The 144179-nt window shown below is 37.7% G+C and overlaps 7 protein-coding genes across 14 annotated transcripts in view; 4 read left to right on the forward strand and 3 right to left on the reverse strand.

Annotated features, from left to right (window-relative positions):
- LOC112572773 (period circadian protein-like) overlaps positions 1–1823 on the reverse strand; it is a 3317-nt gene extending 1494 nt beyond the window's left edge. The window contains exons 1-2 of the mRNA XM_025252642.1: positions 1640–1823; positions 1211–1252 (exon numbers count right to left, since the gene is read on the reverse strand). Coding sequence (XP_025108427.1) covers positions 1211–1252; positions 1640–1808 — 211 coding nt within the window. The 5' untranslated portion in view covers positions 1809–1823. The remainder of the gene's footprint in view (positions 1–1210; positions 1253–1639) is intronic.
- Positions 1824–4145: 2322 nt separating this feature from the next.
- LOC112572152 lies at positions 4146–6986 on the reverse strand. The gene is made up of 4 exons (XM_025251705.1): positions 6794–6986; positions 6223–6344; positions 5776–5817; positions 4146–5147 (listed from the first exon to the last, which is right to left on the reverse strand). The coding sequence occupies exons 2-4, from the start codon at positions 6266–6268 to the stop codon at positions 4864–4866; spliced, it is 372 nt and encodes a 123-aa protein (XP_025107490.1). The 5' UTR covers positions 6269–6344; positions 6794–6986; the 3' UTR covers positions 4146–4863.
- Positions 6987–10184: 3198 nt separating this feature from the next.
- On the reverse strand, positions 10185–15941 carry LOC112572814. 3 transcript variants are annotated; one of them, XM_025252711.1, is made up of 4 exons: positions 14471–15941; positions 13038–13143; positions 11979–12316; positions 10185–11107 (listed from the first exon to the last, which is right to left on the reverse strand). In XM_025252711.1, the coding sequence occupies exons 2-4, from the start codon at positions 13084–13086 to the stop codon at positions 11000–11002; spliced, it is 495 nt and encodes a 164-aa protein (XP_025108496.1). In that variant the 5' UTR covers positions 13087–13143; positions 14471–15941; the 3' UTR covers positions 10185–10999. The 3 variants fall into 3 exon arrangements, with proteins under 3 accessions (XP_025108496.1, XP_025108495.1, XP_025108494.1); XM_025252710.1 differs by having other exon boundaries at positions 13038–13613; positions 14471–15940; XM_025252709.1 differs by lacking the exon at positions 14471–15941 and having other exon boundaries at positions 13038–13993.
- Positions 15942–54909: 38968 nt separating this feature from the next.
- On the forward strand, positions 54910–76757 carry LOC112572861 (prion-like-(Q/N-rich) domain-bearing protein 25). Of its 3 annotated transcripts, none has more exons than XM_025252785.1 (9): positions 54910–55082; positions 56654–56788; positions 60203–60286; positions 60843–60959; positions 61654–61788; positions 68562–68628; positions 69198–70902; positions 74651–74785; positions 75651–76757. In XM_025252785.1, the coding sequence occupies exons 1-6, from the start codon at positions 55034–55036 to the stop codon at positions 68579–68581; spliced, it is 540 nt and encodes a 179-aa protein (XP_025108570.1). In that variant the 5' UTR covers positions 54910–55033; the 3' UTR covers positions 68582–68628; positions 69198–70902; positions 74651–74785; positions 75651–76757. The 3 variants fall into 3 exon arrangements, with proteins under 3 accessions (XP_025108570.1, XP_025108571.1, XP_025108572.1); XM_025252786.1 differs by having other exon boundaries at positions 69198–69368; XM_025252787.1 differs by lacking the exons at positions 68562–68628; positions 69198–70902; positions 74651–74785; positions 75651–76757 and adding an exon at positions 65126–65178.
- On the forward strand, positions 72034–72618 carry LOC112572049 (general transcription factor II-I repeat domain-containing protein 2-like). The gene has a single exon (XM_025251559.1). The coding sequence runs from the start codon at positions 72034–72036 to the stop codon at positions 72616–72618; it is 585 nt and encodes a 194-aa protein (XP_025107344.1).
- Positions 76758–91747: 14990 nt separating the features above from the next.
- Positions 91748–103872, forward strand: LOC112572586 (tenascin-X-like). The gene is made up of 8 exons (XM_025252328.1): positions 91748–91823; positions 96416–96508; positions 96812–96928; positions 97955–98053; positions 99902–100018; positions 100591–100683; positions 101048–101182; positions 102872–103872. Exons 1-8 carry the CDS (start codon positions 91775–91777, stop codon positions 102952–102954), a joined length of 786 nt encoding a protein of 261 aa, XP_025108113.1. The 5' UTR covers positions 91748–91774; the 3' UTR covers positions 102955–103872.
- Positions 103873–135531: 31659 nt separating this feature from the next.
- Positions 135532–144179, forward strand: part of LOC112572062 (tenascin-like) — an 11170-nt gene continuing 2522 nt past the window's right edge. For 2 of the 4 annotated variants that reach the window (XM_025251577.1, XM_025251580.1), the window contains exons 1-4: positions 135905–136251; positions 138264–138392; positions 140906–141043; positions 141867–142001. In XM_025251577.1, the coding sequence (XP_025107362.1) occupies positions 136203–136251; positions 138264–138392; positions 140906–141043; positions 141867–142001 (451 nt within the window). In that variant the 5' untranslated portion in view covers positions 135905–136202. Of the gene's footprint in view, positions 135609–135904; positions 136252–138263; positions 138393–140905; positions 141044–141866; positions 142002–143272 lie in introns of those variants that run through there. The other 2 variants (XM_025251578.1, XM_025251581.1) reach the window with 2 other exon arrangements.

The raw sequence follows: 144179 nt of genomic DNA on the forward strand, positions 1-144179 counted from the left end.
GGGCATTTACCAAGTAAAGCAGATACTCAAGCCACTAGAAAATCATATCGTATCACGGCAACAAAAACACCAGTCGCATTCCTACTCCCCACAGTGTTCTCAGAAAGATACATTTACAAACATTTTGCCTCATGGGAAAAAAAAAAAAAATTAGAACGCAATCATTATCTTGTGAACAAAGACAGAAGAATGAGCAACATTATTGATGAGGCCATTGGCCAATTTCAAGGGGTAGGTGATTTTACCGGTACCTAAATATTAAGCTCTGAAGTCATGAACAACATATAAACAATTTACAATAACACACTACTTGACAAATAGACAATACGTTTAGTCAAAAATCATGCAGACAAATATAAAATGTCATGGACAGGAGTTTAGCGCTTGTGTGCTAAATAACAATCCTAGGTGAAACTAGATGAACCAGGACTTCAGAACGAAAAATATTGTCTTGCGCTACAGCATTAGAGTGATTTGAACTCCACTCAAAGACATACTGACATATTGTACACACTTTGAATACTAAGGACAAGTGGAGGAAAGGATTTTTATAAAATGCTGATGCCATTTAGATTAAAATGATGTATGCAAAGGATTTGTTTGAACAAGTTTACAAACGTCTGACTAATACAAACTGCAATTTTGAACACTTATTCAGATAATGAGTGCTTTACCAGACTTGTACAAAACTACTCCAAACCATGAAAGTAACACCTAAAAATAGTTGTTGACGTCATCGAGAAAGAGAGAAGGGAGAAGAGTTGTTTGTTTTACAAACAATGACTGCAAGCTGATGCACGTCATCTAAGACTGATAATGATTTATAAACTACAACTGCACATTTCTAATACAACCTCACTAGTGCTCGTAAGTTTAGATAAGAAACAGAACATAATTCTGCACCATAATGTGAAAATATGGCAACATTGCTTAAGTGTAGCATTATATAAAAGTGATCAACTTTCAAATCGATAATGTTTCCTTATCTAAATCGGCATTGAAAATAGCAGAATGAAACAAAAGCTCAGTGAAAATTAAAACAGAAATTAAATAAAAATTACAAATAAAACATGATGATTTAACAATAACGAAATCAGTGCAACACAATAACACATTACTGAAAACAATCATCCGTAAATTGCTACACCATTTTTCTTTTCTAAAAAAACAAATCTTTACTTTAATTAGTTTATGGAATTGTCAAACGCACCTGATGACGAGGATGTGTCATTTAGAGCTTCTGATAGTCTACCTGTGCAGAGAATATAAGAAACATTTTTGTAACATACATGAGTAATTTTTTTTAATGGGCAAGTTAATCAAAGCTAAACATCTTCTGTGTGTTCTCATATTGGAAAAACCATCCTGAATTTGTGTTTTTGATAGCCAAAAATGTTTAAGGTCAAGTCATTCTCTTAATCTAACGACAATAGTAAATAGTCCTTAACATGCGCTTTCAAGAATTATCATTTCACAGCCATACAGCCAGTGGTACGGACAGAACAAAGGTAATAACAAACATACAAATAGGAACATATACTAATAAAAATAAACCGTAAAAGATCAAACAACGATAAATAGACAAAGCCACTGACAAAGATGCAACAAAGAGATATAAATTGAAGATAATAGATCATACCAGAGAAGCAAATCACAAGTACAAGGGCTAGGCAGGCTGCAGACGACATCTTTCCACAAAAGAAGGTTTGAGTTACTGTCAGGCTACAAGAACCAATGACAAACACGTGCTGGACTTCCTCCTTAAATAGGCGAACAATCTCTTTATCTTGGACACACTGGCGCGCCATTGCCAAAGTCGCTTGGGCAGATAACTCCTTTTATTTTTGGAAAGTGTGTGTGTACTACACCCTTAGCAGAAAAATAAGCCTACAACTCTTAAAGTTTGTTATTTTGTTATCTATGTAACCCTGAGTAATGTTGATCCCTGGTCAAATGTTGCGGCCCTCCGCACCCAAGAGATTAATTTCCTGGTCGTAATTGTAAAGCGAGGATAAGTTGCTGCCCTTGAGCAACAGTGATAACTCAAGAAAAAGTGGTTTGTTTTCAAAGCTATGTTGTGTGCCCATATAGATGACACTTTACACCGAGACCACCAATTACAAAGTGGTGATAATGATGCCCTGCTTAAAACACACACACACACACACACAAAAAGAACACAAGACCAAAACAACGAAGTAGTGTCTGAGGGTCTGGGAATGCCATTGCAAATATGAAAATTTAAAAAAAAAACATTTTCTTCGTGTTTCGGATTTTTCTCTGGAAGGAGACTTACTATCACTTATTAACTACAGCCCGCGGTTGGGACCGCCTAGAGAGTCATGTGATGCACTAAGAACAACATACATGTGTGGTTAGAGACGACGACATCCGAGGTAAAGTGGTGGTAGAGTCGGACTATGGGACACTGTACTGCCTGTAGTAAGGCGCTATCATCAGGCTAGGAGGTGATATTGCTTGCGTCGCGAGGTTTGTGGAGGGGCTTCTGTCTGTCTGTCTGTCTGTCTGTCTGTCTGTCTGTCTGTCTGTCTGTCTGTCTGTCTGTCTGTCTGTCTGTCTGTCTGTCTGTCTGTCTGTCTGTCTGTCTGTCTGTCTGTCTGTGGGAGAACTGCAAGTAGTAAAGAAAACGTATCACAGGCAGTACATTCCAGTCTCATCACGAGCTCTTCATCAACTATAAAGCACAGTAAAGAGACACAAGACAATCTGGTCCGTGGTACCAGCGGGTCTGCTTAACTAGTAGTCAGCTACTAACAGTCAAGTGATTAATGATGATGACACATACTCTACTTTCCCTTCTAACTCTTTTAAATCACACACACATATCCAAACTCAATGGCCATCAAAATGTTATTTTATGATTAGGTTTTGTTCTATCCATTCTAGTTTTGCTTAAATTCTTTTTGGTTAACAGTCGAGATCCAATGGGTTACTCAAATCAACCAGCTACTTCTTTCAGTAACTCGTCTGCCCCCGAGCTGTTCACATCTACAGTCCTGCATAACAACAACGCAAGGAAAGCACCGGCCTACACAATGTGTGCCAAACTCACAATAAACTGTTAAAAATACAAAAATTGCATAGTGCCGACTCCGACACACCCGTTAGGCGAAGGGACGCCACTCCAAATCACAGGTGTGAGAGATAACTACAAAGCGCCATTTAAACCGATGTTTGTCTACTTATGTCGATCAGTTCCACGCAGTGTGAGATGAGAACAACACATTATCAACACTTTACCTGGTCGTGGTGAAACCCACACATTATAATTTATTTGTTTGACATGTCAGTCACTCTGCCTCTGTTCTGTTCTTTTGTTCCCCACCCCAAATCAGGCCAGCTCCTCAACCGGCCCCTTCTCTTCATTGATAAAACTTATTTATCAAGTCCCTTACATCTTGTACTTGACCTTAACCCGGCGACTACGCAGGAAACAACTAGACCTTGGAGGCATGATACAAAAACTTTGATGTAATGTGTTATCCTAATCTAGTATATAAAGAAGGTAGTGCTTGCTGAGAACAAACTTTCAAGCTCAAAATGTTGTGCCATGTAAAATACAATAAAGTTCGAGATTTTACAAAAGTCAAAACTTCAAAGGGTATGTGTTACAATGTTGATTGAGGTTTATAATCTGAATGCAATGTCATATTTCTACACTTTCGGACAAATATCTATATTAATAATAAAAGATAGTACAGAAAAAGCAAATCAAAGAGACGAAAAATAGACACATAGAAAGTTCTCAAGAAAGAGAATTTCGAAAACTTTACATACATTCACCATTACTATCACTTTACAGACAATGTGTTCACAGAGAAGAATCTTTTGTCTACAAGTTTTGAATAAGTTAGAAGCATTGGACACACGCATGGTACAGGGAACTAACTGTTCACTCAAACTCTGTTCTCTCCCTTGGAAGAAGCTGCATATGTATATCCGTCACAAGACCTAATCAAAACCTGTGTAAATAATTCATTTTAATCAATTATTTATGCAATCAATCAAGTAAGCCATTTTAAAATGAGATTACTTTTTCCAATTGCTAATTTTATTAATTTAAGAATTTTTAATCAAATAAAACCCCCTTGAAAAGGGTGAAAAGAAAACACAAAAATTATGTTACAAACTTTATTTGTATCACACAGTCGCAGTGGACGGAGGTTGTACAAGCTCGCTAATCTAAAACAGTATAGAGGTATACCAAAACAATTATTAGAAAAATAACAATAGAACAAAAATAAGAAATAAAGTTCTATTAAAATAGTGTCACATATTTTATTACAAGTCAATGCTGTGTCATTGTCCAGGTGAAGGCGGTGCATTTCACTCATCCATGACTATTCACCAGTGTCTCAAGCGGCTTGTGTTCATGTTGGCAGACACCAACATCGACACCAACACCCACATACACTCAGACACTGGTTCATTGGCCGAGACACAACTGTGTGACAGTGATTATTCGTTAACCATGTCAACAAATGAACAAAATGAAGCCACCGAAACTCGAGATCACAAGTTTGGTATTACTGCGAGTGTTGGATTCTTAAAACACGTTTATAGGCATTTACAGTCAATAGTAAATTCAAAAGAAAATCAGTCATCAACTAAGTTATTTCATAAATATAACATACTGTATATACTTTGAGTCAAAGACAGTTTAGATAAGTATCATGAGAGGTATTGATAGAGTAAGCTATCTGCAGCTAAAGGTCACAGGTTTGTATTGTGATATGACAACACAGATGTGAGAAGCACAAAAACAAATTAAAGTGAGAATTTTTTCAACATGCCAAAAAGAGCGACAGAAGTCTGCTAGAGACTCTCCTGGACTTTGGTTTTTCACAGATGAACAGTGGCAACTATAAGTAGTGTGACCACCGACATGTTTAGACAAGAAACAATTCCTTGAGCACCATTCCTGCTATTGCCAACAGTTGCAGTCGTGGTGTCATTTCTCTTTGTGACAGAAGGTGGTACACTTTTCCCTGGTTCCTTCGTCGTATCTGGCATTGCGGGTTGGCTGGAGGGAACAATAGCTGGTGCACTTGTAACTTCAGGGGTATTATTGTTATCATTTGCATTTGCCTGTGGTGCTTCTGTAACACTAGCTTGTGAAGGTCCATCTGAAGCGGCGAAAAAGGAAAAATAATTTGTCGTTTCCTTTCTTACCTAATTTGTTTTTCTTTAGAGACATTTATTCAAAATAATTCAGTATAACTCATGCTTGTTGATATTTGCTGAGATTCCCTGTTAAGAAACAAATTATGCGTTACATGAAAATATTAGACTCTGTAATGATGTCTTTTATCAACATAGTAGCCTGTAGTAATGAAGTATGACTGGATGGTAACAAGCAAACTCAACAATGATAAAACGAAAGCCCTCCTATGCTCGAGAAGAAGAAATCCATCTTCTCTCGTTTGTCCACCAATTCACATCAATGTGGGAGAAACCAACATAAGCTTTGCCTCATCCATCAGAAGTCTGGGATTCATGGTGACTGCAGACATGACTCTTGTTTAACAAGTTACAGCTTGTGTTCATCACTTGGAGAGTAACGAGGGTTTGATTGTAAACATGTTCACGAAAAATCTTGTAGCTTCTGGTATCCGAAATTGTATAAAAAAAATTCTCTGAAATGTGTCAGGCAATCAACGAAAAGCAATCACAATGCAAAAAGACATGAGTAAAGATAAATGTTTCGAATTTTGTTTTTTTACTACAGATAACTTGCAAAACCATTCAACGCACCTTCTGTATCAGACGTTTTGCTTGAAATTTGCGAAATGCTGCCTGTAAAAAGAATAAAAACGAAACATGATCATAACTCATAAGTAAAAACATGTGCTTATATACAAAGTGAAAAACAGTTAATTCTTAAAAAAAAATTTCTTGCTGGCTCTAATGCACCTTTTAATAATTAGGCTTAAAAAAAGACCATTTTTAACTTGTGAATTTGTTAACTAAGCATGTTTGAGATCAAGTTTTTTTTTTTTTCATAGAACGATGATTGGACACAGTCCATAATAGTGTCCCCAAGAATAATCATGTGACAGCGAAACATTCTGCGATACAGACAGAACACAAGTACTAATAAACATATAAAAATTCGCATTCACTAATATAAAAAGACATGATAGACACAGCCACTGAAAAAGATGCAACAAACAGATGCAAATAGCAGATAACAGATCATACCAAAGAGACAAATCACAAGAAGGGTGAGGCAGGCTGCAGACGACATCTTCCTCACTTCAAGACGCTGCGATTTACTCTCAGACTTCCGGTGAACCAATGACGAACACGTGCTGGACTTCCTCCTTAAATAGGCAAAGAAGCAATTTATCTTGAAAACACTGGCACGCAAACTGTCAAATTCACATGGGGGGATAAATCCTCTTGTTTATGGGAGAATTATCCTACATCTCTTAACAGTCTGTGTCTTGTTCTCTATGTGCACCGCTGATTAATGTTGATCGGTTTGTGAATAGCTACGGGTCTCCGCGCACAAGAGGAGAATTAATTCCTTAGCAGCAGTCATGAAGCAAAGATGGTTGTCTCTTGGCAACACGGGAAACTCCCAATGTTTTCTTTTTCTGAAATTTATTAGGTGATGTACAGATCCACAACATGCTTTTTCAACACCAAAAGCCATAATTATAAAGGGATAGTAACGAAATCCCGCTAAAATTAAACATGAAGGGTCTGAGGGTCTGGGAGTGGCATTGCAGCTATGAAAAAAAAACCTTGTAATTCTGTAGAGACTTACTCTCGCTTCGTAACTACGGCCCCACGTGGCCAGCCCCTAATCCAGGGTGAAGTGGGGTCAGGGTTGGAATGTAGTCCACATTGCTACCTGGAAAGGCCCTATCGTAAGGCCGAGAGGTGACATTGCCTGTGGTGGTAAACTCATCACGTGACACAAGACCGGTGGTAATGGCTGCTTGTCTATTCAGGTTCTCTCCCGGTCCTTGGTATCGGCGAGACAACTTAGCTAGTAATCGGCAAAAACTAAAAGAATAATAATGATAATGACACATACATCACTATCCCTCCTCCCTACAAATACACAAACTAATAATGATAATATAAAACTTATAAAAATAGAAAATAATATTTTAATTTGTATGATGCAGACTCTGCTGCTGCTTCTATGTTAAGACATAAAATGATGTCCATAGTAATCATGCAGACCATATCCACATAATTCTTAGTCAGAACTCATTTCTTCCCAGTCGACAAAAGCCGTGACTCATATGCGTGTTGGATGGAATAAAATGAATTCAATACATTTAAAGAAAAAAGTAAAAAGAGCATTCATATTGTCTTCAATTAAAATGTAGCCAATTTTGTTTGTTAAGCCAGTTTATTTAATTTCTTTAAGAATTGTGCTTTTAAGTCAGAGTGCTAAATTGAAGAGATATAAATATTGTAAAATTCAATAGTTCCTTGAAACACGAAGCTTCTACTTCACGAAGAACTAGTTTGGTCTCATAAAACAGAAACCATAAATCAAGCAACTGCAGCAAAGAAAAGCTAACCCTGATATTTGACATCTTATGAGCAGCAGTCTCATGGAATAAATCTGCTAGTAGGACTGATACTTGACTTTTTGTATTTATTTATACATCCCTCATAAAACTGCGTTTTTGAAGATTGATTGTGCTTGCACTTAGAATTTTAGGATATTTTATAACCAACATAGGGTAATGACGATACAGGTGTAACAGGTAAGTACAAACCGCCATTTAGGCTAGTGTTGTTCATCTTATGTTTATTATTTCCACGCAGTGTAAGCTGAGAACAACACATTATCAACACTTTACCTGGTCGTGGAGAAGCCCCACACATTATAATTTATTTGACAGGTCAGTCAGACCCTGCCCCTGTGTTGCTCCTTTCTTTCCTACCCTAAACCAGCCAGCTCCTCAACCGACCCCTTCTCTTCATTGATAAAACATGTTTATCAAGTCCTTGACATCTTGTACTTGACCTTAACCCGGCGACTATACAGGAAACAACTCCACCTTCATTTCCGCTCCTTTCACCTGTAGAGGTAGTCGTCCTTCTGTATCAGTTACAACTATGGCTAATGAGATTGACTTCCGTTAATGTTCTTAATTACTCCACCTGGAGAGCAAACTGCACAGTTTCTTCGGGCGGCGGGAGGGGGATGAGCGGATGTACTATCAGGTTGTCAAGTCATCTGTCTTTACATGTCTACAGTGAAATGCTTTACAAACTTTGATTTACAAAAGATTTACAAGCAAAGATGATGATAACTGTTTTATAATCCCACGCAACGACACTTAGAGCAGACACTAGTATGAATTGCACAAACAGACATTGCAAAATGTTGGTGAAACATCTGTAAGAGAAGTTTTATCTAAAGCACACTCGACCTTCCCCACCCACCCCGGGGCCTGAACTCACCAGGCTGCCATCGTGTCACGTGAAGTGCTCACCGAGGGCCACAGCATGATCACTAACAAATAAAAGTTGACACAGTCGGGACGGAAGTCTTTTAAAAAGTTGAAAGCTCTCCCCAGTGGTAAAGAGCACTCGGAAATGACACCTGATAACAGTGAACGCGTGCTGTCTGTCTGCTCACCTTCACATTTACCATCTGAGACAAGTGTACAGAATGTCCTGTGCTGTTGTCATTGTAATAATTATGATTAGGACAGTATGCAATATATATATATATATATTTAAAATCTTATTGTTTTATTTTCCCCTTTAACTGGAAAACCACTTGTAATGATTAACTCACAAGAACAGAGAAATATTTAAAGTTAAACGACAGACGGGGTGAGACTAGACGATACCACAGACAGTCACACAGATCATACCACTGATATTCAACACACAGGCTAGCGAGACCACATTTATTCTCATAAAAACCTCGGTAAGACCTGCATCTACAGCAGTAGTGGGTACACGTGTCCTCCCACCTATAAGTAAAACACCTGCAGGTCCTGCACGATAAATAGTTCATCCCGGATTCATGGGGTGATCAATTCATTACCATTGTACTTAAACCCAGCAATGATAATTTATTTGTTTGTGTGGTTTGTCTTAGTGCTACAAAAACAGTTTATGTTGGTCCCTGATACAGAGTTCCCCCTGTGGGGGAAAGAAGGGGATACCCGTACTCTCCTTGCGTCCATCTATAAAGATTTTAGCGATACAGGTCGCCAGGATATGACAAATATTTACCTGTGTAGCACCCGGCACTCCTCCTCAGTAGAGAGAGTAGTGGGAGGTGTGACAGGCAGAGTGGTGTCAGCCAGAAACTACTGTAGTCCAGCTTGCACTAGGTGAGGAGATAGGAGATAGGAGATAGCAGGATTCTGCATTGTGTGTAGTAAACAACCAGAAGATTCGTGGGGTTTGGGCAGTGCTGTAGCTGGGGCAACAATTTTAAGAAAACCATGTGAATTAAGTTTTCTGCCTGTTCTTCACTTTTTCTTTGTTTCGTCCCCCCGCCTTCTCTTCTCTTCCCTTTTCTCTAAAATGATTGCTTGAAAATATCAAACTAGAAATTTTATTCATCACAAAGAGATTAGCCTTGATGACATGTTTGAAGTTGGTAGTAAACAAAAATATAAAAATTGATCCTGGAAAAGAGTGATTCATCATTTGAATTGTGCAGTAAGAAACACGTTAAAAATAGAGCAAAACTATATTTTAACTTTCTACCTGCATGTTCCAAAATGTTCTCAGAAAAAGTGTGAAATATTTGCATGCAGGAAAACACACTTTATTAAGCCCTTGAAAAACGATTAATCTTTTTCTCTGTTTCGTTGCTTTTTTCAAGCTTAGGCAAGTAGCTGCACTTTGACCCCTTTTGACAAGAAAACATGTTTTCGTGCACGTGGCATCTTGCACTTGGCTGTAGCCCCGGCTGTCTGTTGCCCTTTGACCCTAACTGAACGATGTAAGCAGATAACAAACAGCTCCAAGCCAGGTAGCCTTGTCCTTGTGGCCTCAACTCTATCAAATCTCAGTTCAGGTATGAGAACATCAGGGAGCAGCGTGCTAGAAATTCCTGTTACTAGCTTTGTTACATCCAGACAACCAGAACATTTCAAACAGAGACGAGCGCAAACAGTTATTCACAGGTGCACACGCGCAAGCAGATAAAAGTGAGAAAAGAATAACCATTCTAATTTTATTAGTGTTGCTACTCAAAGGTTCGCAGCTCCCTCATATCACAGACATTATGCAGAGCAATATGCTGAATATATTCATATCACAGTCGTTGTTTATTAAGAAAAGGACGGTAAGAAAAGTACCCTTCAAAAAACCAAACGAGTATCTGCCTGTAGTGTGATGTACACATTTCTGTAGGTAAATATTAACTCGTTGTCATCGCAGTTGCATTTGACATGATTGACATAATTTTAAAATAATTAGTAAGCCAAGTTGCCACTAACCAATATACGTGTTATTGGCTTTTAGTTATATGTACAAAATAATGTATAGTTTCTATATTCTACAACAAATTACTCGCTTGTTTTGTCAACACTTCATGACACCCAGGTACTTTCCAGATATTTTCATTTTTTCACCAGGCAAACAGTGCCGTGGTTCATGTGTCTGCGTGATGGAAACAATCACAATGAATTTATGTCAAAATATTTCACATTGCTTGAATTAAAACACTAGAAAGTAGTTACTGATTAACTGTTCAATATCAGGCAAACAAAATGAATTCTAAAAAGTACCTGGTCGTCCTGACTGAACATCGACGACATTGCTAAGTGGTTTAGAGTTAATTAGCTGCTGTGATAACTATAGCTTTCTCATTTTGTTATCACACAAAATAATACATAAATTCATTGATAACCTCTTGTCATTTTAACAATAATTTATATGCAGTTACTATAAATAGTTTAGGAACATTGAGAGGTGACAGACACGTATTTTAAAAATACTCCTACAGTGTAAATAAAACCACTAAGTGATATCTTTATCTAAACACCCCCTGAAGGTCACAGCAGCGCGAGGACACCCGAAATCCCCAGATAGGCTGATAAGATGAACCAGATGTACCCGGATGTGAGTGGTCCTGCGCCACCTATGGGATTAAGCAGAAACATTGTTATTTATTTCGTGTATTTGTCATGCAGGTTCACAACAAAAATTGCACACACAAGTAACAAAATAACTTCTTGGAATGACCTGTAAGTGGTTTACTCAATATTTTTGGGTGGCCCCGACCAGCCTTCATATTTCGTCCTTCGCCTTTTCTAGTAATTCATGCGCTTTATCTCCTATCATCCTATCATCCTACCTATACGTATACATGGGTTTAAGAGAACAGAGAGAGTTTACTAGTTTGTATTAGGGAATGGTGTAGTCCCTTGGCTGTCTTTAGAAGCAAATAGGAGGTTATGACATTAGTGTGCCCGGCCGTTTTGTTTAGCAAGATACCCGAGAAACCTAATACGTTTTGCCGAGTTATTTGAGTTATTATATGATTACCTAAACACTTCTAGAAAAGTTGAATATGAAAGGCCAGTGATGGTCCGTCTGCCCTTATTTAAAAGGTCATCTTAGAAATTAATCATGATCAGTGTGCATCCCTGTGATAACCAACTTGGGAATAGAAAACCGATAAAAAGCCTCAATAACCGAGACGTTTTCGTTTTTGACAGTTAAGTTAAAGTAATGTACCACAAAGACACAGTATCCTTTCATCGATGCAGTGCCTTTGAGTCAATTCAACTTTTTTAAAAGTTTGAAACTATTGGAAATCAGTTTCATTTCAAAATCGTATTTAACCATTCAGCACAGTCCTTAACTTTCACTCTGTCGTTCATGTTTCTATCATGTGAATATCCCAACATTTTTTACACAAGCAAAACAGAAAGAGAATGAGAGATACAAATATTCGTTTCTAGAAATTTTATTTTGCTAATTATTATGTTTATCTGATTAAAGCTTACTTTTTGTCGCAGTTTCAGTGGCTGTAGCATCTCCTCCAGTACTCGAGCCAGCATTTGAAACACTCGATGGACCAGTTGAACCTGAAGTGGACGCTGAAGAGCTTGACAATGATCCCGTAAATAAAGTAGTTGAAGATGCGCTCTTTGTAGACGAGGGAGTCGTTGTGATGCACTATTTCCAGGCGATATAGTCGTTGGTGATGCACTATTTCCAGGCGATAGAGTCGTTGGTGATGCACTTGTTCCAGGGGCTGAAGGAACAGTTGTATCCGGGGTGGTTTCTTCACTTGACATGTCTGTGGACGTGCTGGCTGCGCTCACTACCCCGGGATGGAGCGCTGGCATAGCACACAACACTTAATAGTCACTTGTATGAATCCTTGGTACGACATGGACAGGACATCTCAAAGTTTCATGATCACATCTTCTTACCCCAATTTAACAGCAAACATTTAATTACAATAATTTTTAAAATAATGGAATATGCTGAATAACTTGTACTAGTTGTGGTACATTAATCTTTATCTTACAAGTAAAATGTTAGTATTAATATTCTTGTATGTACGAATTGACACACTTGCTTCGTTATACTTTAAAAATTTCTACAGTAGGACCGTAGACAAAACTTACAAAGCACAATGTGTCAAAGATAAATAAAAGGATATGAAACTCTTTTGAAAGGCAAAAATAATTTAGCTTAGATATTTTTATTTTTTTATTTGCAATGCTTTTTTATCGTTGCCTTTTTTCTTTAATTGGATTTTTCTTTATTTCATTTTTTAACTAGGGCTTTAGTAACTTCTTATGACCTCCATGTACCCTTGATAAAAAGCAAACAGGAAATCTTGTGAGGTGCAGCCTACAGGTTTTATCAGGAAATGCTTAGTTCCAGTTTTCTAACAATATTAATGCTTGCTAGAAATTATGGTTTAAGATAGTAAAATTTGAATATTACACATAGAACAAGACTCCACAAATGAAGATCTCGTCATTACTATAATCCAGATTCTAACCAAGAAAAGAAGGGTAAAGCTATAAACTACACAGAAGACAACTTACCAACAAGTTGCAGAAGAACTAAGCAGACGACACCTGGTAGTGAGGCCATTTTATGATCAGTGAGTTTACAACTGTGGGCATCTGCCAGTCGGACTGACCAGAACTGCTGCAGACAATGTCTTTATACAGACCATGAATATAATTTATTTCTGTTCCTTGTTCGTATGTCATGACTTATTTGTTTTGGGCGGAGCTTACACAACTACCCGTTTACAATAAACATTGTGTTTTAATGAAATGATCAACACCCTTCCATCTCTCAGCTGCCATGTCCTTTTAAGGAAGAAGGACCTTGAGCAGGCAGCCACTGGTGTTCAAATAAAAACTCGTTTAAACTTTGGCGCCTTGCGAGTGTCCATCCCTGGATTTACCGGGTGCATGCATGACATGGAGACTGAGAAATGTCTCATGGTCCAGCCAATCAGCGGGTGGTACGTGGAGTCCAGGTGAGGATTTACTGCGACTTGTTTTTGTAGTTTTCACCCGCGAAAACCCAGCATGAACATGCATGCTCCCTCCCACGCATTGTTGGGGTCGCAAGGTGCATCCTGGACCACTTGCTGCAGCCTGCATTTCCTAGAAATACGGGTGCGAGGCTTAACTCAGGCACGAGGATATCTAACCTCCTTACTTTGGAAATACTCACAAAATCACGTTTAATCGGAGCAGGAAAACAGAAATAGCAGACTGTAAGGTAAAGAAGCAATAAATTTTAACGAATGTAGTGCATAACCCAGCAAAATAAATAATACAATAAATAATTTCAAAGCCCATGTGTTATCACGATACCCCCGCCCCAAACTCCGTCTCATGCACAATTTCTTATTTATCTCTCAAGTTACATCGAAAAATGATATGTGAAAGAAGCAGAATGATATACATGGACTTATAGACATGTAATAGAGAACAGAAGAAGCAATAAGTCTGAGTACTAATGTTACTAAACAATTTGACAGACAGACCAATGACAGACAGGCAGCCTTGTAACTGTTGCTGTTTTACTTTTTGTACAAAAAAAAATCAAGCCTGTGGCGAAGAGTTCTAATATAGTTTGGACATGATAATCTATCAGATGACTTAAAAAACGGAGAAGACCAAAGAAAACAAAATGATAATAAGTTTGTAACAAAAAAGGTTGCATTACAAAGACAGATATCAAATTATTATGAATTTAAGTGACTAGAGGAACACAAGTGATTAAACTCGTGAGATAAAAGTTCAGAGTTAAATGATGCGCAAACATTCCTTCTAGTAAAATCAATCAATCAAATCAATCGATAAATCAATCAATCGATCAATCAGGCAGACAAATGAAACAATGAGAAGATGTTCCCACAACTGAAAAATTCTACTGCTTTTTGTTTCAAACTAGAAAGACATAATCGTTTGCTGAAGGATCCTTGAAAACTTTCTCCTTTCTTTTCGTTTCTCACCGTTCACTTGGCAGCTGATAACAATTTCCTCCCGAGCTCCGTTGGTCTTTGAGTCACATGACATTTCCGAGCAATAAAAGCTTTATGTGGCTGAGTTCTTTACAATACTCGTGGTCTTGTCCTTGTTATGATGTAACCGACTGGCAGGCACGGACACCCTCAGGCACCATCTTGTTTAACACGATAATGTAGTAGAATTGTTAGAAACCACTCCTGAGATTTGAGCCTATTCCTCTGAGTGGTATTGTTCACCATAAATGTCCTTTCTGTCTCTCTTCCGCCATTCACTTACTACACTTCTTGCTCCAGTCGCATGGGAGATACGATGGGGGGAACAAGAGGTGAACTCACTCCAGAGAGTGTGAAGGTTCCTCATGTCCACTTCTTCACCTTGGTCACCGATTGTTCACTTCCTGGTCAACAGCTGCAGCTACGATTATTCTCAACATTTTATGACATAGCTGTACAATAAAAATGTCATTTTATTTGACTGTTCATGGAAGATTTGTATACAACACGCGCCCATACCCTCTTTCCCACACACACAGTCTGCTAGCAAGCAAATGTGGTTTTTTTTCTGTCCTCACTCTTTTTGTCTCTTGTCCCGGATATTAGTTAGGACCTGTGTCAACTTGTTGACATACTTGGACTGGCTGGTACATTTTACACACTATTACATGAAAGGAATAATTTATTTAACGCATATAAAGTCATAATCCATAGTCATAAAGTCATAAAGTCATACTAATAAACATTAGTAAAACAGCAAGTGCATCTCCCGCCTCCCGACCTCACACAGAAAATTACTGACTATATTTCATTACTGCTACCAAGAAAAAAGATTATGCGCATGAAAAATATACAATGTGAAGAAATTAAACAAGCTTGAAGATAGAAACAAGTATACTCCTTAACGAGAACAAGCCTTTAACTTTACAAGGACTGTATTTTGTAAAAGACAGAAGTGAGTTAGTCTCCTCGTCCAAAGCTCGAGAAAGTGAACTTGACCCTTGACCTCCATGTACCAAATCCAAAGAAGGTCGATGGCAGTAACATAACAATCGTTTCGACTTCCTTCATCTGTGGTCCTTCAGTGTGAGAGAGTATCAAAAAACATTTCCAGATAAGCGGCCAAAACAACAACCTTCACCCAGGGTTCGCGGGATAAAAAAATGTTTCGCCACGATAACGATCTTCGAGATGTGAGTTTGTTTCTTCGTAAAATCGTTTCTGTAACTCCTACCATACATACCTCTGAGTTAATTAGAATTTTGGTTTTATACCAGCTTATCACAGAGCCGATACACAAACAATTATACATTCAGAAATGTAGACACATGTTCAAACATCCCTCGTACTAAAAACAAGACAAACACAGAAGAGGAAAATTTGCATCAGTGAAGCCCTCGTCGTGAGTGGTGGTAAACACTCCTTTCTATCACATTTATCAACGAGATTGTCGTCCATTGTTTACCTAACCGGTCTAAGGTACCTAACACACGGCCTTAGACAAAATGTTGTGGTTCCTCCCATTTAATGTTTAGTGATGGCGATCGTGTTTTGTACAAAGTAATTTCTTCTGCGCTCCCTGAAGTCCATTAGGATTCTGCACTTGCTTTCATCCCTACTCCCATCCAACACAAACTTTCCGGGCTGTACTTTAATTTCTTTACAGGCTTCTGCACTGACAATTTCTCTGTATATCTTTTCCCTTACATGCCAGTCAGATGACTGTATCCTCATTACTGATGTAACCAGAACAACAACGATCTCAGGTTTTTAGTTACTGTGCAGCAAAACAACAACCCTCTCTCTTTCTATATCTGCCGCCATCAAATCTTTGAAATGTGCACTCAATGTGCGTGAGCATGCGCTATACCAAGGTTGGGGTATGTCCGTATTCATCATCATCATGATCATAGTCGTCGTCGTCGTCATCGTCATCAAAGGAGTCGTGCTAAAATAAATCACTTGTCTTTAGAAGATTTTATACTTCAAGCAAAGTTTACTTCTTCCGATGTATTTTGAACTCATGTGAAATTTATCTCGCTTTTAACGCCACCCTTAAACTCCTTGCCTACTTGAGCCTTCGATCTTGTGAAATGTTATCTTTATTTGCTTACCAACATGTAGTAATGTTTATAGGATGGGCAGACATGTCTTGTGTGAAAGAGTTATGTGAAGAGCAAGAGCCCGATGTTTTCTACTTCGCTGTTGCTCAGATATCACGAGTGTTTAAGGTCAGAATAAATACTCGGAAAACAACTTTCAAATCATGTCGCAACAGGATCGCAGATACCGGCTAGGAAAAACTTCAACCAGGAAACACATATCTTAGAGGTCAATGTAGAGGATGGTCGGACAAGAAGCCAGGCTTGCCACAATGGTGTTAATAAAAAGCCCAAACAACAATAATCCCGAAAGAAGCCTCCCTGGTGAAAGAAATAGATGTGACAAGAAAATCCAGGCCAAATGCCCGGATATGGCGGTGTGTGGTCCATCGTTGATAAGGCATTGTGGTGAACAGACCTTTGAGCTCTTGACATCGTCCTCTGTGAGTTTGCTGCCATCGAGGTGTGGTGTCTGTACCACGAGGGACAGGGACATGACAGGTGTCAGGACAGAGACAGTTCTCGTGAAGATTAGAGACTCCATGTCTGCCTGGTGTCCTTGGTATCCTTAAGTGTTTCCCGCACTAACAAGCTTTTATTGAAGGTGCAAACACACACACACACAGAGGGTAGTTCGGGCGTTCTCTCATCAAAACACAAACCACCTACCTAAAGGTTATCCATTATATATATTTAAGGCAGTCCTGGAGAAATGACAATGCCAAATAGTAAAGCAGTACATATATACTACACACACCACGCCGCAGTAATAAAAAAGTATAAAAATAAAAAGAAACTTCATTTGAAATGTACTTAAAGGATAAAATAATTTCTGTTTAGTTCTCGAGATTTTATTTCATATATATATATATTTAAATATAAAAGTGTGAGAGGTACTTCTGGAAGTATAATATAATAATGCTTTATTTTAATGTTTCTTAGCCTCGGAGTGGGAGAAACATTTTTGTTTTCAATTCTCTTCTGTTTCTTTTATTTCTCTTCTATTTGATTCTTTATACTCTCTACTTAGATAATTAGAGTAGTAGGACTAGTAAACTTTAATGTTCTTTCCCGATTGATAAGTTTTAACCAGAAATTAAGATTAAAAAATTTACTACTTGTGGCTTGCTCAATAAATCTATTTATGTATTGTCATCGAAAATAAGTATTATGGGAAAAAGAGACTTCTAGAACGATTGCAAGTAAGTGAAACACTGATGCACTAGCATAACACACAATCCCAAACAGAGCTGACAACAAGTTTATTCAAGTGCCGGTCGTTCCAACCTCATCCCCTCGCCCCATAACATTCCGAACACATCCGGGGCCTTACAACTGAAACTGAGAGAGAGAAGGGTGGACGACTGATTGTGTGAGCCGCTGGCAGGTGGCTAAGGGGTAGATGGTGGGTAAGTACAGCCCGTGAGTCAAGGTTTAGACCAACATGTTCAAGCTTGCTTTGGAATCCATTTAACAGAACCGGTGACCATTGTAGGCTTTGCCCCAGTTTCTTTTCAATAGATTCTTGGAAAGTAGGAACATTCGTACAATTAAGGCTACCTGTGATTTTCTGTGTTTGCTGACATCCCGACACCACTGCTTTCTTTTCTTCTGTCCTCGATGACCTTTAAGATTATATGAAATTGTTTTAAACACGTGTTTGACGAATATTACACCGAGTTCAGCACACTTACCCTCACAATTACACGAATAAATAAAATTGCAGTTTTAAAACAGTCGAAACAAACAGACCATCTGGGATCGCAATACTTGTATACACAGGTACACAGTGGCTTCCCCGTCTCTCTCTCACACACACAGAGGAAACGGAAAGGAAAAATAAAATGCAGGAGACATCCCGTATCCCAATGTAAAGAAACAGCCGCATGCAGATGACTGAGGGACTTTATCCAACATGTCCCGCTCGTGCTCACTACAAGTTGTTACATGTTAACAACATGATCGCTCCTTATGCAGCATGCTTTGTCATGCTTGAGAATCGTGAAGAGAATGTGTTCACAACTTGTGGCAATACTCTGATAACGCCATTGTTTGTCTGAATACTTTTATCACACAGAGCTCGACTAGTGCTAACAGGAAGTACTTCCAAAGATAAGAAGTCATGGGGCAAAGTTCAAGGAAATACGAGGTTAGTCGGGACGAACCCCGATGTATCATGTGAAGATCTTCAAGTACTCATTGCTTGTGCTAAGCAGCAACATCTGATCAACAAATACTTTAGTTTTACAACCATTTTGTCAGAGCATTTAATAAAACAGGTATAACAGCCGTCGGATACTTTTTCATCACATATTAAGATTTACGATATCCGAGGGAAATGTCTTTGGAATGTGACATGTTTTCATTGTCAGGGCATCTTAGATACAGTTAACAACTGTGGACGACCTTCATACCTCCTAATGCTCACTCATTCATGACCATCGCATTGCACACGAATTGTTTTCTATGTACACGAACTTTCTTCGACCTCTCCGTAATACACCATATAGTTCCACCCCAAACCTTGAGGTGTGTAAGAGCTTTGGCTTACTCTTTGTGAGGAATGGACAACAAAACACTTAACATTCTATATTTAACAACAAAATAGAACTGACTAAATACGAACAAAAAATACAATTTTTTTAAACAAGCATTAAATTGAAAAAGGTCAATGCTCATGAAAAAAATAGCAGTCAGAAAAGAACAACTCACTTATTCTGAGCTAACAGAACAGATAATTAAGCAGTGGCCGTAGATATGTTGGTTTATTTAGTAGGAAAGTGCTTCCACCAGAGACGATTGTCACTATGCGGGGAGAGGCATGTGAGAGGAAACCGGAATACAGGGAGAAAACCCCTACACCCAGCCCTGTGAACAGGTGTAACACAGAGAGAATCCCGAGACGAGATCTGAACCCTTAGCCTTTGACTGCAGTGGTGAGAAACGAGTGTTCTAACCACTGCACTACCCGGTGCCCCTTCCCCTAGATGTTTCAAAAATTTTACAGAGAGAGAGAAGAGAAGAGAAAGAGAGAGAGAGAAAGAGAGAGAGAAAGAGAGAGAAAGAAAGAGAGAGAGAAAGAGAGAGAGAGAAAGAAAGAGAGAGAGAGAGAGAGAGAGAGAGAGAGAGAGAGAGAGAGAGAGAGAGGAGAGAGAGAGAGGAGAGAGAGAGAGAGAGAGAGGAGAGAGAGAATAAAATGTTCCAGAGGATTAAAAAATAAAGAGGTAAACATTTACTGATTGCTTCAGACATTTACCTTGTGTTCTATCTTGCTACATGGATAGTAGACGATGTTTCCACTAAACATCCTACACGCGTAGAACACATTGTGCTTGTTTTATAGTAACATGGACTGCAGCACAATCAGGTGTATGCTGTTGTATCCACAATACACATAATAATCTAGACGAAATCACATCTATAACCTATTACAGATTGATGTGCAGCCACTTAATAATTTCTAACACATAGAAACACACGCAGAGTAAGAAATAATATTTTCATCCAAAATAAATATTTAAATCCTATTACATTTTTCATATTATGATGCCATATTACTATGCACATTTACAAATGGAACCATACATCAAATATATTAACGGGAAATAACCCTGAGGAAAGCATGCTTGAATGCGGTTTTTTCCCTTTGTTAGCCTTGCCACAAATGGGGAACCTTTTCTTGTCACCCCCAACCCACCCACAAAAAAAAAAACAAACTACAACAACAAAAATCAAGCTAAGCCAAATGAAGATTCTTTACCTGAATTTATTAATATGAACTCCAGTATTTAAGTAAATAACGAACATAATCAGCGAATTCCATCCAATTATCAAACGAAAATCGTGATTTTGTTTTCAGTTTTATTTGCAGCAATGACAAATGGACTGATATTTTCGAATTGTTTACAATTAAACTAAAACAGAATTGAGAAGCAACAAAGATAATAAGAGGGTACTGCTTTTCACAATTTTCCTATTCATTAGTCATGTTGCAGAATTCCTGTTTATTCAAGAGATGTCTCAGAGTTTACTTGTTATCAAGTACTCAAGATGCGTTGTAGCAGAGTCCCACGCTCCCCAAGCCAGAAGGCATTGGTTCATATGTCGAGATGCTTAGTGATGATTAAAGAGCTAATATAAATTGAAATATATATCATGTCGTAAAACAGGTTCTAATACCGCACCATGACATTCCATACTGGTCAAAAACAGTTTCAATTAATGTACTTGCTCTATGTTTTGATTTCAGTGGACACACGTAACCTTACAGTAGATATTGAGCTAAACATCACATTATCTTTATAAAAATAACTCTGTAATTTTTACATTTTAAAGTTTTGAAAACTGAAAATTTCTTTATCTAAAATGTGCCGTTTATGTCAGCTGTAGATGAAATTAGTAATTCAAATATTGACCGGAATGTGAATTATCATACAGACACGTTTTCTATAATATATAAAATTAAATGTTTTTTCCAGTTCAAATTCAAAATAGAAGAAAAGGAAAGTTAACCAAATGTCGGGAAAGTTCTCGTCCGTACACTGTTTCCTGTCAGAAGTGTATAAGAATGGTGCAGATGACCAAGGGAAGCATAAGCTTCTCAATCCCACAGGACAGGACTGCTTCAGCTGCACTTGGGGCCTGAGTGGAGGGTGAGGTGCCTGAAGGGTTGTGTTGTCCAGTGATTTGAGATTTTGTAGTTGTTCGTGTCGTTGTATCTAAATGTCAAGATAAAAATAGCGCTCTTATATATTTAAACCCACAGAAACAGATAAACACCCAATACCCTTTTATTTCATTTTTAAACACATAAAAATTAAAGCTAAACAGTTTCTGCCTTTAATGTAATGTGAAACTTAAATCCTCAGTATGTAACCAATAAAAAGCATTCAAAGTATATTACAGAAGTATAAAAAACATTATCTTACGAAAAGTCCGGTACAACTTTGATATTCACATGGAAAATGGCTGGATGAGTTAAATATAACATAGACAATAGAGACCTTTTGCCTTTGAAGAAAATGGTTTTCGAAATGTCATATTTATCAACAGGTATGGTTATAAAACTGCACAATCCACTTATACCAAATTTAGGAAGTATTAAACTAAAAGATGTCTTGCCCCAAGAAACTACAACGGAGAAAAACCCACACTATCTAAATAAAAGATGCTATCTGCTCGGATTAAAGGAGAAGGATTAGAGGCACTACTGTTGTAGTAGCCAGTTTGTGAAGGTTTCTGAAAGCAAAAATAATTTTTTAGCATCAAGTTTGGTTGGTAATGATTAAGATATTGGTGGTTGTGACAATGATGATAGAGATGGTGTGTAAATGGACGAAACAAGCAAAATAACCAAACGAATAAGTATAACTTATGTCAAAGTCATTATTATAGAGCTTAGTATGATACTTTTTTCGTTATTTCACATAAGTAAATTTCTTTCACTGATGACTTTACGCGTTCTCTAGTAATTTAAAGCAGGCACTAACGATGTAACTTGTCTACTTGCCGAGTTGTCAGCAGCACATGACTCATGTAATGAAGGACTTTAGAATTTAGCCAGCTCCTTTCTGACTTCAAGATGTATAAACAAAGTCACACATCTTCGCACAAACCTCCCCCCCCAACAAATCAACCCCCCCCCCCCTCGTGTTGTGTGTTTTTGATCCAGCATCGCTAGGCATACACCGTCTCACACACACACACAAGACCCTCAGTCCCTCGCTTGGCCGGAGTGTAGATGACAGATAGTCAAACCACCAGCAAGTAAAAGTTTAAAACTAAAAGGAAATAAGTTGTCAGAAGTTTTTAAACAAAATTAAGGGCTTTATTAACGGAGAGAAATTATGTCTTTGTACAGGAGGCCCCCTTTGCCGGTCTTCACTAAAGATAAACGCAGGGTTAACACGGGGAGGCACAACTCTCAGGAGGACGAAAAATAATGGAAGAGAAAAACCAGTTGAAGGATTATCGAAAGAAACCCTGCTGGGAAAGCAGAAAACCAATTTCTAAATTACCTTCGTGTTAAGACCCTCTTGCAATGACACTATTTATGATCTGATGTGCAAACCTTTCTCGAAGATATTTACCACAAATAATTCAAAATATGTCACAAATTCGCGGCTCATGCGCATCAATAGAGAAAAATATTTCTGACAACCATGAGCAAACATTCTGAGTTTTGGTAAATCAAAGTGATTAACGACAACGACCTAACTCGCTGGTCTTGGGTTAATAACAACAATGACAATATCTAGAAGGGCTGTAACAACCAGCCATCCCCATCACATCACAGTGTTGTGTTTGAATGAAGCCTCAAAGAGGAAAATATTCCAGCTACTAATGCCATCTGGTATCATTGGTAAGAAGAAACCGGGGTGTACGGAAAAGGGTAATCGCGGCAGTAGAGGACACACTGTTTTTGGCCAGGTTATTTTATAATACATAGGTAACAAGAACAAAAAAGATGAAAAGGAAAGAAAGCTGCGAGAAGTCTAGAAGGAGAGAAAATGTGGAAAACACAGAAAGCTGGAAGTTCAAGATGTCAATCGAGGGGTGTCTGGAATGCAAAGTGCGCATAACCTGGAAGAAGTGTCAGCACAAGGAGACAGACAAGGCTGGTCGTGGTTGCCATCTTTCTACACTCTGGCCCCTCGTCAGGTGAAGATAGCAGCTGAGTGAAGTCGCAATGAAACGTGACTTGTGCAATTCTTATATACTCTCAACTCTCGATAAAATTATCTTTAATTTCAAAGACACTGGAGCCCTGCCAGAAGGTTTTCTTATTTTGTCAACATCACAAAGAAAGCCACAGACGCGTTAATGATGTAAATGACTAAAAAAAAAAATACTGACATAATATTTCAAAGTGAGAGAAAGACAATTGTACAAAGAGTGTCAAACTCTCGATTATAAATCACAAAGCCATAGCTGAACAGATAAACATTTAGCAAATTGTTAAAGGATTTATCGAGATAGCACGAGTAGTTCTTTCAGACTTCGGTGTAAATACTACTTTCACACTTCCTGCTTTCGTGTTTTTTTATTTTCGTCCTTCGGTTTTTCTTTTCTTTTCTTTTCTTTTGTTTGCTTGTTTTTGTTTCTTTTCATGCCCAGAGTTTCTTGGGCCAATGTTTAGCGCTCGACGAAAACATTCGGGAACATTGTAATAATCCCCATGCACTCTAGGTTTGTTTTAATAACAGCAACAAGTGGCAATATATTCCGATTGAATTATTCTTATAAAATAAGTCCCTGGTAAGGTTTGTTACGCAAAGCCAAGAATAAAGCTAAACAGAAGTCGAGCAGCTCGCCAAGACTAAGTCTCATCCAGTCATCAGTGTACCGGAACCTGTCCAAGCAGAGGAAAGGAAAAAGTCTCTTTCTTTGAAGATTATCGTCTTCTTATCGATCCTTGAATCTTAAGGGTGGAGCAGTCTGTCTGGATGAGAGTAAAAAAGGCAACAGGATGGTTTTTTTTTTGGTTCACGGTCAAAAGATTTTCAGAAAGTATTCAAGTATTGGCAATGGAGGCACCACTCAGTAAACTAAACCTAAACTAACGGTATCCGTTCCCCCATTTTTAACTAAGTCAGTAAACCTAGTCCAGCACAAACTGTATTATATAAATCACGCAGTGAGTGTAATTAGGTAGCACTTCTGTCCTTGTTATAATATTGTTAATCAATTTTTGATTGTTAGGGTGATAACGGCAGATGTATATTATTATACATTTATCTGTTTTCTGACGGGCACTAGTGTGCTGAGGATGGATCAGACAATGCTGTGTACAGAAGAAGAAAACGAGGAGCAAGAGAGAGAAAGTGTGTATAAACCCAAGAGCGAAGTTTACTTTTCCCGCATTGTTGCCTGGATATTCGAGTGTTTATGTCACAATGTCAACAAGATCGCAGATAACGGTCCACAGAGCTTGAAACCAGGAAACACAAAAGTCAGTGTGAAAGATGGTAACAACCGACCGCGGTGGTCCCGAGTTGAGACAGACTAACATAATAACAATGTAACATGCGTTCTGTCAAAGTGCAAGATACCTCTATCTGGTGTTGTGTGTGTGATGTGTGTGTGTGTGTGGTGTTGTGTGTGTGTGTTGTGTGTGTGTTGCTGTGTGGCGGCGTGGTTGAGGTGTTGTGGTGGTTGTGTGTGTTTTGTGTGTGTTGTGTGTGTGGCTGTGTGTTGTTTTGTGTCGGTGGGAGTTGTGTGGTTGTGTGTGTGTGTGTGTGTGGTGTGTGAGTGTGTGTGGTGTTGTGTGTGAGAGAGAGAGAGAGAGGTGTGTGTTTGTGAGGAGAGAGGAAAGAGAGATGTAATAAAAATCAGCTCAAACGCCTGGATAAGGCCTCGTGAGCATACTTCGTGCTCTCATTGTTTGTTGTAGGACAACGGAGGTAAAGGGTGGTGACTTGTGAGAGATTGGAACCTCTCCATAGTGTACAAAAACATTTCTATCTCGTCAGTATTCTGTGGGCAGTTTTTATAGGGGCGGAGAGTTCAATCGTGTATGGTACAACACATACACACACGCGCCCTCTAATTCCAAACCAAACATTCCTAAAGCTTACCAACCCGTAATTGATGAATGCCTTAAGACAGACAGGAAAACACTCTCACTCATCTTCACAATCCTACTTTTATTCTCATATCGCTGACCACACATCCTGGACACAGTGGTACTGTTTACACCATGAACGGGGGTATAAGTTCGTGGTTTACACGTTGATAAAAGCTCTACATTGACATTCAGTTAGGGATCCGTCTTAAATTGGTTTCTCGTCTTTAAACGGTAAATGCACTTTTTACCTACTTTTAATTTACCAGTATTTATTACATTCTTTATGAAAGAAATGCTAGTATTTTAAAAAAATTTGGCATGTTGCATTCTATCCATGATATAAGTATATTTGCCCCGAGACATCACTTATCGTGGTATAGGCGCACTCACATACAAACTGACAGGAGCTGACAGGGAGAGATGGTTTGTTCAAGTACCGGCAGTCTTCTAGTCCTTCCCCAGTCCTTCACTCTCTGACTAGGCCAGCCAGTTTTTTTATTGATCTCAAGGACGGAAAGAGAAAATGAGAACGGTGACTGCGTGGTGTCTGACAGTACTTGCTGTCGGGTAGATAGAGTGAGCACAGTCCGTGAGTCCAGCTTTAGACCAGCAAGTTCATACTCCTTAACCTCAGTTTCACTAGATTCTTGGTGAGTGGTTACATGTGTGTCCGGCTGTGGCATAGCCAGGTGAAGTAAGAAGTCTGCATAATGTGATTCTCAAATTAGAGTGAAGTACGCAGTTTGAATTAGTTTCTTCTGGAGAAAAATTGCGGTTTTCTCTACAAAGCAGTTTAAGTATAATCTTCGTGTGGAAAGACAAACACAAAAATGCAGGTGTCTCTGACCTCCTCCCATCGTCACGATTTGTTGGATCAAATGATTTGGCAAGTCCTTTACAAAATGTGTTCGAACAGTCAAGAGGACCTGATGTAGAAGACATTCCAGTTCATCTGCAACCTCCTGCAAAGTGCCTTACGTGTGCAACACTGCCAAGCCCCGCCACCTGTATGTGACTGAGTGTGTGCCTCACTTTATCCCTTCTTCGCAAGCAGCTTGCTTTGACCGATGCCTGCTAAGATAATGACAGTGGGCAATAATCATAAAATATGTGCTTGACACAGGTCAACGAATTTCACACCCTTCCACTCAATCACACAAATAAGTGAATTGTATTTTTAAAACAAACAAAACAGAATATAAAATTCTCAATACATTATAGACGGGCGTCCACTCACAAAATACTGAAAAAAAAATAAATAAAGCAAACTTGTTAAAATATTTTTTCACATAGGCTGCCACCTTTAATCTTCGTGTGATTAAAGCAGGAATTACTGATTCTAATGAAAAAAGTCAGTCACACGCAGATTACCGAAGAGAGGGAATTTATGTGAACGAGTCCTGCTCATGTTCAGAACAGGCTGTAGCACGTTAAACACACTATTTCCCCTGACATCGCATGATGTTGCCTGCTGATCCGATAAAAATAATGTATTTATCACAACTTGCTCGTGTCCATACTCTGATAACGCCTATTTTCTGTTCTTTATATATTTACACAAGACAGCTAAACAAGCTCAGACAGGAAGCACTTCCCAACACGAAATGTCAGGTGGCAAAGCTGAGAGAAATTAATTTGTTTGGTTAGAATCCGAGGTCAGTGGAGTCCAAGCCCGATCTGTCGTGTCATGTTTTTCAAGTACTCGTGTCTTGTGCTAAGCAGCAACATTTCGTGAGCCCTCGTCAGATTAGTGGGGCTTGTAGTTTTGTCAGTGGATTTTATAAAGACAGGTAGTATATCAGACAGTCACATTCTCTTTCATCGGGTATTAGTATTTAAAGAAAGAAATGTGTTTTCAAACTAAGATCGATAAATAGTTACCAAGACATTCTATAATTCTACGCTCCCCCTATCATTTACAATTATGCTAACACATCTGCAACAAGAGAAATAACAAACATTAAATTCTTGCTTAACACATTCACCTAGTGCTCTATCTTACTAACGAGCTAGCAGACATTTCTTCATTGTGTTTGCTTTCTAGTAATGTTGAAAGTAATAAAATGTGTCTGGGTGATTGATGTGGCACTCACACAGATAAATCAGGTAAGACATGTATACCCGATAAGATTTAATTCTCTCTACCCAGGAAACCTATGTGGTTTGATGCTAAAGTTGATGCCAGTCACCAAAAAATGAAATTCAACCAAACCTCTCTACTATGGTGTGAGGAGACAGCTTTTAAAATGTACGAAAAGAATAATATTACCCCTTCCAAAGGGGGATAACAGCGCGGTTACCTTGCTTATATAGAGTTTTTTCCCTTGGCTAGCTTTGCTGAACACTTGAAAGCTTTAGGTTTCTCTTGTCAACACAGACACTAGCACGTTGGAGGGAGACACATTATATTATAATATCACTGCAGGGAAATATACCATCTTATGTATCAGACTAAATGGATAAAGGACAGACATCTCGAGCAGTCTCAATGTATCCATGACAACAGTTAAACTCAAATTTGTCTGTATTCTTCTCTCTGCTTTTTTATTTTATATTAAAAAATTACTTGGCAAATTTCGCGGTCAAACGCCTTTACCTTCTAAGGAGCAATATCATAACCGCTCTCGTTATCAACTGTCTCTCTAATAGTAATGAGTCAATATAAGCGTGTAATGCTTTCAGAGAAACAGACAGAAAGAGCAACTAAATGTCGCTTTTAAGTTTTAATACTTTTTTTCCATTCAAGTCAAATAAAATCATTGGATAGACTAAGAACGTACCAGTACAAAAGTTATATGCTGTTAATTAGAGGAGACTGCTTTTTCGTCACCATCACAATGGATTTGAGGAGTTAGAAATAGTGTTAAACCAATAATTTTGTATGAAGCGCAGTCACCACACCCTGACCGAAGCGATACCAAGTTTGACCTGAACTGTGCCCCTCATATAACATGCTCTTATCCGGGCCATTTAAACAAATGTTTCTATGCTGTGAGAGTACAGTGGAACCTCGGTTAACGAACTTAATCCGTTCTGGAAAGCTGTTCGTTATCCGAAATGTTCGTTATCCGAAACAATTTTTTCCATAAGAAATAAAGGAAATAGATTTAATTGGTTCCCAGTCCCTGTTGACTCGCTAATATTTGAAAGTTACAGGCTATATAGGTATTTGTTTAATGAGAACAGTTATAATGCAATATAAATGGAGTTCAATAAACATAAAAACATTCACAAAAGCATTTAAACATCAGAAAACTTGCCGTTTTGACGGCGTGGTTGGAAGCAGGTGTGGGGAGGAAGGGGTGGAATCACTGATTTGATTCCCCCTCCATGAGCACACGTGACATTATAAAATCGGGGGGGACTTCCCTTTTCTGTAGCTTTGAGGTTAAAGGAGAAAAACTTGTCTAGTGTCTGTTCCTTCTGACTTTTTTGTAAAACTCTTTGGTAATACGACATCACATATCCGACAGACGCATGCTACCTTCATACTTTGAAATTATTTCCTTTTTCAATTAATTTGTTGGTCGCTTCCTTGTCATTACATCACTACTATTGATCTTAATCTTCTTTGGAGACATTATTGAGGATTGTCTTATTAAAATAAAACACAACAATCACTAAATAAGAAGGATGCGCATAGATAAGGAACGACCGATCATAACTGTGTCTCGAGCGCGAATGATGACATGCTAGTCGGTCACGTGTGGTTCACGTGGCTGTTCGTTATCCGAAATTTTGTTCGCTATCCGAGACAAACTTTTTACGAAATTTTTGTTCGTTAACCGAAATATTCGCTATCCGAGGCGTTCGCTAACCGAGGTTCCACTGTACATTGTAAACGCAATCTTACTAAACACACGACAGACCTCACAGACAAAGAAAGTGTATCTAAAAATGTTTTAAAAATTAATAATGAACACAAACAGCAAAGTCCATCACATTATCAAAAGTAAGTCGTAATTTTTGTTTTCAGATTTATTTGCATGAGTGAGAAGTGGACGGAAGTTTAAAAGAAATATTGTGCAGTAAAAGAAAATTCAGATTTTATTATTAAAAAAGAACAAAGCCCTCTGAAAATACAAAGTTACTACTTTACAAACTCTTCTTTTGCATTAGTCATATTGTAGATATCATGTTAAGTGGAATTTTTTTCCAACATATACCTTGCTGTATAAGCACGCTAGGTGCAATGTAATAGAGCCCCATGTTCCCCAAGCCAGGAGGCATTGGTTCATATGTCGAGATCCTTACCGATGATGATTTAAAGAGATAAATTAAACATGATATCAATCCGACAAAATGGGTTCTAAGAACGCACCATGCGTGACTTAATCGTAAATGTAATTAAATAGTCAATCGAAATATTTGCTGGACCTTTTAAAATCAGAGGACACATGCAGCCTCACATGACATATTCAACTGAACATCACATCCAACAATCTTCAAATAACCCATATAGGTATTATTCGCAATGTAAAGATTTTAAAACAAACTCATTATTGTCTGATTTTTTTATCCACAATGGGACTTTGAGGTCAGTCGTAGGTGCAAAAAGGGAGGTGCCAAGGCATGACAAATAATTAAACTGTTTGCAGGAATTAGACTTATCAAACGTTTTATATTATAAATTCAATTATATGTTTTCTGTTACATATCTGAACTAGAAGAAAAGAAAAGAAAGCTCAGGTCAATGGCCAGAAAGTTTTCGTCCATTCAAGCAGTTTTGTGTCAAACGGTTTTTAGAACAGCACAGACGACCAAGGAAAGCATAATATTCTTAATCCCACAAGAGATGACTGCTTCAGCTCCATTTGGGGTGGTACCACCACTTTGACCTGGTCCACTGGTAGGACCACTTTGACCTGGTCCACTGGTAGGACTACTTTGACCTGGTCCATTGCTAACAACACTTTGACCTGGTCCACTGCTAACACCACTTTGACCTGGTCCATTGCTAACAACACTTGGAGATGTCGCTGGATCTAAAGGTAAAGATAACAATGGTGCTTTTTATATATTAAAGCCCAAATAAAACATACAACACCCATACCCTTTCTTAATTTCTAACAAAACACTTCAAAAATATAAAGGAAAAGGTTTCTACCAGTAATTTCATTTCAAACTGAATTTTCAGCACTCATTCAATACAATGTATTTTAAAGTACATTACAGAAGTAGAAACACATTATGTTCACAAAGTGTCAAAATGAGTTAAGCATAACAAATACAATAAAAGATTATTGAAGAAGCAAGATATCGTTTTCAATACTGTCGCTATTATTCGAGAAATGTTATTGCATATTTAGACACAAAATAGGACCAAAAAATTTCAGCAATCCAAAGAAACAAAATTTAGGAACAATGAATCTAAGGATATGGTTTCATCGCTGTTCAAGCGCTCATTCTCTTTATAATATCTTTCACTGATGCAAAGGGTCGATTTAAAAGCAATTCAACTTGGAAAACACGAGGAACTATCTTGCCCTAAGAACTACGACAGAGAAAAACCCATGCTACCAAACTAAAGATATTATCTTAGATTTTAAAAAAAAACTATTGGAGACGGTACCTGCTGGGCTGGCACTTTGTGAAGAACATTCTAAAAACAAAAAAAGAAATATTTTTTTGCAGTTAAATACATTTTTGTCAGTAATGATTAACTAAAGACATCAGCTCCTCTTACAGTTGTACAATACATGCCCATGGTGAAAAACTCTCACTTGAAGCTTTTTATCCCTAATAAATGGAAGTATATAGCAACTGCGCTGCACTTGCGCAGCAACACAAAGATAAAATTCTCTAACAATTGTAAAAAATTCATTTCAAACTGAATTATTTGCACATACATGTACATGCACAAAACTCCTTGATCACAGTCGTCCCAGACCGAATGGTCCAGAAAAAATTGCACGCTTAACCGAACCACTTAGTGATGAAAATGCACTTATACAAGGATTTACTAAAAATAAAATTATACTTACCAGGCAAAATTGACAGCATAACAGCAAACACAAGGACTGTGGTAAGCGACATTGTTTCACCCTGACTTTCTAAGATGAAAGAAGTCAAATCACAATCAAAGATGTGTCTCGTGCTTCTTATATAGGACTCTTTCAATCCCTCTCTGCCCTAAAAACAGCAACTGAAACTTTGCCAAATATTCACATAAAGAACGTTAGGTCATAATTAAGTGACCGTTTAAATGGATACTAAACGATGTTTTGAAAGATATTAGAGGACTAATACAGGTAGAAAGTCACGGCTACGACTTGTCCTAATCCTCAAAAATCCTCAGAGTGTTCCAGATGAAAAACACTGCGGGAGAAAAGTATTCCAGTTTCTAGTGTTTGTCAAGATAACACATTCAGATATTTGCAAACAGCTTTCGAGGGCACTTAGTTTCTGGCTTTGATCTGCTAGAAGTTTTACTTCCGTTTTTTCTTTGGATACTTTAGTATTTGTTTCTCTCTCTCTCTCTCTCTCTCTCTCTCCTCTCTCTCTCTCTCTGTAGATTACAGTGCGCTTCCATTGTTTAGCAAGCTAAAACGAGTACACGTTATCTACTGCTAACTGGAGATTTAGAATCCTTTCTTGTAACCATACGAGAAAACTTTAAAAAAAAAGGTAACTAGTGGTCTTCTGGGCACGACATGTGGATAACAAATGATCCTTCACATACTTTAGACACTTTTTTCTTCTCTGGTATTCCTAAAAGGTTTGGTGTGTTTAGGTGAAGGCATGCCGATCTCAATCTCCCTTTCTTCCATCTTAATAGAGATACTCTAACCGTCCTAACTTTATCAGGTGCTTATTTCTGTTTACTAGCTGCTTGTTGTTCAGAGGGGAGATATACATCCACAGATTTTCCATGGCCTCGAACCTGTGACCTTCTGCTCCACAGTCATCTCTGTACAGAAAGCGGTACGTAAATGTTGCAATGTTGGTAAACAATCTAGCTTTATATATATATATCTAAAGAGAGTTACGCACATGTAAGAAGTGCACGTGGCACTGAGCAGTTTGACAGCTGAGGGTAGAATGAGTTTGCTTTCTCGTGCAACTAGGTCAGTGATTATAGCCAAACTCGAAACAATCACCAACGGCTGCGTTGATGTCATAGTTTGCTGTTACTCTTTATTTTAGGAGAAGGTGCTTCCACCAAGAGGAATGAGGTGTTGAGAGGGAAGGAGGGGAAGAGGAGAGTTGGGAAACCAAAGCAGACTTGAAAAAGAACAGTAGAGAGCGAGGCAAAGGACGTGGGAACCTCTTGGGCCCAACTGAAGGGGGCTGCCCTATACCGGGTCCGCTGGCGAGGTGGTGCTGCGGCCCATTACTCCTCGAGGAGTAACACGGACTAAACTAAACTAAAACTTAGGAGTGAAAAATGAAAGGAAAAAGGTTTAGTGAAAGTTTGTGAGGTTCGCTGCTTTGTGACACAGCATCTGCTTAAGTTTGTTGGTGTTGTGGTCTCTTGCTCTTAGTCAGTACTGAACTGATTACTGATCCCAGTTTTTTAAAGACTTTTATTTAATCTTAGGTACAGTAATAGTTTCTACTGTTAATGCGCCTTTAGCCTGTTAGAATTTTTTAGTTATTGTTTTTCACTTTATAAACCTAGTATTTGTTTGGTTTTCCGCATACTTGATAATTTGTGTAATTGTTTTTAAGACTTTACACTTTATTTATTGTCACTTAACCTAATTTCAGTTTTTGAGGGAAGAAAACATATTTCCTATGACTTAGTTTGTAAAACTATATACATTTATCTTTTTCTCGTGTGTTTTTATTGCACGTGCTTACCACATGTGCATGTAGAAAGCTCTAGATATGTTTTAAATCTCATTTTATTACCGATTATTGGGACATATTTAAGTTGAATAAAAGCAGTTTTACTAAAATATCATATAGCAGTCGTTTAGTTCCTGTATGTGGTTCTCTTTTCTTGGCCGTATTGGCTAAGCGAATAAATATTTAAAGAAAGGAAAGCACAAATAGTACAAGTGCAGTCTAAGTCTTATTGCACATAGACATGTCTACTTTGGAATCAAACATCTAATCATAGTAGCAGGTGTTTGCAATGTAAAATAATCTTTCCATGAAAGTACTCACTTAGGATTTTAGATAACACAAACAGGTGATAAACGGCCTGCACAATGCTTAACAGATTTTGTTTCGTCCTCTTTCTTTTATTCTGTTTCTTTCTTTTTCCTACAATGGGTTCAGTTGAGCGCTGCACTTAGAGGTTGTAGACGATGCTAGGAAAGTGCTAGTCCTTTTCTAAGGATGTGGTCATTAACAGTCATTTGTACCTTGATTTGGTAAAATAATAAGAAAGTGAGATATGTTCATTGCTAGTTTTGTTCTGATGTAGAAGTTATACTCGGACTGTAGAGAGTTCATTAACTGTGTTTCTAGATGCAAGGGTGTGACACTGTGACCATGAACCCTGGTCACATCTGATTCAGGAGAACCAGAGGTCAACACAGGCTCCAAGTTACCAAACGGAAGAAGTCTTAGTGTGATAGTGAGATGATTAGTATTGGTGTTTTATGCAGAATCAATGACTAACATCTTATTACAGCTAGTCCGGGTACCATTATATTTCTTTCTATTCATTACTTTGTTTAAAAAAAATGAAAACAAAACTAATAGGTTGTCGCTTAATACATATATATTCTTATTGGAATTAACAAATTTGATATTTTATAGCTTTATACTCTAAAAAGGAAATTCGATTCAGTTTCAGATTTGCTGATTTTCTTTGACCAAACCAAGCACACTTTATTTTTTTCTTGGAGAACTTTCGCTTTGTAAGAGTCAGTATATTTTTGACTAAAGAAGTGGTACGACTGATAACAAGGAAACAAATGAATGACAGTCTGTTTGGTGAGAGATTACAAAGACCTCAGGTGCACGAGTAAGATGATTTCTGTTGATTATAAGAGTGCAAAGGTCTCGACACGCGTTTGAGGAGAGAAAAGTCCACACGTCTTTGGCGAATTAATCGTAATCCCTCTTGTACGAGGCGTGTGTCTACTGAAAGAAAACGTGTTTTGTGGCGTGTGTGTGTGTTTGTGTGTTTGTGTGTGTATGTGCGTGTGTGTGTGTGTGTGTGTGTGTGTGTGTGTGTGTGTGTGTGTGTGTGTGTGTGTGTGTGTGTGTGTGTGTTTGTGCGTTTGTGTGTGTATGTGCGTGCGCGCGTGTGTGTGTGGGGTAGCTTTTAGTATTCTATTATTTAGAATACCAGTAATTTTATTTTTGCTTGTTATGCAACAGTTCTTGTTCTAGTTTGACATCTATAATTACAGATTCCAAGTTCTACTATATGCTGAAACTTTTATTTAACTTTTTGTAAATTTAAAGAATAATAATAACTAATTCTCATTTGTTGCTTTATTGCTTTGTCACTCACTGAAAGATTGTGTTGCCATTTCTTTGGTGTATCCAGTCATTAATGTTTTGATTATCGTTAAGACTTAATGATGGTAGACTATCACTGAGATAGAGATGATGCGATTATTTTTCGAGAGAGAGAGAGAGGTAAGGGGTTAGCATGAAATGATTTAAAATAAAAAAAATACTGTCAAGCTCACCACAACAATATGATGAAAAGACAAACCGACAACAAGCTTTAACCAAGGTTAAACAGTTTGCTGTTAATGTGATTATGAATAAAGCGAAAGCGTCACATAAATAATAAGAAATTTTGCCAGCTCTCAGAAAACGAAGGCCAGGTCGTTCTTTCGCAGAAGTCGTGTGAGTTTGCATGTAAGCGGAGAGAAAATAAAACCATGAAGCAACAGGAAGTCACGCGCGTCTTTGGCCAGCGGATAGGCCATCATGGCCTCCAGTGCATAGTACACAAGGCAGGCAATAATTTCGTAGTCAGTACCATCCTAAACCAAAAGCCACTGTTCTTTTTGGCTGTGCCTTACGAATAAGAAGATAAAAGAGAAGATGCGTTTCACTTTATTCTAACGGCGAATTTATTTAATTACACGACCTCAGAAACAAAGTTCAGCAGAATGTTCTGTCTTGATCAATCTCAGTGACCTTTCCTATGAAACTTACTGACTTATCGTAGGCTGCGCTCGTGTGCAGGGTATTAACAGCCGTTGGTATTCGTTTGGTTCTGGGGAATATTTTGTTGGGTTTTTTTCCGCAAGAATCTTGCTTGTAAATATTTTAATCTTAATAACCGTAATATTATGACATCTCAGCACATACCTGCTTTTTGTGTCCTCTTCGGTTTTAACTAATTCTATTTCCAGCGATAGCATAACAATATATTTACTTGTACATTTCCTTTCGCAGTTAGCGACCACTGTAATAATAACAATCCACATAATTATCACCATGAAATAAATAATAATTAAATGGACTTCATCCACGATCTCACCTGTATGTCCTTAGAACAACCACCACTACTTGCGAAAGTGGAGCATTCAACATTAGAGAGACATGTGCATACAACAAACATGCACTCATTCAATTACAAAAATGAGTAAAATTTTCTGTTTTGAAACAAACAAAAATGGTCCCAATGCTTATGCGAAATAAAACAAATGGATAGAAAGAGAGAAAGAAAGAGAGGAAAGAAATTTTAAAAAATCGTCGCATTGGTTGAAACCTTTTATTCTGTTAGCGATCAGAGAGCAGGTACCAGGTATCATAATGTAAATAAAAGTGGCATTGGAATTACTATGTTGCAGGGTGGCAGTCACCAGCTCGTGTCCCACCCACGGTACGGGCTGTAGCCTGTTTATAACAACATTTCTGGTGATTGATCACACCTGCACAGTATGGTGTCTGGCTGGTTCTACTGGAAAGAATGTGCTTACCACACCTTCTTTACGACCTGATCTGATAGCTTTGACCCTCTGGCCTTTAAATATTTACAGAAGATAGAACTGAACTAACGATAACGGGACCTACAAAAGCCTGAAGGGCAGGTGGCAAAGCTCAAGAGATATATTTTCTACCCTCTAAATCTGAGGTTAGTCAGGCCCTACCCTGATTTATCGTCTCACGATTTTATGTCTTCTCATTCTTGTGCGAAGTAGCAACCTTTTGACTCCCTGTCTGATCGAAAGAAATTTATTCTAATTCACAACTATTTTGTCAGTCTATTTTATCTAGACATATTTAATGTTTGCTCGTCGCATTCATCTGTCTAGCATAATGATATTTATATTCCCTATAGACAACACGGAGAAGTGATACATAGCCATCAATAGACATGTTAAGTGTTTCTTGTGAGTACCTTACTCTGCTTTTCCAAAACAAATAAATAATTTTCAAATGCGTAAATAGTATTATTTTAGAATTTGGATTCCAAACTTTACAGAATGAATGTTTTTGCAGTTGCATACAAAACCTAGCACGTGCATCCAGAGAAAAAAAAAACCGACATCCAGCTATACCTGTGAAGTTAAGAACTTTGCTTATTCAAACACACGACAGGCAAGCTAGCACACCTCAGATGCAAGCAAACACCTGAAAATATCACATATACAAAACACACACACACACCTCTAAGATCCAAGCTACAAAGCAGTACTGAAGCAAAGACGAAAGACGGATAAGGCGAATAAACAAAAATAAAAGAAAATGTATTAAGAGATACAAGTTTTCTACTCAGGTGGTTGCCGGGATGGTGAATAAAACCAGATTGAACTTTCGAATAAAAGTCTTTCTGATCAAGCTGCCTAAAATGTTTAGATACTGGCGAAGAAATCAAACCAGGAAACATGTACAAAAATTCCTGTAGAGAATGGTTATATAACCCCCCCACGTTAATGCATAAACTTAAAGAAATAAGCAACACTTTCTGATAAACACAAGTTTTTGCCTGGCCGTTCACAGAACTATGTTTTGACAAGAAGATCGAACTGAAAATACTTGAAGGTGGATACTTGATCACTGGATGATCTGTCATTGATTAGACGGGCTAACACTGATTTCATGCCCTCTGGAGTTGCTAGTTCTGTTTGGGGTGAACTTCACCTTGCTATTTCGCACTACAAGCTAAGGTGATATAAGACATTTGAACTGGGTTATCCTGATTAGTTTACATCTTTTCAAAAGACAAAGACAATTTGTGCTTCTCGAAATATCATTAGTTGCACGTTTAGTCAAGTATTCTTACCGCTTCTCCCCGAATAACATTCAGTAAGAGATAAACACCATGGAAACAGAGAGAAGTTAAAGTGGGTGGATGAGTGTCTGAAGTGCACCCGCTCCACTCATTGTCGTTAGTCACCCAACGCTTCACATCGTTTCTTTACGGACGTGTAAAGCTTAAATAGGGTGCGAAAACTGTAGTTTCTTCTGTTCCAAATTTTGTGATGCCCGTCCATCACCAACGTCGTTGTTTGATCCTGAGACATACTTTGGACGTAATGACGTAATGTAACGTCTTTGGCAAGGGTCGCACCTAGCTACTTGTACGACTAATAACTTTTGCAAAGTATACGTACATGGAGATTTCCGCACATTTCCCATGCATACAAGAATACAATGTTAGTCACTGCACGGTTTTGAGGCAGTAAGGCTTCTTATTCTTTTCTTCTGTTTTGTTGCCCAGTCAGTCTAACTTTCACACGCTCAGAAAACTACCCAAGAGCATTTATTACCTGGCATTAATGATCGCAGCGATGAGTAATCCAGACAAAAGTACGGTGAATAAGGATGGCATTTAAGGCTTTTAAACGGGTGTGTTATCATCTTTCGTTCGGGTCAACCTATCTGCACAACGGCAAGGATGCAGAATCGTTTTCCTTCTTTTGTTTTCACGTCTTCCCATCTGTCTCGGAAAAACTTTATGAAAAGTAAAGCTCTCATGAATCTTCTAGATATGATGATTGACATGACCTCGCAGGCGACTCCCCAATCGCAGCTACATACCTCAGCTTCTAATGCTCTATAAACTATAAATACTTTCGCATACAGAATACAAATTGTTGTATTTTTTATTAAGACACCATAAAATAAGCAAAGTATAGAGGCGAGGTAGAAGCTAAAAGTAAGCAGCGTAATGTAAAATATTTTATCTTTCTTTTAGCGGATTATTAAACTTTTAAATAAAGGTATGTAAGAGCCTGGCGAATTTTGCACCAGACGATCTCAGCTCTTTTCTAGAAAAAGGCAAACACAAGGAGGATTCCTTCTCCGGACGATGCGTACACACTCTTTGCATACAGCCAACTGAACATGATTTCCGATTGCAAACAGATAAGGCATGGTAAAGAACGTGTCAGTACTACGAGACACACACACAAAAAGAGAGACAGCCATATCGTGTTGAGGGAAACAACTCTTCCTAAAACGCATGAAATTTATTTTCCTAGTTTGCTCCCCTGACATACTATGGATATTCACTCTATCAAAGTGTTGCCTTTTGTATCCAAAGCCACTATCAGTTCTTTATTATCATACACCATTGCTACTAAATCACCGATTGGCCGTATTGCTCAATTATTGACATTACTGTTGTCACAACACGGTTGTCTATTTTAAAAATATTTTTCTTAAAAGCCTGAATGAATGGTAAGTGTTTTGCGTGGGTGTGTAAATGGCTGTGAAATTTACACGACAAACGCTTTTTCGCGTGTCCCTAACTCTGACGGGATGAATATCTGACCATTTTCGTCAGTGGTGGTCTGAAGTCTTCACCAAAAGGAGAAAATGTGTAAGATCTTTTGTGTGTAGGTAAAAGCTGCTAAGGTGAATCTCGGTTTTTAATCATTAGACAGAGTGTGAATAGACAAGGGCGAGAAGATGACATCAAATAAATAACACAAGACCATAATTTAGAACAGACAAAAGTACTTTATTCTACTATAGGCATTTAAAAACAAATGTCTGCTTCCTAACTATAACCAAACTTATATTAACAATTATAATATGTTTCTTTAAAAGTTGAAATGCCCTATCCTCCTAACCTCTCGACCGTCCTCAACGTTTCTGACAAAAGTCCCTATATTTCTCTCTCTTCTGAAGTGAAATGGCAAAAGAGAGCAATTTCCTGGCTGGTGGTTAGTTAAACAGGAAACTGTATTAACCTTGAGCTGATTTCCCCTTATGGGGAAGAGGGAGGGGATACCATTGGAATACCTACAAAAACACGTTCATTCCTGCGAATAAGTGTGACATACAGAAAGTGTCCCTGGACAATAAACGTGAATCTAATTCTAAGCTATAACGACTATTGAACCAGACATTAAACGGGGGGCTAATTTATCTCAACGCTCCTGTTCTACCGGTAACCTGAATAAGAAAATACATGCTATTGCAGGGTTACAAACACTAAACAATAAACGCAAAGGTTACTTTTTATTTGAAGGTCTTCCCAGTTGCTGAGAGTCGTGTAGAGTATCATCTAAGCTTTATTGAGATGACGTTCAATGACTTTTTGTACCTGCCACTGATAATATAACCATAAAGCAAAGGTGGTGGTAAAGAGGCTACACGCTAATAAAACGCACGGTGAAGTGACTTGTAAAGCTGGGTTGAGTTCATTTCCATTTCGGATTGAGTTTTAACACTGCTTATATCAAAAACACGCTGAACAAAAGTACTACCATGTAAAAAAAAAAAAATAGAAAAAAAGAAAAATAGAAGAATATCATTTTCGTGGGTTTTTATTGATTTATTTATTTATTTATTTGCATCTCAGAGAGAGGAGAGGAGCACAGATGAATAAGGGATCAAGACAACAAGTATATTACCCCTCTCAATAAAAGAGAAAAGGTATTAAATACAGATATAAGAAACAGAGTAGATATTTCGCTAAGAAAGCACTTGGTTTATTTTTATTTTTCTTTGGTTCATTGTGGATGTAAATTTGACTCGAATAAGTTAAATTTATTACTTACTACTTCTTGAAATGAATGGAACTTGTTACACAAACAGAAACAAATCGTACCTCCCACGTGTTCGACAGACATAGTTTTATATATTTACAAATAGAAGAATTCATTTATCCATAAGCTTATATAAGTTGTCTTTCTTACATAGATTAAAACATAAGTTCATGCAGCTAAAATTTCCCATTTATTGTGCCGATTTTTTTATGGTTTAGAGCGCATAGCAAAGATCACTATGGGTTAAAAGCGTGTACAGCTTTTTAATCGACAAGGTTATTACCATTTTCTTATAAGCAACATTTGTATTCTGGGCCTATGTGTAAACGTATATTCTAAAAGTACTGAAGATGATCAAACAACTGTTTTGAGTACATTATGTGCTATTTTCTTTAATGAACGTCTCTGTCCAAACAAGAGACAGTTATGTAGACAAACACAATACACACAAACAGTACTAGTTTGAAGAGTCAAATTTCACGTTGTTTTTGATAAAGCTTGCTTTTGTTTCGTATGCATGCAAACGATGATACTCTCATTACACATTATGGAAAAATACGGATGAAAATTTTAAGGCCCAAGTAAGTCCTTCCTCACTGAAAAACAAAGTTTTTTGGAGAACACTCCTGTTTTTCCTCGTACCTCTCTCGTCATCACCCAAAGTAGTGCAAAAAGTGCCCCTTGGAAGAAGCTGACTTTAACAAAACAACTGTGAAGCAATGCCAGACCACACACAAGCTCTTTGTCGTGCAGCTTGTGAGTGAAGTGTTCTTCAGTTTTTTAAAAATAAATTGTTAAGTGGTCGGGACCAGCGTGAGAGGAACTCTTTTCTTTCTCCACACCGACCCCCTGTGCGGGATGTGTTTCCTGGTTCAAGTCTTGCCTTGCCTGTCTCTACACTACAACTGCGCCATGACCCGCAAGCTTGTTGTACGAATGAGTATTCCTTAGCAACTCACTCTCAAGATCTTAGCTACCATTTAAATACAAAACATAAAACATGCTAAACAATTACGTGAAGCACAGTAGATGTAAACATTGATTTGTTCTGACATCTCGAGACCTTCGAATAACGTAGTGAGTATTTAGTAGGCAAGGTTTTTCCGAGTACCGAGCACAGATAAATTAAAACATAGGACGTACATCGTGCCCACGAAATTTTTAAATAGTCACGAAAATTTTAAAATAGCATTGTATCTGCAAAGCTTTCAAACAGCTTCTTCAAAATATGCATATGAAAGAATGGAAAGATGTTGGATTAGGTGCGGGGTTAATCCTCCAGTTAGATAAAAATAATTGTACTTTTCCCTTCCCACAAGCTTATTTCGTGTACTAAGCCACTCTTCCATTTAGAGATTTGAGCTCTTGTTTCAAGGCTCGCCATTCTGCGATAATGCAAGAAAAAGATGAAGAAAGGAATGTAAAACAAGAAATAAAAGACAAAAAAAAAATCCTTGCAGTCAAGGAAGTACCTATATAACTGTTCATCTCGACTTTAAAGTAGAGACACTATTCTGTCTCATAGAATCTATGCGGAAAGTGTTGAAAGTTGTATGAAGTGTGTGGTTATAAATTCTGCAGAACCCTTAATTATTATCTAGGAAACTTCAGGTCTCACGTGTCAGGTTACGTGTCCCCAGTACTCTACGGCTCTCTGTGAGATGGTATTTTGTGGTACAGCCATCGAGTTAGAGATTGTATGACGAAAAGGATCAATAAACTTGTCAAACACTTTTATGGGTGTTGGTGTTGGTGTTTGGGAGGCAAACATTCATTTTTATGCGGGTTTAATGGCAGTACAATGCCTTGTTCCCACAAGACAACTACAATTACCTATCAGGATAAGACCAGCTGATATTTTTCTTCTCAACAAACTACTACACCACTATAATGGAAGAGACACCATGTGTCATCAACATCTCCTTACGGGGATTCAAAGCAAAAACCAAGGGCAGAGGTCTGTTGTTTGCCAAAGCCGTTCAAGATGAAGCTGTATAAACCTTTAGATGCTCTGCAAATGAATGCCGAATTCCATTTTATCTGGAGAGCTAGTCATCAAAGAAAATAACAGGAAACTATAATTTTAAGTATAAAAATAGAACACAATTAGACCAGCTTAAACGAAAGTTACATGCGTTTGACTGATTTTACAATCATGCTAATCTTACAGAAATGTATCTGTGGACTTGAAGCAAAAACAAGCAGAAAAAAAACCCAACAAACTAAACGGAGGGAGGAGTTTCCTTTGGGATGATTACAATTAGTACAATTTAGCCAATGAATGTAAAGTGCTTGGAATAGGGTGGGGAAATTTGTAATGAGATACAAGGTAACTCCACCTCCATTGTCAGGCGCGAACAAAGATCAAACTGTAAAATTGTTTAGCTGTACATGCAAGTACACGCTTATTTGTACGCACCATGAGTAATGGGCACATGCCACTCTAAATGATTAATTGATTTCACAGACAAATGTGACGGCTTTCATGTTCTGCTTGTTTAATATAAATACGACCAAACTCTCCCTTTGCTCGTGAGTACTCGTGGGTTGGAATCAGAAGAAAGAGAAACCATGGACATTTGTCTGTTGCTATCTGTCTTGTTGGCTCTATCCGGCCTTCCAGCAGGTATTCATAATGATAGCTTAGTTAAATAATTTACTCTCGTTGAGTGTTATGTTAACTAAATTTAAGAAATCGAAGCGAGAGCTTCTACAGTTGTAGTGGATGTATTTTGTAATTTTACAATTGCCATTCTCTGCCTTCAATTATGTGTTTTCATTTTCCAATAAAACTTCTTAAGATAAAATTTGAAGACAGTGAGCTGTTTAATCAATTCTCTTCATTTAAACGAAAGAGAAAAAAGAATGTGTTTCAGAGCACTAAGTCGACCAAGAAGAGGTTTTGTGATTAAATTAAAGTTTACTCTCCATTGTCATAAGTTGTCTAAATGCACATATCTTATTAACTGATGTGAACGTTTACTTTTGAGCTCTGACAGAAAATAGTCAGTCAGTCAGTTGCGTGACCGTTACCTGTGATCACATGAATAGACGTTGCAGCTGACAGGCCACCACACTTGTCTATTGTGGGCGATAGTCAGCAGGTCCTGTACAGGACGATCTCCAGTCTTTGACCTTTGTAAGTCAGTTCTTCCTCTGACCACCGCGGTGTCCACTACCCTCCAAGATACCTTGAAAGACAGTTTTCCACAGGGTGCCGTGCCGAGTCACATGACCGCAGACCAGCTTACGTCACGTGACTGTTGAAAGTAGAGGTTCCTGGTGTCCTACGAGTGTGGCCATGTTTTGTACACAGTCGTTGGTTCTATGTTCTCTATATAAAATCCGAAGCAGCCTCCTCAGGCACTTGTTACAGAATGCCTGGATTCTCCTTTCCTTCTCGGCGAGCACAGTCTAAGAGTCCCATTTGTAGGCTATGTTCGGTTTTACCTCATTGTATTTAGTAGTGAATCTGATCTGATGGCTAGGTAAGGTTTTCTGTAAACAAGCCAGATCAGTCATTTTGACTTATTTATACAAGTCAAGAAGTAAAAGAGAGATGAGAAGATTGAGATTACATGACACAAAAACAGAAAAAATATGAGGAAAATAAGTAGGAGAGAAAAGTTAAAAACAGAAAATTGTTTTATTAATGTGTTTTCAATACGAATACATTTTTTATTTCGGAAGTGATAAATAAAAGTTTCATTGACTGGTAATCTGATAAAATATTTCCTCACAGCTAAAGGTGCAGCCGGAGACCTTAACGACGTCTGTACACCAAACAATGCGTGTACTCTCCCAACTGCCGTGTGTGACTCCACGCACTGTAGTAAGTACTTCACTTCTTCTTTGCTTTGCAAGAAAGCGCCTGCATGGCGCGTTGTTTACTTATCAACTTTTGATTGGTTAAAATTTGTACACCTATAAAGAAATATGTAATTTATTGTATCCGTGTAAAACGTTTGCATTTTTAGAGACTAAGGCTGGACAATCCTGTGCCGGTGCTGCTGCCGCAACCTGTGTTTCACAGTCGACTTGCGACACCACAACTACACTGTGCGCTTGTAATAACGGCTACACTGCAACGACAACTGGTTTGTGTAGTAAGTAATATTATCACTATAATATTGTAGTAATATTATTAATGGGTAGTAGTTTGTATTGATTGTATCAAATAGATTGTTACAATGTATCTAACTGCACATATATTATTAATTAAACGAGACAATCATCATCATCATCATCATCATCATCATCATCATCATCATCATCATCATCATCATCATCATCATCATCATCATCATCATCATCATCGTCATCATTATCGTCATCGTCATCATTCAAGAAAGAATATTAATTTAGTAAGGAAACGTAACACCAAATTCGTAAAGCGTAAACATAGCTACCTAAAACATCAGGATGAGGCACTTTATGAGTATGAAAGCTATAGCTAATCTCTGGTAAAATCTGTAAATCTGCGTTATGATTCAATACAAGTTAAATAAAAGGAGTAATTTAGATTAAATAATATTTTTTTCTGGAATTAAAATTTAAAAAATGTAGATCACAAGTGTGATGAAAAGAAAAAGACAGATCACATTCACACTTACTTTTTCAGACTCTACTGATTGCACTGTTGGTTATATACACCCTTAAAATTCCTCCATTTACATTTGCGCGTACACACATACAACCCTTCTCTCTCTCCAGCATGGAACCCAGTGCAAACGACCTCTCCACGCCCCTTGTAATTGTAATGGTAAATTAATTTTTTAATATACTATAATATGCTTATAATTCAATTGTCAATATCTACATTTCATTTAGTAAGGTAACGTATACGGCAAATATTAGGACAAGTGCACTTTGACCTACATCATTACTAAAATGTAGAGGTTTTTACACGTGAGTGCATGTTAGTAAATAAGGAAAAATGACGGTAAAGGTGTAATAACCCGCTCTATAGGGAAATTCTCCAGAGCGAGGAATGCTACTTCGACCTGTCTTTAAAGGAAAACGAAAAGGAAAAGAACAAGAACAAAATCCACTGACCAAGGCATGGCCCGGTTACACCAGATCTCCCCACCCCTAAACCACTTCTCGGCAGGCCTGCTCTCTCTTCCACCCTCCTTTACTAGACATAGACATAGTCCACATTGAGTGCACATGAACCACACACTGGAAGCTCCCCATAGATACCACAACACATATACAACCAGGCCCACGTGGAAACTTCTTCGCCCACGGGCACCGTTGTATGGCCCTCACAGACCACAAAGAGGACACATTTAAGTAGTATTGTTCCTGACACGAGAAACAATATCTCAACCGGAAAGTTCGGGCCTGCACGAGTCCACACCTGACTGCAGAAAGCATGAGACAGGCCATTGGCAGGGTGCGATGTGTCAGATATAATCCTACAGTCCGTACACCATCTATTATGCACGAGGAAGCACACACAGCATTCCTCATTCTTGACAGAAAGTTCGGAGAAGGGATCGGCATTGTGTGTAAGGAAAACCAGGTGGTTAAAGAGCCTAATCGGGCATTTCGAGATGGACTGTACAGTTAGAAGGCTTTGTCCTCTCAAACAGCAACAAAAAAAGAATAATAGGTCCATCACCGTGTCTCTATTTTAGACGCCATATTTAACATGTTTAAGTATAAAATTCGGATCCCCTCTTCGTCGATAATTCCTTAATTCTAATTATTTATGAATAAAATATTTTATGTGACCCGCCACCACAGAATCAGTATGAAGTTGGAATTTGGAGATTGTATACTTTTAAACCTTTCTTCTGACACTAAAGTTGTTCTCTTAACCCTAAAATTGAATGAGTTATAAGGGTTTGAAGCGCGCAAGTCCAATGGCACACAGTTGACTCTGATCCTCTTTCTGGGCTTCTGCTACAATACTTCTCTATGCGACTTAAGACTCATTTCGTGGTTGCAGGTCACATATCCTCATAATACTGCATGAAATATTCTGACAGAAATTTTGGGCAGTGCCATCACCACCACCACCACCACCAATGTGTATATGCTAGTATCTGCTTTTATCTCTGTTAGTATTACAGTGTATCGTTAGATTGTATATGGAATATATATTGTGTTTGGTAATAGTGTGTGCTTTAGCTTCAAAACAAAACATCGGAAAATTTCCTTTTATAAACTTTTAATATTTATTTTTCCCACAGGCCCTAATGGAGGTGGTCGCCACTCTGTTTCCTTTTGGCTTCTCATCGGAAGCATCATCACACTTCTGGTTACATTAAGTTTTCCATAACACTCCTCGACTTGTTGCTATTTTCCACATGCCTTAAAAGAGGATTTTGCCATTGGACTTGGAAAATGTCGTTATATTTTTAGTTGCTATTAATTAAGGAAAGAAGTCATTGTAACCAATAGATAATTGCAACACCAACATGTCTAGCAATTAAAGAATGTTCTGAAATGGATTCACAAGAAACCCAAAGAAATAAAATTAAAGTAGCTACAGGATAAAAGAACATAAACAGCTGAAAGGAAGTTTGTAATAATAAAGGCAGAAGCAATTCAGTATCGAGAAGGAAATTGTCTAGAAAAAACGTATTCTTTCAGACGAGAAAACCTCCCCACAAAGTAATAAATATGTAAAGTATAAAACAAGCACCTTAAAACCAGTAGATTGTTATCTCTACCATTTGAATTGTTTCGTCAGTAACTTGCAAACAAAAATATAATTACTGGAAAAATCTGTCAAAACTATTTCCATTTATGTATTTACACAATTATTAAATATTACAAGATCTTGTTACTCTAGTGCGGATCCATTGTTAAATTATAAGATTACAGGACTCAAATTAAGTGAAGAGCACATTTACTACTGATTTCTTTGGGTAGAAGATTCTTTTCATGGATGTGCTAAGTGATGTGCACCTTTTTGCACTATAACACTAAGTGTTTTCTTTATCGATGCGATATTTTGTCATATCCTTCTTCCTCTTTCTCCCTTCTTCCTACTTTTCGCACACTCACGGTATGAACCATACGCTAAGCGTCTGGCGAAAGTTCAAGTCTTCCGATGAAAAGAATTTAAGATTTCTACACCATCTTGCTGTATATGGCTTTTATTTACCTTCATCTTTATTTGAAGGGAGTTTTAGTTGTACACCTATCATTGTTTTTAATCTTGAACTTTAATAGACTGTACTTAAGCCCGATGACTACGATCTAAAGTGTGTTTCTTTCTTGGTATCTCAGTGATTGTAAAAATTATATCATGTGATAAACAAGTGAGTTTTATATATATATATATTGCCTGCAAAGTAGTGTCTATATGTTTGCATGTTTGAGTTCAGTTTGAATGCTTTTTTTAAAATTTACCTTTGTAGTTTTTATTTTACTGTAAATATGAGGGGCAAATCGCTCGAAAGATTTCGCTTCTTACGTGTTTATGCCGAACCTAAGGGCTCTAGACAACAATGAAGTATAGCAACCCGTCATTTAACATTTACATTGTATCAAGCTTTCCAAAGCGTCTGGACAGGATCGGCAGGATTTGCGTACCTTACATGCAACAACCACGCCATTTTGTAAAAAAAACTTGGGTATTCCCGTATTTAAAACCGGGGTAGATTAGTCTTGGCAGTAGTCTTTTGCGAACAACGAGGAACATATATATATACACTAGAAACGCTATGTCATTTACAATTCCTTAATGAAAACTAAACTGTGGCAGTTAAGACAGATATTTTATATAAATGGCATGTGCAATGAGGGAAAACAAACAGATACGGTTTGGAGAGATGCGATTCACTTTTCACCAGACTAAAACTCAATGATATTTTCTCACCCATTCAAAATAGAGAAAAACCCAAATGATGTTATTTCCAGATACATGAGCCACTTGACAGCGGACCTATACAAACATGATAGATGCAAAAGTACTTTTCTCGTACTGGAAATAATCAAAGAGAAGGAATGACCCCCTCGCACTGCGCCCAACAGGATGCAGACTTCATTTTGTTGCTGATGTAAACACAAACACGTGCGGGTCACGGCACCCGTCTCAGGGTCGCTACCCTCGTTAGCGCGGGTGTCAAAGTCAAGGGAAGGGAAGAGCATGCAGGGTGGAGACAACACAGCATTGCCAGTAACATACTCGGCCCAAGCAATCGCTATCGCTACACACCCAGCAACAGTAGGTGCACTTGGTGGGGATCGTAGGTCAGAGAAAAAAATAATTTATGACACAGACAACAAGTCCTTAGCATAGCACACGAAAAGACATATTTTTTAATCTTACAACCACTTTTTGTTAAGTGTACTCATCGTAAAAAACTAACCATGTCCTAGCTACTCTAGCTATCTGCTAATCATTGAGAACTTTTATTAGGTGCGTGTTATTGTATTCATGATTATTCATGAAAGTGGCCGCTCTCGCTGTAAGAAGAGACACTTCTCAGCTCGAGCAACTGTTACAGTGATATACAAAACTGTATTCTAAGCCAGTTGTGCACACAGAGGAGTGAATTTTGTTTTTTTTTTTTCTTTAAAAAGCAGACGATGTCATATTATTAATAAATTGGCACCTGTTTGACAATTTTTCTGAGTACAGAAACATTCTGGCTAACAATAAATTCACATTTTCTACCAATAATAAAAGTTATTATAGATGTATAGCAATTGGTACTGATCTCTGTATAGAAAAGGTAACTGTCATTTGTACCACCGAGCATACAAATACAAAAAGTGTAGCAGACAGAAAGAGAGAGTGTTCCTGCTCGAAGACTTAGGAGAAAGACAACTCTACCACATGATTGTGTAAAATTTAGTCGACAGTTCGCTCCCTTGAAATAGAACCGTGTGTTACACTGGCACAGAGCTGGTATTTGTGTCTAATGGGACTTTAAATTCGTCAACACTTTTAAAAATAATAATACATCTCTGTGGTGATGACCTTGATCCTTTCGTGCTTTCATTTTCTTAATTCTGTAGTTTAAAAACATACAGAAAAAGTAAACATAAATTACTTCGTCTGAAAGCGTTGACTTTGAGTTTTAGGAGCGCTCAAAGAAGACTAAAGGCAAAAACAAAAAAAACAAAAAAAAACAAAAAAAACAAACAAACAAACAAACAAAAAAAAACAAACAACAACAAACAAAAATTTTGAACCAGCTTTTGCAAGTTGCTGGTGTAATGGTAGATGTAGATTTAGGCAAAAAATATTATGTCGACAGGACAACGCAAGGAATGAGAATTGTTTGTTATACGGAGAGTAAGCATCATATTACAGGCATATAGATAATCATTTCTCCGCCTTTAAATACGTATAAACAGACGAATCGCACGACTGTCGTGTACTCAATATCTACAAATACTTATGACAGTATAATCATATTTTAATCCACAATTATTTGCTATTATTAGCAATGATAAAAAAAAATTAAAGTATCACTAGCAGGAACGTGCTGCTAAGCATCCAGTACTACATCGATAACATGCACAATGCTTGTACGTTTAAGATACTTTATTATTTGAGTAAAATTAAATTAAAATGCACACTGCAAGCCATCTATCCATTCACACACTTGCCCTGAACTTGTGAGGGAGACAACTGCTTCAGATAAAAAGTTATTCGTTTGTTGATTAAGAGAGTGCTGTCCCTTCGCCTAATTGGCTCGTGGCTGACTGCTTTCCCTTACTTTTCATATTTGTCGGTTGATCTGTGTCAAATTTTGTGTCTAATGTTCATTAGTTCATCTGTTACAATATTTGCTACGTTACTGGTTGGATTTCTGTGTCTAGGCCACTTTATATCGTTTCCAGGGCCATTTTATTTCTACTTTTACGTCTGCGCCATCTTTTCATTACTTTTGTGAGATTGTATACCTGTGTGTCGACTTCAAACACTGATTGCCTTCATCCACCTGCTTCACAATGTCGAGCTGTCACAGTAAGCTTTGTGTGAGTACACCAGTCTGCAATGATTGACATCGTGTATCTCCAGCAAACTCAGTGAAATATGTCGCTCACACTAAGATGCGTTTCGTGTCATCCTACATCTTGCATCCCGGTCCATCAGTGCTTTTGTTGCCTCTTTTGACATCAACAGCGCCACTCCCTGTGTGTTGTCGTGGTCAAGGTCTTTTTGGTCGGAGTAAAGAATGGTTTTTCCTGATGTCACTTGTCTGGGCACTGCTGTTCCATCTGATTTTGTATAATCCAAGAACCCTAAGTTATATTTTCTCATTTTACTTGCTACTTTACCTAACTTGCCTCTTTTACAGAAGGCTTTTGATGATCCCGATGTCTTTCCTGGTTCTTGACTTGGTCCTCAGAAAATGAGCCGGCGAGCTGGCTTCCCTAAAGCTTTCATCAGCACTTGTCACCAGCAGCTTTTCTGGAGGAATCTTCCCAAATACGCCCTTGTCGTGACACTGCTGCTGGTCTTTTACATTAATTGGATGTTAGTGCAAATCCTGAACAACAATACAATCGTAGACTTAATCACTAGATTGAAATTCGTAGGTATTATTTTGAATTAATTTACTATTGTTTTCTGTATTATCTTACCTGTGCTATGTTTTGTCAGTAAATGTTAATTATTACGTAAGTTTTAAAAACATTGTAATTATTGCAAAGTATTCAGTCTGTCTTCGGGGATACATACTGTCCTGACCGCACGAAACGAGAGCCATAGTTACATGCAATGTGTTGAGCGCCTGGGTGCCACTCCATTCCGTTGTAGGTGAATCTTTCTGATGACATTGTGTTTGCTGCACGAATCTCTCCTACCTGTCCGGACTGGTCTTCTCGTTCAACACACCTGAAGGACGCCGAGTTTACTCGTTCATCTTGCCAAGCAAGTTTATTTGCCTTGCCCACTCCGTCCTCCCTCCATTCGACAGTGCCTTGCAATACAATCTTCGGTAGTCCATCGTGCCGGACGACATGCCCATACCACTTCACTTTTTTCCACTTCACGAAAGTAAGCAGAGGAAGTTTGTGGCCTTCTAACGTGTCCAATATAATCTTTTCTAAAAAGATGATAAACAACACAAGATAAACATATAGGTTTGGAAGCTATTTATAGGAAATACATATTTCCTAGAGTTTTCAAAATTCTTTTAAGCTATTTTAGATCCATTTCTAACTGGGTCATTTTCTTGAGAATATAAAGATTATACCACAATGCTTGTGGGCAGTCGTCAGAGGCAGTCCAGCTGACAGTAAATGCAATTTATTTGAAGTTGTCATCAAAACTCACCCCCGATCCCCCAGCCATCTACCCCAGCTAGTACTTTGGTCGCATCCAGGGAACTACGACAGCCTAAATGTGGGTAGACAGGTGATCACGTGGATGGGTGGGGTGTTTCCTAGTTCTATTGGCGATTACTATCTGCTATTTTGCACCTTGATCTCACAGTTTCAGTATATTTTTGCGTAAGAGCCATCCACATGTGTGTTTCTGGTCTGAGTATAAAGAGTTGTCCCAATGAAGATCGAATTCTAGAGTTAAACACGATTTCTGTATTTAAAGAAAGAATTCTATTAAAGTGTGTAGATAACTGTATTAAGTCAATATTTATTTAATTACCTCCCCAGTAACAAAGACCACCACAAAGTTCATTCTTAATGGATCCTGGAGACCTTGCCTACCACTCTTACTGTCTTATCTTCTAGTTCTAGGCTCAGCCCCGCCCTTTGTAGACATTTGCTTTTGTTAACATTTTATTTTTGTTTCGCTAACAACTTGCTTTGACTTGTTCTCCATGCAGCTGGTTTGAATTTGATTTCATTATGCTACTACAACATCAACCACAACAATCAGTGTTGTATTATAGAAGGAAAAACTTTTGAATCTTGTTAGACTCAATCATAGGCACACACCTTTTTATGTTCTCTTCCTTCTCTGTAATGCTACTTCCAGTGATAACAATACAACATCTCTAGTTGTACTCTTCCTCCCGCACGAGGTGTGGCCTCTGCAATACGACTGCGATAGCAATCAGTATGTGTTCACTCACTCACTAATCTTACATTATGAATCTTTATTACAACAGTCAACACAGAACGTGCAAATGTGACAGGCAACAGACGTGTGCATACACCACACATGCAATCATACTACTACACAATCACCCGAAAGAGTAAAATTTACTTTTAAAATTTAATTTTAGGACACAGTATGTACGCATACCTGCTTAGGCTGAATCAAACACGCGGACAAATGGAGAGAAATATAAAGAGGAACGCAATCTTGACCTAAACATTGGTTGAAACCTTTTAACATGATAGCAATCAGAGAGCTGCTTTCAGCTAATGTACATACCAGTCACATTTGAATTACTATGTTGCTGGGATGGCATTTATCAGATCGTGTCCCACCCACGTTGAGTACGTGCTGTAGCCTGCTTATACTAACATTTCTTGTGATTCATCACACCTGTACAGCAAGGTGTCCTGCTGGTCACACTCAATGTGCCTGCCACGTCTTCTGTCGACCAGATCTGATAGCATTGACCTTTTGGCCTTTAAATATTTACAGATGATAAACTGAACTACCAGTAATGGGACGTGCTTACAAAAGACTGAAAGCCAGGGGGCAAAGTTCAAGATATATATATATTTTTTCCTCTCTAAAGCTTAATTTAGTCAGGTCCTACCCTAGTTTATCGTGTCAGACTTCAAATCATCAGATTCGTGTGCGAAGTGACACCTTGCATGAACTCCTGTCAGATTAACCGCAATTTATTTTATTACAACTGTTCTGTCATTTTATTGTATCGAGATATTTTATCTGCCCATCGCATACATTTTCTTAGCATTATGGTATTTAAGTAAAGATGTCTCCCAATAATCACTTCGAAGTCAATATAAAACTATTTTACTACTAAACCGCTCTTGTTATAACAGCTTATAACAACCACATATTTAATGGCTGGAGAAACCGTCCATTACAAACATTACCCCTACCTCTTACCTTTCATAGCTTTGCTCTTATCTTAAAGAAAAATTATAGATTGACTGTTATTACAAAATTAAAAGAGTTGAAAGCTGATCACGTGGCGATTAGATGACTAATACAGTGTTTACTGTAGCATGCTATAAAAACCTACTACAAGTTGTGTAATACAACAGAATTTTTCCAAGATATTTAGGACCGATACAAGTGAGTGTTAGTTACTTGCCATCATAAATATTGGTGCTATATATCATGGGAGCGAGTTAAGAAATACATTTTACGCAAATAAATCGCAGAATTTACTCTCCTATGAATCTAAAATGTTTAAAATAAAATAAAAATAAAGACACTTTTATTTGAAAAGGTAATTAATTTTTTCTTAGGTCACAGGATTTTTGAAAATATTTCCAAGACTTTACGTCACGCTTTTATACTTAAAGTTATAAGTACTAAAGAACATCCCGAAATTTAAGACATCTGAAGTGAATGTGTGTTTGCTTGAAAAAAATTAAAGGCAAAGGTAGGAGCTTTCTTGAGCAAACAAATCAATAGGTACACTAATACTGAACTTTTCCATCAATACTGCATTCATTGAATTCATAATATGAAAAAGCAGACTTGATAATCAGCTGTATATATCATTCAGTTTCTCTTTTTTCATTTTGTTTCCGAATGAAAACAAATATAGTATCATCTAATACTTCTTAGAGTAAGATCATTAAGTTGAAAACGAAATAAACGACCTTAGGCAGTTTCTAACCTAATTCTTGATTTGTTTTAATGTTTCCTTTTTTAAGTCGCAAGTCTTCTGGCCAATAAAAAAAATACCGATATGTTGGGTGGGGTCAGCTGCTTCCTCACCTGTTTTTGCTTAATTTGTCTTAATTAATATACTCTATGTAACCAAGCGTACTGTTTTAAACAGTTCTTCCTCTTTACCTGATTAACCAGTTAGTTTATGTTTTCCATGGTGTCTTGCGTGTACTGGTAGTTGTCTTTCCTGCATGATTTGTTGTCTGTGCTATAGAACGTGGACTTTGCAGATGACAATAGTCTCCTATCTCATCGGCAATAACATGCACAAACCAAACTGAATAAGCTAGAAGAAGAAGCAGAGAAGACTTGCTCAAAGGTCAACAAAAAAGACTGAATTGTTAAGAATCAACAACAAGCACGAACTCCCAATCCAACTTCAAGGAGAGAACATCCTGGAAACAGACCGGTTCACGTATCTGGGGAGCATTGTCAACAAGGACGGAGAAGCAGATAATGATATCAAAAGCTGCATCAACAAGGCCAGGCATGATTCAACAGCCTACACCCCATCTGGAACTCCCGTGCATTGTCCTTCTACAGTAAGACCCGCATCTTCAACACCAATGTGAAGGCAGTCCTGCTGTATGGTTCTGAACCTAGGAGAGTGACAAACGCCATCTACAACAAGCTCCAGATCTTTACCAACTGATGCCTACGTCATACCCTGGGAATAAGATGGCCTGAAAAGATCTCCAGCAGCAGCCTGTGGAGAAGAACCAAGCAGAATTCCACTAGTCAAGACATCAAAAAGTGCAAATCGGGCTGAACAGGACACACCCTGCGCAAACCAGCTGACACCATTGCCAAGCAGGCACTTGACTGAAACTCTCAGGGGAGAAGTAGAGTTGTGAGACAAAAGAAGACCTGGAAAAGAACAGTAGAGCGAGGCAAAGGACGTGGGAACCTCATGGGACAACTGATGGGGGGCAGCCCTATACCGGGTCCTGGCGAGGTGGTGCTGCGGCCCTATGCTCCTTGAAGTAGCAGGAAAGAATAAACTAAACTCTATGATAACCAAATGCTGACTCAAAACATTCCTTAACTTTGCCAATGTGTAGACGTGTTAGCAGAACAGATTTCTGAAGACTTGACCAATCAGCAAAACTCTCGCTCTAGTACATAGCAACCCACCATGGTTACAGTGTGTGTCAACATGTGTAGTTACTAGGGTGGAGGAAATAAAAGACCACCAAGCTCCACCCCAAAGCCAGTCAGCGCCGGGCGACATCAAGCAAGAGAAAGACAAGGACAATGCAGGCGATACTCCTAGTGACTGTCTTCTCCTGTCTTACTGTGGCTGGTAAGTGGCTCTGAACTTTGGGTTAAGTTTAGTCTGTTTAGGTTAGATTGAGAACTGTAGGATGTTTTGATTGAGATTTCTTTATTCATATTTAGTGATTACTATAGTATGATAAGCGTAAGTGTCGGGGGTTGTATTTTATGAATTTACCATAGCATATTAATAAACGTGGCTCAAATTATTTTAGTCATATTGTCGATATGTATCATGATTACATTAGGTTTCTTTAAATTCACGTGTACGTTTTGCTCCTTGTTTGTTCTAGATATCTTTGTGATTGTTATACGCAGGGGTACATGTAAGGAATAAGATGGTGTTGTTGTTTCTGTTAGAATTTGGATTAGGGTTAGGATTTTAGTCTGCTTTAGAAATCATTATTTGAGGTATGATTGGCGTCGATGAAGAAAAAATAATTGATGATACCCGCATGCACTGTCTAAACGGGGAGGGTGGAAGGTTGCTTACGTTCTGTCTTCATCCTTTACACTGTAGTAAATATGTTGCACTTATTTCTCTTATGCTTACTACTGTCTGCCTGAGGTCCTTATGGGCTTACATTGACTTATTGTTAATGCTTCTTAGAGAACTATAGAGGAATATGTGTCCCTCGTTTCGGGGTGTACAAGCTTTGGTTGTGTCCTGACTAATGTTGTGCATGTTTCGGGTGTCTCAGTGATGAAAGTCCTGTGCCCAATCACAGCAAACACAAACTAATTGAACAGTTTACTAGCTTTAGTATCTTTGAAATGATTAAGACACTGTACCTTGTGAGATTCATCAAAGATAAAATAATCCATCAAGAAAATGAGTTGGGGATAAAGGCAAACTGATATTCAAGACAGCCGTGGCCTCTGACAACATGTGTAGTAAAAAGAAAACATTGGAGCAAGTGTTACCATCCGTCCTCAGTATTAATAGACATATCTTGTCTACTGCACATCAATAAAACACGGATGATTCAACGATTAATGTCAACAGCTTTTATGACTCGACGGACTGTTAATATACATTTTCATATATATTTGACCAGTCACATAAATATATTTGTTTTTTAATATAATACCATTTTCTATGTGCCTAAAACTGTGACCCATGTACAATGTAAATCTGCTCATAAAGTAATTATAGTCCCCTATTTTTTTGTTCAGTCGTCCCCACGACTTTTAAATATGTGGTTTTGTCAGTATGTCATTCATCGGAATTTCAATGACAGCATATTGGACATATTGAAATATTGAGCATACAGATATATACGTATCGGATATCTATGTAGAGAGAGTGTGTCAAAAATAGAGTAGAGAGTGAGAACTTGCAAACTATTTTGATCTTTTGATCTAGTTATTTCTAAAATATTTAAATGTCTTTCAACTTTCATTTTTACATTAACTATTTATCATCAAGAAATGCAAAATGCATAAAAACAGTGGTTAAATTTGGTGTCATTAGGTTATATAAATCAGTAATTCAGAGAAACAGAAATAAACATACAGAAAAGACAGAAGATTGAGTGGCAGGTAGCAAGGCATATACAAAACTAAATGCCGATACTGAATACGCAAATCTCTGTCCAGCAAACGCAGCTGATGTCAAATTCGGAGCCGCATGCCCTTCTGGGGACACCTGCACTGATGCCAACACCGAATGTTCAGGAACACCTCCAAAGTGTGTCTGCAGTAGTGGATTTACTGCTGTTAGCGGAGTCTGCAGTAAGTGTATTTTACATTGTCAAATGATTGCGACAGAACATTTTAAACCCCGTTTACGTTGGTATAAGCAAGAATAACAACTACTGACACACTTCATATAAAGACAATCACACGCACCTATTCTATTCCCCCTTTCAGCCTGTGCTATCATCCCTACCCGGGAAGTGGAGAGTCCAGTAGTTACATTACTGACCACAGAACCCAAATATCTCGCAGGGTAGAGCATGTTTATTTCCGAACGTACAAGATACAAGATACAGTGATACCTCGGTTCTCGAACATAATTCGTTCCGGGAGGACGGTCGAGAACCAAATTGTTCGAGAACCGAAGCAATGAAACCCATAGGAAATAATGGAAACTGGATTAATTCGTTCCAGCCCCAGAAATGCTATTTACTGGCCTAATTTGTATATAATATGTAGAAAAACATGAGTCTCAACAAGAAATAAGAAATAAAAGTGTATTTATTAAAACAAATAAATAAATAAATAAAATGTACTGTACAGTACAGTAAATTGTGTTCATTTACTGTACCTGTACCAAACTTTTATGGCAGGAGGGAATGAATGTGGAGGGAGGAGGAAGGGGATGGTTATTGTTTTGAAGGGAGTCCTCTTCAATAAAAACAGAGGGTAACTGCTCTTCGGGTGTTTCTGTTCTCTGTATCTTTTGCTGAGGAGAATCAGAATCTTGCTCTGCAGTTGCTTGTCTGATTTCTTTACGGAAGATTTGTCAATTGTTTGCTGTTTTTTTCTCCTTTGCAAAATTTTGCGGAAAGTGGACATAACATTGTCATTAAAAATGTTAACTGCTCTATTTGCTACCACTTTATCAGGGTGATGTTGTTCAACAAAATTTGCGATTTCTGCCCCTTTTGCACACATTTCATGACTCTCTCCACAAAAACGTGACTCTCTCTCTCTCTGCACTCACACTGATGACGCAAGCAACGCGCGCTGGGCCAAATGAACGCCATTCGGCTCAACTCGGCTCATCTCGGACCTTCGGATGTTCGAGTTCCAAATATTTGTTCGGATTCCAAGACAAAATTTTCTCGAATTTCCTGGTCGAATACCGATTTGGTCGAAAGTCAAGGCGTTCGAGAACCGAGGTATCACTGTATCTTTATTGTCTATAGTCACAAGAGACATAGAAATTTTTCTTCGTTGGGAGCTCTTCCTTCTCGTGTGAACACGTTCCTCACCGCTAGATGTCCTGATGTGGTCCAGTCGATGCGCGGGAAATCAGGTGGTGGAACGCAAACGCTGGGTTGAAGAGAAATAAAATACTCGCGTGAAAAATGGCAGTTATCCGCCATGATGTCCGACGTGATCTAGTGTGGAAAATGCGAAACTCGTTGAAGCAGCGAGGAGCAGCACACAGGACTCCCAAAAATGTACACAGGGCAAAACCATCTATCCCTACAGTCCTACACCACTAGTTGCTACGCAGAAAAAAAACCTCCAAATAGGAGAAAGCAAACGAAAAGTCGGAGCTCTCTCAACAGGGTCGTATCGACGAGAGTCGCGCCCCCTTAAGTAACAGTTTAAGGTCCAACACCGGTCATAAAATTGTCAAAAATTTTACATTTTAGCCATTTTGAGATTACTTCATATTGTGAAAGTTTATATTTTGTTCTATTCACTCACCAAGTGGTTTTTCATTGAACAATCTACAAATATGTCTATTTTGTCAATTAAAAAATAGCTACTTCTATCCTATTTACTTTTCCCGAGCGCAGAATTAGCGAGCATAGAGAATGTTTGAGACATAGCAACACACTCTACCAAGTGGGAAACTGTGTCACATCGTATATCGGTCGAAAGGTCAGGACATGAATTTTCAAACAAAGGCTGAGTCAAAACCCTTAGAAGGCTCCAAGCTATGATACAAGCTCTTTTCTAGACGACACAAAGGGTCGGAAACTTCCTTATATGGACGCATGCGTAACATACTTTGCATATAGCCAATCAGAATTCTCTAATGCCGACCTAGACGTGGTCATAGGTCACACGAGCACGCTTCGGCTGTGCTCGGGTATCCCGCAATGCAACTGTCATGGCCTCCGGATGTAAACAATGTCGAGAGTAACTCATAGGTAATGCTGGGGTATTTTCTTTCTGGGACATTAACGTTGATATTAAATGTTCACTGTACCTGTCAGACGCTCATTTCTTCTCACAATACCACGTGCGAAAGAATAAAAACCACGTGGACATTCTTAGACCGTCGTAGCAGATAAAAAAATAACTTAGTGAACTGAATTCTGCTGTCGAAATCGCCGTCAGTCATGTGTTAAGCGAGCTGAAAATAAAGCAAAATTTAAACATTTCTATGAGGGCTTTTAAAGAAATATTTATTAATTTGGTAGTTATACCGTTTTAAATCAAAATTTCTTAAAATTTAACACAGTGTTTAACAAAAAAATTCATAAAAATAATCTAAGCCGATTTTGTAAAATCCCCGTCATCCGATTGTAGATCTGTCTTAAAGGTAACTATTTCAAACAGAATTTTGAGTCTACTCACAAAATTGACGAAGTTTTATGCTTTTAAAATTGTTTGTTTTGGCGCCATTTTGGATTGTTTCCACGGCAACCGATAGCGCAACTTGTGCAGTAAAACCATTTTCTGAAACGTCATTCAAGGGCTAAATAGCTGATACAAAAAAATCTGCGCTATCCCGTGAAACAATTTTTTTTCGACTGGTGTGTCGCAGTTTTTTTTAATGTTAAAGGGGATTTAGGGATTTCAAGAGCTGGACTTCAGCATTAGCTTCAGCTTTAAGATAACACATTTTTATCTAACTATTGTACTTTTTTTAGTTATTGTAATACTTTAATGGTGCTTCGTATAATTGTTACGATAGAGATTTACAGAAAGAACATCCAAGACTTGTCAAAGAATAAATAAAAATAAAAATATAAAAATGCAAAATAATAATTTAGACATCAGCAGGTGACACAAATAAGCAATTTGTTAAACAAAGTTGTCTACAACAGGATGCGAATTCATATGAGAGGACATACACACACACGATATGGGCAAAGCGAGAAAGATAGAGTAGACTGACACACCAAAGTAGAGATGATGCATGTGTTGGTCATTAAACTCAGTTTGCAGCTGAACTTGCAGATGATTGCACCTGTGGTTCTGGTTGTTCTACATGCAACATTTGTTTAGAAAGTGTGTCAAAATGTGTGTGTTGCTGGCTGTACTCAGTCTGTGGAAAGATGCAGTATATATTTTACATAATCAATTGGTTGCAACAATGCACTTTAACAGTAAATCGACTACTTTAAGTGAATATTAATAAGGGTATAAATAAACACCTACCTCACAAATGTTTAACTAACCTATCTAAGCAATACAAGAACAATTGCACGATGTTCTGATAACAATATTTGTTGACAGCTGCAAACGGAGCCCTGGGTACAGCTTGTTTATCAGGTTCTACCTGCACTGGCGACACTTTAGTGTGTGATTCATCTGTGTGCAGTAAGTATTTCACCTCCGTTTGTATTGCCTTTGAAGAAAGCTTGGAGAGACTAAACTTCTTTGATTTCTAAATGTTGTAACTATTTTCTGCTAACTTCCTTGATTTGTTTTCTTACTTTATAAATCATTGTTCACACCCTTTGACATGCATTTGTTACTTTTATTATATTTGCACATTTCGATTATCCCCTTTTATCAATAATTCTTGTAACAAGATTTTATAGCAAAAACTACTCTTTACAAGACAAAAATATACATTTTCCGTTACAAAAAAAAAAAAACTGAAGACAATAATGTCCTCTGGTAAAGATAACGATGACATTATACATAATTAAATGTGTACATATTCATTCACGTATTATAGACATCACTCATTCTATAAAGCCTTTTGTGTAGTTTGTGTTATTTTACATACATGTCTACAACCAAATGTGCTCTACATAAGGTAGAACGTGAAGTCTATGGCAATCAATTAATATTAGAGGGATGTTTACTTCATTCTCAACTGATAAACAACAAGTTAGACTATATTCTGTGCACACGTTTGTATTTTTAGAGAAAAAAGTTGGACAGACCTGTACTGCTACCGCTGACTGTGTTGCACACTCGACCTGCTCCACCAACAAATGCGCGTGTGATAGCAACTACAACGCAGGACTGACTGGCATGTGTGGTAGGTATCTCACATGTCAACGTTTAATACTGGTCGTTAATTAACTTTTATTTTTCCAAAACTAAGGTTCAGCCAACTTTCTTTATTTTCAATATCTTTATATAGGGGGGGGGGGGAATTGGTGTTTTACACCTTGTCAGCAACTAAGGCTATATTACGGCAAGCAGCCAGCCCTGTGAACAGATGCCACGTGCAGAGAAAGAACAGCATGCCCGAGACGAGAAATGAACTCAAGGCAGCCAGCCTTCACTGTATTGGTGACAGGCGCTAACCGTTGCGCCACCGGACTGCTATTTTATATTAGGGATTCATTGCTCTTAGCGGAGTCTGCAGTAAGTGTATTTTTAATAGTGAAATGATTGCGACAAAACATTTTAAATCTTGTTTTCATTTCATTGATATAATCAGGATAAAAAATGGCCACCACATTTCATATAAACACCCAATCACACGCGCCTATTCTTCTTCCCTTTTAGCCTGTGATATCATCTCTATCCGGTATGTAGACAATCTAGTAGTTACATAACTAACCAAAGAATCCAGAGATCTCGTGGGTATAACACATATCTTTGTAAGAATGTAGCAGTTAAGGCCTTTGAGTTGTGCACCTTCCCTTCCCTGTTCTCCTGCTAGCAGTTTCTCAGCGGTAACGTTAATACACTAAACTAAAACATGTTTTTTTTTCTGTTTGCAGCTCAAGGAAGTGCACCTGGAACTGAAGTTGGAGCTGGAGCGACATGCAATGCTACTTGCACTGGTGCTAACTTTGAATGTGTAGCAAGCAAGTGTACGTGCAAAGCTGGCTTCACTCTGTCTGGAAACTCTTGCAGTAAGTATGTTTTGCATATTAAAATGGTTGTGACAAAGCACTTTAAAATATAATCGACCTATTTTATTAATTTTAATTAATTTATTAACAACAATAATAACAATGACTGCCTTTCCTAAACATTCACTTCCATACAAGTATGTACCATCACATTTAAGACAATGTTCTCTTTTTTAATACATTTCTGCATCAATGGCCGCAGTTAGACTCTCATTTTGTGCTAATGTTTACCATGTGTCGCTGTACATAAAACAAATGACATTTAACACATCAAATATTTACCTAGGTACTTCTTATCTGATAACAATGACTTTGCCTGGTTAGTCGCCATTATGACTGTACGCACCTACCAACTTGTGGTGGCTACCATGAACTCAATATTGTTATTCCATACTCTACCAGATTCAGCAGAAAATGCTCTTTCCTGTTCACCTAATGAACCACGTGGTATTTTGCACGTGATACTACCTGCGTCAGTTCAAAATCGACTGATATTTTGCGGCATCTTTTATTGTGTTTGAAACTGTTACATTTCATTAAGAAATACACAGGCATTACCGCCAAAGTTTGCTCATTTAATTCAATATGTGTACATTAATATCCATGAGAGAACTTGTCAGCGCGAGCACAAACATCGACCCAACCATCAAATCGCGTTACGTTGAACAGGGACAATGGCCACCGCCCGGCTTGTGGGCTGTCGTGCGGGTACCATTTATTCTCACAAAATATACATTATTCTCCTCGTCACACAAAACACAAGCAATCCCTAGAACTACCAGCTGCATTTTAGTTTCTTGTGTGTTTCCTGTTGTGTTGACTTCGGCAGAGCTGACTGACTTCAGGGTGGGTCTCAGACCTTTTATTGGAATCCACCCTGGCAACCAGGTATGTTGATACAAACTGACACTATAGGATGTTGCTGGGCACTTAAGAGGGTTGTGCGGATTGGCCAAGTCTCCTGCTCTTGTATCATTCTTTTACACATTGACACTTTCCATGAATACTTTGAGTGAGTGTTTAGTCATTTCACTCTCTAGAATATTCTTGGGAACACACCAGCTGCTTTAAGTGCACCTAGTTTAACAGCAAAGCATTCAAAAAACATCTGGTCAGCATAAAAATACTTGAAAGCTCTCAGTAAAATAATGTAATTTCTTCTTGTTTTATTTCTTTATCATGTTTACTAATGTTATGCTTAATATTTAACATTGATGAACAATTTCTAACTAAAGAAGTAAATCGTTAACAGAAACCAGCGCTAAATTTCCAAGCCATTGAACTATTTTGTCATAAAATAGTTAGATGACGATTTATAAGTAATAAAACATTTATCTGCCCGAAATTAAATTACAGGATACTTATTTTGATTAAATCTTCCAATGGCTTGGAAAAATGCCTTCAATGACCAAAAGCTAAAAAGAATCTTGCACACTTTACCTTTTACTTATAGAGTTTACCCTGTATCTACCTTTTGCTTATAACGCCAGACATGAAAATGCACGAACATTCCTGATTTTTTAACAGTAGTTCAATGTCACTTGTGTCAAAAGTCCCATTCCTTTGTCTTATCTTTTTATGTCTTTCCTTAATATTCAAAGAGTTATCTGAAAGTTGTTCAAGAATCTTAATAATGCAATGCTATTTATTTAAATTTCCTCGATTTTGATTTAAAGCTGTTTAAAATGAATGCACAGAAATGGCATATAAATAGTGGCAATGTTACTTGTTGAGGGTCTTTGCTATCAAACTTTGACCTCTTTTTGGCTGCGTGGTTATCGAGCTCAAAATATTTCCTTAGAGAAAAAGTTAAGATAACATTCACGCCTAGAGAGAAACCTTTGACCTTTGAACATTTATTGAATTGAATTCACATCGGGAAACTCCAGAGATAGGAAGAAGGAAGCCAAATTTGCTTTAAAAATTAATTACATTTGATTGCATAACATGTCCTAATGTAAACAAACACCTGCTTGTAAATGACTGCGGTGAGAGGTCGGCGCTTTATCTCACGTGTGCCACTCGTACTCAGCTCAGGTTGTAGCATGTTGAAAATGGCTTCCTGTAGGATTTGTATGGTGTAGGTCTTCTTGACCTCAGTTCCTCAGTACATCCTCCATAACTGCGCACCGATAAAATTCGTAGAGCCATGCCATTGCGAAAGTAAAATATCCTAGAAGTTTTATTTTCAAGTGTAACATGTTAGGCTCGTCCGTCTTTAGAAATATTAAAAGTATTGATACCCTAACATCACACCAACCTTATTTGAAATTGATTGTAACATTCGTACATAATTGTGTTTGTGTAAACAGTGAGAATGTTTTTATTCGCTGATGAATCTTTTTTAAATCATACCTAGTTTTCGATGTAGCAATTCATAGAATTTTTCTTTGTTTCATGTTTGAAAATATCTCTTCGCACACATTCGTCAGCTCAGAGATTACCACCATTTTCCTTTACATTGAGTAAGAGTTTGATTTTTCAACATTTCTAAAATAGCAACCATTTAGTCATGAAGTTCCCATAATCATTAGTTAACTTTTTCCAAGCCTAGCAACGTGTGTGTGATAGGAAACATATTTGTGATTGTCTTTAGCGTCCTCTAACAACTCTATAAACTGTCGGTGGGTGAGTCATTTTGTTCTAATAAAGTTCACGATTTTCTTTATTCGCAACCTGGTCCATGCCTAATACATGTTTACACAGCGTATCTTGATAAATAATCCAATGGTGAAGCCGGCTTCAATGTATGGATATGTTTCATGAGATGTTTGCCGAATTCAGAGGACCAAAGTTTTTGTGGGTTAACATTTAGAGATCAATCAGTAGTGACACTTCTCACTTTTCCTGTTGGTGTCACTGCGTTGTTACACACCAGTAAGTGGGGTTAAATCAAAACAATTAATATGTGCCACCAGCCTTTTCTTTGAAGGCAGGGGACCCCGAGTATCTCACGACTCCATCAGAGACGGCAGCCACGCTGTTTGTTATTCTTGCACCTTCCTGTGTTAGAATTGAGTTTTAATGTTTGAGTGTATTTTATAGTAACATTTTATTTAATTAACCTATGTTAAATTAAAGAAAAAATAAACAAGTACATTTTAACCTGCGGGCTCCGCCGTGCTTTCTCCCCGACCCGACACACACCATAGTCAAGGTGTGAGATATAGCTATAGCTTGTTTCTAAGTTTCCAATGATGTACAGCGTTATAATCTTCCTCATCTTATCTTTATTTTGAAAATAACACTTGTTCTGTTTAATTTTGCAACTGAGCATACTTTACGAGTAGATTTAATCACCGAGATTAATAGAGTTACTAACTTCTGTTCTCATTAGATGGAGTCACGAGTTAACTACTAAAACGAGGCATGAGTCTACAAAGCTTCCGGTTTAGTCATTTTCATTGTTTAGGCTCGCCGAGACTATGCGGAGAACTTCGCAAGAGGCTAAGCGTTGGTCTCGGCAGACAGACAGCAGTCCACCTGTACACGCCCATGAGGGAGTCATTCTGTTGTTGCCAAAGCATGAAGTTTTCTGGTTACACGGATGTCGCGAGTGCTCAAGGTAAAAATGAGCAGTCCAACCAGTTCTTGGTCATGTCGGAGCATGTTCTGATACCGGGTAGGCAACCCTTAGCCAGAAAACAGGAAACACGAATTGGAGTGGGGGGTGGTCAGATAACCCACCACGTTGATCGCGAGTAAACAAAGATTACAAATAATGTTACTTAAACCTGAAGAGCACTTCATTTTTGACATCAAGATTTATTCTGCTTGTTGGGAGAAAAATATGTGACAAGAAAATCTACCTGCAAATATTGGATAAAGTGTTGTGTTGTCTGTCTTTACTGAGCGCTGTTGTGTTGCGGCCCTATGCTCCTGGAGTGCAATCTTAGTAAAACAATTTAGTCATATAGACTGCATCCTCTGTACACAGTGGGCCACTTCTACCCGGTATATGTTTCGTAATAAGAAGTGAAATCAAAATGGAGAGTATAAGCAGGTGTAGCTGTAGTATGTCGCAATGTTACATCCACATTACAGTGTTGACATGAAGGTGTTATCGGAACGTGTCCTGCCCTCGTTCAAGGCTGGCTGTAGCATGATAACAATGAAATTTTGTGAACTTGATTTGTCTTGTTGTTCCTGTTGAAGAAAGTGTGTTAATCACACCTATGTTACCACCTGAGAATTTACATAGGACAGAACTGAACTATCGTTGACAACTGAACTTAACAAAGGTGAAAAGCAAGAAGAAAAGTTGGGGGTTTCTTTAATTCTTTGTTTAGTCAACGCCTATACTAATGGTCGTGTTATACTTTTCAGGTACATGTAAATTGCAAAGTAAACAACTTTTCTGGAACCCTTGCGTGGAGCAATACTTTTCTGTGGTGTTTACAAGCATCAGCGACGGTTTTTTTTTTTTACCGGGGCGGGGAGTTATTGGAAGAATGGGGGGAAGGGAGGTCAATATGTTGAAATAAATTGTAAGCTAAATTTTTTTCTCAAGACGCCAGGAAAAAAGGAAATTGATCAATTCAGATCATCATGCTAAAATAATTCACAGTTCAGTATTAAAAGTAACCCTGACGATCTTAACTGTGTGAATACTGTTGCCTGTCTAACCAAGGGAGCGAAGAAAGGAACAATTTTATGCAAGGTAAACAGGATTACCTCCCTTTAACTTTTAAAAGTGTCTTGCCATCTCTAAATATATTTATCGCCTTGAAAATCCATGTTTATTCAGACATCAACCCCGGTCCTTTTTAATATTGTATATTTTGTTCTGTTATGATTGTAGTACCTTAATTTTGTTATAATCTTGAGTTCCATTTCCTTCTTACATCGAGTACCTCATGTAAAATAAAGTGTAGTTGTTGCTTATTGTGCTACTGCAGTAAATAAAGATTTGTTATTTGTGGTCTTGCTCCTTTTTATATGCTTGCTGTGAAAAACATGTTTTCTATGGAGACGGGATTTTTAACTGGGAAATTGGCATGATTTGGTGTTTAGCCGTGTGTTTTCAATCCTCTGTGAGTGACTCATGTTTTATCGTTCATTCACTCATTTACTACTTCCATTTGATGAACGATTACTCTAGTACTAATTACCAATCTTATATGACAGTAAGGTGCAAGCAAACCTATTTTTTGTGTGTTGGGGGCTGGTGTGTTCAGGTCTGTTTTTATCTGTATCATTTAAGGGCGCAGCATTTCTTGTCACTAAGCAATAAGTGTTAATAGAACCATCCATATAACGCACTCATTCCCTTTTATTTTGAGCTTGTTTGTATTCTTTCTGTCGAAGTACAATAAAACAACACAGGAGTGCAGGAACCTATCTAAGTGTGGGTTATTAAGTCGGTCAGTCAGTCAGTCAGTCATCAAGACAAAAATCTTACTGTTTTGTAAGGCACGTGCTTGTGTTCTCGTTTGTATGTTCTCTTATTTTACTTACAGAAAAAAACACTCCAGCTTAGTCCATTCTTTGATTATACAGAGTGTCAATATAAAGTAAAAACAAAGTAAAGGGTTAGAATTGCTTTCTTTAATAAATCAAGACTTTTCAGTTTTTAAAAACAGGGTCTGAAAATAAAATTAAAGTAGGAAGGGTAACGATGTATTAATGAGTCACATAAATTAATCAAAAAATTTAAAAAGTTTCAAAAAGAATTAGAGAAGTAAGACAAGTCCCACGTACTTAGTCTTCACTTTATTTTTAAAACAAAAGTGGGAAAGTTTTTATGTTTGTAAAACTGGTAAAAGTTGCACCTGCCGTCATTTTCTTCACTATGTATTTTCCATAGATCATATCTGAAAACAGATGGCGGCAGGAGCAACAGCTGGCAGTTTTATGTATGATGAAGTCTAAGATCTTGCAGAAATAAGATTTTACTTTGTGCGGGACATCTTCATCTAGACTAGAGTATATGAAGCTCCTGATTGCCATGCGAAATATTTAATTAAAAAAAAAACATTGAAAAAGACAGTAAACAACTAAAATGTTAGACTACACAATAATAATTGTGAAAGAAAAAGTTCAGAAAAGAATATTCATTGTCCTGGACGGAAAGGGTCAGACACGTTCAACATGTTGAAGATGACTTGACTGAGGCCTAAACCACGTTGACAGCCAGCGACACGGTCAAGATGGTCATACAGAGAGTCCACACAGACACCTGTCCTAGAGCCACCCCTTTGTTTGAGACTGAAAATAAAGTGTTTACACCATGAGTCATCCTTCTAGCACAGGGTTGCAAGCTAAGACTCTACTATGGTTACAACAGTGCATCCACCCAGGGTGTCGAACACGAACGCAGGCTAGGACAGTTTTCACGGCCCTTGTGTAAGTCTATTAGTCTCGCGAGCTTTTACCAAGCAGTCACCATTTGATCCCTCTGCTGGTGTGCAGGCAGCTCCGACTGGGGGTTTAGCAACTGCGTGAATTTTTCAAGTTTTAAGGATTAGTTTTGGGTGTTTGCTTTTCACTGTTTACATCTCTATTGGTCGTCGTCGTCGTCGTCGTCGTCATCATCATCATAATCATCATCATCAATAATAATCATTAAACATTAATCATCATCATAATACCACACACACACACCACTGTGCAGATCATCTTATATATATTTGTTATCCCTTTTGCTTTGAGAAATAAACAGGTGAGTGATAGATCCCAGGTATTTGAAGCCATTGTCACCAACAGTGACCAGTTCGACATTATTTCCTCATAAGACACAGATGTTAAACTGCTACATAACACTTTCATTGCAGAGGAAGGAAAACCAGCGTGAGAGACAAGAAGAGGTGGCCTCGAGAAAAGTGCAATACGGCCCTCAAGGTTCGGTGACTACTTTTACCTTTGACCTTTTCCTACCAACCCTTTACCTTTCGCACGATTACCATTTCTACCAGAGGCCAAGAAAACTTATCATTTCACATTCGATAGAACACTGTGCATGCCACAGTATGACTTCTCCCAATATGATTGGATTGGTAGGTTGATATATTTTAGAGGAGAAGTATTACAAATATATATATATTATTAAGTGCTGACCGGTCCATTTTTTCATTTAGGATACGGAGAATGGCATTGTATGCATGACAACACATGATCCACAAACAACATTTTTATTTCTACGCTACTGTCTAAACAATACAGTAAACTCTTCTACAACACCCACACCACAGAGAACACACAGAACACACACAACACACACAACACAACACACACTCGCTCATGCTCGCCTTCCCTTTCAAAATTAAAGAACAAAAAAAAAGGAGTTTGTTTTCTGCAAGTCTACAAATGAGTGTGTGGAGCTACGTCTTTGTCATTGTGTCAGTAAGTAAATGTGTTTCATATTATGTCTGATAGTAGCTACTTATTTACACAAACTACACTTACTGCAGGCTGATCCAGACTTGTGGTGTCCAGCATTGCACTGACACGTCGGGGTAGTCCGTGGTGTACAGACGGCGTTGGCGTTGGCGCAGTTCGACTGACCTCCATTGGTGTATGCACATGGGGAGTCAAGTGCCACGTTGCTCAATAGAGCTGCAACATTTCAATAATCATGTGCCGTCAGTAAATCCTTTCTCTTTTTTTCTTTCTTTATTTTCCTCCTCTGTTCTGCTGTCTTTCTGCCATCTCTGCTGGTGTGTGTGGGTGTGCGCGTGCACTAATCATTTTTTCTTTTAGCTTAGCATTTACTTCTTGATGAACAAAGTTTACTTATGCTTATCTCCAATTATTATCAAAATGATGTGATGTTGTCCTATTATAACAGCTCACATCTTTTTTTCATAAATTTTGCATTTATTTTGTAAATCTCTCGTATCAAAAGAACTAACGTGATATAAGTCCCACAGCAGTAACAATTAGATACGATCACAGCAATCTATTATTCGATATAAGTTATTATTAAATTTGAACAGTACACTGTACACATGGTCAAGAGATAACTAGGAATAGAGCTATAGCTAGTGTAACACTTGTTCCTCGTTGACGGATTGAACTAACGCGGGGTCAAACGGACATACGTGTGTGTATGAATGCGTGAGTGTGTGTGTGTGTGCACTTGCCAGCCTGTTTCCCATAAAGCACTTTACTTAGTGTGTGAGTATACACAGATAAATGTGTGTCTCTGTAAATTGTAGACAACATTAGAACGTTACTTTCTTTTTGGAGATTGTTTTGTTTTTGCTGAGAGCAATAGGATATGATAGCAAAAGATAGACAAGAGTAAGAATTATTTCCAAAAAAAGAATTGACACAAAACGGAAGTCATAGCAACAAAAACGGTTTCGCTAAAACATAACTGAAACATGTCTTTTTCGATTATATATTTTTTATGAATTGCAGTATTCATAATATTTTAAGTTCTTCTATATTTTATATTGTAAAAAGCACTATCTACATTACTTACATCAATCAAAAATTTTATTATCTAGTGTGTTTATAACCTTTCTCCACATAATAGTGGTCTAATCTATCCTGAAATCGCCTTTAACACAATATTTTTACCTGGTAAAACTCAAAACTTACCACATTTTCCTCCATCAGGTTCGGTGTATCCAGGTTTACATTCACACTTCTTGCTTTTTGTTGAACAAACGGCGTTGACATCCAAACAGTCACCATTTGATCCCTCTGCTGGTGTGCAGGCAGCTCCGATTGGGGGTTTAGCAACTGTGTGAATTTTTCAAGTTTTAAGGATTAGTTTTGGGTGTTTGCTTTTCACTGTTTACATCTCTATTCGTCGTCGTCGTCGTCGTCATCGTCGTCGTCATCATCATCATAATCATCATCATCAATAATAATCATTAATCATTAATCATCATCATAATACCACACACACACACCACTGTACAGATCCTCTTATATATATTTGTTATCCCTTTTGCTTTGAGAAATAAACAGGTGAGTGATAGATCCCAGGTATTTGAAGCCATTGTCACCAACAGTGACCAGTTCGACACCCGCACGGTGCAACATTCTTTCCTCATAAGACACAGATGTTTAACTGCTTCATAACACTTTCATTGCCGAGGAAGGAAAACCAGCGTGAGAGACAAGAAGAGGTGGCCTCGAGAAAAGTGCAATACCGCCCTCAAGGTTCGGTGACTACTTTTACCTTTGACCTTTTCCTACCAACCCTTTACCTTTCGCACGATTACCTTTTCTACCAGAGGCCAACAAAACTTATCTTTTCCCATTCGATAGAACACTGTGCATGCTACAGTAGGACTTCTCCTCATATGATGGGGTTCGTAGGTTGATATATTTTAGAGGAGAAGTATTACAAATATATATATTTTATTAAGCGATTACTATAATATGTTGGCGCTGTTTTTTTAATGAATTTCCCGTATCATAGTAATTAAAGTGACTGTTATCGTTTTAGTCATATTATAGATATTTATAATGACTATTTATTATGTCTCTACAAGTATGCGTTTTCTTTTTTGTTTGCTTGCTCTAGATGTTTGTTTTTATTTTTAGCACGTGACATGCAAGTGTCCATGCTAGATTATTGTATAAATTAGCGTTGTTGTTTGTAGCAGAGTTTGGATCAGGGTCTCACGCATGCGGCCCGCGAAACATTTTTGTGCTGCCCGCTGCCACGTCCGCGGTGTATATGTATGTTGTGCTTGGTGATTAACTCCCGCGGTGAAAATTACCCCCGTTCACAAGCGAAATGAAAATAACACCTGTATTGACAGGTGTGGGCTACCGTGGGAAAAACTTGTTTCAGTGGCTACGGACGGTGCACCAGCAATGTGTTCAGAGAAGGTTGGTGTTGTTGGATTAATGGTAGAGAAACGGAATCAGCTCAGCTTGGCGGGACCTTTTGCAGCCATACACTGCATTCTGCACCAAGAAGCACTCTGTGCCAAAAGTCTACAAATGAAAACGTGATGGATGTTGTCGTGAAGACGGTGAACTTCATACGTGCACGGGGTCTCAACCACAGACAGTTTGTGTCATTTCTAGCTGATTTAGAAACGGAATACGGAGAGTTGCTGTATCATACGGAAGTCAGATGGTTCAGTCGTGGAAAAGTGCTGCAGAGATTTTTTGAACTGAGACGGGAAATAGCATTGTTCATGGCAATGAAAGACAAGAGACATACCTCAGCTCAGTGACCCAATGTTTTTGTCGGATCTTGCTTTTCTTACTGACATCACGCAACATCTCAATACACTCAATTCACAACTACAGGGCTCAAAGCAGCTGATTACCGTGATGTTTGACCGCATCAAATCATTCAGATGCAAGCTGACTTTGTGGGCCACTCAGCTGGCAGATGGAAACCTGGCTCATTTCTCTTTTCTACAGAGCATAACGGTTGAACCACAGCGCCTGAAAGACTACGTAGACATCCTCTCCAGACTACTGGAAGATTTTGAACACGGTTGTCAGCAACTCACTTCTCTCCAACCACAGTTTGTCCTTGTTGCCACTCCGTTCGCAGTTGATGTGAAAAACGTTCCGGAGGAAGTCCAGATGGAACTACTGGACCTGCAGTGTGACACTGTTCTGAAGCAAAAATACGTTGATGTTGGAGTTCCAGATTTCTACCAGTTTCTTCCTAGAGAGAATTTTCCAAACTTATTCTGCACAGCTGCTAGAATTCTAGCGATGTTTGGGAGTACGTACGTTTACGAACAGTTTTTCTGCAGAATGAAGATCAACAAAACAGCATTACGATCAAGACTGACTGATGAGCATCTGAGAGCAACCTTGCGGCTTGCCACTACACGCGACTTCAGGCCTGACTTCAGGTCTGGTCTCTGCCAAACGATCTCAGCTGAGTGGACAGAAACATGAGTGACGAGCCATCTGCAGTAGGTCTAGTAATTATAGTTGTTTTTGGGGGAACTACAGTTTCTGCTTTTTATTAGTGACAGAGACAACGTCAACTTGTTTTAATAAACTAAACTGCCTGTGCATGTAATAAACTACATTAAATGTAATTAATAATTATAAAAACCTTATTTTAGCATTTAACTGCAGTGACAGTAGTGTTTGTAAAATTTAATGAAAAAACATTTTCTTTTCGTGGTGCGGCCCGCTGACTGGCTGTTACTTTCCACTGCGGCCCACATGCTAATATGAGTTTGAGACCCCTGCTCAAATCTGTCCGACGTCCTGAGGGGCTCCCACTGCTTCATTGTTAATGCTTCTTAGAGGAATATGTTACTCGTTCCGGGATGTATGAGGTATGGCTGTGTCCTCAATAATGTTGTGACTGTTTGCAGCGAGGGAGTGATGAAAGCTCCGTGATTATCTACAGAAAATAGTAGCTGATTGAACAGTTTACTAGCATTAGTTTCCTTGAAATTATTACCACTCTATACCTCGTGACATTATGAAAGATATTGTGCATCTTCCCTGTTCCTCTCCTGACAGTTCCTCAGCGATAAAAGTCAATTTGATGTTCAATATACTGAAATCACATCATTGCTTACATGGCTGATAAAGCTAGCCGTTATGCTGTTTTGACACTGTTTGCCGCTCACTTTCTTTGAAAGGGTTATGAATATAATTGTGGCACAGAGCAGTAATGACCTTTTTTTTAAAAAAAAAACCTTCTTAATCAGCGCAACTAGAACATTGTCATCGTCATGTGACTTTCCTTCCCTCAGACTGATTATAATTCTGTCTGTAGTAGTGATAAACAATAATGCTTTTTGGAAGTAGTTGCAATGTTTTCGAGGTGGTTGGCGTCCGTCCAGAAGTTATACAAGTCATTACATTATTTATTCCATCGGCTTAGCACAGATTTGCATTCTATGAGAAGACGGTCATTGCTGTATTTGATGACTAAAGTTTTGTGTTGATTTGTCTTCGCCAGGTGTTTAGAAGCTGGAAGGCCTTTTTGCTGTAAACTCGCGCCATAAACTCCGTGTAGTCTGGTACTGCTTGTAGACACAGTTGTCTTTAGCTGTCTTCATCCTCTTCTTAATGTTTACGTTCATTACTCTGAACATTGCAGACTGTGGCTTGCTTTTTCTCTTTCTCCAAGGCCTTCCATTAGTCACAATAGTCTAGAGAATGACGCATGACCCAGGGTTGTTTTCTTTTCTCCCTCTAACCCCATATTCTCTTGTAGTTATCTCTCCAGCTATGATGTTTAAATCGCACTCTCTCATGTCCAGGCCAGCGAATCTGCCTTAAAGATCTCAACTGTTGTGTCTTGTAGCTTTTACATGTTAGAGTGGATTTGTGGGCTTCTTCAGTTGGTTTCGCCATCAGCTTCAACTTTAAGATAATGTTGCTAACTTTTGTATGTAACAGTTATTATAGTGATACTTCAATGATTCTTCATATAATTAGTATGCGAGACATTTACATGAAATATCCAATACTTACTAAAAAAAAAGAAAAATACCAAATAATAACTTACACTTCCCCAGATTATATAAATAAGCAAATTTTGAGAAATTAGTTAATAGTCTACAACAGGATGCGAAAATATATATTAGAGGACACACACCCACCATAAGCAGAACGAGAGAAAGAGAGGAGACTAGGTGACATACCAAGGTAGAGATGATGCACGTGTTGATCATTAATAACAGTGTCCAGCTGGTAAAGGCAGCCCTACTGTATGGTTCTGAAACCCGGAGAGTGACAAATACCATCAGCAACAAGCTCCAGACCTCTACCAACCGATGCCTACGCCCTATCCTGGAAATAAGATTTCCTGAAAAGAGAGGGAAAGGACGTGGGAGCCACATGGGCCCACCTGAGGGGGCTGCCCTATACCGGGTCCGCAGGCGAGGTGTTGTTGCGGCCCTGTGCTCCTTGAGGAGTAACAAGGACTAAACTTAAACATGTTTCTTTTATTTGTGAACAGCTCAGGTAGCTGGAGTGGGAGCTGGAGAGGCCTGCGACGCTACACACACGTGCACTGATACTAACTCCGCCTGTCTAGCAGCCAAGTGTGCCTGCAATGATGGCTACACTCAGTCCGGCACAACTTGCAGTAAAAGTACGTTTTCCATATTAAACTGGTTGTGAGAAAGAACTTTATGTATAATCAACCTTTTTAAATTGATGTATCAGCATTAATAATGGTAATGACTGCCTTTCCTGAACGTGTACATCCATACAATTATGAACTCGCCCGCGATAAAGATATGTTCTTTTCCCTTCTTGTTATCTGTTTGTTTACTCTATAAAGGTTTCTTTTGTTACATATGCAGCTTTAAATATTACAAAATCATCATTTTTAAGGCGCGTAATTCAAACTTTTAAGGCTTGACGAACTTAAAACATCTGTAACTTCTAACCTTCTTAACTCTTTTAGTTGTAATTTCAAATCCTGTAAGAAAGCACGTCTCTTTCAGCCCTTAATATGGTAATTCCTTTTACTTGTGGTAATGTGGGAAGTGGATAACTATAAATAGTAAATATTTAGTAGTTGCTCTGGACACTCAAGTCTTCTTAAGCAACCCAAACTTTTACTGTATAGTGATTAGAGATATAACACACAAAAGCGCAAATTGAAGTAAATAGAACGTTCGAGTTAATCTAATTCCTTCTGGAACCTTCTCCTTATCTGTCGGTGTAGTGTGAAGCACTTCGTGGGTCACAGTGAGGGTCATATTAGTGATACAATCATACTAGTGACTAGTGATACAGTCGGACTTGTTGATAGCAATACAGTGGTACTAGTCAATAATTCTACATATTGATTAAGATGTCACATCATGTGCTATTTATGTGTTGATATGTTTATATGCGCGTATTGGTTTCCATACATATGTCTACTCTTGTGTATAATTGTGTACCTTGACAACACTGAATATCTGATAAATCATTCTGTAGTGAATCTTTTGATGTGTGTTAAACAGACGGAGGTGGTCGCCTGTCTGTTTCCTCTTGGTTCCTCGCTGGAAGTCTCATCATGCTTTTGATGACACTGAGTCTGCAATAAGATACTGTCTGACCTGCTACTGAGACACAAGCACAGAAACTGGACTTGATATCATCTTTGACTGAAACTTTTTATATTCTTTTAATTTTTTCAGTAGAGGAATTAGTAGGACAAATTTAAAGTTGCAAGCCAACAATAAATTTCTTTTAAAGGGATTCTGAGCTGTATTTAAGAGAAAACAAAGAAAAAAAACCCATTTGAAGTAGATACTGAACTAAGAAGCAAAACTATTGGAAAGATGTTTGTGAATATAAAGAAAGGAAAAAGAAAACTAGTGAAAGACCAAGAGCAGCCATGTTATATATTGGAGAATGAAGCCTACCGCACCCAGTTGTTGTATAAAGGTTAAAGTCGGACTAAAGTTACATGGGTTTCTCTAACATTTGAAGTAAGCACTTTTTACCGTATCCTGCACAAAATTATTAGTTAAAACATTTTCTATCAGTTAGTTTTAGTTTTCTTTTTAATATCTTTGCTTGTAAGTTTTGATCCTTCCAGTTAAAATTAGTTTCATTTGATGAACGAATCAAGATCGGTACTGAGTCCTTGGAGTAGAATTTACTTTTCATTGAGGTACTAAGTGATGTGCACGTTTTTTCACTGTTAGTATCCTTGTATTCAGTATTACAATCCTCCTAATCTTTATCTCTGTTTTTCTTTTTAAGCTCTGGCTGTCTGTCTTTCTTTCTTTTTGACTCTCTTTCTCTCTCTCTCTCGCATGTTCACAGTATGAACCTGACGGTAATCGCCGGGTGAAAGTTCAAGTCCCTCAGTGAAAAAAAACATTATACCTTCCGAGCCATCGTTCGATCTGATATTCTTTTTGCAACTTTTTTTGAACAGATTACTAAGTCACGACTTAAAATTGCTTTTGTTTATTTTGATTGTTTATTGCATAATACAGCACCATGCATGTACTCTAAAGGTGCGTGTCTTTCTGTGACTTTTATAATTGTAAAATTTACATTCCGTCCAACAGCATGTGAATAATTTAGTTTTCTTATAAATACTTTCTGCAAAACAATCCGTGTTTGTGCTTATGTGTAGGGCATGAGTTTGAAATCTAGTTTATGTATATTAAGTTATTAAATTCTCATGTCAATACAAGCACACCTTCAACAAAACCATCAATTCTACAGCACAAAAAATCACATAATGTAGTGCGTTTGTTCAAAGACAGACCATAAAGCATCCTACATAGCCTGATTTTTTTTTGGTCACAAACAGTTTAGCTAAACACCAGGCGAAGTATTTAAAAGTAACAGTTGTTTTTATTATTATTATTATTATTATTATTATTATTATTATTATTATTATTATTATTATTATTATTATTATTATTATTATTATATATAGTGTATATTGGGGACTAGCAAACTATTTGTTTTATTTGTTAATTTTCAACACTTTGAAACTCCTACAGCTCAGTGGTATTTGTGTTTTCTGGTTTCCCGGTATCTGTACTATTTCAACATCATTCTTATAGTTAGCTATCTGATTACTGCTTGCGTCTTCTATGTTGTTGGGTTTTTTTTTATTGTATGGATTGTCTTCATATTTGTTTTTCTTCTTGTCTTTCGTGTCCTTTCCACGTTTCCTATTAAGCGCTGAGAGCATGCTCCTTCATTAAGTTGATTATCCACTGTATGCATCACACGTTTATTGTTATAAATAAAGAACATCTCATCAAGTTTATTGTTATAAATAAAGAACATCTCATAATGTAAGTTGGAGACGTCACACATGTAGATGCTTGAGGGGCAATGAAATTTAAATTATCTGAAGAAACGAATTAGCCAGTGCTTAGAACTAACCTTCTCTGCTCTTCCCACTAACGTTTGTTACATTTTTGTTTGAACAGAGACTTTTATTTAACAAAATAGCACTTGATGTACACAAAAAAAGTTGATTTGTCGCCTTCGTCTTCCATTCTTTTAAGATGCAAGTTTTGATATATATATATGCACAAAGTACAAATCCTGCTGATAAGAAAGGGTAATAACCGTGTCGATTACAAAGCGAGTACACGGTTCTTCCCCTTGTGGCCTCTGCTAGACGCTTGAAACTACAAAACATTTGATGTCGACACAATAAATAGGAAAACACTGATGAAATTTTAACTGCATGCAAATAGGCATTAATTTTTGTGGCATATATAAGTTTATGTAAGTTAATTATATACATATGTATATACTTTTATTTATCGAGTGTGCTGTCCCTTCGCCTAACTGGCTCGAGGCTGACTCCTCTCCCTCACTTTTCATATTTGTCAGTTGATCTGCTTGAAGTTTTGTGTATAATGTTCATCAGTACATCTGTTACGATGTTTGCTACATTTCTGAATGGATTTCTGTGTCAGTGCCACTTTTTATCCTTTCCTAGGCCATTTTATTTCTATTGTCATATCTGCGCCATCTTGTCACTAGATGTGAGGTCTGTGTATCTGTGTGTCGACTTCAAACTGATTACCTTCTCCCAGCTGCTTCACAATGTCGAGTTGTCACAGCAAGCTTTGCGTGGAGTACAGGTCAGTCTGCAACGACTGACATCGTGTATCTCCAGGAAACTCAGTGAAACATGTCGCTCACACTAAAGTGACTGCGCAGAGAGGGTGATTGTGATGCTGTGCGTTAGAAGTGCACATGATGATGATGGTTATTATAATTATTATTTTTTTTAAATAATTTTAAAATAAACTTTCTGTATTTAATACAGACTTGAAGAAGCTTATTCACTTTTTTGACTTACCTCTGTGGCTGGTATAATGCCTTAGCAACGGTTGGAAAATAAGTCAGACCAAGATGCTTGTGGAAGGTGGACAAAATATGGAGCAAACCCATACACCGGAACTACTCTGTCAGTCTGGCAGACGGTTTGCCAGGATTACTGATGTGAAACTCGAGAGAATCCTGCACAAGGATGCAAATGAACCGATCAGTCTCAAACATCAGGTCATGGTAACCGCTTACAGTACAACCTTTATTTTAGAAAATTTCTCTTAGCTTCTTTGATCTAGCAAGTCGTTAGGTCGGGGCGAGGTCAACTGCACGTTCGTCTTTTTTCCGCTAAACTATCTTATAATTCTTTCTCTGAATCCACACATTTTCTTCCAATAGTCATTGTTGGATGTGATACTGAAAGCTGACTTAAGCGCGAGAAATTACAGTGTGTTAGTTTGTCTGATCAACCAGAGATCACACAGCCTAACCCAACTCAGTTTTTGTCTTCTTTTTTTCAGCGACCAAACAAAGTCTTGGGAGTGAAGCACTCTTCTGTGAATCATTTTTGTTAAGTGGTCTCAAGTCGGAACCAGCGTGACAGGATTATTTGTCACTGTCCAGACCCACCCCGATGCTACTTGTGTTTCCTTCTTCCGTCCAAGAGACGTTTTATTGTACCCAGAGCTTCCACTGCCCGTTCTCGGAATAGTTTTATACACCAGTCTGTTGTATTACTGAATAAGTGTTGGAAGGATTTGTGAGTGTGAGGGTGTGGGTGTGTGGTTTTGGGAATATAGTTTTAGTGTTGTTTCTTATTTAGTCGGGTATTTACATGGACTGTAGGTGTTTGTGTGAGATGATAGTTTGAGTGGAATTTAAGTTGTTTTTATTCTAAGTTTTATTATCAGCCAGTTGTTTTACCACGTCTTTTAATTTCTCCTAGTGAGATAATAAATTGAATTGAATTGAATTGAATTGAATTTCCTGGTTCAAGTTCTGTTGTCCAGGTCTCCAAGTTACCAATGACACATGAACAGGAAACTTGAAGTGTGAATGATCTCGAGACCCTAGCTACCATTTGTATACAGAACATAAAACAGTATGCTGAAAGATTTCAAGAAGCACAGTAAGTGTAAACATTTATTTCTGTTGACATCTTAAGTGTTTCCAGTCACGTAGTGAGGATTTAGAGAGTAGGGGTACCTCGAGTTAAAAGAGAGCTCGTACATCATGTCCGGACAGACACTTAAGATTTTATCTTATAATACTTTGTATCTTTTGTATTTTTTATCAAATGGCTCTAAAAATTGCAGTATCACAAAGACTAGTTTCACTTCTACAATGATTAGTTTATGTACTTGTATTACTTTGATCAGATTAAAATTTTCATCTGTTCTTGTCTAAGCTGGCTCGCCAAGAGAATATGTACACAGGAAGGCTTGAAGTGACAGAGGAAGAATTGCGTTTATATTGGATAACATCTGTATTACTTCTTGTGTATTTCGTGCTTTATGATATACAACGAAATATCTTTGCTCAAATAAGATTGTGATAAATAGTTTAGTTTTGTACAGATTATCACAGTGTGAAAGAGTGACACGTAGAGAAAGAGAGCCTACGAGTGGGGAAGAGAGCGAAAGGGAAGAGAGTTAAAGGAGATGAAATAGCAAATGAAACCAAGCATTGCAGAAGGACGTTACAAATGAATATTAAGCAGAAGAACAAAATAAAAATATTAAAGAGGTGAACAAGAGTGATAGAATAAAAGGGAGAGAGTACCTGAAATGAAAAAATGTTCACCGTAAAAGAAATACATCTATGACTCACCATAACTGTTTATCTCGACTTATTGGCTCTAGTTTGTCCCGTAGACCTTAAGAGGAATGTAATTATAGTTAAAATCTTGTTGTGATAATTAGTTGTTATAAGTTAACACGTTAATCAAAAATCTTACATTATCTGAGAAACTTTCGCACTTATCGCATTTTACGTGTCACAGTTTTCTATCTTTATGTGAGAAAAATGGTTTATTTGGTTGTCCACTTGTCATCGAGCAGGGGATTATATAACACGCACTTTTATAAGAGGATTAATAAACATGTAAAGCTCCTCTTCTATATGTGTTGTTGTCTTGTGTGGGTTGCCAAGTAGTCTTTGTAAGAAAGTACGTGGATGCATTAAAACCTTTTTTTTTCTTTTTGAGATTGATTTAGTGATACCTAGGGTTTGCTCTCAGTGTAAAAAAAATTATTTTCTCAAATCGGGATGAATATGTTTTTGATATGTTTGCTTATAAACATTGAACAGAAAGAAGTAGAAATCTTAAAATTGTTTGTCGACAGATAAGCCAGGGTAAAAAATGTTCAATGTGGCTTCAGCCTTGATAACCAAACCAAATCCAGCTACAATCCCGATGTCAGTGTTGATGACATGTTTCTGTGCAACGAGCCTCTCACTATCAACGGTATGACAGCTAGGCAGGTCGACCATTTCAAGTTTCTGGAAGCCACCATCTCAAATGATCTCACCTGGGAAAACTGATGTGTAAATTTTTAGGGAGTTAAAACAACGACTAGAATTTCTGCGTCAGCTAAAAACAAAATCGGATTAAGGAGGGATATTCTGGTCGAGTTTTACTGAGCGGTGATCGATCATTCAACTTGTATGACAGCACCACCCACAAACGGAAAGTCTGACTGGGTGGTGCATGCAGCGAGCACCGCTATTTGGTTTGACCTATAACCCCTGTCCTGTGGGCACAATTTACACTAGGGCAGTCTGTGCAGGTCACACAAGACTGTGGCTGACACATCCTACCCAGCCAATGCTCTGTTCTGTCTCATGCCCTTTGGAGTCAGTTATAGACACATCCAGGAGAGAACTTCCAAACTAAAAACCATTTTCTTTTTTTGCCAAAGAACTGAAATCGGCCGTAAATTGTGTCAGGTCTAGTGTGTCTCCTCGTAGTCTTTCGGGGTTTATGTACAGTGTAAGTGAATGAGCAGGCAGCCGTATGTACCCACTCGAGTGTGTGTAGATGTAGTTAGTGTATGTGTATTAGAAATTAATGGAGAGAGGCACAGAGAAAGAGAGAGATGTGTGTTTGTGTGTGTGTAGTGGCCCGAGTATGCTTTTTTAGAGTGTACAAATAACACTACGAGTGTGGGTGTGTCATTGGTATTTATCGAGAAAGGGGCGGATATCACCAAATTCAAGTTTTTGTGTGATGTAAATTGCCAAATAAACCAATTCTTTTTCATTTTCTTCTTCTTCTGCTGCTGCTGCTCATAAAAGTTATACAAATTCGTGCTATTTTGTGAGTTTAAAAACAAACATCATAAAAATGCTACCACAATATTACCAAAAGGAAAGTACGATCGTCGCTTTTTAACAAAAAAAAAGTTTGCACTTGTAAAATCGTATTTCCTTAGCCTGCACAAAATTTAATTAACTAAGAAAAGAAGAATTTGAAATGTCAAGAAATTTTAAACATTTGAATTTATTTTAGGAAGTTTCTACATATCCTAAATAAGTAAAAAAAAGCAGCTTACAATAAAATTACTCTTTTAATAAAGTTTTAGAATCAGGCACATGTAAAAAAATACAGTATACTACTTCCTTGTTCAGACACGTGCATCTTTAAATAAAATGTATTTAAACAAAGGTCTCCAGTACATTTAATGTTTTTGTTGAGCGCAAACGAATGGAAGAAAACAGGAGAATAGTCATTTTAAGAGTGCAAAAATCACAGTATTTAGCCAACGAGAATTAAGAATTTAATGGCAAATCTTAGTTATAATGTATGCTTACTCCCTGAGTTAGCCCCTCCATCACTGCCAGAATAATCTTAATTCTTAAGATTAAGTTAAATTTCATACAGTTTTAAAGGCCTCTACATTCTGCAGCAGGTTTCTGCTTGCTTTTTTATATTATACATAGAAAAAGTCTGCACCAGAAGGACCATTTGGAAGTTTCTCTCGATCCTCTTGGCTCTGATCGTATTTGCCGTTATTATGTCTTACTGTAAAATAATTTTATTGTAGGTTAGCATTTTAAATTATTTGCTCTCGCTTTTTTGTAGTTGTAATTTAAAGAAATAAATCTCAACACGAAAACCTCCAGTAATTTTGAATCCACTTCCTGAAATGGGATTTATTAATCTTCTTTTTTTTTATGCACTCTTCTAACCAGCTAATACCCACACACGAAACAGGCGTGTACAGAATAATCCACTACAAAGTAGACTGCCAGTCCACAAGCGGTTGTTACTGCGGTAAGTTTGATAACAGAGATTACATCGAGTATAATTTATGTTGTAGTCTATAGGCTAATGTAAATGATAACTGCGGCGGGGGACGAGGTACTAGGCAACCAGGCAACTCCACCTGAGATAAAGTAAACGTGTTCGACCGTAAGTAAGACGGTGGCTCTCAATCAAGCTGCTCTATGGGACATGTTTAAGCAATGTATCTGTGACCCTACCCACCTCATCTTGTCTTTAGGATAATAAAAATTATGTGTATATACTATTTTTCTTTTTAATGCACTCAAAATAATGTGCAAACATCTGGGAGCAAGAGCATCAAATAATTGCCTATGATATTTATTGAAACTTAAAAATGCATTAAACAAAGTAACAATATATTCCAAGTGAATAAAACCGATCGCCATCATCCGAAACATAGCTGCTTTAGCTGATCTTTTAGGTTATTTACGAACAGAAAAGGTACAAACCATTGTAGAATAACACAACATATTTATTATCTAGGTGTAGTAAGAAATGTCACTTTTTAAAATTGAAAAACACTGATTAGTATGACTTACTTATAATAGCCTTTGTTGATAGTTCCAAATTTTACAACGCTTAATGGAATTAAAGATCTGGTATGATAATCAGACACATCGCCTACAACATTGGGTTCGATAACACGCTGCTGATGAAGGCGAACAAAGTAAAATTATAATTCTGAAAGATTTTAGATTTAAAGATATATGAAACTGTCGGCTATTTGTATTTCACAATTTGGTGAAAGCAATCGTTTTGTATTGTTTTCTGTTGAATTTCCAAACAAAGTCGACATTGGATCCATCAGTAGCTTTTCTGTAAAAGAAGAAAACCTTGCATGTACATCACACAGACGGCCGCAGTTACACTGGCGTGACTGATCAAAAAAAAAAAAAAAAAAAAAAAAAAAAAAAAAAAAAAAACCAAACAAACAAACAAACAAACAAACAAACAAACAAACAAACAAACAAACATTAAAGTCCACTGATCAAGAAAGTTCAAACAAAGGTAAAGTCTGCTGTACCACATCTACGTGAGGTGGTCTTCACGTGACAATATCAGCCGAAACACCAACATAGTCATCACATTCCAAACGCACAGCGGCAGGTTCGCAACGATAAACAAAGTTTTAAATTTCTCAACTAAATTTCTCAAATGGGGAAAACAACAAGGTGTTGTTGTCTTAGGGGATACCGCATTATTAGAGATTATTTTCATTTCTTTCCCTACCTGGTGCTGAACAAGTAAGTCTACAGTATTAGTCTGTATCAGGCAATAATAGCTACAGCTATTTCTGATGACATGTCACAGTTACTGAAAGTGAGGATCACCGTGTCTTACAAGGGCAACAGGAGATTTAATAGAGGCATCATGTTTTGCCTTGGTACTAAGCAACAGCCTCAATTTAAAAACATGTTTAAAAGACAGCAGTGAGAAATAGATGCACTGTGCAAAGTGTACTAATTACAAAAGTTTTTCCAATGATATACCCTGACATTGCACCCCATGACACATGGAGCTGAGCAACATTGCTAGTTTTAAAAGTAATGGAGGTAAAACAGATAGTTTTTTATACAAGATATCGATAAAAACGTACTCCATACACTGACGACTGTAGACATTACATACAAACCCCTTTAAATACTTCTGTAACCATTAGATTAAAATGTAAACATACGGGGAAGAGACAGAGATTCTTACTAGGTGTTATAGTTTTATTGTATCAGTTTGTTAAATAACGTCTGCAATAAACAAAATATAAAATTTAAAGTTATTAAATTACCCATAAACCAGGCTCTTCACAGATAAGCAAGTCGTTTCTATAGGACACTATTACTTAAAATTATGACATGCAATTTCGCTTCCCAGTGCAGCCATAAAATTGAAACACAGTTTGAGGTAAATAGTCTGATAAGCTATTTTCCCTTAAAGTGAATACTCGAAGGAAGTCTGGATTACCTTTTTTTGTTTATTATATTTTTTCTGAATTTTTTCATTTTCTCATATTGTGCCAGTCTGGTTGCTTAATCTCCCATTATTTCTTTCATATTTTCTTCTTTTCTATTGAATTATATGTTTCTTTTTACATAATTATTAAGCTCTTAATTATTTTATTGTTTATTTCTGATTGTTTTATCTTGAAGGGCAGATTCGTCGATATCTGTTTTAAAGAATAAACGTCAGGTCTTGACTATCTTCTTAAAAGCGAGCTGTAGTAAAGGTCTCCTTCAGATTATCACTCACATGAGATAGGAAGCCGGCGGTTGGTGAGGAAGAACAGGTTGTGAGCTCGTGGCTGTCACTTTGTCCTGTGGCTGCTTTTGTGGTGTGTGTGTTTCGGTTGTGTGTACTTGCATCTTGAGTGAATATTATTTTCCTACTTGTTTATCTACATCTGGCAAGCTGTGATTACATCTGTGGAGAGAATCTACATCACTGTGTGTTTGCTTCCTCGATTTTTGCATCTTGTTGTGTATGTTTACCTGGATTATGTGTAAAAAGCGTGCGCCTGTTTATTCGAGACTAAACAAGAAACAAATGCTGTGGTTCGATTCTAAATTATAGACCTTCTTCACTGTTCGTGACAAACACACGTTAAACTAAACTTTCGGCATTTCAGGACTGACCATTGGCAGTGATCATATCCTTGTTTTAATGATCCTTAATTGGTAATAACTTAAAAAGTCAAAGCTACCCGACCACCACCAGAACTCGCTTTGACGGAAATCTGTGAGTCAGGTTTTCTCCGAAATCTCCATCACCAAAATGTTGACGGTAAATTCGCCTTTTTATAGCACAGTTGTTGGTAATGTAGACCATCTCTGTGAAAATATCAAGAAGATTTTACGTCCATTAGACCAAGAAATTTTATGTGAGACTTTTGTGATTAAAGTAAGTCCCCGAGATATCAGCTTACAAGTACAAAACAGTCAACTGCAACACCAGGAAAGAAATGAAGGCAACTAAGGAGAAATGGATCGAGGACCAATAATACATCTACATGCTACGCATTGCCAAGTAACCAGGCACCGTGAGTTTACCAGTTTATTAATTACCAGTTTATTAATTAGCAGGGTTAAAAGTCATAAACGCTGGGAAGCACACAACATTTGACCGCAAGAAATTCTACTTTTATTATTTTTGGTGTAATAAACTAGCTGTTATTTATGGTGATGACTAATGTCACTAGCTGGACCTCCATACATAATAAAATCACCAAAAAGATAAATTGCATGGTAGATTCAATATATTACTATTAAATCTTTTGTTCTAAATCTTTTATGATGAAAAGAACTTTATTGGTAATTGAGAAAGAAAACTCGGAAATCTACAGAATAGAAATATTGTAGGGTAGGCAGGACCAGTATAGAATAAGCAGCACATCACACTAGGGCAATGTTATAACTAAAGTGTGGTTTTCTGTATGTCCTACTTGACTGGCTGATTGTCTGTCTGTAATGTCTGCTGATATGTCAGATTCCATGTATTTCTATTAATTAGAGGGTCATGTATGTATGCAGGCCCGTTCTTAGCCCCCGCGGGGCCCGAGGCAAAGGGCATGTGCGGGGCCCTCACGCCACGATCACACGGTTTTCCATATGCCTAGTTACCATATCAATCAAAAGCGCGGGGCCCCTTGAAGCGCGGGGCCCTAGGCAGATGCCTCGTCCGCCTGCCCATAAGCACGGCCCTGTATGTATGCACCTGTGTGTCGGTGTGTGTGTCTCTCTTGTTATGTACAGTATTCGCCATTCATTTCTTTGCGTGTCTGATTTTCTACCTTGCTTCCTAGGGGATTTTTCTTTCGAATTGGGGTTCACAAACACAACTGCTCATCAAATCATAAACCATATTAGCTACATGTAAGACACAGTTTTTGTCGTCTGATTTTCGTCCACAAAAGGATAAATATTATAATGATAGTTTTCCTTTACTAAGCGAAAAGAAAATTATTGTATTTTTTAAAATGCTTTTGACAGTAGCAACTATGCTATTTAAAAAAAACTGTGGCGAAATTTTTAAAACTGTGATTGTCACAAAATAGATCAAAGCATTCATAAGAAAAACTCAGTTTGCCTTAAAGTGGGATTAATGAAAAAAACTGACATTCATAATATGTATGCTACAGATAAGTAATAATGTTGTTTCTGTAAGGGCAGAACAGTTGATATAACAAAAAGCTTTTACATTCTATAAGGAGACACAAAAAAAAGAAAAAAATAAGAATATGATTTTGTCGTTTCCTTGCGTTATTATCGTACGTTCTGCTTTTACTAAACCCCCACCCCTCCAAAAAATGCAAGAGAAATATAGAAAAATGAATAAGAGATAGTAACCATGTGTATGACATGATCAACATGCACGTGCTTTAGACTGTGTTTTTACTTTTGTTGTGTTCACACGAACTGGGTTTCTCTTTTAAGTGCATCGCAAAAGTTACAAAGGGAAAAACCTGTGCGGTTTCTTTAATAACTAGTGTTCTATGGGAGTAAGTTGTAAAACACCAGTTGTTGCCAAAACTGCAACAGTATCAGGCGTTGTCGGGAACACACCTATCAATGAGAGTTAAAGGCACGTGGTGGTGAAGGCCTCGGGTAAGCAAGCTCGCCGACGCATCGTCTGACAAACAAAGCAATAACCAGGATATGGACCTGGAACATCAAAGAGATATATAAAAGAGGCAGTTGAGTTCAAGTGACAAGTGAGTTCAAGTGGCGAGTGAAATGGCTGTGAAATGACGCCATCTGATGATCAACCTCTATGGTATTCATCCTACACACGAGGGTCGTACGTTTGCCAAGTTATCCCCAACGGAAGCCTCACCACACCACTGCCAGCCAGGCACTCTTAGTGAGCCCTCAGGGGAAGAGGAGAGTTGGGAGAGCAAAGCAGACTAGGGAAAAACCAGTAGAGAGCGAGGCAAAGGACGTGGGAACCACATGGGCCCAACCTATACCGGGTCCGCTGGCGAGATGTTGCGGACATATGTTCCTGGAAGAATAACAAGGAATAAACTATGAACATAATTCTAAAATTATGGAAGCTGAAGGTTATTAAAGCCACCTATTTCTCTTAAGACCACAACACAATCACGTGTCCATGTATTTTAGTCGGTGTCTGCAAAGTGAATCAGCAGTTCCTAACCATCAAACACATACATTGCCTGTCTCCAGCAAAATTTTGTCTTTGACTGTAGGGCGAGACATTGGCTACACAAATGTGATTTATTATTACTAGTCCAAATTCTGCCACCAGACTATCTTATAACCATGACATTCTTTCTCTACTTATCTCCTATCTTCTGTTTTCATGCGGCCATCACCTATCTCTCCCATCACGTTCAGCCTTTCATCCACTCAATCGACTACTCACCCATAAATTTCAATTTCTGCCTCTTGGTTGATACCAAATGTTAGTGGGGCAGAGTGGGGGAAAATGTTATTTTTTAATCAATTTGCATTGGCTAACCAGTTTCGTAAGAAAATTTATGTAACGAAAAAGAAAAATAGCATATATTTTGGAATTGTAAATATGTTAATGAATTTCGGAGAAACAAAATTGTATTATAGAAAAATGTATAAATGCTACAAGGATAACTCTCCGTGAACATCTTGTCCTGTTTGGATGCAGTAATAACTTTGAGACAGACTTTTTTTACTGCTCACAAATTATACATATATTCTTGTACATTTTAAAAAGCCATCCAATTGAAAAATTTTACGCAGGTTTAGAAATAAAGAAAAGTTTACTAAACCTTGGCCACCGTATAAACAACTTGTTAACTAGAGATAAATAAAATGGCCTTATGAATACTTAAATCTATGTATGCTTGATATTATAGATATTATTAATATTGTTGTGCCGCTACCATGGCACAAGGGATCCAAGGCACCTGCTATGATGTCTGTGCTTGATGTGTGTGAGATGTGAAAAGAACATATACTTTGTTGAGCAAGATTTTGCCTTGTTGGCTTGTTTGGATGCATTCTTGAGGACTGTTACCTTATGTGAGAATGTTTGTTTTATATTGTAAAACATATTATGTGTGTTATGTATCGTTGAGACAAAATAAATGTTAAAAAAGAAAAAAACGCTGTCCTTGAATCCGATAAAAAGGAATATTCAGGAGGAAACATGCCTTTATATCGTAAACATGACACCAAATTCTAATACCGATGTGAAATTTAGAAACATTGCAGAGTGACATCTTGTAAATCTCAAAGCACTATTGTCAGACCTTCAGTACTGATAACTTGACATTTTGACCTGAATCATTTGTCACACGCAGTTCCATCAACGGTCGTGTGCAATCTTGTTTTCGACATGAAGTAGTGTTTGTTTATTCTTAAGTAGCGTTGACTGGGGACCTGAGAGGATGGATATTTAGCCATTCCCTACACTGACTCCTCTGGTATTTGTTGTTCCCTGGTTTGAGTTGTGCTGGTATCTGGGCTCCTGTTGCGACTTGACTTTAGAGCTTGTTCTTGGAATGTTTGTTCTGTCTTCGGACCAATCGCGATATCCGGGCAACCGACTGAATAGAAAACCCTGCGTTCCTGAGACAAACGCTCTTCTTTTCGTTTCTTTTCCCTTCTGATGACGGCTTCAGTGCTCATTTCCCAACACACTAGTACCAATAATAAAGCAGATAACAATAACCTGCAAAACGGTTCACTCGAGCATACAAGAACTGACAGGCATTTTTGTTTTGCAATGCAAGTTTAAAATATGAAATCTCATATTGATGTAGATTATCTAATGAAACTTTTTTAAGTACACATCTTTGACATCAAAACAATTTTACGTGTAATTTTTATTTTATCTGTTATTTATTTTATATTCATTTATCGCTTTTTTGTTCGTTTGATTGCTCGCTCCTCCTTTCTTACACCATTTCTCTTCCGTTTCTCCTTCATTTTATTTCGTTTGCTCGCTTTTTTACCTTACTTGTTTAAGATCATTAGCAAATAAGTTGTTTGACAAGATATTAAGTTAGATACACCCCCATCTCTGGCACAAAAGCAGATTCCTAGCGACGCGCTGGTCTGAAGCAATCCGTTTCTTTTCTTTTCTCGGAAAACAGCGCTACACTTGTCATTATGAAGGTGCTGTGTATCGAAGTTTTCTCAGTCGACTTGTTCTCGAGTAGGTGACTCCACAAAGGCCTGGGAAATGTTAGCCAGAAAGGAAAAGGATATAAAATAGACCTTATATAACTATCAAAGAGATTAGAGTGTCTAGGGGCAAGTCAAGTGTTCGGCATTTCTTAATCAGCGAACACATAGCCTTTTATACAAATACATATTGTAATTTATATCCTTATTAAATGTTTTATTTTAATTAAAAACTGTTCCCAAATAGTAATATTCCCACACCACTTTTATTGTTTTTCTATTGAAAGAAAGATGTGGAACTCTTCTAAACTTAAATATTAATTAGGCAGCACAACGCAAAAATATGGTCGAAAGTTGAGTTACTCTTTCTGAAGCCTGCTTGTTCTTGCCCTACTAGTTTGTTGACTTTGTTGACAAAGTATGTAACCTTGCTTAAGAATATACTTTATTCTTGTCAGGTAGTATAGTATATAGCTTGCAAGGAACAAAATGAATGGTAAACCAAGAATACTTAAAATGGCAAACTGAGTACGACGTAAGACATTTTAAGCATGCAAACAAACTGCCTTATAAACAAGTGTCCCGTCGAGGAAGAAACTATCACAGCAGAAATTCCAACCCATGATACTCGATTTTCACTACCTCATAATATGCCCATGCTGAAAAGAATTTTAATAAAGACATTTACGATCAAAATGTTTAAGTTGTGTCAGAGACACTCGCTCGACGTAAACGCCTGACATTTGCGCTTTCTTTTCTTCACAAATTAACTCTTTTGCAGGATTTTATTCATGAATGATATTAACTAAATTTAACTAACAAAAAATACACAATAATGCTGAAAATAATAAATGTTAAAAGTAATTTTCCAGTGAATATATATCTCATAATCTTTACTATTATTTACTGTTAACGGTGTTTAAAGAAGTTCTTTTTGCTGGATTGATGATAAAATATTAAAATAACAAAGTGTAAAGTCCGGCACAACACTGCTTTCATGAAGTATCAACAGTCACTGGGGACTAATGTTCCATAGTCCAAATATATATATATATCTTCCATACACACACTCAATTTATCTTGACGCATAGAAACAATCAAACAAAACCCAACTGACGCTTTCACTCGGGATATCGTTATACACAAAAGTAGACTAACCATTGACTTTATCATGATTAAATACCTAAACACGTGTAAAAATAAAATAGAATAAAATTATTTTCTTGATTCCTAACGCATCACTGTACATCCCACAGAGCAAGAGAAAGAAAAAGAGAGAGACGAATAACTAATCAAAATAAAGAGAAACTGTTCATAAGTGTAGAAAAGGATTTCAAAAGCACAGATAGCACAGCGCTGCAACTGTTTTGCTAGTACAACACTTTGACAAACAAGCATGTAGATGAAAATTTTAAAAGTTGAAGTAAAATACAACGATAGATCAATAGGTGACATAACAATAATGAAAAATGTGCAAGAAAAGCCGGTTACCTATGTTGTAGCAAACATATAGGGTCACAATAGTTAGTGTTTCGGCCTTTTAATTGATGTTGATTTATTAAGTCACTCTTCTCTGTATTTACAAAGTTTGTTCGTTTCAATAACGAGGCAGTATAGTTTTGTGTTACAGGACAAAGGAAGTATTTCATAACAAACCCTTTCTTGACGCCAAGAGGTGTAATCTAGAAATATACAAAGACTCAATACTCACTCATTTCCTGGCGTTGTCAAGATGCAGAAGTGTGACACAATAGTTTGCTGACCACTTGACCAATCGGAACAGCTCCACATAGCAACCCACCATGGTTACAGTGTGTGTCAACATGTGTAGTTACTAGGGTGGAGGAAATAACAGACCACCAAGCTCCACCCCAAAGCCAGTCAGCGCCGGGCGACATCAAGCAAGAGAAAGACAAGGACAATGCAGGCGATACTCCTAGTGACTGTCTTCTCCTGTCTTCTTGCGGCTGGTGAGTGGCTCTGTACTTTGGGTTACACTTTAGTCACTTGGATGTTGTCTGAGGATCACATTAGCTGTAAAATTTTCTAACCGGCTGCTGGCGGCTTGTTCTGGTCAATATTTCTCCGTTTTTACCCAGCCGTTACTATAGTATTATATAGCGTTACTTTTGACTCTGTTTTCGTATAAGCCTTGCCGTAGCATATTAACGAAAGTGACAATCTCTTTTTTATTAATCATATTGTCCATCTTTATTATGATTCGTTTCGTTCCTTTGAGTACATGTGTACGTTTTGTTTCTTGTTTTGTTTCTTTTAGACATTTTGTGTGTTGCATCGAACGACATATATGCTAGCGTTACTTTTTGTATTACGGTTTGGATTAGGGTTAGAATTTGTCTGATTAGCATTTAAGATATGATTGACATTTATGAGGAGGTCTAAAGAAGCACTGGTATTGCATGTGGCTAAGCATGTAAAACTTCGGAAAAAGAAGTCTTTTCTTTGAATTCCCCGTGCTGTGCAGGGTGACTTTCTTTCCCTAAGACTGAGAATTGATTGTGGCCTCTCCCAGAAATAATGAATAGTCTAAAGACTCTCTATTACTGTAGTCCCAATACTACGAAGGACGTTGGCATCTGTCTAAAAGTAGTACAGATCCTTCCATTATTCATTCCGTCGACTTACTATAAAATTGCTTTCTGTAACTTAAATTTTGTATTAATATTTCTTGGGGATGTGTTAAGTAGTTGTTAGACCTTTTTGATGTTACCTCGGGCCATAACTCCATGCAGTGAACTGCCTGGTGGCCTAGTATTTTTTTCGAAAGAGTGTTCCTTAGCTGCCTTCACCCTCTTCCTGACGTCGTAGATCATTGTAGCGGCTTGTTTTTTTTTTTTTTTTCTGTCTCTTTTTCTAAAGCCTTCTTTTGGTCACAAAGATCTAAAGAATAAATTATGTCTAAAGTTTATTTTTCTTTCCTCTTCTTTCTTATTCTATTGTAGTAATACCTCTTTGATGTCATCCTAGTGTAACAAATTCTTGGCGCGTAATTTACCTTCGGCTAGGAACTTAACAATATCAACTTTTGTGTCTTGCAGATTTTTAATGTCAAAGTGAATTTTGGAGTTTATTGAGCTAAGCTTCACAATCAGCTTCAAATGTAAAAACTATATAGAAGACGCTGTGCCAGCGCCTGAATGTGTCACTGTTCTAGTCTTGTTAATGCCGACTCTAACGGCTTTCCGGATTTGCCAAATTTAAACTTCTATATGCATTCTTATGTCATATATCTATGTATATAAATTATAGGTGCACACAAGCAATAAAATTAAAGCGACTTTTTGGTAGCCGGCAACACGGGCGCGCGGTAATTACTCGCTTGTCACCACTGCAGTGAGAGGCTCAGGGTTCAGATTATGTCTCTGGATATTCTCTGTATATGACAAATTTTCTTACGGCCAGCCGCCAGGACTTTTCTCTAGGTACTTCGGTTTTTTTCTCACTTTCTTTCCCATGATTGTGCGAAATCACCTCAAGATGGAAGCATCTTTTCGCCAAAGCAGCCAACTAACCAATGTAATCAGTTACAATCTTTCATTTGAATTTAGTACAAGAAAACAACATTCTATATTTCTTAAAATTGACATTCTGTAAATGTTCTAAAAATTATCTTTAAAACTTTTTATCACAGTTGGTTGTTTTTATTTGTGTATTAATTTATATAAATATTCAAAAATACCGGACAAAATTTGAATTGCGGGCATTTGCGTTCGCATCGAATGGTATAATCAGCTCTTCAATATCTGCTTTGGCAGTGTGCTTTTTTCGAAACTTTGGATAATGTAACATTACATTTACATGAAGAATATGTAAGATATATATGACTTCTATAAGGATTAACAGGTTTGATTTTCTTTCGTTTTATAGTTTTATTACATATCTTCAATGACGTACTGTATAATTGTTATACGAGCCATTTACAGGAAGGGTCCTATACTTACAAAATAATTTTCAAAAATAGTTTAAGCCTCACCGGGTTACACGAATAAGGACTTTTAGAGAAACATCAGCAACAGGATGATAAATAATATGAGTGGAGAAATATATACACTTTGTTTTTTGTGAGCAGAAGGAGAAAGATAGCTCAAACTAAGTTATAAACCGAAACAGTGAGGAAGACAAAATGTTCATTATTTAAATCGGTGTGCAGCTGAGGCAGCTGAACTTGGAAAGGATTGCGCCCATGACACTGGTTGTTCTACAGGCGCCATCTGTTCAGAAAGTCTTGTTATGTGTGTGAATTGATGTGTGTCTGTGTGTGATGCTATACTCAATATAACATAAACTGCAATAGCATATATTTTATATACTGAAATGATTAAAACAAAGAACTTTAATATGATTGCGACCTATTTAAATTGATTTGCCATTGCTGAAAATAACATTCACTCAAGTACGTCAGCACGCGCGAAAATTTCTGGAAAAACGCCTATTCTCTTTACCCTTTAGCCTATGCTATTACTTAGCATAAGTTAATAGATGATAACTTACAGAAGTTTCTCTTAAATCGAAATATGCGCATCCTAACCGGCTGGATATTAGTAATGCCCAGCAAATTTCCCCTTGTCAACCCAGCTTTTAGTAAAGGGTAACCGGCTCCCTATAGGACTGAAAAAGATAAAGCAGCGAGGTAAAAGAAATATGAACAAACCTTACAGAAAGTGATCCAGAGAATGCGGACTTTAACATGTGACACGACAAGACACTAGAAAATAGCTATTAATTTCCTGTTATTTAGATATCATGCTATCGCATCTCTTTCAACGTACTTGTCCGTGAGGAGCGTGTTATCTCTGACAGGTAGCATGATCTCGAGGCTCTGAGAAGTCCCGTTGTGAGTTCTATTTATAGCGGCTGAGTGTTCAGCCACTAGAGCTAAATCCTGTCTCTTACAGGCACTGTCAAGTTTTAGTAATTCCTATTCTCATGCGTGTCTAAACACACCAGCTCTTAGATACTACTTTAACATATGTCTCTCCACGCATTCATTCACTATTCTCCATCTGCACAGACCAATTGCAAAACAAATACGCATAAAATATATTCCTGCGAAAAGTGTCAAACAATCACACCACACATGATGTAAATCAGGAAGCCGAACTGACCGGCGGACGGACACCAAACACAATCAAACTTTCTCTAGGGGACGAGCATCTCAATAAGTTCTCACAATCGGCTCTGGGTTCGGCGGTCCTTGTTGCTGACTCAGAGGCGTCTGCTTTGTTGAGCCTACCTTTATAGATATAAATAAATATGGCTGCCCTGCAGTGTAAAACAGCCCAACTCTTCTCCCAGGTTGCGGCCTCTCACTTTCTTTTAAAACGTCCCCACCAACCCTTCTAGAATCTTCTGTCTATACTATCAATTCACACCCGACACATGCTCCGCTTACCTGCTGCATCTAATTTCGTTCACCTAGAATCCCTGGCTTCCTTTCATTCTTGCAATCACACATCTTTTCACCTTTCCGTGACAGTGTTGCACACATTACGGAAGTGTACAGGTAGATTGTTGTTGTCTTCCGAGTCCAACGCTTAGCTTCTTGCGAAGTTCTCCGCTGTTAGTCTCGGCGAGCCTGAACAATAAATAAGACTAAACCGGAAGCTTTGTACACACCTGCCTCGTTCTAGTAGTTAACTGGAAAAATCGTCTGCTAGCAGTCCAGTAATACAAGTTCGTGCAGAGACTGATTTCGTTTTACAGCGACGACCAAGAATGCCCTCCGAGTCAGGTGACATCACACCTTGTGAATATTTTATGGAAATATGTAAAAAGACAAGTTTACCTGAACAAACCTCAAACATTTGCAAAACTTAAGAGGTAAGTTCAACAGGTAACAGGCAACATGGACAGAAACGTTAGTTCTAACGATCGGATGTCTGCCTGCAAAGAAAGTGGAGCTGGACATATACTTGATATCATTTATTATAATAAATGGAATGAAATTCGAATAAACTTGAATATCGAATGGAATTAAATAACAAATTTAGATATTTTTTCTTCAATTTTGTCTGATTTATCGCATTTTTTAAAAACTGCGTACTGCATGAAGCACCCTATATATATATACACTAAAAGATGTAAGTTGATGTGTGGTGAGAGAGATGAATCATAACAGGTAAAAATTATATTTAACTCTTTAAATCATTGAGAGGAAAGATATTAAAGACAACACTTAACACAGAGCAGCTTGACTTTTGCCTATATCGACTGCCTCTCTGTTACCTACCAATTTAACAGAGGGTCAGATAGAAGTAAGCAGAGTAGTGGAGTGTCATACCGTCAAGTATAGAGCCAATTGCTTCACTCGATGTATTCTAATCATCAGCTTGCTGCCATGAACTAGAAAAGCGAGGGCCATGACTAAAAATAAAAAAATAAAAAAACGTGTAAGAAAAACAAAAACAAAGCACAAAAAACTAAATGCACGTAAAAGAAATGATACAGTTATAGACAGCTTTATCTCATGAAAAATTAGTTTTCCCTTTTAATCAATAAAAGACCCATTGATTGAGAATCTGGTATAAATGTTTGTTGACAGTGGCAGCTATAGACCCAGGAGCGGTTGGCGGAACTTGCCTTCCAAATGATAAGTGCACGGACGGAACTTCAGTGTGCGAATCAAATACATGCAGTAAGTAGTCGAAGACATTGCTGGGAGGACGATGGTAGTTAAGCTAAAACTTCATCGTTATAGGCTGGCCCATTTATTTAATCCTCTTTTTCTTTCCCATTGTTACTGTCTCTCTCTCTCTCACACACACACACACAGGTGTTCGTGTGTGTGTGTGTTATTATATTTCTACAGATATGTGCTCATTAAAGAAGGTAAAATCCAAGGCAAATTAATAGCAATTTATATTATAAACATTTTCATTTATTGTTAACAAATAAACAATAATATGGACTATGTTTGTGCACACGTTTCAATTTTAAGGGATAAAAGCTGGAGCGGCCTGTACTTCATCTCCCACTAACTGTGTTTCACAGTCGACCTGCAACACAAAGTGCACGTGTAACACCGGCTTCACTGAACAATCGACCGGATTATGTAGTAGGTATCTCACGTGTATCTTTTAATTTACTGGTCTTTCATTGATTTCTATTATCAACTCATATAGGTTTTGCAAACTCTCTTTATTTTCATTGTGTTTGAAAAATATAACTATTTTTCTTTGAAGAAATATTCAGTATAAGCAATATCAGTTATTGGCTATTGCTAGGTTTTGACATTGAATATCTGACATAACAATAATGTTTGCGATCTATAAATTTACACAAAACCTCGATTTTGAAGGTTTTATTCAAATGGGACTGGGAGATGGAAGTCATATTTTGAAACTTTACTTAAGAAGTTAAAATTTACACAACTATAGTTTCTTGATTTATTTATTTTGATCACACACATGTGCATACACACCCAAACTCAAGTGCCATGGAACAGTTTACAAAGCCTTTAAAGGCCGACTAATAACGGCTAATACTATATTAAAATATAGTGACTACAATAAGTTCCAATATTATCTTTTCATTGACAAATTGGGAAAACAGGAGGTGAGATAAATCACATATTTTTTATTTTGTGGCTTTGTTTTAAATGTCTGATTGATGGGAGTCGACACGTTGGTGTTGTCTTGTTGTCCTCTAAGAGAACAAATTGATACATTAACAAATAGACTGGGAAGTAAGATAGTTGAAAGAAAACTTACATAACGGCCAGATTTGTTGTCGATTTCGTCTCCGTCTCTAGTAGTAGGTACCCGTTTAACAGCTGTGTCAGATAGGTGAAGTATGTTGTGCTATGCAGTGTCATAGTGACCAGACTGCAGACAACGGCTTTAATCCTATGTGCTTTAATCTGTCAGCTGGCTATCAGGCAACAATGAAGAAAAGTGTCAGGACTGAAGAACAAAATTGAAAATGGCTAGAAAAAGTGTGAAAAAAATAATAAACAAAAAGGAGTAAAATTGGACATAGTTTCTATAGTCAGGATGCTCCTTTATAGCATGATGAAGTCGTTTCCTGTTTAATGAATAAACGGGTTATTTAATGAGAATCTAGTATAAATGTTTGTTGACAGCTGCAGCTGCAGGTGCAGTCGCCGGAGCGGTTGGCGGGACTTGCCTTACAGGTGGTACGTGCACTGAAGGAACTTCAGTGTGCGAATCAAATACATGCAGTAAGTAGTCGAAGACATTGCTGGGAGGACGATGTTAGTTGAGCTAAAACTTGATCATTACTGGTTGGTCCATTCATTTATTTATTTCTCTTTTTTCTGCTCTCTCTCTCTCACTCTCATATACATAAATACATTACAAAATACTGGTCTATTTATACCTATATTTGCTGTTAGACTATTCCTAGTTCTAAGGTGAAACGTGAATACTGGCCCCAGGGAACCGGGCACGTGGGCCATAGTTTACCTCAATCTTCACAACACACGTCAGCATAAGTTGAAGGGGAACCACACGTACAATACTCACACGTCGATCACACACTTTACCATTTGACTCACGAGCCCCCACCCGTACTGTTCCCCGAACACGAAACTCCATGTGTGACATAACGTGTATAAAAGAATCAATGAAGATCAAAACATTCAAATACACTCAATGTAAACACTCGTTTAGGGGTGAATCCCAGTGCTATCCGTGCTAACCGTACTTCCACTATTCCAGTGCTGTTACCTCTCTTTAACTTCATCAGCCGGCTTGGTTTACTGTAACCACTTTGGGCTGTCTCCCACTTATATATAACACCCTTGCGCTCCTACCACATACAACACTAAACTGGCACGTACTCCCCTCCTACCCTTCCATTTTTTGCATACGGGCCCTTAGGGTTGTCAACAAGCCACCCTAGACCTTAATTTGGCGATTGTTACTTCCTCAGTTAAGGTACATGCCATTTACACTATATCATTTTACATATTTTATATATCTCTCCAGCCATCATCGTTTAATTTATGTTGTTTCATAAAGTACCCAGTTCTTAAAATTCAATTAATCAGCGAAAGACAAATAAAAACTCAAAATTCTTGACTTATTTTATTTAATGTCTACTCGGATTAAATAATGAAAAGTGATATTGAGCATTTGTTTACCTCCACTTTCTTTGCAGGCAGCCATTCGATCTTTGAAACTAACGCTAATTTTTTGGAAGACGTCCCTGTCGATTTCGCCCATTAGTTTAGTTAGTTTATTCCTTGCTCCTTTGAGGGCAGCAACAACACCTCGCCATCGGACCCTGTATAGGGCAGCCCCCCTCAGTAGGGCCCATGAGGTTCCCACGTCCTTAGCCTCGGTCTCTACTGTTCTTTACCAAGTCCGCTTCAGTCTCCCAACTCTCCCCTTCCCCTGAGGGTTCCAGTCAAGTGCATGCTTGGCAGTGGTGTCAGCTGGTTTCTGCAGGGTCTGTCCTGTTCAGCCCCATTTGCGCTTTTTGATGTCTTGCCTAGTGGCATTCTGGTTGGTTCTTTCTCACTGGCTACTGTTGGAGATCTTTTCAGGCCATCTTATTCACACAATACGGCAATTACCCGTGAAATTTCACTTTTTTTCGTAAATTGTTTGAGGTTTGTTTACGTAAACTTGTAACTTTACATCTCCCCATTAAAAAGAAGTCACAAGGTGTGCGGTCAAATGACTCGGAGGGCATTCTTGGTCGTTGCAGTAAAAGGAAATCAGTTTGTTCGTAGCGTCTCATTATTGTAAAGAGTTTTAACAATAAGAAAGCGTAGCTCAATGCTGAACAGCTCCGTGGCTAAAAACATGCAATGAAACGACTAATGAATTGGTCAGCTAATCCGAGTGAAGGAAGAAAATAAAAATTGTACAAACAGTGCTTACAATCTTCAAATAAAAAAATCCCGCGAAATTAAAACAAAATTGGGTACTTTATGAAACACCTTATATGAGGTAAAATGGAAAGCAAGTCTATAGCAGTCTAGACTAGAAGTATTTAATATTCATTGTTAACAAATAAACAATAATATAGATTGTGTTTGTGCGCACGCTTGGCTTCTTAGAGATCAAAGCTGGAGCGACATGTACTGCATCACCCACTCAGTGTGTTTCACAGTCGACCTGCTCTACGACCTGCAACTGTGACAGCGGCTACAATCAACAATCGACTGGACTATGTAGTAGGTATCTCACATGTAACTTTGAATTCACTGGTCTTCCATTCATTTCTATTGTCATGTATAATTCGGAAAAAATGACAAAGAAGACAATGTCACATATGTTTTACTTTGTGGGCAAGTTTTTAAATGGATGACAGATGAGAGTCGACTCATTGGTGTTGTCCTCGAATAAGTACATAAACAAATCGATTACAATTTAAGATATTGGAGACACAACTATTCCTATGGCCAGCTTGTTTTTGCCGATGTCGTCTGACTGTGTCAAGTACCCATTCAAGAAGTACCATGCGCCATGCAGTGTCTACGACTAATATTCAGACAACGGCTTTAAGCGTCTCTGCTTTAACTAATCAGTTGGGTCCTGTGCAACGAAAACGGCGAGGGCAACGACTTAAGGAAGAAAAAGAAACTGGGCGGAAAAAGAGTGAGGAGAATAAATAGTAGGTCTAAATAAGTAAAATCGGAAATAGCAGTTTTATACACAATGTTGCATTCTCTATAAGATATCGTTTTTCTTGTCAATCAGTAACAGAGCCACTTGATGAGAATCTGGTAAAAATATTTGTTGACAGAGGCCCCCTCAGTCGCCGGAGCCGTGGGTGGGCCTTGTTTAACAGGTTCTGCTTGCACTGACGGAACTTCAGTGTGCGAATCAAGTGTTTGCAGTAAGTCGTTATGCCAGGGGCTGGGAAGACGAAATGAAATGAGCTATGATTTGATAATTATTAGCTGGTCCCTTTCTTTACTTATTCCTCTTTTTCTTTAACGTCATTTCTCGCTCTCTCTTACAGATATATATATATATATATATATTTTTAAATATTAACACACGTGTATATTTAAACATATATTATTTACATTACTTTTTATTAATTTCTTCTATTTGATTTTTTCTGCAGCCATATGTGCGTTATATATGGTTTGATGTGAAGTAAGTCCATAAGAATCGATTAAAATTAGAGGCATCAATTTCCTCTTCATTATCCTCATATAGACAAGAATGTAGACTATATTTTTGTGGTTTTTTAGAGATCAAAGCTGGAGCCACCTGTACTGCACCTACCACTGACTGTGTTTCCCAGTCGACCTGCTTCAACAACAAGTGCACGTGTGGTACAGGGTACACTGCAGAATCGACTGGCGTTTGCAGTAGGGATCTCAAAGGTAAACGCTTCATTTACTGGTTTATCGTTAAGTTCTGTTTTAATCACACATTGGTTTTGGCATCTCCCTTTGTTCTCATTGTCTTTTAAGGAAGTTGACTTTTTGAAGAAAACAAATTAAATATAATTTGTATTAGTAACAAGAGTTGGTATGATTTGAAAACGATTAAAGAATTATTACCTAAATACGGACAGATGAATAATTTACTGTTAATAATATGATACAATACACGCCATTTACATGTATGGGTGTATGTAAGAGAGAGAGGCGTGAGCAGTATATTTACCGACTAATACATTGTTGACAATTTCTGAAATCGGATACTAAGAAAATTATCATGGGTTTCGACAGTTAACTTTTAACCGGTATATAGATCAGTGGTTCTCAAAGTATTTCGGACCGCGGACCACTTTACAAAAGTAAAAATATGGCGGACCACTAAGGCCTAAAAATCACTCTGTACTATGAATTTCAAATTTAAATTTCCGCATTTGTTTCATTACAATTCAAAACTAAATGTCCTTCTGTGACAGTAGTATAGTAATAAGTGGACATAAAACTACGTACCTCGTTATTTGTTTTAAAATGTTAATGCGAGGAATACATCACTTTAAACATCAATTTGCTGACATATGACGACTGTCAGCCGCAGACCACCTGACCTATACCCACGAATCATTAGTGGTCCGCGGACCACACTTTCAGAACCACTGATATAGATGATTACTATTATCGTTTATTAACGGTTGGAGTCACTATTCGTCCTTCCACGTTGAGCGATGCTGCCTCTCCTCTGCGCACTCCTATCTCCCAGCAAACAGGCTTTCTCAGGATTAATGAACAACTTTTGTACTGTAGTTAGTTAAAAGATGGGCGATGGTGGACAGTGTCTCTACACTGCACCAACATCTGGCTCTGACCAATCCAGGTTGGTGAGCTTCTTGGCCCACCCACTCTATCGTTCGGTAGCAGACGTGCTAACGACTCACAGTACAGTCTCCTCCATTCTTCGATGCCGTTAGTGTTCAGGTTCGGATGCTTCAAAAGCTTTTCTCTGAAGCATGTGTTTTCTTGAGAAAACGCATCTTGCCCATTCTCACTACCTCTTACTAAGTGCGGGCCAAACAGGATGCTCCTTAGCCTAGTTGTCATCACTGTCACCTAGCTATGGTCGACCGACTACACTAACCTACTTTATTATCCAAGTCGGCGTGGACTTTTATGTTAATTAACTGTGTTGACGAATATCGTAATTAGTTATGATACCTCTCTAACAGATTTACTACTTTTAGGGGCAGAGAATCTGAAAATCCTTTGGCACATAATGTAATGCGTGGTTAAATGCGTCACCCAGTCACATGACTTCCCTAAAATCGTGGCTATATCTCTAATTACTAAAAATAACTCACCCAAAATAAATACCCAGGGTATTATACAGCCTTACAAGGTGTACAATTTGTTTATAAAAACCTTTGACAGAAATATTTCACATTCTGTCGCTACAACCCAGTAGGTACTTTTACAATGTAAATGATCTATTGTGTATGTAATTGTATGTATTTTCTCTTTTATTCTCATGCAGCATTTCTACGCATTAATCATGACACATAACGCCTATATCAAAGTCTATCTCCATGTGGAAAATAAAAACTTCCTATCTTGAACCTGTAATGCCTGTTCTTTTGACAGGCGGAGTTGCTCTCCAGTCTGTGTCCTCCTCGCTCCTCATCGGCAGCATCATCACGTGTTTGGTGACCTTGAGTCTGCCATGAGACACGTTTTGACCTTCCATTCGGACCTAAGAACCGGAAATGGACTTTGCTTACTTGAATTTTGAGACTGTACTTTTCTACATTTTCAACTGTTAGAAGGCATACAAAGGATTTAATAGGAGAAATGGAAAACTACAAGGACAGAATGGGAAACTTTTGCCAAGAAAAGTAGCATGTATATATAATATAGCATGTGTATATTAGAGGGGGAGAAGTCAAACAAAAAAGTTTATCAACATATAGACAAAAATAATAAACAGCGCACAAAAATCTTGAAAATTTATTGTCTGAATATAAAAATACTTTACACATTGCGTAAAAAGTAAACGATACCCTATTATTTTATTAAGACATTTTAAATAAGCAAGAAGTTAGATTATTGCTACTGAAGTAAACACTTTTATATTAACCTGCAAGCACACGTGTTGTTAATGTAGAATTAAGCAGTCAAAACGTTTTATTCTAATATAGCTTTTTTTACGCTTCTCTTCATTTTGTATGGTTTGTTTGAAAATCTTTGCTATGTTAAGTTGAATCCAAAGGGTGACAAACATAAAATATAAGGTAGCATACAACGTTGAGCAAACAGCATATTCGTTACTAATTCCTTGAAGAAGGAAAAATTCTTTTCACGGAGGCTCTAAGTGACGTGTACTTTTCGTCCAGCAATTTTTTTTTTATTGAGTCCCTCATCTTTCACACTCTGTTTTTTTTTCTATTTCTCTCTCTCTCTCTTTCTTTCTTGCATGCTCACGGTATGAACCAAACGTTATCGTCTGGTGAAAGTTAGGGGCCTCCGTTAAAAGAAGTTACTATCTACCTATTATTTTAATTTGTGACCCCTAAAATCCTTTTTCACATTCTCATTCGGAATGCATTTCTTTAAATGATTTTTTAAAAATCTTCATTAAATGATATTTACAGTACGATTCTGTGCCCTAAAAGCGTGCTTTGGTCGCTCTCAGTGATTGTACAATTTATATTCCGTCCAGCTTGTTATTAAATATTGACTGCATCAGCACGTATTTGTGTATTAGTGTGCAGGGTATGAGTGTGGGAACGTGCGTGTACCTGTGCTTACATTGTGCTTTAATTGGGTAATTGATTACGATGTATATCTATATTTGTTGTGGTCATTACGAATAGAAAAGGAACTTCAGACCTTTAAATAGTTCTCCAAGATTTGTTACCTAATTTACCTATCCACTTCTATAATAGTCAACAGATAGTGAGGTAAATCGCTTAAAGAAATATAAAAGTTGTGACTTCTTAACACATAGTACCTACTAGAAAGTTTGTGAGATTATGTCAAAAAACCACTGTCATGTATCCTTCTCATGTGCTTAAAGATCTTTCACGTCAGTACTTTATGACCAGCTATCCATAATGCAGCTGTCCCACAATATATGTATCTAGACTGGTTAGAAAAAAAAACACTTTCCGTGTAGTGGTGTGGTGGTTTGCGCGCCTTGTCAGAGCCATGTCGGCGGGAGCCTTGTGCTCCTGGCAGGTGTAACAAAACCCAACAGGTCTGTCAGGGGAGAGGCCAGACTAAAATGTTGCACCCTGGCCGTCCATGCTGGCAGTTTTGCTATTCGGCTAACAACTCACTTATGTAAAAGAAAACTGTTACAGAAATAGCAACAGTACCAAAACAAGGGCCTGGTCGGCAAAATTCCTCACTAGAAGAGATTGTGACGCATGCTGGTGAAAGCCTTAGGGAAGCCAGCTCACCGACTTATCTTTTAACGATCAAGGCAACAACCAGGATATGGACCTGGAACATCAGAACTCTCTACGAAAGGGGCAAGTCAGCTCAAGTGGTAAGCGAAATGAGAAAATACATCAAGGTTCTCGGGTTATGCGAAACTAAATGGAAGTTGGAAGACCAGACTAACATCAGGAGAAACCCTTATTTACTCTGGCCTCAAAGACCTGGACCACGATCATACCCAGGGAGTAGCACTGCTAATGTCAACAGAGGCCACAAAAATACTGATCGTCTGGGAACCAGTCTCGCCACGTTCTTGTCAGCAAGATTCAACGCTAAAGGAGGAAAAGACACAATCATCCAAGGCTATCTCCCACAAAATGCAGAAGAGGGACAGGAAAAAGGAGACTTCTACAGTTCCCTGCAGTCTCTGCTTGACCACACACCAAGAACAGCTCTAAAGATCATTATGGGAGACTTAAATGTCAAAGTGGGAGATGATAACACTAACAGGGAACTCATCACGGGAAGACGTGGTTTCGGAAACTGCAATGAAAACATAGAGCTCTTCACATACTTCTGCGCTTTCAATGACCACTTCATGCATGACCCTGCGTTTCCACACAAAAATATATACAAGACAACATTGATTCTCCATGATGACCAGACGGAAAATTAGACTGACCATATAACACTTTCTCGAAAGTGGAGTCTTCAAGATCTCCGAGTGGCAGTCATCAAGATTTGTCTTACCTTAGATTAATTTACTGAGCCCTTTGTTGACACTTCCTGTTACACCTTGTCTTGGCTTTTCCCTGTTCGTCTATTGTACATATTATTTGTCCATCATTTTTTTTCCTCGTATATTGTACACCATGGGTATTTGTCAAGCACAGATTCCACGTTTATAAACGTGATTGTTTCCTTTAGAAGCAACACATTTTACTTGTGCTTTTTATTTTTATTATTGTTGTCAAGGGCAATAAAACATTCAGCATTTAATGCTTACTTAAAATAAAATGCATATTTATATATATATATGTGTGTTCGTAAATATCATTAACATCGTTCCTCAAAGATGAAAATAAATGTGGTATTTTATTAACAACAGGATTTTTTGTCAATGCTTAGAGACTTAAGTCTTCACTGTTCTGTTTTTCACTGACTGCTTAGTAGAAACCATTGAAAATCATTTTAACGACGACGACGACGACGACGATGACGACAATTATTGAGCGAGGGAGGACAGAGCTTAGAAGTAATCTCCTTATATCTGGTGTGATCTTCAATTTTGTAGTCTGGCATTGCTGTATATACTGCATAAGCAAATTGTGAAATTAATCAAGGCTCCTTCAAGTAATTATAATTCAATATTTGTATCCATTGTCAGATGTTCCAAACGGCGGAGCTTCTCAGCCTGTTTCGTCAGGGCCACGTAGCGGGTTTATCATCTCCCTGCTGCTGAACATCTCTACACCCTAAGACATCTTCGACCTACGACACGGACCCGAAGTCGGACACTGAACTTTCTTTCCTTTTAAATTTTTATAAATATTTGTCAAAAATTTGACAGGGACAAACAAACGCTGCTTAGAAAGACAAAGATTTGATTAAATGTATCAAACATTTAATCAGCTTGCCATTACAAAATAATTAACACACACGACTGATTAATTTTAAGTCCAGCGGCTTTCAGCTTCTTACTGTGTCTGAAAAATCACGTTGTTTTTGAGATAGGACTTAAGATAATAATACCAAAGTTTTGTTATAGTAATGCGAAATTAATGTATACTGATTTAGTTTTCTGTTGTAAGAGGTACAACTCGTGTAATGTCTTTCCTTGTTCAACTAGTTTTGTCTAGTTCAATGACTTTGCACTCCAGCTTTACCTCCTCTTCTCTTTTTCTGTGTATCTATCACTCTGTCTCTTGCATGTTCACGGTAGGAACCCCTCAAAATGCTTTTTTGGCCTCATTTGACCAGTGCATTTCTATCATTTATCCTAGCTACAATTCCAGTCTAATACAAAGTACAGATTCAAAATTCTGGTCTTGTTGAGCTGACATATTTTGAGATTGCATACTATTACCATCAAGACTTTCAAATTTCATATTCCGATTAAGTGGTTTATTTTCTTAAATTGTTCTATAATTATTATTTAAAAATAAACTCTTCATACAAGTTTACACGCTCAGAGATTGTGTGTTTACATGTGTATTAACAGAAATGTTGACTGGAGGCTGATTGTTAGTGTTTCTGAGTTTCAGACCAGCAGGTTGTTGCTGATGGTATCAACAAAACTGTTGCACTCAGGCCAGTTCTTAGCCCCCGCGGGGCCCGAGGCAAAGGGCATGTGCGGGGCCCTCACGCCACGATCACACGGTTTTAGTTAGGATCTAAAGTTACATATCAATCAAAAGCGCGGGGCCCCTTGAAGCGCGGGGCCCTAGGCAGATGCCTCGTCCGCCTGCCCCTAAGCACGGCCCTGGTTGCACTGATAGCCATATGCACTGATATGCATATATATTATACTTAATAATGGTACTAAATAACTACTATGTGAAGTGTGGGTTTGCTTCCGTATTAATCAGATCATCTACAGTTCTAAAATTGAAAGGAAATGAGTTTTTCCCCTTTGGACGTGGAATGCTCAGCCCTGAAAACATTCATACAAAAAAAAACCTTTCATTTATACAGAGAAATTAATTAAATATAGTGAGGCCACCAATGACCTACTCACATAAATTGTTTGATCACTTCTATTCTCCATACTGTTCGGATAGATGAGCCTGAACTACAAATGCATCTCATCAGAAAGGGAAACAACTATGTAGGTCACAATGCTGGTACGCGGTTATCCCCCTTCGTAGCCTCTGCTCTGTACTTAAACGCCCAAACCATTTCATAGAACGCGATATGGATGACCTTATCTAAGCATACACATATTTATTAATCTGAATAACATATAAATTTAGAAATGTTTAATTGATGTAACAAACATAAGTGATAGATATTTTGTGAGTGGTTAATTTTCTCGATAGAAGTATCTATTTATGCATGGATAATAGGTGATGGGTCGACATTGTATAGGATTTGTTGCTGCTGGTGTAACAGGTCCCATTTATTGCAAGATGTAGTGAGTAGTACAGTATTTGATTCAGATTTACATCTACAATCAAAAACATTAACTTAGAGATCAAGTAATTTCTTTGCAGCTCCTCCTTTATGTGTTAATAATGTTTTGCCCTTAAAAACAAACCTATATATGTATATCTGATTTTAAATATCGTGGGGTTTTTTTTCACTCATAAGATGACAAAAATCAAGAAGAAAACTTGGTCAATTATCATCAGAAAAAAATAATAGTGTGAAACTACTACAGAATTTAGTCACTTAGACTTAAATAAAAGGTCTTTACCTTCATGGATATCGGACAGGGGTGTACTAAGAGAGTAAAGTAACAACTACATTCTATGCCAGATGTTTGTGTAAGGACTATCCCCAACTATTTCCGTGAGTGAAAAGAGATCACTTATTCTTTTTTATGATAAGTTATTTCTAGCTTTTCTTATGCTTTAATGAAATAATTATTTTGTGCCTGAATAAAGTACACATTATATAAACATCAGGTCGGGTATCCATGATCTAAATCATGCACGAGCAAGCTTTCTAGGTGGAAAACAACCGCGCTTAAAACACGACCGAGGGCCGACTAATCAGGTTGTCATGTTAACGTTCTCTTCCCTAAAATAAGCTTATTATATAGACAAAAGTATTGTCCAGCGATGCTGGTGTAGAATTAGAAACCTTATGGTGGATCCATTTCACAAGAAAATTATCTAGTAATGTTATGCCGCCACACCGTTAACTGTTTTGCCACTTGGCCAGCACAACCTTCATTTATAAGCTTTAATGGAAGAGAGGAACAAGCAGCTTTGAATTCATAGAAAGGTGCATTATTTTATGTCCGTTATAGGTCTCCCGCTTATTGTGATCAGGTTATTAGTCACCACGTTGCTCCTTAGTACTTGTGTTTGTCGAGTGTTGACTGGCAGTCTTACTTAGGTTTTATGGGGGATTTTTTTGTTTGAGGTCTAGATGTCTATGTGATGAAAGTCGGAGGTCGTTGGCATAGTCTAGTTTCTCCAAGACTGTGGTAAGAGTCCAATAGAAAATCCTTGTTACGACACAGTGTCTTGATCCACCGATGATCGGCTCATGCGGTTTCAGTTCCTCTCGCCAACGTCCTGCACGCCTGGATTACAGCAGCTCCTCTATCCTCCACCTAAATAATTCCTAAGAAATTCATCTGTATTTATTTTTTAATACAATTTCCTTTTCATTCGCGCTACATGGACATGTATAGGTGAATAGCTGTCTGCCGAGACCAACGCTTTCGAAGTTCTCCGATGTTCTCCGCTGTTAGTCTCAACGAGCCTAAGCAAAGAATGTGACTAAACAGGAAGCTTTGCACACAACTGCCTCGTTTTAGTAGTAAACTGGAAAAAAAATCGTCTGCCAGCAGTCCAGTAATACAAGCTCGTGACTAAACGCCCTCGATCCCACGAACCAGTTAACTTAGCCAACTACGTCTTATCGCTTAACAGATTTCATCACACATTAAATCGTTAACAATGCCCAAAAAATTGGAGTAGAATTAAATGAACGAATAATAAGTTTATGAATGATATCTTGCTAAGGCAAGGAATCACTGCTTAATCACTCACTTTTGAGCTTGTTCTCATCACGCACACATCCGCTTCCTTCATTTGTCAGCCAGTGTTTTTTTCTTGTTCGCTAGATTGAACTCCCCTTGACCAATGTTCATTTCGCTTTAACGCTTTTTACTTTAACGACATACACACATACGCATTTAAACTGCATTCCTGACACTCGAACGTTTCGTAGAATTTTCCCGTAGACTGTCAAATGCATTCACAAAGTCAATGTAGTTGCTATTGCTCACAGCCCACTCTTTTATTTTCTCATTAAACTGCCCCCTACCTCCCGTTTGCTTTACTGTCCTCGTTTTTTTTTTCCTTCTCTGTATTTCAATATCTTTGCTATAGATCACGACTCTTTGTTACCATTATTACCTTTTTATACACACACGTGCCTTTCTCTATATGTGTACATATGTTTTGGCAGGGAACAGCTTTTGTTTTAAGAAATTAACTGAAATGAATTACCTGAAATTTTAACATAGAAAAGGGATTCTAATACCTTAACTTGATTCGTCTCTGTAAGCTCCCACAGACATTTTAAAAAGTGGAGGATGAACTCAGCGAGTCAAGCTTTCAAATCACGTTGTCAAGGGGAATTTGATGTATTCTTCGTAGTAAAATAGTTGAGACATATATATATATATATACTGAAAGGTAGAAGCTTGAGTCTTCGGAAATTGACTGAAATTAAATATCTGAAATTTGAAAAACAGATTTCGTTTTAAGAAATTTAATAAAATGAAATATCTGAATTTGTAAAATAAAAAAAGCATTCTAATACCTGATCTCGATTCTTTTCTGTCTGAAAGTTGTCATCGAGGATGGGAAAGTAAACGCAGCGTGCCAGGCAAGTAAGCCCTGTACAGAAACAGGCAGCCCTGTAAACAGATGCCATCTACAGAGAAACAACAGCGTGCCCGAGACGAGAGATGAACCGAGAACAGCCAACCCTCACTGTACTGTTGACAGGCAACAGCTATTGCACCACCGGACTAAACGATGAATCCTTTGGGAAAGTATGGACACAGATTCCGTCACTATGTTTTCATATACATTCAATAAATGTACTTTGGCTTTCGAGCTGTCATATTTTAATATTCATGATAATGAGGACAACATTAAGAAAAATACTAAAAATATTAGGGTAATTTATATAGTGCATAACCAATCTCACGAAAAGGCATTATTAATCATCTCCAATATCTTTGAATTCGTGAGTGAAATGAGGTTCTTGGTTTTATACCGAATTCTAGAACAAAACGTAATGTTCAGAGAAGAATTGCAATAACATCTTCATTTAGGTGTGAACGAAACTACTTATGTGAGAGTGAGTTATTAAGTCAGTCATCAAGACAAAAGTAATGTTGCTTTGTAAGGCACGCGCTTGTGTCTTCGTTTGTGTGTTTTCATTCTTCCTCACAGAACAAAATTCTACAGCTTGTTCCATTCTCTGTTTGGATCAGAATTTGAACACAAAACAAAGTAAAGAGTTACAGTTTTATTTTACTAAAGCAAGATTTTCCTCTGTGAAGTGATTTGTCTGAACATGAAATCGATCACGAAGGATAACAATTTATTGTTAATGCAAATCAGTTAAGCACAACAGTCTCTTAAATGTAACTTTCACACATATTTCGAGAAGTGATAGTTCAATTAATGTACTAAGTATTTATTTCATTTTTAAAACAAATGTCTGGCAGTTTTTCTGTTTGAAGTATAGTTAACATATACACCTGCCGTCGTTTTCTTCACTATGGTGTATTTTCCATAGATCATACTTGAAAACAGATGGCAGCATGAGAAACAGACAACAGTTTTATGTATGATACAATCTAAGATTAATCAGAATCACAATTTTACTTTGTTCACCTTCATCCACCGTACGTGATCAGACCCCTGTTGTAGATGATGTGACAGATTATTATGCCAGATCTTTAATTTAAAACAGAATTTAAAGAGATATTAAAGAACTAAATCTTTAGACTACCAACAAAATAGAAATTGTAAACAGAATAAGTTTAGAAAAGAATATTCATTGTCTTGGACGGATTGAGTCTGACACATTCAACATGTTTTTTTTTTGTTTTTTTTTTCTTTCCGTTCGCCGTACGCCTCCACTAGGACACCCAAGATCTTTCTCGGCGTATCTCTTGCGTCATGCGGAAGCATCAACACTCGACGTCTGGCAGTTCCCTCCAGCGAGCTCAAGATGTAACCACGAGCCGCATTCTGACATATCGGGTTTATGGCGAGAGCTAACTCGACCTCTGTTTCAATCTTCGTCGACACTCGTTGGTCCACGGCAAACTACTGAAAGCGGACTAACTAGTATGCTCGAGAGCCTCTGCCCACCAACGGATAGCATCATGGTCCTCTCTATGTACTAATCTTCTGTCGTGGGCTTCTGCCCGTGATGAACAAATGTTTCTTTTGTTCAGCAGTGCTTTTAGGCCCTTGGTCACCCAAGGTTTGTTGTTAGGATAAACATACACTGCTTTGATGGACTGGTGCAATCAACACTATTTTACTCCTCACTTCTACTTCTAACTGTGTGTTAAATGTCTGTATGGGTATGTGAGCAAAGGCAAATTTCTGTCCTCCTGGGCAGACAATAAAGTCTGTTTTGATTTTGATTTGATTTGATTTTGAAGGTGACTTGACTGAGCGCTACACCACGTTGACAGCCAGCGACACGGTCAAGATGGTCATACAGAGAGTCCACAAAGACACCTGTCCTAGTGCCACCCCTTTGTTTGAGGCTGAAATAAAATGTTTACACCATCACTCATCCTTCATGGTAGGTTTTAAAAGTATTATTTAAAATGTTAAGCAATATTAAATGTGACATTCATCACTATATGTTTGTAGATAGGAAAAAATGTAGATATTGTATTACAACGAAAAAAAAAATATTCCCTTGGCAATGTTGTGTAAAACATTGCTTCGTTGACTTCATCATCCACTTCACTTTATTATGTCTGCTCTAATTTTCCTTTAATGTATCTCAATGCATAATACATTGAATTTTAGTTAGATACTCACAACAATCATCGTCGCCTTTGTCGCCAGAAAAGCCTTCCTTACACTTACAGAAGTTGTCTGTACATTCCACATTTGTTCCTTTACAGGGCTTACTTGTCGTCTCGCAAGCTGCGTTTACTTTCCCTTGGTCTATGGCAGCTGACAGACAGAAAAAAAGAGAGCAAGTATTAGGTTGCCCTTTTTTTTTAATTTCAAATGATAAATTTTTATCGATTTCTTAGGCTACAAGCCTTTCCCTATTAACACAAAAATTGTTTCATATATATATAATGTGTGTATGAAAATGTAACGATGATAATGTACATAATAAAACACAACGTTTTTTAATAAAAATATAGACAAGCTGGAGGGGTAAGAGGGGTATTGTGTATGTATGTGCATATGTAAAGGAGAGACATGATTATTTTTTTTTATTTTGTCTCTTCTATTATCTCCTCATATTCTGAAAGCAGTGTCACATGGCCAATAAAGAAATTATTTTTATTCTTATTAGCAAACTATATTGACCATTCAATGAAAAGCTCTTTATGTTTAACGACGAATAAAGCAAAAAAGAACTCTAGGAAATTTTGAACTAGCTTTAATGGATGAAAACTGATATGGATAAGCAGGAAATAAATAAAAACATGTACACTGTAGAGACTTACAACACAAGCCAGTGGCTGCTGCAGAGTAGCCGTCAGTACAAGTGCACTTGGTACTGAGACAGGTTGACTGTGGAACACACTCACTGGTAGCCGCACAGGTCCCTCCAGCTTTCATCTCTTAAAGTCCAAATAAGATACAATGAATATCGTTTCTGAATTGGATGATACCCGATAGATGTTATTTTTTTTTAAACAATTGGCCACTCTATCTTCTGTAAAACACACATTGATGCATATGAAAAGATACACACCTACTAAGGTTTTATAACGTACCTGCGTCTTCTTGTAAACTATTGACCCCCTGGAATTGGGCTCGTGGATGAACCTTTATACTTTTCCACAGGAAAGTAATACTAAATGCTTGATGATCTCCGGTGTATGGCCTTTAATCAATATTACATGTACAGTGGTACCTCGACATACGAGTGCCCTGACATACGAGTGTTTTGAGATACGAGCCGCCGAGCGAGCGATATTTTGCTTCGAGATAAGAGCAAGATTTGAGATACGAGGAATCGCACACTACACCGCTGCACACGACCCCAGCATGCGGGGTGGATGTTGGTGTCGTGTGCAGCGCCCAACAGTTTCTCCCACCACAGACTAGACCTCAGTCTGTGTTGTGTGCTTGTTTCCCTCGTTTTCGAAGCATGTTTTGATAAGTTGGGTTCGCGTTTTTGGCTTTTTGTACATTTACAAAAGATTATCACATTTATTTTTATAACCATGGGTCCGAAGAAGAAGATGATATCTATTGAATTAAAGCGTGAAATCATAGACAAACATGAGCAAGGTGTGCGAGTAATTGACTTGGCGAGGATGTACGGGTGTAGCACATCAATGATATGTACTGAGCTTAAACAGAAGGAGTTGATAAAGGGTATAACGCCAGCTAGGGGCGTTACAATAATTTGTAAGCTCCGGACTTCTCTCCATGAAAAGATGGACAGTTTTTTTAAACGATCTGCAGGTGAAAATGAGCAAAGTGTGGCGAAAAAAGCGAAGACCAGTGACAAAAATTAAGCGCTCCCGTAAGCACTTCACTTTTTCTTTTATTATGTTTTTATAGAATATGTATTTGTTATTTATAAATAAATGTTTCTTCTTGTAAATAGATTTTTCTTATTCAAAAACACTTAACAAAAACAACTGAGGTGGTGTTTTGGGAGCTGGAACGGATTAATGGCATTTCAATTAATTTCAATGGGGAAAATTGCTTTGAGATACGAGCAATTTGACATACGAGCAAGGTTACGGAACGAATTAAACTCGTATGTCGAGGTACCACTGTACTTATATACCAAACGTAATGTACATATGAAAGCTAATTCTTAAAGACACAACTAAACAGTCTTTAAAAAAAACTCTCAATACTATATTTGTCTGGTGAAGACTATGATGGATGAAATACTAAAAAATAAGCTTTTATTCGTAAGGGACTGACTGCAAATGTCTGAGGATGCAGTGTAGCCGTCATCACAAGTGCACTTCTTTGTTGTACCAGTGCAGGTCGCATGTGAAACACAATCGCCTGCAGCTGAACATGTCCCTTCAGCTTTGGTCTCTATGAAGAAAAGATGAATAGAGAATGAATAAAGTAGTCTTCTATTGTATGTGTTAACACCATTTATAAGCAGTGATTAAAAGAACTACCTTATGAGTAAAATCTGATTTATAATTGACTAAATTCAGAATACAAGAGTGCCACGCCCCTTTTGCAGTACACAAAAAACAGGTAATTTGATTCATCTTCCAGACCTTCCAGACTGTGTACATGCCAGAACAGCATATCAGCATCGATGAGGCTTGGGTCCCTTGAGAGGCCGACTAGGCTTCAGGGTCTACATGAAGGACAAGCCCACCAAGTGGGGAATCACATTGTACGAGCTCTGCGAAAGCAAGTATGGGTATGTCTGGCGCTTTGAAGTATTCTGCTGCATGCCTGGACTGAGCAACAGACCGTACGATGTGGTTCAACGCCTTATAGAGCCCATGAAGTCCTTAGGCTACTGCCTGTATACAGACAGGTATTACACATGTCCAGCTCTCTTTGAGGACCTGGCCTGCAACAACACAGGCTTCACAGGAACAGTGAAGAACAACAGAGTGGGCCTGCCAAATGACTTCATGAAGAAAAAAGATGGCCAAGGGAGATGTAGAATTCAGGCGCCTAAAGAACACCATGGTGCTGCGGTGGGGTGACAAGAAGGATGTGAATGTCCTTACCACCCTACACAAGCCTCAGGTGGTCAATGCGAAGACTCGAACCAGTGTGAAGAAGAAGCCAACAGCTATTGTTGACTACAACAACTACATGGGTGGGGTTGACCACAGTGACCAGATGATTGCCTACAACCCATTCCACAGAAAGACAGTGAAATGGTGGAAAAAGCTTTTTCCACCTTCTGACACTCACCTTGGTGCAGTCTCACTGTCTGTACCAGAAGGTAAGGAAACAAATTGGTAAGCCAGGTATGCAGTTAGATGAATTTATTACTTCTGTAGGTGACGATCTGCTGACCATACCAAATCGAAGAGATAACGAGGAACAGCCAACACGATCAGAAGCTGTAGTTCCTCAGACACCGGATCACCTTCGCTTACAGGTGAAGTATGAGGGTCATATTACTGCTCCCATTTAAACTAGAAAAAAAATTGTGTTGTTTGCTATAGAAAGCTAATTAAGGCAGGTACAGATGCCAAGTTCAGGAAGGCTAGGTCTAAGCGCACTATGAGTGCAAAAAGTGTATGAAGCCCCTCTCTCTTTATCCCTGCATGGAGATCTACCATACAGTGAAGGATTTCTAACCTCTGAAACTCAGTGTAAATAAGTGTACATGCTTAGAGTAAACAGTTATAGTAATTTTATAGAAAGTTATATCATGTGTTTTTAACAGTTTTTTTCCAAGTGTTGCAGGTGCATCTTCTGAATGGAGGAGATAATACAGAGGTGGCCCTCCTCCATGACATTGCCTATGGCTCTTCAGTGTGCAGCTGCACAATGTATCTGGCAGCCTAAGTGATGTTAAGGGGGATGTCTAAATGTACTTACACTTCAGGGAAATGCAGCTGTAGTACTTTATTTTTAGCCAGGTTACTTTGGGTAAACAATCTGACCAAGTGTTTATGTATTTACATCGCATCTAGAAAGTAATAGATTTTCATATAAATAATAATAAATAGGTTAATTCCTCTTTGTTTTTTCTGTATTTGATTTTATTCTTGATTTAGTACTGTTGCTTATTCTTCTATAGTTCATATGTCATTTGTTTGTGTTCCTGTCCCTCGTATGCTGTCCATGTTTCCTTCTTGTTCTTAAACGCTAAGAGCATTCTCCTTAGGAAAGTGAGTAAGCGATCTACAAATTTTGCATCATCATCATCATCATCATCATCATCATCGTCGTCGTCGTCGTCGCCATTATTATAATTAATTTATTTTGACTTGTACAATGTCGTTGGTTCTATGTTCTCTAAATGAGATTCTGAACAGCCTTCTCAGGAACTTGATCTTGAATGCTTGGGCACTTCTTTCCATTTGTCCCATTCTAAAGCAGAATTGGCACTACAAAGGATTAATACAGCTTGTACTTGATAAATAACCTTTTCTTATGTCTATGCCAGTTCTAGTCTAGTTACTGTTGCTGTTTCTAAAGCGATACTGATGTGGATATTTGGTGTAGAGCTGCCGGCCTTGGAGAGGTTAGCTCCCAAGTACTTGAAGATCTGAGCTTTTAAGCTGCCATCGACATCATCGCTGTACTTTTCAGATCTGTTCTCTATTCAACATGCATTTCAACTATCTTTCAGTCTGTTGGTGGGGTCGTGCAGTTCTTTGTTAGTACCTGTTAACAGATCTCTGTAGTCTGCAAAGCGTAGGTTTCAGATTGGTCTTCCACCAGTTTAGATGGAAGTGTGATGGTCGTGGCGATCTTGAGCACGATGTTCTTCAGGAAGATATCAAACAGAACTAGTGAGAGGGGGCATTCTAGACATACGCCTACTATGGTGTATAATTAAGCTCGTTTATAGTTGTGTAGCAGTACTGTACTCGATGAGCTCTTGTATAGCGCTTCGATGACTTGAGCAAGGCCTTCTTCGGTGTTGAAAAGGGCTAAGATGGGCTACGAAGCCAGAATGATCACCAGTCCATAATGGTCTAGTCTAGTGGTATTGACTGGTCATAGCCATGGAATGGTTTGAGAGAGTGTGTGGTGCGCTTGAACAATTGTGAATGAGGAAGATTATGGGATGGGTATTTAATATCACCCAGACCTAAAACAGTGGCTCTGCGACCAGGCTCTCATAGGGTGCACTTCATAAAGAGGCTGATCAGGCTGGTTGATATCAGGTCTTGTTCTATTATTCGTAGAATCTTGACTACGTGTCGGCGCAGGTAGTGGAGGCTTGGAGAGTGTGCCTTTCCTTGAGATTTATGACAACGGTCAAATCTGAATATCTTTCTTTTCTTGTGCTTATACACTTGTAAGGCAATTTTATTGTAGAGACAAAGTCTATTACCCGACTAGAACTGAATGAAAGTTTAATAAATTATATACATATACTTACTGCAAGCATCTGATTCACATACTGTAGTGTCGTCACTGCACGCATTAGTTGAACAATCCTCGCCAACAGCTCCCTCTGCAATAAACATTCTTTGATATCAGATTTGCTGTCAATGGCTCTCCTATTGTTTACACAGAAACACGAAACCATTATGGGATAAAAATGCATTAAAGTAAACCATTACCTTTCCCGACCGCTGCTACCATATTGTTGTGCCTGAGATATCACTTATTTTGTGGTAGTGGGTCACTTATGTCATGTGTATATCTTTAGGTTTTGTGAGATATATATATATATAAAATGACAAAGTCAGATGAAGTTTATACTAAATGTGACAAATGTTTGTATTGCCCTGCACAGTCTTTAGAAGAGGAGATTACCACACTTAAGAAATCAATACAAACTAATACAAACGATAACAGTAAATTGAATTCATAACAACAAGAGACATTCTGGATTCTGGATCAGCTTCTTTTGAATAACACTAACAAAAAGAGAGCGATCATTTTAAAAAGATCATATCAAATTAATCGAAAATTAGGAATAAGACACACGAGATACCTGCACAGCCAATTAGAGCCAAGAAGACCAAGAAAAATAGACAAGATGCCATGGTCCCTTTCTTTTCTTCTAATACAGGTCCCAACCACTGTAGAGATAGAATAGACTAGAAGTTGCCAGTTCAGTTTGTCGTATATATAGTGAACACCAACGACAAAACTTAAGAACATTCGAAACGAGTAAATCATTCCTCTGTAATGACACGTGTAAAGTAATCTTTAAAAAAATGTTAATAGAACTGTACACTAATGCAGCTTAAAACTATTTCTTTTTCAGTATCACAGTGAAGGCGGAGCTATCTGGATGAATAAGCTTGAATTATTTATGATGTCCTATCTTGGCAGTACGTTCTTGTTTCTCATTGGCTAAATTCTGGTACCTGTACCGGCCTCAGATAAAACTCCTCCCATGTATTTTGCCTTCGATCGCGATCAAAAACAGAAATACAAAATGTTTAGCAGAAATTTGTGTTAAAACAACGCACAGGTAAATAAAGATATTACCTACTTTCTTCAACGTGTCCATGAGCAGCTTTTGTCGTAAGATATTGTCTCTTGTTTTATTTCGTCAAAATGGGTGTCTGAGAACAGGAGCCTGCAATGATTCTAAACTCCTACGGGTGGTATTGTTGTAATCAACAGATCATTTCTTTTCAAGTACCTGTCTTTAATAGCTGCTTTATCGTTCCCAAATAAGTCTTATATTTAAAATTTTGGCTCTCTTATGTTCTGCATCTAGAAAAACCCCTTCCAACGTCATGAATAAACTTATATACTCCGTCTATTTCTCAGAATTTCATGATGATCTGCTGGATTACAGAAACGTACTCGACGGACCCACACAAGATATCAATAAGTACTTCTATAACACGTTTCATACCGTAACAGTTGAAATGTCAGAAATCCACAAACTTTCCTTTTAATCCAGTCCGTGTGGCAGCAACTCACAAAAGAGATAAAATCTTGGACTGGGTAGTACATCAACCTGATGACCAATTAGTGCAGTCAGTTGATGCTTCTTAAGATCTCTCGTCTGACCACTACTACCTCACGCTCATTAAACTTGATCACCAATGGCCAGCATCGCTGAAAGCTTTTTAACCAACTCGCTGGTTATGCAATGTTGATTTACTGGCACTTAACGCTAAACTGCAGATACTTTAGTCATCATCTGTACATTAACTTGACTATCTTTTGCTTTAAGTTATTGATGTTCATGCTCCAGTGTTTGGATCTATAAATGTGCACTTTGGTTTTCACAGACCCGTGTCGAACTTTGTGAAATGAAGAGAACTCGTCATCAAATGGAACTCTTCTGGATCCAGACTGGACTCACAAAGAGAAGAACGCGTTCAACAATGTAAAGTTGAAAAAAAACTGTCTTCATTGCAAGACCCTAACCAGCCTTAGCAATAGAGCTGAAAGGAATGTTCTTTGTTTTTTATTGTACTCAATTTTTTTCTGCTAAATATATTATACGTGAATCCCTACAAAACCAACATATCGTATATGGGAGAGCAAGAAATAAATGACAGAAACGTGTCTCTGAGATCAGTGGAATCTACTTCACGCTTGCAAAGGGCTCATTGAACAGAAATATGTCACAACAATGACATCAGCATTGTACATGGTCACGCTTTAGTTATCAAGGCGACAGAGTTTCCTTAATGTCATTGAACACTAAACACCAACACGTATAAAACTGCTGAAATTGTTTATTTGTTCTTTTCAAAAAGTGTTGTTCATACAATCTCTAACTCAATGGCTAGCACACCGGCTCATTAGATACCATCTCAAAGAGAGACGTAGAATATTGGGGTCAGTGAACTGGCACGTGAGACCTGACGTTCCTTAGATAAAAATAATGGTTGTGTTGACAGTGCAGAATTTATAACCGAACACTTCCGTATAAAACACTTAAGTCTAATCACTTTCCGCGTAGACTCTATGAGACAGAATAGAACCTCGAGTGTTAAGCCCATGTGAACAGTCTTATAGTACTTCCTTGACGGTAGGGACTATTTTTTGTCTGATAAAAGAGTTTAAGATATACTGCCGTCATTCCTCGCCATGTATGTTTTGAAGAAGCAGTTTGACAGCTACTCAGATACAATGTTATCGAACAGCTTTCCCGACTGTTCAAACGTTTAGTGGGTGTGATGTACGTGCTATGTTTTAATTCAGAAGTCTTCCGTTCGCGAAGAAATCCTATTCTTAAATCCCTACTACGTGATTCAAAGCTCTGAAGTAAGTAATTTTTACACTCACTGTGCTTCTTGTAATCTTTCAGCATATTGTTTTATGGTTTTTAAGTCCCAAGGTAGCTAGGATCTCAAGAATGATCAAGTTTTGAATACTTAGTCACACTACAGGCTATCAAGACATGAAAAGACCAGGAAGACAGAACTTGAACCAGGAAACACACCAAGCACGGTGGTCGGTCTAAAGAATGGTAAAAAAATCCTTTAACGATGGTCTCAACTTGAGACCACTTCACATTTTTTTTTAAAAAACGCTGAAGAGGTCTTCACTCACAAGACTTCACCTGCTGACTGGAACATAAAGTATGACTAAGAGCTGCTAAGCCCTCTGTCACGTAGGCTTAGTAGTATCATATGTATTGTACTGCTAAACATTTTAAAATGTTCCACAAGCAGCTTGTTTAGATTTGTTTCCCGATTGATAATATGGAAGAACTTACTTGTGCCTTCAGACAGACGTCTGTCTTTTCTTATAATGTGTAAGGAAAGGATCATTGTTTGCATGCATGCGAAATAATATCAAGCTTTACAAACACAAAAAAATGCACGTTTTGTAAATGAAGTAAAATCTAAATTTAAATAACTATATAAAATTTCTAGAGATAGTAGCAAGTCATCAAATGTTAGATTTAAAAAAATATGACAGAAAAAAACAAATATGCATCAATCAATATACTTCGTATTACTTGTGATTATAGTCAATTGACTAGTCCATCTTCTTCCGCAGATTTATGACACTTTCCATCTTTACTGTTCGTTACCTGATGACTGGTCGTGTGTCTTCTGTTTGTCTTTTATTGCTTATTTGCATAATCGTTTCTCCTTCCGTTTTTCGTATTATTTACATGTCTACATCCTACTTGTCTTAAGCGCCGAGAGTATGCTCCTTTGTCAGCTTGATTATGTACTGTATACACCACACGTTTATTATTACAAATAAAGAACATTTCACAATGTAAGTTGGAGTCACACATATAGATGCTTGTAGTGCATGGGAATTGAAATTATCTTAAGAAACTCATTAGCCAGTGCATAGAAATTCTTCTAAATAACGTTTGGTACACTTTGATTTGTACAGAGACATTCATGAAACAAATTAGAACATACCGTACTCAAAACAATGGTTTGATCACTTTCGTCTTCCATTCTCTTATGATATACTTTTTTATATATGCTCAAAGTACAAATGCTGCGAAGAAGAAAGGGAGATAACCCTGTCGGTTACGAAGCTGGTACACGGTTTTTCCCCTTTGTGGTCTTTTGCTATAGTCCTGAAATCCCAAAACATTTGATTTGATATTCCTTCACTTTTCATATTAGTCAGTTAATATGCGTGAGGTCTTGCGTCTAATGTTAATCAGTATATGTTTTTATGCTTAATTTTTATTTTTGTTATTTCTTAAGGAGCACAGGGCCACAACAACACCTCGCCAGCGGACCCGGTATAGGGTAGCCCCCCCCCCCCACTTTGTTGGGCCCAGGTGGTTCCCATGCCTCGTTCTCTACTCGCTGTATGTCTCTACTGCACATCAGTACATCTGTTATGATATTTGCTACATTCCTGGATTGGTTTTTGTGTCTGCGCCATTTTTCACCTTTTCCTGACCATCTGATTTCTACTGTCACATTGCGCCATCTTGTCATTACTTTTATGCGATGTCTGTGTATTTGTGTGTTGACTTCAAACACTGACTGCCTTCTTCCGCCACGTTCACAATGTCTAGGTGTCTTTCTTTTTCTGTGTGCATAAGGAGTGTGTGTGTGTCGCAGGTCACTCAATAAGTATTTCATACTTAAATTCACATGTAGAAATCCATCTTCTTGTATGTTCTCCGTTACATCCTCCAAGTAGCAATATCGAGTGAATATGAAGTCCTTCATGTGCAGACTCCAAAACTGTTGCACTCACAGTTAACGGTTTTATAATTGTTTCCTCCAGATGTGTATATAGTGCCCATACTTCCATTAGCTTTTCGTTTTAACAGAGATAACAATTTTAAATTAAAAAACAGTAGCTATGAATATCGATACTCTGACTACAGACATACTTGTGTATATGTCAGGTCTTGATAATAAGTCACCGTCCTTTAACTGGGGCTCGAGACTGATTTATTAATTTGAAAAAAAACAACTTTCTTCTAGCCCCAACATTTAACACAGTCTTAAAGAATCATATTTACGTTTAAAGTTAAATGGTGGGTATAATACCGTAGCAACGTTTGAAAATAAGTGAAAACTTGTGGTACGTGGGTAAAATTTTGAGCAAAAGCATACCCCGGAGTCACTCTGTCAGTCTGGCAGAAGACTTGGCAGGGTTACTGATGTGAAACTCGGGAGCATACTGTACAAGGATGGAAATGAACCGATGAGTCTCCAACATCAGGTGATGGTAACCGCTTCAAGTACAACCTTTATTTTAGAAAATTGCTCTTAGCTTCTATCATTATTCTGTGATCTAGCAAGTCATTAGGTCGGGGTGAGGTCATTGTGCGTTTATATTTTTCCGCTAAACTATCCTACAATCCTTTCCTTATATCCACAGATTTTCTTTTAATAGGCATTATGTGATGCAATAATGAAAGCTGAGAAATTACAGTGTGCTAGTTTGTCTGATCAACCACAGATCACACAGCCTTCAACAACTACCTTTTTGTATTTTTTTTCCAGTTACCATGCGAACTCTTGTAAGTGAAGTACTCTTCGGGTTTTTTCAAATTTTTGTGAAGTGGTCTCAAGTCGGGACCAGCGTGACAGGGTTCTTTGTCATTGTCCAGACCCACCCCGGTGCTGGATGTGTTTCCTGGTTCAAGTTGTGTTTTGCCGGTCTCTAAGTTACCACTGAGTCATGAACAGGAAACTTGTAGTGAGAATGATTACTTTGAACTTGATCACTCTCGACATCCTAGCTACCGTTTGTGTACAGAACATAAAACAGTATGCTGACAGAGTACGAGAAGCAGTGTAAGTGTAAACATTTATTTTTGTTGACATCTTGAGTGTTTGAGGATTTAACGGGCAGGGTACCTCGAGTACCGGAGATTACCAACCTACAACAGAGCACATACATCATGCCTGGACAGACACTTAAGCTTTCATCTCATAACTTTAATGTCATAATTGTTGTATCAAATGGCTCATATAGTAGCACTTTCATGATGACCGGTTTCACTTCTGCAATGACTAGTCTACGTACTTTTAGTACTTTTATCAGTTTACAATTTTTGCAATTTTCATCTGTTCTTGTCTACCACTCGCTGCTCAAGACAATGAGTACGCCGAAAAGCCTGAAGTAAAGTCAAATGGTTTTGTTCATTATTGAATACCATGTGCATTAGTTCTTTCCTTTTTCGTGGTTTTTAATATACAACGAAATGTTTTTGTTCAAATACGATTATGATAGTAAAGCTTTTTAACAGTGCGACAGAGTGTGACAGAGTATGACAGGAATAAAGGGATACATTACTAAATGAAACCAAACATGGCTGAGGGATGTTACAGATGAAAATTAAACAGAAAGATTCACAAAAACTGAACAAAAAAGGGCAAAAATGTGAATTAAAAAGAAAAAAGAGGGAGGGAGCTTCTCAAACAAAAATAATATTCATCGTAAAAGAAGTACCTCTATGACTCAACATGACTGTTCGTCTCGACTTATTAGGAGTTCTATTTTGTCTAGCAGAAACTGAACGGAATGTAACCATATCTAAAATGTTGTTATTAACATCAAGTGGTCATCAAAATCCTTACTTTTAAATAGAAAAAGTTTGCGCTTTTATCCCATTTTACGTGTCCAGTTTTCTATCTTTCTCTCTGGGGAAAAATATTTCGTCTGCTTGTACATTTGTCATCAAGAACGGGATTGTATAGTATATACTCTTGGGAGCCATATGCTTGTAAAAAACCACTTATTTAAGTGTTTTGTCGTGTGTAAGTTTCCAAGAAAAAAAGTACGTGGGTGTAGTAAAACTTCCCATTTTTCCGACTGGTCTAGTGAGTACAAGGGTGTGTTATCAGCGCAAAAAAACTATCTTCCCAAATCTGGATGAATACGTTTTTGATAATCGTGCCTATGAACATTGCAAAAAAAGTCGAATTCTTAAGGCTATACTTATCTATAGGCAAATCTATATAAAATATGGTTCATGTGGCTGCAGCCTGGACAACGTACCCAGGTACAACCCTGATGTCATTTTTCTGACCAATAAACCTTTTGCACGTGTGATGAATTCTGGTAATGTAATTGAACACAATTATTAATATCTGAAGCTTGTTTTTGTCTTTATTCCCTTTTCTGCATTCTTCTTAAAAGTTGCAGATATAAATTCACAGTTAAACAAAAGAGGCACAAGACAAAGAGAGTTGTAACAGTCGTAGTATGTTTTACATTCGGATGGTAAAGTCTTCCAATGACCCATTGTTGCAGGTCTCATCACAAACATCGCCGAGTCTGGATACTAGAAGCAGGTGGATCACCTGACAACTTGGTGTGGTATGAGCCTCTCACGATCAGGTCAACGGTTTCAAGGTTCTGGAATCCACCACTCAAATGGGAAAACATTGGGATGTACGTTAACAATGAAGTCCAACAACAACTTTAATTTCTGCGTCAGCTGAAAAATAAGATGGCTTAAGGAGGTACATTCTGGTCGAGATTTATCGAGCTGTGATCGGGAGTGTACCGACAGTCTAAATCACCTGCTATGACAACAACACCCACAAACGGAATGTTTGACTCGACTGGGTGGGGCGTGCAGCGAGCTCAACTATTCACTATGACCTATAACCCTGTAGACACAATCAGGGCAGTTCGTGCAGGTCACGCAAGATTGTGGTTGACACATCCCACCCGGCCAACGCCCTGTTCTGTCTCCTACCCTCTGGGGTCAGGTATAAACACATCCGGGACAGAACTTCCAAACTAAGAAACATTTTCGTTGCCAAAGCAGTGGCCTAGCTTGTGTCAGGTCTAACAGGCGAATGTGTCTCATCGTAGTCTTTAAGGATCATGTACATTGCAAAAATATGAGGGAACATCTATATGTACCAACTTGCATATGTGTTTTAGTCTGAAGTGTGGGGGTAGGGAAGAAAGAAAGGGAGTGAGGGAGAGAAAGAAAGATAGTGCGTGTGTGTGAGTATGTGGATATGTTTTGTGTTTACCAATTTTTAGTGTAATACCTCTTGGTAATAAATAAATTCTTTTTCTTTTTCTTCTGCTGCTGCTCTGTTTATAAAATGCACATAAAATCTTACGATTTTTAACAGAAATACCATAAAAATCGCAATGACAATATTACCAAATTGATAGTGTCAAGAGAGAGGATAGTGTATGAAATCACAATCGTCACTTTTCGATCAAAGCTTAAGCTTGTAAAATCTATTTTTGTTAACTGGTATGATAATTAAATCGCACTTACTTTACTTGGGCGATGGCAACTTAAAGTTTTGAAAAAACCATGCCTATACATACTGACCTCCCTCAATATACAATCGTACAAATATCTGGCTGGCAATTTATGATCAATCTCACTTTAATTCATTATTGTAGTGATGATCTTGTCGAACCTTACTTTTCTTGTGTTGACCCTGACTAATTTACGACTGACAAAGGTCAATAGAACATCCACAAGTATTTAGTTCAATATAAAAGACAAAAAAAAAATAATAAAAATAAAAAAATTGGATTAATTTGCGATGGAAATTTGAATGAATTACTATTATTAAAAATTATTTTAAAACGACTGGATTTCTTACAGACAGCAATAAGGACCTTATTACAGTCATACAGTACGCATGTGATTATCCGATGGTTATTTATACATGCTTATTTACATATAGCTAGCCACTAAAAGATGTACTTGGTCATGGGTAGATCTTTGTATATCGCACATAGCTACGACGGTCAGTATACTACAAATAATGATGATGTAAACGTTATTAAAAGGAAGGATCATCGTGTCTTACATGGGAAACACGACATTCAATAGAGGCAACACGTTCTGGAATTGGTATTAAGTATTAAACTTGAAAATATGTTTGCAAGACAACAGTGAAAGATGAATGTGTTGTGCAAAGTAAACTTATTACATATTTTATTTAGATGATCTGCCCTGACACTGCACCACATGGCATACCCAGCTACTAACTTAGACTATATCAAAGTAAGACAGCCAGCCTTGTAAACATGCTACCTTAAGTAAAAAGAACAGCGTGCCCGAGACGAGAGCTGAACCCAGGCCATCCAACCCTCAGTGTATTGGTGACAGACGCCAACCGTTGCTCCTCCGGATCGTCCAACAATGAGCTGAACAAAGCTATTATCAATAAAAGTAATAAAGGTAAAACAGATAATATTTATTTAAGCTGGCCCTTACAAAGTTTACATATGACAAACTGTAAAACTTAATACTCTGATGTCTTTGGATAAAGTTATGCAGCAAACCTTTCTAACTACTTTTATAACTCTTTGTAAACATACGGGGCAGCGACGAAGATCATTTAATCCTCAATAAGTAAAATAGTTTTATAGTGCTTCTTAAATAAAATTATGCTTGCATTGAGAACACTACATAAATAAAGCTATAAATGATTAATAAACCATGCGTCTTCTTCACCAGATAAGGAGAGGTTTTCTATAATACACTATTTTGCCAAAAAAAGGAAACCCTAACAATTTCCAAAACAACAATAGTTGCTGCTCAATGTACAGTCCTTTAAAAATTTCAATACTTTTATCTCAAATAACCTTTATGTTAGCAGTTTTGTATCAAACATAAAAATGCGATTTTCTCTAGACACACGTTAAGATACTTTCTTTTATTTTCTAAAATATATCACAGATGCAATAAGGGCAGAATCAAAGCATTTAAAAATGTGTTCTTTAAAGTCATTTTTTTTCATTCCATTATTTTTCCTTTTTTCAGCTTATCAGTTTTTGCTTTTAAAGAAAAAGCCTATTCCAAAGCCAGTCTTGACTATCGTCTTAAAAACGAGCTGTAGTAAAAGCAGCTTTCATATTATCTCTTGCCTGAGATAGGAAGCCGGTAGTTGGTGAGGAAGAACAGGTTGTGAGCTTAAGCTGTCACTTTGTCCTGTGGCTGCTTTTGTGTTCTGTTTGGATTTTGGTTTTGTGCACTTCCATCCTGGGTGAATTTTATTTGTCCAGGTATTTATCAACATCCAGCAGCAGACTATGATTACATCTGTGAAGGGTATCCAGATCACTGGTGTGTTGGCTTCCACGATCTTGATGTGTGTGTTTACCTGGATTACGTGTACCTCTCTATGTGAAGAATGTTATGGTTCAATTAAAATTATAAACTAAGACGCATTTATAATTCGTGACTTCCGCATCTTAAACCAAAGTTCTGACACATTCAGGATTGAAGATAGGCAGTGATTACAAGCTGGTCCTAATGATCAGAAGTTCAGACTGAAGGCCAAACGCCACCCAGCCAACGCATGAATTTAGTTTGACTTGGAAAAACAGTGATAGGTGTTGACGGAAATCTCCAAGGTCTAGATGTTGAAGGTAATATTTCCTGACTTAAAAAAACGGTTTTTCGCGATGTAGACCATCTCTGTGAAAATAACAAGGTTTTACATTCACCGGGTCAAGAAATGTTACCGTGGAAGAAAAAGAAAAACTAATTTGGAAAGAGTTAACAGGAGCAAAATAATAAACTACAAAGCCAGAAAAGGGAGAAAGGCAACTAAAGAGAACTGGATCGAGGACCAATTACATACCAATATACCACGTAGCAAGGTACAGTAATTTTACCAATTTATTAATTACCAGGGAAAGAAACTGATAGGTGTTGTTAAAGTACACATAAAACTTGACCAAAACAAGCTCTTTATTTGCTTTTTTTAAAGGGCGGTGTTGGTGCATTGTAGTCAACTAGCTGTTCATTTTGTGCCGATGAATATTAATATCGTTAGCTGCACTGCCCTTTTATTATAAAATAGATGAAATGCACTATATTAGGTCTAGTATCAGTAAAAGGTTCCTCTTCGGTCTAAATTTTTTATGATACAAGTAATATTATATCGAGAAATAAATATTATATTATAATATTGAGAAAGAAACTCAGAAAATCTACAGATCAGAAGTATCGCAGAAGAGGTACGACCAGTACAGAAAATGCTTTGCATCACACTAAAACAAACTTATAACTCAAGCGTAGTTCTCTATGTTTTTTGCCTGCTTGGTTGTCTGCCTGTCTGCTGATCTGTCAGATTCCCTGTACTCAATGATTCATCGATCATGTGGGTATATGCATGTATCTGAGTGTCTGTGCATGTGTCTCTCGTGTTACAGATATACATATTTTTGCCATTCATAATTTATTATTTTTTCTTTCTTTCAAAATGAAACTCGCCAATACAACTACTTACCAGACCATTAACCCTTTTCCCCAGTCTTGCTACAAAGTTTTTTTTCTCAAGTCTGACATCGTCAGCTACCATATTATTGAAAACCATGATAAAATTCAAGCTGCTGTTGTCAGAAAATATACTTAAGCACGTATCAAGTAAAAAAAAAAGGAAAAGTTTATTTTTCAGAAAGTTATGAGAAATCTTACTAGCTAAAGTAAGTTTTCTTCAAAGTTTAATAAAAAGGAAGACAGGCACATTTATAATATGTATGCTACAGATAGAAAATAACCCATTTTTCTGTAAATGCAGACAAGTTGATAGAATTGTTAAATACTAAGATTTCATTTAAGATCGGCCGTGGATGTCTGTGTTTTAGAGAAAGGGCTTATATTTTGCTATAGTGGGTTTTGATACAAACAGACAGCATGAGAGAGTCGGACCTTGTTAAATACTCCAGCATAGAATATCCACCCTTATATGTATTTCGCAAGATACGATAAAATCAGGCGTGTAAAAAATAAAATTTATTTGTGAAACAAAAAACATTTTTTTTAATTTATTTTATTGATTCCATGCGCTATCATCGTGCGTTCTGGTTTTACATCCTAGAAAAGAGGGAGAGAGAGCGAGAGAAATTAAAAAATCATCTAAACCAGATAGAAATTGTAACTTTAAAAAAAAAAGTAGGTAGATTGAGTATATTAACTTATAATAATAATAATAATAATAATAATAATAATAATAATAAAAAAATTTGTCTTCATGCATTGATAAGATCATCCGTGATGTCCTATATATCATGTTGACATGAAATGGTTTGTGCTTTTGAGTACATAGTAGAGATCACAAAGGTGACAAACCGTTACGGTTTCTACAGCAACTGGTGTGTTATATGAATGGGTTGTTACCGAAACCGCTCGCCGACTCATCTTTTAACTAGCGAGGCCAAAAGCAGGATAGAGACCTGGAACATTAGAACACTTTTCGAAAGTGGCAAGTCAGCTTAGGTGGCGAGTGAAATGACATTATAGATATCATCTGAGGGTAGTGGTTTCCGTGGTATGCTCATGACATTATACAGGGCTTAACCACCAGACATGCAGGCACTCGACTGGAACTCTCAAAGGAAGTGGAGAGTTGGGAGGTCAAAGCAGACCTAACGAAAATCAGTATAGAACAATGGAAAGGATGCTGGAACATCATGGTTGGTAGGATGCCAAAAACGGTCCGCTAAAGAGATGTTGTGACCCTTTGCTTCTCCTCAAGGAATAGCAAGGAACAAACCAATGAGCAGCATTAGCACGTTAGGCCCATATAAAAATGTATATTCTCGTAATAGAAGACAATCAATCAAGAGTCCAGGTATTTTAGTCTGGTGTCGGAAAGGTAAAACAACATGAGTAAAACAACACTTCCTAAACACCAAACACACATATTGGCTGTCTGCCTTAAAGATATTTGACTTTGCTCGTAGGGTGAAAATTAGCCACGCATATATGTTTTCTATCAATAGTCCAAGCTCTGCTACCTTCTAATCTTCCAAACTTGACATAGTATTTCCTTTTTCTTGCCCTCCTATATTATGTTTCCATCTGACCATTACCCACTTTTCGCAATAAGAAAAGACCATATTTTACAAACACTACTAATTTTGCCTTAAATCCAATAAAAAGAAAAAAAAACCAGTGTAAATGTTGGAAATGTTGCTTATATTATAAATATTACAGACAATGAAAGCATTAGAACTTATTGCAAATGTAAAATTTAGGTACATTGCACAGTGACATTGCACCAGCTACACTCAAAGCAGAATTTGTCAGACCTCCAGGACTGACAGTTTGTCCTGGATCATTTGTCACATACAGTTATGCCAACGGTCTGGGAACCTGCATGGCAAGATATTGAGCTATACACTTCACCAACACCTGTGGTATTTCTTGTTGAATGCTGCTTCAAGTTGTGCCGGTATCTGCGGTCCTATTGCGACTTGACTCGAGATTTTGTTGGAATGTTTGTTCTGACCGATCACTCGCAATATCCGGGCAACCGACTGAACAGAAAACTTCGCACTCTCGAGAAAAACACTCTTTTGTTCGTTTATTTCTGATCACGGCTTCAGTGTTTCTTCTTCAACACACAAGTACCAATCATAAAGCAGATAACGATCACTTGTGGAATTTGTGTGTTGAAGTAGATACGTGCACCTGAGGATGGGACCATGCACAAACTGACAAGCACTTTCCTTTTGTAATGCAAGTTTAAAATATAATATCTCATTATTAGGTACATTTAATAAAACTATTTTTAAGCAGACATCTTTTACAAGATTGATAGTTATTGTTTTATTCATTTATCATTTATGGACCACCCTCTCTAACACAAGAGCAGATATCTGGCTACAAGTAGGTTTCAAGTAGTCCTTTACCACTTTCGTCATCCGGAAAACAACGCTACACTTGCCCTTGTTAAGGTGTTGTGTATGAATTTTCCTCAGTCGACTACTTGGGTAGGTGACCCATTGCACTTTACACTAAAACGACAAAGGAAACGAGGCTGTTTTTTTTTTTTTTGGACATGTTTTGCTCTGTTTCTGTATTCCAGAAAGTGATTAAAGTTGCAGACATATTAATCAGACACAATTAGTTTGATATGCTACCCAAGATGGGTATTTCAGCTGCTGAGTACCCGTTGACTTCTCCACAGTCTTTGACTAGCCTGTAAATTATTCGCACTATTATGTACCTTTCTGACAATTTCTCCCATCTATGATAAATATTGCGGTAATCGTGATTAATTATAAACTTTTATTTCTCACTTCGTCTGTTTGGTTGGAATTTTGTTATCGATTTTTTACCCATATCCAATAGCTTTAAGATTTGAATTTTTCACCAGTTATTAATTTTCGGTTACAATATTCAACAATTTTCAGCTTTTCACAAGAAGTAACTCTTTCTCAAGGAATACTTTCAATAAGCAATGTAACTTATATATTTAATTCCATTTCGCATCTTGTGGTTGGATTATTTGCCTTAAAAAGGTTAAAAAAAGTGTCTAAATTAAAATAAGTAAAACAAATTTAAGACATTTTAATTTGAAATAAAGTACAAAAAAGGAAAAAAATGTTCCTTTGTTCTTGTGTTTTTTCAAAATATATAAAAATTGTGTCCATCACACTTTTATTCTTTAAGTGATATGTACTAAAGAAAACCCCAAAACGAAGGAAAAAAAGGTTTTCTACCGTTTTAAACGAAAGTGTGTTAGTTTGAAAAAAAGAAGAAAAGATTTTTTGGACCAAAAACATAAATAGTTATACTTACACTGAGTGTTTTTACCAATGCTGTGTTCATTGAATTCATACCCGAAAGAATCAGACTTTATAATGAGCTATATGCCTTCTCGCTTCTCTTTTTTTCAGTCTGTTTCTAAATGAAAACAAATATTTTATCATCTAATACTTGCTCTAGAAACATCATTTAGTCAAAATTAAAAAGAGACTTGGGCTGTTTCTTACCTACTACTTTTTTACTTTTTAGTAGAAAGTCTTCTGCCTAATAAAAAATAATATCTGTAAGTCGGGGAGGGGTCTGCTGCTACTACACTTATTTTTGCTTATCTTCGGGTGTCGCATACTGTAGTAAGAGTCCTAACCCCTTAAAATGTCTTTAATTAATATTATTTATTTAATCAAGCATATCGTTTCATACAGTTTTTCATCTTTATTCATGTTAGCAATGCAGTTTATGTTTGCCGTGGTGTCTTCTGTGCACTGGTACTTGTATTTCCCGCATGATTTGCTGTATGTTTGTAATATTTAGTGCTCAGCTCTAGTTTGCCTATACACGGGGAAGTGAGCTTTCTTCTTCTAATTATTGTACTGATGATAAATATGATTATAATTATTATTTTATAACTTTACGTACTGGGTGGCTCATCAATCGGGAATTAGTGTTGGGTGAGCTTTATCAACCTCTTACCTACCGAATTTTTGCATGAATAAACTAGTCTAGTCAAATGTTCAGAAATCGTTGTATTTTACTTCCCAATGTACTCATTGCCTACTTTTGTAACTAATTAGCAGATTATCACTTAGCTTTATACATAATTTTAAGGCTTGTTAAAACAATACTTCTGTCACTGTAGCTGTGATTCCTTTGTGCAACGCTCATCTAGAGGTTAAACTGAGTATTTAGCAGTTAGATGATGTGTAAGACAAGCTCAATAAGCTGTTCAGACAAAGAAGAAGAAGGAGAAATAATCTAGTTGCTGTTATTTACTTGGATGGTAACAACCTGGAAGGGACATGGCTCGGAAAACATTTAAAAAGTCAACACTCAAATTGAAAACCTTTAAAATTGTTGACCCAAAGCATACATGACAAATAATGGTACGCTGTATGTCTTACTGCTCTATTAACTGTTCTGTTCAGTCATTTAAATTGTTCTGTTCAGTCCTTCAAACACTCCCCATGTATCCTCCTCCCCGATGCAGAGGTGTGGTCTATTACTCAGGTAATCAGTACAACAGTAAGACTACACAGGTGTTACACTTTAAACACTTGTACCTAGCAGATAAATAATCGCTCCATCGCCTTATCAGTACCTGTACCAAAATATTACTGGCAGTGTCAACATGTATTTTCACAACTAGACGCTTAAGAACATGAATATCACATAAGTTTTACTGTCTTCTTGTTAGTAGATATGCATGAGAGAACTTGCTATTATCCGCTACTCATTAGTCAGATATCACACGAGCTGCTACGCTTTCCGCTGTCACAGAATAACAATAACTAAAACAATCAACTTTATTAGTCTCAATGGGCTATTTAAAGGGGAGGTGTGCTCTGTTTCCAATATATATTTCTATATAAAATATATATTTATAGATCATTCCCATGCACACCTACACACACACACACCGCTGAAAGTTCATCTGTGATTGAGTAGCTGGACTGCGGATGGCACAAAAGATTTCAGATATCTATTGCTTCTGCATACTGGCGTGGCATAGCGTTTACCTGAACTTAATAAAACAAATTCTCCCGCCAGCACATGTTCAGGTATGGACAGAATGCGGGAAGCTTTCCTAACTAGTTGTTGATCACAGAAGGAAGTCAAGTCCCTCTGTTTAATACCAATTATCTTGGAACATATGTGGACAATGCTATTCAAACTGTTTCTATCATGAACAGATAAATTATAAAACCAGCATACAAATGAGAAGGATAAAAGACTCTCAATAAAAGACTGGTAGAAACCGTGTGCGGACGTTTCACCGACGGACGTTTCGCCACATTATGTCAGAGAGAGAGAGAGCTTACTTACTTCTCAAAGAATGAAAGTAACTACTAGATTACACAATAATTCTTTATTTCAAACAAATTTTACACACAGACTTCACAGACAGTTCACTTTGATTGTCACAGATTATGAGCAACAGCTTTGAGAAAAAACATCGATACAATGGCGAGAGAAATGTGTGAGCTAACGGTTCACATGAGGAGGGATAGTGAGAGAGAGTTCACTGATACATTGATACAATGGCGAGAGAAATGTGTGAGCTAAGGGGCGTCACACACTTGACTTCGGCTAAAGGTCCGCGTGAAATGCCGAAATGAAGTGCCCCGCGCCGAAACGTCCGGCGGCGAAACGCCGGTGGGCAAAATGTCCGACTCCGAAACATCCGGCGGCGAAACGTCCGTGTACCGTAGAAACGACCTAAAATTGCTGTGCTAACAGAGAAGCTATTTAACTTCCGCAAAAGGTACACGTGTGACAATGTGTTCAGTGTTTAGAGTCCAATTAAGCTGGCAATCAAAAACAGTTCCCAGGTACCTGAAAGAGGTGACAGTTTGAACAGGTTTGCTATGTATCACACTGGGAGCAACAAAATCATCTTTGATTCTCCTAAAATCTATGTTCAATTCTTTTGTTTTGTCTACATTTAACTCAAGAAAGTTCTCATCGCACCACTGTACAAAGTCAGTTAAGGCATTACCATGATCTGTCTTATGTTCTTGTAAAAGAGTCAACAATACAGTATCATCAGAAAACTGTTGTTGTTGTTGTTGTTGTTGTTGTTGTTGTTGTTGTTGTTTCAGATAGAAGAGTCAGCGAGCAGTAAGCACAACAGGGGTTAGACCAGGGGTCTCAAACTCAATTTACCCGGGGGCCACTGGAGGCTGAGTCTGGATGAGGCCGGGCCGCATCAGGTTTTCCACAAGAAAAGCTCTTACAAAAACATTCCAATGTTATCAAATGTCTTATTTTTTCATCTTATTTTTGTGTTAAAAAATAAAAATAAATTAACAAATTCATAAGAAAAAATAAATAAATCAGTAATAAATAAATAAATAAATTGAAAATGAAAATATAATAATAATACAGCAGATATAGAAGACTGAAGAAAATATAGTTGCTGACCAGAGAAATGTAATTATGGCCACCAGCCCGGACCATCCAGAGGACAGTTGACAGAAACTGGAAGTTGCAGACTAAGGAGCGAGAGAGGAGAAGATATAACAGTATCAAACTCGGGCCGCACTAACATGAAACTTTGATATTGAGGTGGGGGCCGCAAACTTTTGGCCTGCGGGTCGCAGTTGGCCCGCGGGCCGCGAGTTTGAGACCCTGGGTTAGACAGTAGCTGGCCACGTGAACCCTGACATCGTCACTGCTGATCGCCACACACTTCAGTCGCTGCTCGTCTGTATTCCGAGAGAACTTCGCTCAACGCTCGGTGTCGCAAAGAAGAGCATGTATGGTAACCCCTCAACACTTTATGTCTCAGTATAACGTTATGTTTTACGCATTCTAACCGGCTGCCTGTCGAATTAGTGTCTCATCAATTATTAAAAAGGAAATTCCAACCAATAATACCCAATTTTTGCAGTCCAGGGATTAAAAAATACAAAATATGTAAAAAATATTAAAATCACTCTTTATTTGCATAAAAAGGGAGATAGAGATAGAAATGATGAATAAATTGTCAAGACCAAGAGAAACACTGTCATTTAGTTTCATATTATAGCAAAAATATAGGCTTACAATATTCAGTGTTAGAAAAATAGATAAGAAAACATTTCTGGTCACCAAGAGGTGTAATGTAGAAATATATAATAACTCAATGATCGCTCGAGGCAGGCCCTGACATTGCCAAGATGTACAAGTGTGACACACAAACTTGCTGTAGACTTGACCAATCAGCACAGGTGCTCTGTAGTACATAGCAACCCACCATGGTTACAGTGTGTGTCAACATGTGTAGTTACTAGGGTGGAGGAAATAAAAGACCACCAAGCTCCACCCCAAAGCCAGTCAGCGCCGGGCGACATCAAGCAAGAGAAAGACAAGGACAATGCAGGCGATACTCCTAGTGACTGTCTTCTCCTGTCTCCTTGCGGCTGGTGAGTGGCTGTACTTTGTGTTTATTTAGTCCGGTTAGGTTTACACTGAGTGTACAACCTCATTTTCGTGGCATGTTCTGGCTGCGATTTCTCTATTTCTATTTAATTGATACTATGGTATGTTGGCGCTGTTTTCGAATTTACCGCAGCATAAAGCGATTGTTATTGTTTTAGTCATATTATCAATATTTATTATGGCTGAGTTACGTTTCCTCAAATATAGGTGTATTTTTGTTTCTTGCTTGTTTATTCTGGATAATTTTTTGTGATGTTTAGTTTGTTACACGCACGGGTACATGTAAGATTACTGTATGACAACGTTGTTGTTTGTTTGAGAGTTTGAATTAGGGTTAAATAAAGAAATTAGCATTTAAGGTATGATTGGCGCTGATGCAGACGTCTTAATAAACGATGGTATCTGCATGTGCTTTCCAAACGGGAGTTGGGGTGGAGAAAGGTGGTTATGGTCTGTCTTCGCCTTCGAAGCTAAAATATGTTGAACGTCTTTCTCATGCCTTCTTCTCATGCATTAGTCTCTTTGAAAATATTACGACTATGCACTTTGTAATCATCAAAAATAACAAAGATCTAACAGGAAAATGAGTTGTGGGTAAAGGCAAACTGATATTGAAGACAGCTGAGGCCTCTGTCAACATGGGTAGTAAAACGAAAACATTGGGGCTAGTGTTACCTTCCACGTAAATGAAACACCGATGACTAAGGCAATCGTGATTCAACGATCAGTGATGGCAATTTTGATGACTCGATATACTATCAATATACATTTTTAGATCATACAGGTCAAATAAATATAAGATAGAGGGTTTTGTTGCATAATAGGTGAATATAATAGAATATAATTGTCAGCTTGCCTAAATCTGGTACCCATGTAAATGTGTCTGCTCATGAAATAATTACAGTCGCCTATTTTTTCAGTTTAACATTTTTTTTCCAGAATGTAACAGTTTAAGGCCGTTCACTTGTGCACCTTCCCTTCCTGTTCTCCTGCTAGCAGCTCCTCAGTGGTTGCGTTGATGTGATGTTCAATCTACTGTTATCACAAAATTGTTCATGTAGATGAAAAAGGTTACTTGTTATTAATACTGCTGATAAGGCTCTTGTTTTATGGGTTTTTTTCTTTGAAAGGGATGTTAACATTTCTTGTGTAAAAATTTTGGCCTAGACAAGTAATGATCCTTGTTTTCTTGCTTAACCAGCCTCGCTAAGACTTTGTCATCGTCATGTGACTTTGTTTCCCTCAGACTGGTTACAGCTCTTTCCGTAGAACTGAGAAGTCTTCAGGCTCTGTGACTGAAGTCGTAATGTTTCGGACGTTGTTGGCATTTGTCTAGAAGTTGTAGTCATTTTCTTATTTGTTCATTCATGGTTTTAGTACACATTTGATTTCTATGAGACGACTACCATTGCTGCGTTCAATTAATTTGTGTTCATTTGACCGGGTGAATTGTTTTAATAGTTGGAATGTATTTTTGCTGTAACCTCCTGTCATTAACTCCTTGTGGTCTGGTACTGCTTCTGTGTACAGTTTTCTTTAACTGCCTTTATCCCCTTCCTGATGTTTAAGTTCATTGCTCTAAAAATAGAAGACTGTGGCTTGCTTTTTATATCTTTCTTCAAGGACTTCCTTTGGTTAAAAATATCTTGGAAATGATGCCTAACAGAAATTTTCTCTCTCTCTCTCCCTCTCTCTCTAAAACCTCATATTCTTTTACACTAATGCCTTTTTGATGTTTCTAGAAAAAAATGTTGATATCGCAGTCTGTCATGTCCAGGCCTGAACAGGAACCCTCAGGGGAGGAGGAGAGTTGGGAGACACGAGCAGACTTGGAAAAGAACAGTAGAGAGCGAGGCAAAGGACGTGGGAACCACATGGGTCCTACTGAGGGGGGCTGCCCTATACAGGGTCCGCTGACGAGACGTTGTTGCGGTCCTGTGCTCCTCAAGGAGTAAAAAGGATTAAACTAAACCTGTATTTTTTAATCTGTTAACAGCTCAGGGAGCTGGAGCTGGAGAGGCCTGCGACGCTACAAATACTTGCGCTGATACTAACTCCGCCTGTGTAGCATCCAAGTGTGCCTGCAATGATGGCTACACTCAGTCTGGCACAACTTGCAATAAAAGTACGTTTTGCATATTAAAACGGTTTTGACAGGGCACTTTAACATATATTCAACCTATTGTGTTGATTTATTAACAGCAATAATGGTAATGACTTCCTTTCCTGAACATGCACATCCGTACAAGTATATTCCTGCACGCGAGAAAACTTAAGTTCTTTTTTCCATTCTCCTTATTTGTTCTTTTACTTCCATAGGCTTTCAGTAGTTGAGTAAGATGGACTCTTCTTTCTTCACATACGACATAGTGTAGTTGATTTGTGGTGAAATAGGTGAATATTAAAGAAGGAACAAAGATAATCTGGTAAACTTGCAGTCAAGTGAGATAATGAGACAGGGCTTATCGCAGGACCATGTTCTTTGTTCCGCCAACTTCTCTGGCGATAAGTACCCATTTAACAGTTGGGTCAAATGGGGGAAGTATGTTGCCCCCTGCAGTGTCATGCTGACCAATATACTGTTAACGGTTCGCATCCTTCGTATTCTTACCTGCCAGCTGCCTTCCTTGTAACGAAAAAGAAGTAAAACAGGAATTAAGGTATGACCACACAGATATTTTTTACAACAGCAAAAACTACAGAAAAAAATATGGACTCATATCACAGAGTTATATTCAAATTACAAGTAATAAAATCCGCTCGTACTATCGAGTAGAAATAATACATGAACACAGCTCATGCTGACTTCTTCAACTGATGGAGAAGGAAAAGTAGATAACAGAATTGACGACGTATCACACTGATAAATAGACAAACAAAAAACAAAGAAAAACAATAACAGTGACATATGAAAAAAAGGAAAAGGATACTGGATAAAAAAGTGAGAAAAACAAATTTGTGTTTACGTGGAAGTCAAGCGTAAAAGTAATATTTGTAAACTACTGTAAAGAAGTTACAATTCAGACAAGTGTTATTTATTTCTAATTTTGAAGACACGTAAGTTGATATCGTCTATACATGATTAATTCGGGAAAACAAACACGACGAAAGTTACCTTGCAGACAAATTTAGAATGGGCGATAGATGAGAGTCGACTTGACTGAGTTTATCTTAGAGAAACGAATATTTGAAGTGTGTTTATATTTTATTGTAGCCGGACTGTCCGCTCTGCTACTCAGGCTAAAACTGCCAACTTAGCACCAATCAGTCTGTTGGTCTTTGGTGTTTTAAAGAAAAGGATGGATGTTCCTAAGGTGAATTATTTGCTAAGATTCTGGCTCCCGTTTCTCGGATACTTTATCCAATCTGCCTTGTGTTGTGCTCTTCATTCCCATCTATTAAAACCCGAACTTAGCCGACCTTCGAATCCACTAAAGACCTTGGTTTTTTTCCCCACCGTAAAGTGTTTTTCTCCGGTATGTTCTTTAACTCTGCAGATCGTAATGTGTTCTGCTGTCACAACTACGAACGACAGAAACTCTTACACTCCTATGTCAATGAAGAGACTCACAGTAGCTAAACACACACACGACGTCCACATGCGTTCTTTCAACAAGAGACAACCTGTCAAGGGTCTTCTTGTTTGTTTACTCTGATGGCTCATGTTACACCTTAAGGCTGGCTGTCGTACTGCCAACTACAGTGCAATAAGCCTACAAAATTATTTTGTAAATTAGTATTTTTTGTAAGCAAATGAAAGTGCTACAAAATATAAGAAAAACATAGATTGAGTCTATATCGTTATTAGTTTTAGAGATATTGCTGCTTGAAGTTTTTTATTTTTGTTACGGCTATGACTAATTTTTTTCGGACCAACTTTAAAGCTCGTCTATGTAGCATCGTAAAATGTCACAACATGTCGAGGACATTGTGCAAGAGGTTACCATTACTGATATTCTACTCAAATGACAAAAATCTAATTTGCAAAATGACTTTAAAAAATTACATCAAAACTCGAAAAAGGAGAGAACATCCTAAATGTGTCTGGGAAGCATTGTCAACAAGGGGAGTGGAGCAGACGAAGACATGACAAGCCCCATCATCAAATTCAGGCTTGTTTTCAACAGCCTACCACCCATCTAACGCTCCAGACCATTAACCCTCTGCAGCAAGATCCAAATCTCAGACTCAAATGTAAAGGCAGCCCTACTGTATGGTTTTAAAACTTGAAGAGTGACAAACACCGTCAACAACAGGCTCCAGACCTTTGTCAACGAATCCCTACGCCAAATCACGGGAATTAGAAGTCCTGAAAAGTTCTCAAAAATCAGCATGTTAAACAAAAAACCAGCGAAAATGACATTAGTCACGGCACCAAGAAGCTAAAAGGCTGGATGAGAAATCACCATTGTAAAGCAGCTGACGGTTGACTGGAATCCTCAGGGGAAGAGGAGGCCAATGCAGACTTGGAAAAGAAGAGTAGAGAGCGAGGCAAAGGACGTGGGAACCACATGGGCCCTGCTGAGGGGTAGGAGGCTGGCCACAATGTGGTCCGCTGAGGAGATGTTGCTGCGACCCTATGCTAATCGGGGAGTGACAAGAACTAAACTAAAACCTGTATTCTTTTTAATCTGTTAGCACCTCAGGCAGCTGGACCTGGAGCTGGAGAGGCCTGCGACGCTACACACAAGTGCGCTGATGCCAACGCCGCCTGCGTAGCAGCCAAGTGTGCGTGCAATGATGGCTACACTCAGTCTGGAAAAACTTGCAGTAAAAGTACGTTTTGCATATTAAAATGATTGTGACAATGTACTTTAGTATATAATACACCTTTTACGTTTATGTATAATTAGCGATAATGGTAATGACCTGCTTCCCTGAACATGCACATCCGTACAAGTATATTCCTGCATGCAAGAAAAAGTATGTTCTATTTCAGTCAGTAGCTGAGTAAGGTGGACTGTATTTTTTCACATGATGTATGTCGATACGACCTAGTTTAGATGATTTGGGGTGAAATAGCTGAGTTTTAGAGAAGATACAGACAAAGATAATCCTGTAAACTTGCAATCACGTGAGATAATTAGACACCACTTATCTCAGGACCATGTTCTCTTTTCCGCCTAATTCTCTGGAGATAAGTACTCATTTAACAGTTGTATCAGTTAGGGGAAGTATGTTGTGCACTGCAGTGTCATGCTGACCAATATACTGTCTGAAACTTGGAAAATGGCAAGCACCATCAATAAAAAGCTCCAGACCCTTACCATTCAATTCCTACTCCATATCTTGGGAACTAGATGGTCTTAAAAGATCGCTAGCATTAGTATGTCGAAAGAAAACGCAGCTAAAATTACATTAGTCAAAACACCAAGGAGCTCAAGGCTGACACTTGACTGGAACCCTCAGTGGAAGAGGAGACCAAAGCAGACTTGGATAAGAACAGTAGAGAGCGAGACAAAGGACGTGGGAACCACATGGGTCCAACTGAGGGGGGCTGCCCTATACAGGGTCCACTGGCGAGGTGTTGTTGCTGCCCTGTGTTCCTCGGAGAGTAAAAAGTATTAAGCTAAAACTTGTTTGTTTTATTTGTGAACAGCTCAGGCAGCTGGACCTGGAGTTGGAGAGGCCTGCGACTCTACACACACGTGCGCTGATGCTAACTCCAACTGTGTAGCAGCCAAGTGTGCGTGCAATGATGGCTACATTCAGTCTGGAAAAACTTGCAGTAAAAGTACGTTTGGCATATTAAACTGGTTGTGAGAAAGCACTTTATATATAATCAGCCTTTTTAAATTGATGTATCAACATTCAGAAGTGTAATGACAGCCTTTCCTGAACGTATGAGCAGATTACAATATTTTTTAACCATCAAACAGTTAAAAAGCTCTACATATTTTGTTGTCTATAACATTAATAATTGCTTCTAGCTGATTGTAACAATTCAGCTTCCAGCTAAAATATATCACTAACCTTAAGATACTATCGATATATAACAATCAGTAAACTCTTGACCTTTTTGTTTTATGGCTAAAATTACAGTAATTGTTACAAAAGGACGCTAAAACTTTCATAAAAAGCATGGTTTGATTCAGCTTAATACGTCGACCCATACATCCGGTTGTTATTTTCGCGTAATTTAATAAAAGCAGGCAATATTAGACAAATATATCAAAATCTATTTATTACATGTTATAATAATATTCGGTGGGTTTTTATTTCAATAAAATTGGGATTAAAACAACGTACACATTTTTACTCCATGGCCGAAATCAGACTCTCATTTTGCGCTAATATTTAATAATCTACCATGTGTCGTTGTACATTAACAAAATAAATCACATTTAGCATTAGCATTCGTCAAACAGGTCTTCAAATAAAAATTTACCTTTGTAATTCTATTTGGTGACTTATCATGATTTTCTTGGTCAGCCGCCATTGTGACTGGACACTTGTACCAACTTTTTAAAACATAATCTCTATCTTGATCCGGGATGTGGTTCGTTATCATGAAGTGGACATTGCGATGTCATACACTATCAGATTTAGCAGCAATGCTCTTTGAATTTCTTTTAAACTACTTTGAATTAAAAACGAGAGTTTTTTTTCTGCGATCGAATTTCCACCACAGGGAGGACGTGTGTGTCGGAACTATTGCCTACCAGCTGCCTGGTTGACCCATCCTGGTTTTTTTTTTAAGCTTCCTTTCCTCCCACAGGTGACAGGATGTACATACAAAAATTGGTCATGTGGGTGTAGAGATCTCAGCAATTTTGATGAATATTTTAGGTTTTGTAAAATTCACTATTCTGATTTGGAATATGAAAAAAAACCATTTTGCTGTGTGCTAAGCATGCAGTCATAGTCATACAGCGTGAATACTTTTTTAGGCGTGTATCGGTTTCCAGGCATCTGTGTACTCTTGTGTATCAATATGTACCTTGACAACACCGAATATCTCTGATAAATCATTCTGTAGTGAATCTTTTGATGTGTGTTAAACAGACGGAGGTGGTCGCCTTTCTGTTTCCTCTTGGTTCCTCGCTGGAAGTCTCATCATGCTTTTGATGGCACTGAGTCTGCCATAAGATACTGTCTGACCTGCTACTGAGACCCACCGAAACTGGACTTGATATCATCTTTGACTGAAATGTTATTATAATCTTTTAATTTTTTTCAGTAGAGGAATTAGTAAAACAAATTTAAAGTTGCATGCCAAAACAAAATTGCTTTTAAAATGAATTCTGAGATGCATTCAAAAGAAAACGAAGGAAAAAGCATTTCAAGTAGATTTTGAACAAAGAAGTAAAACTATCGGAAAGACGTTTGCGAACATAAAAGAAAAAAAAATAGCATAAAGTAAAAGACCTTGACCAGCCATATTATATATTGGAGAATAAAGCCTACAGCACGCAGTTGTTGTTGTATAAAATTAAAGTCGGACTAAAGCTCCATTAGTTTCTCTAACATTTGAAGTAAGCACTTTTTACCGTATCCTGCACAAAATTATTGTTTATATGAAAATAATCAGACAAAATGTTTTCTATGATTATTTTTTTCAATATCTGGGCTTTGCAACTTTTGATACTTCGAGTTAAAATTAGTAAGTTTCATTTGATGAACAAATCAAGATCGGTACTGAGTCCTTGGGGTAGAATTTCTTCTTCATTGAGGTACTAAGTGATGTGCACTTTTTTTCATTTTCAGTGTTTTAATCTTTATCTCTGTTTTTATTTTTTATCTCCTACTTGCTGTCTTTCTTTCTTTCCTTCTTTTTGACTCTCTCTCTTTCTCTCTCGCATGTTCACAGTATGAACCTGACGGTAATCGCCAGGTGAAAGTTCAAGTCCCTCACTGAAAAAAAAAAACATTATACCTTCCAAGCCATCGTTCGATCTGCTTTTCTTTTGCA

This window comes from Pomacea canaliculata, linkage group LG9 (genome assembly GCF_003073045.1).
Source record: "Pomacea canaliculata isolate SZHN2017 linkage group LG9, ASM307304v1, whole genome shotgun sequence".
Classification (NCBI taxonomy): Eukaryota; Metazoa; Mollusca; class Gastropoda; order Architaenioglossa; family Ampullariidae; genus Pomacea; species Pomacea canaliculata.

Coding starts and splice junctions, on each gene's coding strand:
- LOC112572861 (XM_025252785.1), top strand. CDS start 55,034: ATGCAGGCGATACTCCTAGTGACTGTCTTCTCCTGTCTTACTGTGGCT. Junction 60,287..60,842: donor GTGTGATTCATCTGTGTGCA/GTAAGTATTTCA, acceptor TTGTATTTTTAG/AGAAAAAAGTTGGACAGACC. Junction 61,789..68,561: donor TCTGTCTGGAAACTCTTGCA/GTAAGTATGTTT, acceptor CTTTCATTGCAG/AGGAAGGAAAACCAGCGTGA.
- LOC112572049 (XM_025251559.1), top strand. CDS start 72,034: ATGTTTGACCGCATCAAATCATTCAGATGCAAGCTGACTTTGTGGGCC.
- LOC112572814 (XM_025252711.1), bottom strand. CDS start 13,086: ATGGCCTCACTACCAGGTGTCGTCTGCTTAGTTCTTCTGCAACTTGTT. Junction 12,317..13,037: donor AGTTCTTCTGCAACTTGTTG/GTAAGTTGTCTT, acceptor GTGCTATGCCAG/CGCTCCATCCCGGGGTAGTG. Junction 11,108..11,978: donor CACTGAAACTGCGACAAAAA/GTAAGCTTTAAT, acceptor TTAATCCCATAG/GTGGCGCAGGACCACTCACA.
- LOC112572586 (XM_025252328.1), top strand. CDS start 91,775: ATGCAGGCGATACTCCTAGTGACTGTCTTCTCCTGTCTTCTTGCGGCT. Junction 96,509..96,811: donor GTGCGAATCAAATACATGCA/GTAAGTAGTCGA, acceptor TTCAATTTTAAG/GGATAAAAGCTGGAGCGGCC. Junction 100,019..100,590: donor ACAATCGACTGGACTATGTA/GTAGGTATCTCA, acceptor ATTTGTTGACAG/AGGCCCCCTCAGTCGCCGGA.
- LOC112572152 (XM_025251705.1), bottom strand. CDS start 6,268: ATGTCGTCTGCAGCCTGCCTCACCCTTCTTGTGATTTGTCTCTTTG. Junction 5,818..6,222: donor TCTTGTGATTTGTCTCTTTG/GTATGATCTGTT, acceptor TTCTTTTTACAG/GCAGCATTTCGCAAATTTCA. Junction 5,148..5,775: donor CAAAACGTCTGATACAGAAG/GTGCGTTGAATG, acceptor TCGCCGCTTCAG/ATGGACCTTCACAAGCTAGT.